This window comes from Pteropus medius, unplaced genomic scaffold, assembly GCF_902729225.1.
Source record: "Pteropus medius unplaced genomic scaffold, Ma_sr-lr_union100, whole genome shotgun sequence".
Lineage (NCBI taxonomy): Eukaryota > Metazoa > Chordata > Mammalia > Chiroptera > Pteropodidae > Pteropus > Pteropus medius.
The window spans coordinates 10,168,101-10,282,946 of record NW_024344371.1 but is presented as its reverse complement, the minus strand read 5'-3'; the positions used below and the strand labels follow the sequence as shown (position 1 = coordinate 10,282,946).

At 39.7% G+C, this 114,846-nt stretch overlaps 1 long non-coding RNA gene and 1 pseudogene across 1 annotated transcript; both read left to right on the top strand.

Moving 5' to 3' along the window:
• Positions 1–4,073: 4,073 nt before the first annotated feature.
• On the top strand, positions 4,074–87,560 carry LOC120608587 (uncharacterized). Its single transcript, XR_005654438.1, has 4 exons — positions 4,074–4,188; positions 4,560–4,608; positions 79,134–79,228; positions 87,318–87,560. It is a non-coding gene; the product is annotated as an uncharacterized LOC120608587 (long non-coding RNA).
• On the top strand, positions 60,066–60,184 carry LOC120608671 (uncharacterized; annotated as a pseudogene).
• Positions 87,561–114,846: the final 27,286 nt, after the last annotated feature.

The following is a 114,846-nucleotide window of genomic DNA, read 5'->3' as shown; positions in this document are numbered from 1 at the left end:
TCAAATTAACAGCTTAGTGAACAAGTTCCTTACTGTGAATCTCTTTAACTATTAAATGGGGGAAATAGGACCAACCTTATAGAGTTGTTTTGATAATTAAGAGAGGTAATGTTGGAAAATGCAATGGCAGATGATAAGCATTCAACAAAGGGAAGTCTATCTCGTTGTTGTCATCATCACTGTCATCATCCCAACATTTAAGCATGAGTGCTCTGCATCTGGACGTAGCCTGGCAGGTCTTCAGTACTCATCCCATCTCATCTTGGGATGTGATTTGGTAGATAGTGATGGGAGCCTGAGAAAGACCTTGTGGACAATCAATCTGCCGATTGCTTTTTTTTGCTTCCTCTGTTAGGAAATGCTTTAGGTTTTTAGGGACTGTTTATACAAGGATTATTTAGCATTTTTATTCTCTGAAGGTGCTGGCATAGCTTCAGCCTGTAATTCTAAGGAAAAGGCTTTTAGCTGCGCCTTTCTTTGTTTGTCGGGAACATTTCTGTAGATAAGCACCCTGCACAGTAAATAAACTGCATTGTTATTACATTGCCTAGCAATTTACCTGTAACAGACGGCTGTGTCTGTTATAATGACATGATAGCTAATCCATACTCCTGCATGATTTTATCTTCTACCAGAAGAGGCTGGTGAGTTTAAAGGAGACACCCTCAAGGATCAACTAGGGGAAATCGGTTCTGGTTTTTGTGAGTGAGTTTTTGTAGGGGATACACCAAAAGTCCTATGTCTGTATTTTGAATGAGTGTTTAATTTCAGGATCAATTACTTTATAAGAAGGTTCTACCTAAAGCTTCTGGTTGATTTAATTAAGGAAGTCTCTCAGTCCTCAAGTCTGTCGTTAACACAGAGGATAACTTATTTTCTTACTGCATTAGAAGTTTAGATATGTAAATAGCCTATCATCCAACTTGTTTAAAAAATACATAACAGTTGCCTTTGGCAATCAGCAAATAATGCTGCTTTCTTTTATTTAACTTTGCTATTAACTGTGTACTTTTCGATAGAGCCCTCAAAGTGACATTATTAGATACAAAAGCAAGAACTATTTTATAGTATTATTATTTTGACACTACTTGTTAAAACACCAAAACAGTTTATATTGTCATCATAATTTTCAGTGTAAGCTACAGAACTAGACTTTCAAGAGTACCTTGTTTCTTGTGGTTCGCTGTTTGTTTTTCTGACTAGACTGAAAACTTCTGGAAAAGGGAGGGTTGAGTTTGGGCTTTCCTGGAGGTTGTGCCCCGTCCTGTAAAAGGCACAAACTTAGAGTTCAACCTAGATTCAACTCCTGGCTTTAGCCAAAAATAGCTGTTACCTTGGGCAAGTTATTTACCTTTCTGTAATCTTTTTGCTGTTTCCCCAAAGTTGGTTTAAGCAATTACTCTTTTTTAGTAAGTACTCTTCTTCATGGTCTTGGATACCTTTCACTACTTAAATATTACTGACAGTGCTTATTAAAACAAGGAACATGAATTGTATCAAATTTGGGAAACTTCTCATAGTGGTACCAATCACTTTCCCCCATTCATTCCTCTCTGACCTTTCTCCTAGGAAAGAAAAGGTGTCTCACTCCTCCCAGTGATGGTTAGGTAGGGTGACTGCTTACTTGTAAGACTATTTATAATTCTTTACTCTGTCTATTTCTCTCCATCTTCAGCATCACCAATAGCTAACATTTATTGAAGGCTTACAGTGGGCCAGGCACTCCACAGCCATGATCTCATTTAATCCTCACTAAAACCATTATTATTGCCATTTTACAGGTGAGGAATTTGAGGCTTAAAGAGGTGAAGCAAATTATCCAAAGTCACACAGCTAATTAGCATTAGACTCAGGTCTGATCTCTCTCCTAGACCAGTATGGAGGACTGGCAGCAGGACTGACAACCGTCTTTCTAGTATCCTGCTTCGTTCAGGTCAACCTCTTCTCTTTGTGAACTTTTCCAAAAGAAAACCCGCACCAGCTTCCATCATTCTCCCTTCCCCCACATGTTAATAATCTGTACGATCTGGTTTCTTCTGACTTCCCCTGTCTTATCTGACACTACCCTACATGTGCTCTCTGCTTTTTGTGACCTTCTTTCAGTTCTGGGATGGTCCATCACTCCTCCATCCTCAGAGTTTTTGTAGATGTCATTTCCTCTGGTGGGAACAGCGCCCCTCCTCTCTGCTTCTGAGGCCCAATCACGTTTCCTTATCCTTTTCTTCTTTTGTGAAATAGTGTTTCATTCCTCCTACTTATGTAGAATGTTGCTTGCTGGTGGGCTATTTCTATCTTTCTAGATCCTACTGGTTCTGTGTAGCCCAAAGCCCTGTTCCTGGCCTCACTTAGGAAATGTTCCCCTGGTATGTACTCTCAGAGCAGCCTGTGCTATTAATGGCACCTGTCAGGATTTATAGTTTTAAAAAATTTATCTGTGTAGTTATTTGGTTAATGTCTATCTGTTTTGCCCTAACTTGAAATTTTATGAGGACAAGCATTGTGTTCTCTTTAGCTCATTTTGTATCTTCAGGGTCTAACACAATGCTTGGCACATGACACTGTCATTTACCATGTCGAATGAAAGCTGGGCTTTAGAAACTGGGAAAAGCTAATGATTGATCCTGGAGTTTTTTAGCTCTCTCCTGTTACTAGAGGAGCTAGCAGCATGTGCAAATTGACAGCCTCTGAGTTACTTCACCAGTGTGTGGGTGTGCGTATGCATGTGTGTATCTGTGTATATGGTCTATGTGTGCATCTCTGAATGTGTATGTGGCATGTACAAATATACATGGACACATACCCTCCCTCTCTCCATTATAGGCAGCTGAACCAGGAAGGTGAAGAATATTTTTCATGGCATTATTTTTATGATAATCTATTTCGATGGTTAATTTGGTTTAGGACACTGATTTATCACCAGTTTATAGATCTCTCTCTCTCTCTCTTTTTATTGTCCTATTTGAATTATAAGGATGGCATGTGTGAAATGGAACTTCTTGGCCTATTGTTCTGCTTCTCACGCAACCAGTGTAGTTCAGACAATAAAAAGATCTATAAAATTAATATATACACAGAGTGAGAGGGGAAAGAGAGGGACAGAGACAGAGAAAATGGGTAATGCTTTGGAATTAGATACCACATTTATCTCTCTGTGGTGAAGTTCAGAATCAAAATTTACATGCAGAGGAGGCATAAATGAGGTATGAAGGTGTTGTCCTCTTGTGTGGAAAGAGGTCTAGAAATTCTAGCTTACCTCGTTACACAGAAAATGTATTTTTCTCTTGTTTTTAACAATTTTAAGCTGGGCTAACTTTAGAAATATATGCTCTGAGAATATGACTTTAAAGAAAATGAATAACAGACCACTCAATTTATATAATTAGTAATGTTCCTATTATATCACCAACAGGCATCTAAAATGGATATTTGCTTGTGAATTTTCTCTAGCACCTGGTACACACCTGGCACATAGTAGGCATTCAATAAATATGTATAGGATAAAAGTGTAACTGAATGAGTACTGGGGAGGCATGGCTGGTTAACCGGTACCCTAAGGTATAACACTGACCTCACTGATCCTTCACTAGAGGAAGGGTTGTGCTCCTTTCCCATCATTTCCTCTGGTACTTATACCCCATGACATCCTTTTCTGGCTAGCTCTTCCACTTCTTTTGGCTCTTGGCTTCCTTTTTGGTTTTGTTACTTTTCCCACACTAGCTATTGACTTGCCCCTTTCAAAAAATGAGATGGGAACAAGTCTAGTGAAGTAGTTGATTCTGCTAAAGTGCCTTCTGAGGGGAAAACAAACAACAATTTTCTTGCCTTCTGAGGAAGTAATTTGAATGACCAGGTGGCAGTTCCCAGATGCTATTTCACTTGAGGTTCTTGGATTGACTATTTATTGCTATGCATGAAATGATGGTTATTATTGTTACAAATATTATTATGCTGAGGAAGCCAGCTTGCAAGCACAGACAGCTGCATTGTTTACAAATATAATTAATGAGGTGATTTTTAATATCAACAGCTCAGCACCAGCCTTCCTAAAGACTGTTTATGGCCTGGGCCACAGAGCCATTTGTAACTCCTACAATACTTCTATGACAGGGCTGCCTCCAAGAGTCATTTCCTTTGGCTGAGCACTGGTTTATTTTATAAATGACAAAAATAAACTTCTACTTGTTGCTGGTGAGGAATAGTTTATGTCTAGCAAGCCCAGGTCCACCAAAAGATAAACACAGGAATACTTTTCTGAGAAGTGAAGGTGTGTTTCTTAGCAGCTAACTTCTGTGTTTATATAATAGTCATTCAACTAAGGTGGTCATCCTGGGGGACTGGGAAGAAATGGTACATTCCCTTTCTAAACATAAAAATGGTTTGTGTGATATGATGCTCTATACACACCTGTAATATATCAATACTCAGAAAAAGGGCTTATACTTCAAATAGGCTTTTGATAGCTTAATTATTGAGGCCTTTTATATCACCTCAGATTTTTAGGCCTTTTAATTATACTTGGGTGAAGGATTTGAACAAAAGATTTTTTTTTCTCCTCTAAGTCTGGCCCGGCATTTCAAAATGGACTTCAAAGCAAGCCATTCTTTATAGGTAAGTATTATCATCCTTTTGTCTTTATTTTTTCTCTTCAACTTCTGATTTTGAACCTTGAGGTTCTGTCAGTGATTGGTAGCTGGTGTACCCCAGATTTGAAAAATAAGGTTATTCTTATGAGGTACCTACCACTGAGTATCTTCCCAAGCAAATAGATGAATAGTTCTCTCACCTGTGTAATAAAATGGAAACTAATCACCCTTCTCAGCTCTGCTGTATTCAAGAGCAAGAAAATGGGTGTCAGTATGGTTTCCTGGCCTGTTTCTTACATTTCAGAGTTTAGATGATTTAATAGTGTGCTTAAACTTCTTGCTTTTTCTTTTCTCCTCCACAAACTCCAAGGGAATTATTGTTATTCTATTCCCTTTTGACCGTAGAATTGCCTGATTATGTCTGGTCAGTAAAAGGCAGTAAGATAGAGAGAGATGAAAAGATTAAAAGTAATAAAAATGACCGAAGATAATTAAAGTCAGCCATCTTGTATTTTTCTTGTAATTCTCAGGCAGCTGCCTCTAAAACATAGTTTTATGATTTCAACTCCAAGTATTCTTGTTTATTACCTTAATCCATTGCTGGCTCTAGAGTGTATGATGAGAACTTTGTGAATTCCTCAGGTTTCATAACTGTAAGTGTTGAATAAGATTGTTTATTAAATATGACTCAGCATATTTACTGAGTATCTGGGGTTATATACCCCCTATCTCAAGGACTGTAACCATCTCTCAGAGGACCTAGAAACAAAGAATTAAATCTGTTTCTATAAGCTCACTAATATTCTTCTAAAATGAATTGTTTGTTTGATCTGTCTGACTGTTAGGATTTTCATTGTGCTGATTACAGTTCTAAGTGGATAGGAGAAATGGAAGGTGCTAGAGACAGATAAACCGATTTATATAGGGAAGGACATAAAGCTACCAGAAAACAATAAATCTAGAAGGTAGGAGGAGGAGCAAGAGGTGAGGTGAAATGTGAAGAAATAGAGGAAAAGTTTGGGAAGCCAACTTCCATGATGACAGGATTTTGGGGGACAGAGAGATCCAATAAGAATATTAATTTAATTTAAAAACTGAGATATAACATACAAAGTACACAGATATTAAGTAAATGACTCAATGCATTTTTACATATGAATATACTTTTAACCACCACCCACATCAAGATACAGGACATTCCCACCACCCCAGAGGGCTCCCTTTTACCCCTTCCAGTCAATAGCCTAAGGGTGATCATCATTTTGATTTCTGTTCTCATAGAGTAGTTGCACATGTTTTTAAACTTCATGTATGTGGAATCATATAGTGTGTATTCTTTGTTTATAACTTCTTCCACTCAATATTATGTCTGTGAGATTTATACGTTTTTGTATGTATCAGTAGTGTATTTTTTTCATTCTTATGTAGTATTCTATTATATGACTATACCACAATTCATTTGCCCATTCTCCTGTTAATAGCCATTTGGGTTGCTTGCAATTTGAAGACTATTTTTAATAATTCTGCTGTGACCGTTATTGCATACGTCATTTCTGTTGGGTATGTGTGTATGCTCAGCTTTCGTCGATACTGCCAAATAGTTTTCCAAAGTGATTATACTAATTGGTATACTAATAGTCTGAAGTGCTCCAGTTGCTCCACATCTTTGGCAGCGCTTAATGAGAGCTCTAAGAGAGCCTTTCTGGGTGTTATGTGGTACCATTTTTCCCTTAGCTGCCCTTTACGAAGCTTCAAGAAAGACTCCACATTTGGAGTTGAGATTTGTGATGGATTCCTCACATTTCCTGCCAATGGCAGCAATCCCAGGTTCCCCAGGGTTTGAAGCCTGGCTTCTCCATGAACTAACTGTATATTTTTAGGCAAGGTGTTTTTTAAATGTTTCCTTTTTGCCTGCTGAGCCTTTTATTATTTATCTGCATAATAGGAATCATAAGATCATTGCATAGGGTTTTTATGAGGATTGAATGAGATAGAGTGTCTAAAGCCCTTTGCACAGGGCCAGGCATATAATTAGTACTTAAAAAATGGTAGCTTGTGTTATTACTACTTGAGGTGAGAAAATTCCAAGGGGAAGGTTAAACAGGGGACGATGGAGATGAAAGACCTAGGCCAGCTCTCCATATCCATTTGGAGTGTCTCCTTTCACTGCTAACTCCCAAAAGTTTGGGGTTTGAGCAAAGAGGAAGTAATTCCCCATTGCCAAAGCTCTGTGCCCCTTTTCTGCATCCAGGTGGGCAATTGTGACTTTTCAGACTTAGCTTGTAAAAGACATGGATGTGTTAACGCCACCTTTGTCACGTGACATCATCAACCACAATCACTGAGTAATTTAGAAATAAGATTTACAATAATTAGAAATCTTTCCTCAAAGGAGATTGGTAATATACAAGGTAAGAGAAGACTGAGGAGGAATAAAAGAGAAAAAAGAAAAAAAATGAAGCCTATTTAATTTTATGGTTGATGCAACTTGTTACATGTGTGTACTGCCAGAATAAATCGGATCATCTGATTTTCAAATTGCTGGGTCTATTGTTTCAGAAATAGAGGATGTAAATAATTTCAGTGCAATCTCCCGGATCTGGACCTCTCTCATCCAGAACTGTTATCAGCATTAGCATAATTTATGGTGCTATCTAATAATGAAATCACTGAACACTGATTGTACAGCTTCTTAAAGCTATAATTATTGCTCATTAGGAATGGATTTCATATTGTTTGCTCCTGGCACATAACAAGTTATTGAAAGAGAAAAGTTGTCAGTAGAAGTGAGAAACCAGAGAAGGCAGTCTTTTGGTTCCTGAATAGTCTCCCTGATGAATCCAGTCTGGGATTTGTTTTTCATAATAATAGAGAACTGGCCACCCTAGATGCCATTTATTATCTTATTTCTTTATTAAGAGAAATAATTTTCGCTTCACATTTTTCTTCTTTTTCAGCCCATGAGGTGGTAAGTATTCAGTAAATGTTTGTTGACTGAGTGTGTGAGGAAAGAAATGAATGCAGACAAAAGACACAATGGCAGCAAGTTACCCTTTAGTTTTATCCAGTTTAGACCAACATTAGCAATTGAAGCGCCCACTTATCTCACCCAAGAAGTTGGAGTTGGCAGTCCTTCAGAGGATTCTTTTGAAATAAATCTTAGCATATTCATTTCACAACATCTTAAAGTACATTTTTAAAAATTACAGAAACAATGCTTGACTGTGAAAGATTCAAACAATATATATGTGTACTGTGGGAGCCCCATTCACTCACTCGGGTGGATCCTCCTCTTGAGGTCATGGCCATTAACAGTCTCCTTTAAGCCCCGGTGTTTCAAATGATGTTGAGAACTCATTGCCCAGTCTGACATAGGAAAAAAAGTCTGCTTTTGTTGGCTAGCAAATCACTTCCAGATGGACTATGGGGTTGGAAAGGCTTAATTGTAACTCTGAAGATGAAAGTTTCGTTAGTGATTCTTAATGAATACAATGGTTGGGGAGAATTATACATTTCTGCATGAGAAGGAGCGGTAACAATTACACTGTCTGCAAAGTAGCAGCTACTGTTAATATGTTCATACTTCTAGGAATGGAGAAAGAGACTTATCGATGAAGATTTGAGTTCATTTTAAACAGTGCCTAAAACTGGGATGTCACTAACTTCAGTGAAATGTAGATTGGCCTTGAAATTGGTATATTTTATTTGACTTTCATAGATTAAATGTGATTTCTATATTTATCAATTAATCCAGCTTGGTTATTTATCCAGAGCCAGACCAGATTTTGTAGCCTGGCATTTTCCTATGCAGTTCTAGCTTTCTTAGTTCTTTTGGCATGAAACCTGAAAGGGCTAAAGAAATCAAATGAATATTTCTTTAATAGATTCTTCTCCTTACTTGTTGATAACTGTGCTCTTTTCCTTAAATATTCTCTTATCTAGGGCCTTCTAGTCTCTGAGAGTACAGGGAAAATGTCAGATATGCAGAAATAAAGAAAACCTTATTTTTTCACTGGAAAATTTCAAACTTTGGTGAAACTGTCGAAGTGTTTAAATTGCCTTCCAATTTCTGAGAGAAATTGGTTTCCTTTAACACTTAACGAGATAAACTGCAATTCGATTCAAGTCACTTTTCTGCCTCTCCTTGTTGACAATCCAAACTCTGTTTTTTTTTTGGTTTCCTTTTGCTTTCTGATTGACTTCAAGATTGCATCTAATCTTTTTATTCTATCTTGCACGAATGCAGGCTGCAATGTGTTGTGACAAGGAGTCAGACCTCCTATTAGCATATATTTATACTTTGCCACACGCAAAGTGGTGCTCAGGGATTATTTAACCAGGCTGATCTCTGAAGGCACATAAAAGGCATCAAATTCACCCCTCCCCCTAGAAAACCCTCTATTCCAACTGTCTATCCATGTGGAGATCTAATTGTTTGGAGAAAGGGATAAATGAGGGAACCATAAGAGCAGTTGTAGATGAAATTAATATGCTGGAAAAATTCTCAGATATTCATGAGCATGGGGAGACATGAGAGATGGTCATTGTCCTCGAAGGAGACACCTTGAAGGGAATTTAAGACCCATTGTGTGAATCGGTTGATAACATGATCAAGTTATCCTGATGAGGAAGGAAATGGAACATAGAGGGACCTGGGCAGAAGTATGGGAATAGCTAGGTTAGAGGTATTTATAATTTGTAGGATTCAGAATATGAATTCAGAGGGCCGGGTGCCAGGAGATAAAAACAGGGACCAGGAGTTTAAGATAGGGTATCATCTGAGGTGACTTAAGGAGAAATGATGGGCGATGTCTCTTCAGCTTCTATTTTCCCCAAAATAGAAATCAACAGAGCAAACTCAGAGCAGTATTGTGACACATGCCCGTGCATTCCTTGGTGTTCAAGTTTTGTTTCAGTGGAATTCCTGGGCCTTCCAGGGTCCCAGGGTTTATGAATTACTAACCTCTGTCTGCTATCAAAACTGGCAATGATCTAACATTAGTCATTCATACATGGGTCCTACCTAATTTTCACTTATGCTAACGTCCCACAGCATTTCTATTTTAAGACTGTTTTTTCTAATTGCCAAAAGACAGGCTTTGTCTCCTCTGAAAAAAATGTCAAGCATTAGTAAAAAGTGAAAGGGACAATTCGAGGGAAAGTAAAGCTGTTCTTATGATTTGTATGCTAGAGGACTGATCTAGAAGAGAAAATATTTTTCTCTCTCAACTCCCTAATAGTTGTACCCCTAGGATGATGAGTCCCAGAGACTGTTCTTGGGAATTGCTGAGTTTTGAGAAATTTTTCATTATGATGCACATCTCATAGTCTTGAATACATCTGTCTTCTCTGTCTGTGAGTACACTGGGGGCAGGGATGGTGTCTTGTTTGTCTGTGTTTTTCCATTGATAGTTGGGGGCCAAACACAGTTTTTGAGCTACACATCACAGGTGTCACACTTCATCCCAACTCTGCACCTTTAAATATTTCAGCCTTTAAGATAGAAAGCTATATCTAGGGCGCTGTTTGGGCTGACTGCCTAGAGTGTATTCGGGTGGGCTTGGCCACGCTTTGTCTGTTTCTCCAGGTGCTTGGAGTGGTGAGCTGACCCTCTCTGCTCTGGTGCTCAGGGCTTAGGGCAGCTGTCCCCTAGCCCATGCCGGCTTGGCACTTGGCAGACTCTTATTGCCATCTGACTTCTCTGGCATCTGTGACTTGGGCTGGCATGTGTCCCTTATTTGGCCTTTTCCTTTCCCCTCTGTGGTAAGACTCAGGACATAGGCTGGGCATAAGGAATAGTAAGAGAAGGGCAAAGAAAATACTTTGGGCTTGGCCTAATTAGGTCTGAATAACTTATGTAAAGGAAACTCACACAGTGTTCAGAAATCATTACTTCACTTTCCTTTGTATATGTCTCCCTTGGCGGCCTCAGGGGCTGAAGGAGTGGCTGAGCTAAAGCAGGATTTAGGGAAACAAAAACTTGATTTGACTATATAATGCACATTTATAATGGATGTATTTCTTGGCAGGGGAGGAATGTTGAGGTAGATGACCATATATGTCTAATCTCCAAAGCTTAAGGCTGTGTTTTGTGGCAATTAAAACTCAAAATGTGTATGAATGGAGACTTTTAAGTAATAAGACCAATTTTATAAGTCATGTATCAATATTAAACTGATTAGACATTTAGGTAGCAGTGTAGAGAGAGATCAGAAGATAATAAGACATTTAAGTTCTTGTCCATGGGGAGAGTGTGTGTGTGTACACACACACACACACACACACACACATACATATGTTAGAAAAAATGAGCATAAGTATGGATCTTAATGAGTTAGGGCAACTACTATAACAGGAACTATGGGAGTATGAATAAAATGTAAACCAAAGGAAATCAAGGAAGATGAAAAAAGAAATAAAAGGAAAGCATGTCAAATAACACCAAATAAGACAGGAAAGTGAGTGCCAATGTAACAATAATTGCAAATATACAAGTGAGTTAATGTAATCAATCAAAAGGTAGAAAGTCAGATTTTTAAAAAGCCCAAGATCTAGATATTTGACATTTATAAGACTTATAAATCTTAAGTACAAAAGGATACAGAAAAATTGAAAATAGAAGAATGCCCAAAGATTCACCAGGCATATCTGAAGCATAGAAATCAGGGGTAGAACTTTTATTATAAGAGCAAATGAAATTTTGCCCTTAAAATGGGACAAAAAGCGATGCTGTATGGTAGTAAAGAAGGTATAACATAATAATCGTGAACAAATATGCTGCTAACAATACGATCTCAAAATAGAAAAAGCAAAAACTGACCAACCTAAGAAAAGAAATAGATAAATCAATAATTATGGTTGGAACTTAAAAAATTCCTCTTAGAAACTAATAGAGCAAATAGATAAAATAAATAAGAAAAGATACAAAGCAAACATACAATACATTCTTTTCAGGCCTGTGTGATTTACGTAAAAAAGTTTAATGTATTCCAAAGGTTCAACTTCGTACAGACTATGTTTTTTAACTATCATGTGATAAAACTAGAAATTAATAACAAAAGGAAAACTAACAACTAATTAACTAGCTAACTAACTAACCTGAATGCTGGAAACTAAAAATTATATCTAGATTTGCCTGAAGATATTATATGTAAAAAACAAATTCAAGAACTTTTTCTCTATATTAAGCCTGTGTCAGTGTATCTTTTTATCCAGGCTCTGGTGATTGTGTTTTCTGGTGTACAGAGTGGGAAGCTCTATAATGAATTAAATATTAGCAGTTGGAAAAAAGAAACCCTCTCTCCTATTTAGATATAATTTCTATAGTTAGATAGAAAAATTTTGGAAAATATGACAAAATGGAGAACATTAGGCAGCTCCTTAACCGAAGGTGATTTCTCATAGGCATGATGATAGGACACACAGAGCACCTGGAGCTGCATTGTTACCTGGGGATGTGTTCTTCAGTAGACTTACTGAGGACTATAATGTTTATATCAGAAACCATGAAGAACATCAAAGAGTCAAGAGGAAGACTGAAATGCATAGGTCTATGTGGCACATTCATAAAACCCTTTAAGAGAGCCCAAGATGTATGGTAGGGCTGGAATTCCAGTTATTTTGCTTTGTGGAAGATAACAGTTGTCATCTGTATTTTCTCCTAGGCTGGTGTGGCCCGGGAAAGCATGGGTTACATATTGAATTGAAACTTTTGTTTTACCTAGGAAATCTGGGAAAATTATGAATGTTGGTATGATAGGTATAGTGGGCTGGGTTTCCTAGAAAGCCAACTCTGAGATGGAGATTAGCACATAAGGGGTTTAATAGTGAGGGCTCTTAGGGTTGACACTTGGAGCATGGAAGGTAAGAAAAGAAGGAAGCAGAATTAGACATAAGCAGAAGGTGGGTGAAGCCTCAGCAGAGCAAGTGTCATATGGAAAGTTTTGAAGCTGGTATAACCCTTTAGAGTTATCTTGAGCTGAGATGTTCCAGCTCTTTTCAGCCAAGGCAACCCCCATAGAGATAATAAGGGGTAATAAATCCTTCATTCTCGAAGGAAGATATGAATGCCACAACACAGTGTCTACCACCATAGCAGCATAATTTTAGTTCAAAACTATTTGTTTAAAAAAGTGGAGGGTTGGAAGAAAATTCTGGGTTAGGTATGCAGTTGAAAGTGAAATCTTTCGTAATCTAACACTTGCTCTTACTATGGGGACACTTTAGGGAAATAGTTTTATGAATATTTATTGAAAAAAACTATGCTTTATAAAGCTATAACACAGGGAGTTCTAGTATTTTTCCCCTAAGGACTCTCTTGCCTGAATGTGACACTAAAGGTGGGAGTATCCTTTCGGGTTTTTAATTGTTTTTCTACATGTAAGAGAGAAATCATGAAATGTGCTGTGTTTCTTTGTTACATTTTATGCATTAGTTTTGAAAAGAATTTAAAAATTATCTTGGACTCGTTTTTTGACCTGAGGCTAATCAGGGATGATTCAAAGATAAAAAGAGAATAGCTTGTACCTAGCTCTAAAAGGCTTATTGCTAATTACTACTTTCTACCCTACCTCCCTGCTTCCTCCTTGCACCTCAAATCCAAAGAACTCAAGGAAGGGAAAGGCAGAGGAGGCCACAAGTAAGACCAATAGTGTGGTGTTGGCAGGAGGACAGGACAGTAAGAGCACTCTTTTGAATGTATGGTAAAAGCTGTCTTCATTTGATCCTTCTTAATGAAGCTTTGATCCCCTTGTGAATAGCAAAGATGTGCACTAGCCTGTGGACACAGACCCTCGTAGTTAGACCCTGCACCCAGCAGGGCAGCCCATTTCCCCCGAGAGTAGGGACTCAGTACATGGGTTCTGGGGCCAGACTCTCTGGGTTCTAATACCAGCTTCACCTCCTGCTGGCTACATGGTCTTGGGCAAGGGGCTTAATCTCTCCAGATCTTAGTTTTCTTGTCTATAAAATGGGGTTGATATGTCATAGATTCATTGTTGGGAATTGGATAAATTAACCCTGTGAAATCACTTAGAACATAATAAATGCTCGGTAAATACTAGCTCTTATTTGCCATGTGAAACTACCTTTCCTGTCCCTTGGGTTTTCTACCTTGACATATAACTTTAGGATTATACATAGGGCTCCTGTACACCTAAACCTCCCACTCAGGATTCAGGGACCAGTGCCTTCTCTGGCCATCATCTAAGCAAGTGTACAGAGGTGACCATATATTCTTACTTCTTGTATATTTACATTCTAACACAAATAATTTCCAGTTAATAATCTTCAGACACAATTGTCTATCCTTATAAGAATTATTCTATTCCTGAACTACAGATAGAGTCATTTCAAAGTCTTATAGATAAAAAAAAAATGGTGGGATTCTTTTTCAAGTATAGATTTTCCCACCCTCCTCCCAATCTCTCCCTGCCTCATCTTGATTGCCTTGGAAGATGATTTTTTTAATTAAAAAAAAGGAAAGAAAGAAAAAGAAATGGATTAGCGGTAAAGACCTCCATACTAGACTAAATTTGTCCCTAGTACTTTACCCTTGATTGTCCCTCAAGTCTTTTTTGCTTTCCCAGTCTCTCTCCTAGTCCTGTCCTTCCTATTTCCCTTCAAGGAGGAAAAAGAGCCAAGAGAGAGAGCAGGATGGGAAACTTTAAAGGATTGGATCCATTTTATTGACTCAGAAGCAGAATAGAATGGGAGCTGGTGATCTTGACCTTATTGGCCTGAAACCTTGAAGATGAGGAAATGTATAAAAACTTATTTGAGTTTTCAATGATAATTTTTATACTTGTATTAACAGTTTGTATTATTTAGAGAAATAATTCTTCTTTTAATTAGACTGCAGGTTTTCCCCCTGGAAAAGATTAATTAATTAATTATTTAGTGAGTAATTATTTTCTTCCAGGTATCATTCTTAGCACTGGGGATACAGTTGTGAGTAAACAAGAAAAGATATCAAAGAGTTCAAAGCTTATGAAGCTTAGGTTCCAGTGGGTGGAGACACTGAACAGATCAACAAATGCGTATTATGTTGGGTGGTGATAAGAAGGAAAAATAAAGTAAGGTGAGAAAAATAAATAAGAAAAATAACTAAGAAAAAGAAGGAAAAATAAAGTAGGGTAAAGGGCCAGATATTGACAGTTGTATGTGAGTGTGTGCTATTTTCGACGGGGTGTTCTGGGCAGGCCTCTCTAAAAGGGTTTCTCTTGAGCTGAAACCTTAAGAGCATAAGGGAATGAAGGAGTGAGGGATATATATCGGGGCAGAGGGCGTGGTAAATATTTGACTCTAATTCTTTAAATTCAGTGATACTGATTCTTTAGCTTTATTGGAAACAACATTATTAAATTGACAGAGATTAAAGAAACACAAACAAGTTTTTCTTGTCATGGTCGCCAGAAGAGACTTGATGAAGAATACCTAGAATTTCCTTGGAAACAAGATTTTTCCTATTTATACCTTAGTCACATCCATAGCAAGGTTGTTACATTCAGCATGCCACTTCTTAGAATATGTCGATGATCATTGTGACATTAGGAAGTTCCTTCTTTCTATATTCTTTATTTGTTCCATCTTGTGAGAGGATAAAGCATAGAGCCAAATATGACTCATTATTCCAAATGTTCTTTTGTGTGTGGAGATACTTTTGTATTTGTTTGAAAAAATACATGTCTTTATTTTATTTTTTAATTTTTTTTTTTTTAAAGCTAAGATTCAGAATTATAGTAACAAGAAGGAACCAAATCGGTAGCTTTAGAACTAACTTTTACGGAAATTCTTTTTATCTTCGTAGAGTCTGTTCCAGTGGGTTATATAGATCTAGGGTTTGCTTATCCTTCAAACTTACCTTTCTCTGGCGGCCACTCGAACACCTGAAAGTCTCCTGAGGGAGACAGAGGGCCTGCTGAGTTGGATTTTTATGGTAAATTCCCTTTGTATGTTTATATCTTATTATGCCTTAAATTCTTACTATGTTGTTCTTATTCATCCCAAACACATGCAACATAAGGCTGTTTTTTTTTTTCCTGCTATGATGTTCATACATCTGTGTCAGAAGGATACAATCATTTGGGAGTGGATGGAATTTTCTTAGACTTGCAGTCCAGACTCCAGTTTTATCTTTGGAGCAGCTAGCTTGCCCGCTTATGCTGTACTTTGTTTCTAGGCTGTTTTGCCTAAATTACTTTATGGCTAAAGTAATTTTCAGTGGGTGAAATAGCTTGTGCTGTAACTTCTAACATAGTATATTAGTTCCAAGGCCTAGAAGAGAGGAAAGAACTATCCTACATTTTACTCTATGGTCACCAGATGGGCCCCTTTCTAGTGATGGTTTGAGAGCAATAGTAGAAACAGGTTTGAGAAATGTGGAACAGAGGTGCTCACTGCTGGAGGACAGGGAAGACACACTTTTATTATTCTCCTCCTCCGTCCCAAGCTTCTGCAACTTCCAGTGAAGATTTGCAAACCAATTTCATTTTAAAAGATATGTAATGAGAGCAGAATCTCTGGTATATTTATAGGTATAAAGATGTCTGTGGGGTACAAATGTGTACAAAGTAGCAAGAACAGAAGAGAAAGTAAGAGTGTAGAAGCAGAAAAGATCATTAAATCAGTCTCCTTTATATTCCCAAAATATATTTGAGGAAGATTAGATGATTCTTAAGGAGGAAGAATACCAGTGGTGATAGGAGGCGGTGATAGTAGTGATGATGAAGGTGGTGAAGATGCAGGTGTAGGAGATGACAGTGGAGGCGCTGGTTGAAGTGGTGGTGGAGGTGGTGGAGGTGAAGGTTGAAGTGAAGAATGTAGTGGAGGAAGAGGAGGAAGTAGTCCAGGTGGTTATGGAGGTGGACAAAGTGATAGAGTTGGAGACGGAGGGCCTGGAAGAGATAATGGGATAAATAGTGGAGGTGGAGACAGTAGAGATAATGGTAGTAGTGGTCATTGTAGAGGTGGCGAAGGTGATGTTTGAGGTGGTGGAGGAGATGGTGGATGTTGTGGTGGAGATGATGGAGATGGTAACAAGGTGGTGAAGATAGAGGTGGTGGTAGAAGAGTTGGTGGAGAAGGTGATGGAGGTGATGGAGGAGATGGAGGTAGTGACCAAGAAGGTGATGGAGGCAGTCAAGGTAGTAGAAGAGGTGGAGGAGGTGGTAGAGGAAGTAGAGATGGTGGAGAGGTGATGACATTGGTGAGCATGATGATGGAGATGGGTGATGTATCGAAAGTGGAAGGAATGGTGCAGGAAGTTGTGGAGGTGGTAGGGGTGGTGATGGAAATATTCATGGTGGTACCTGAGATGGTAGAGTTGGTGGAGCCATCAGGGTTACATTAGTATTCAATCTTAATACAAGGCAGAGTGAAATCTGTGCACCAGTACATGGGAGAACAAGCAGCCATGTGTATTACTTTTAAAAAAATTCCTGCACAATTTTTTCAGATGTTTTTCTTAGTAGCTGTATACATTTTTGCCTTTGAGTCTAAAATCCTTATATTCTTAAATGACTCAGAGAGCAGTTGACCGTTAATGTTGATTCACTCACCCTAACTAGATGCCTTTTATGTGCCAGACTGGATCAGGCATAGGTAATCAAAAATGAAAACACACTTAGTTCTATTTTCATTGAGAAAATATACCTATGAACAGATAATCATAATACAATGAATTTAAATGCTAATGTAGAGATATAAGCAGACAGAGAAGAGTGATAGTTAACCAGTGTGGAATCGTGTTGGGGTCAGGGGAGGCTTCTTGGAATGAACACATAATACCTTAAGAATAAAAGAATTGGGGATTAGTTGAGTGAAGGGGAAAATGAACAATACTAACCAAAGTGAGAAAGTGAGAAACAGTATATGTTAAATACATGGAGCTATAACTAATTCTCTGACTTTCTTTCCTAAGTATCTGGGTTTGTTCAGTTTTGAAAGTATCCATGGTTGCAAAAACCAAATCTTAAGTAGAATTAGGGTCTTTTGGTGCTTAGTAGTGACATGTTCAAAAGTAGAGACAATAAGAATGAATCTCAGAGCTGATGCCACCAAATTCTTCAACCTCACCCATTCTCTTAGCTCAAGAAATGAGTGGGAAGACAGAATTTGAATAGTTCTTCCTATCTGAAGAAGCAAGACAAACAGTATTTAAGCTGGGATGGGTGGGCAGGCATGTAGTATCTGTTAGAAGATGTGTTACTCACTCAGAGAAGACCTGATATTCAAGAAAAAGTCAGGCACAAAAATGAGTCACTCATTAGCCTCTTTAGAAGGAGGAACATGCCAAAGCACGGAAAGTAAATACACACTTAAACTAATTTGGATTAAGATGTACCCTTAGATATAACACTTCTCTAGAAATTAAAAAAAAAAAATCTCAAATATTGAATCATTATATTGTATACCTGAAACTAATATGTCAATTAGAACTCAATAAAAAATATTCTCTAAAAAAACATAACACCAAATCCTTGACCCAATTAAAAAGATAATATTTCAAAAAGCTAGCCTATGACATGTGGTTTGTCAAATGAATGACTCAATAGAAATGCATGAAATAGATTTGAACAGAGAGTTTCAAAGTTTTTTTTTTTTTAAGAGAACTTATTAAAGGCTATGAAATAGACTTAAGAAATTGATTTCCTGGAATGAACACTGCAAATTTCTATTCAGAGACCATGAAGAGGGAGCTTTCTAACATATCCGCTAGGCCACAAGCTGTCCTGCAAAAAATGAGAAGGGAGGGAGATGCACACGTCAGTGCATCTCTTGCCTGTGGTGCCCCAGCAGTGGACAGGATATGCCAAGGAGGCTGGATAGTGACACGATACTGTGTATGCAGACTTTCCAAATCAGAGAAGGCAGCAACCCTATCTAAAAGATTTGGTGTTTTTGCCCACCTGGAAAGTAGGGTATGGACTGTAACAGATAAAATATTAGAGGCTGGCTGACCTCTAAAAACATATTTTAATTCATTTCTGGCTTATTCTTTGTAAATAGTAATCGAGTTTGACAATTGTGATTCAGCCATCTGCAGCCCATGTTTATAGTTCACACTATCATTGTCTCAGATATTCCCAGTTAATGATATTAAGGGGTGGATATATGATTTCCTGGGTGGTTTGATTCACTCTTCTGGCCTGTTTTGATAAGAAAGCGTCTACTTGCTGTACCAAGGGTCTTTTATTGGCATTTTAGATTCTTGTTTGTGAGGAAATAATATAAGAGAACAGAATCACTCTACTAGTTGCCTTTCAGATATAGAATTCTCTTTAATTTGCAAAATCATTTATAAATTCAGACTATTATTTCAGCCTTTTTTGCCTGCCTTATAAAAGCAGTCTTAGGAAATAAAGCTTTGGGGACCCAGTGAGAGAGATTCAAGCTTGTACTGCTGAATCTCCTGAGTTAGCCTGATGCCCACCTGAGATTTTGTGATTTTCTATTAAGAAGAGGAAGGGAGGGACTGGTCCCATTTGGAACATAGATGATAGAGAGTAAATAGACTTGTCTGTTTTTCAAAGATAATTGTGGGTTATGAAAGAAAGATAAGCAGGTAGCAAAATCCTACGCAGATTACAAAAGATTTTCTATATCTCTGCGTTAGCACACGTAATTTTAGCCCCTGAAGCAATGTCTGTTGGACCAGTTGAACATGCTAGGGCAATTGATTAATGAATCCTAGAGAAACAGTGATTGGAATTAGATCATGAGTTATGGATTCCTAGAACTAGAAAGAGTTTTAGAGATTTTCTAGGCAAACTCTTTTGATTTATGGCTGAGGAAACCGAGGCTCAGAGAAGCTTGTCTATTTAAGAGATTATCATGGTGGCCAGAGTCTAGGTTTCCTGATTCCTAGCACTGTACTTTGATGTGGGGGCGACCGGACCTCAAATAATGGTCTGCTGCCTTCACTGTTTCACGGCACACATGTCAAGGGTGACACATGGCTCCTCACAGCTACTCCTGTTATTTTAAGGTCACAAAGCTTCTCGCTCTCATTTGTTTTGGCCACACCTCTGCTGGGAGGGCAACATTCTCTGCATTGGTGGGCCTGCAAAGCCCAGCTCTGCCATTAGTTTGAGGGAGAATTGGGGAACTCTGAGAGCCAGTTCCCAGGTTGATGCTTTCCATCCCAAACTTCCTCTTTCCTTGGGATTCTTTCTCAAGCTGAGGGGAAAAGTAGTTGCTCTAAGATTTCTGCTTTGCTGAAAGATTGATAACACTTGCAGAAGTCTCAGTCAGATTAGTCAAACTCTCTGAGCTTTCATTTGTTTATATATAAAATAAAAATAATAATTCACAAGGTTTGTGCCAAACATAGTCCTAAGTGCAAAGGAGGCATTTAACAAATGTTTGTCCTCTAGCTTGCATTTTATAATAAAATTTCCGAATGTGCTGGTTTCTGATTAGTTTGAGAATGATTTTAATTGTTTTTCTCGTTTATGAAGCTATGCATCTTCATTATAGAAAATCAAACAGTGTTGAAAATTATGAAGTCCTCCGAAAGCCTACCATTTAGAAATACCTATTCTGCAAACTTTTACAACATTCTTCCAGTCATTTCTCTATACGTCTATGTGTATATTTGTAATTTTACATAAAATCATAATATAAACATTCTTTTGTAATCTACTCAACAAGAAGTCAGTTCAAAGAAATGCTGATAGATCTTTTCTGCCAAATCGGGGAGCATTTTTTGTCTCAAATGTCGGACATTATGGATGATGCAGCGTTATCTCACAGATTAAAACTTTGTTGAGGCTGATTGGCACTCTTCTCTGCTATTGTCCTTTTCCTCTTTTCTACCCTAATAGAGACGAAATATGCAACTGAGGGTATACAGCGTAATTTCTGGAGTTTGCAAAAGATTTGCCAACTAGAAAAGTCTTCTGCTTTTATTTACTTAACAAAGGCCAGGGTAAACAAATGGTATGTACTATTTGAATCTCCTCGGTTTGATTCTTCCCTCATTTTCCATAGGATTCACCCACGAGAGGGCACAAATTATTATGTATTTTAGTCCATTGGGTCTTGCTGACCTGTAGCTATGGGCAACCATTGATTTGTTTAGGTTGATCTTTTTGGTGGCCCAGTGGCTTGCCCTTGTCAGACAGATTAACATTACTTGTGCTCTATCCTTCACCTGCCTTACTGTTTTATCCATATTCTCTGTCTCTTTGGGCCTATGATAGTGGTGATCTAAGTGCTAGGAAGGCATACAGACCAATTCTGCCAAGAGTTTATAACCTGATACTGCTACCTGCCTGTTCATGTCAGTACCCACTATTAGAAAAATAGTGCTAATTAAAAGTCTTTGGGTAGTGGGAACTTAGGATCCTACTGAGCAGGTGAAAAACATCAGCATTTTAACCTTGTCTTGGACATTCATACCTCCATTGAAAGCTTCTCACTCACAAAGGGAGGATGTTAATATTCATGGAGTCTCAGCTCACTAGTATCACGTGAAGGGGGCCTTCCTTATGCTTTGAGATCCTGTGTTTTGTCATAATTGGGCGACACTCTTTCCCAGAGTCTGAATTTAGAGCTCCTTCCAAGCCTTCCCTCTCCTCGCCACAGGTATTGCACTGATTAATTCATGCCAGATGTACAGAGGTGGTTTTGTTAGGCAGCTTTCATCTAAGAAGAGGTGGGCTGAGCATACCCACTCATTTCCCACCATCTTCAGAAGGAGCAATTTTTAACTATGACTCAGTGATTCAGGGCTTCTAACTGTGGCCTAAAGAGGAAAGGCCCATCACTAATCTTATCTGCTCATCAAAAACCAGATGGCAGTGGTCGTATGCATCTGAGGCTCACCAGCACCTCTAATGCCTACCCTGAGAGTGTTCTGTCAGGCCCTGCTGTGGAAATGAAGACATTCTAGGGCCGTAGGGTGTGGTTCTGGAACTCTGACTTTCTTGTGCCAAGTTTCTCTCATAATTTAAAATTACTTAGACATGTTCTCATTAGAAATGTTGGTAAATTGGAAGGAATCATAATCTTAAGTTAGAAGTTTACTTTTCTGAGCTTCCTTTGTAAGAGAAAGCCTCTAATTTATGTAGCCTCTGTCCTCCAAGGCAGGCATGTGTGTGTGTTTGCATGTGTGCATGTTTTCATTCCCCCACCCTCTGTCTTCTAGTGGGTTTGACAGTAGGAGATATCATACTGGAGGTAAGAGGGGAGTAAGTGAGATTAGAATATTTTTTCCCTCAGTTCTCTTCCTGCTAGGTTGATGTGGGTTGACTGTGTCCATCTGCCTGTGACCACAGCTCCTGTCAGGAACTTAGTCCTCTCCAGACTAAGATAGATGCTCCCTCCTCTTGCCTTTTCAGCTACAGGGTAGTAATAGTTCTCTACTATTGCTAGACCCAAGGTTGGCTCTTTTACACTGTGCTCTTCCTTGTAAACACCTCCCCTTTATTAGACTTCCCTCTGTTAGCATGTTTGGTGTATCATCTTTTTCCTGCTGGATCCTGGCTATTATACTTGCTCAATATTTTATCATTCGATGACAAAGAATAGAATCTCACACATTGTAGCTCAAGTTCAAAGTGAATTTACTGAACAAGGGCACAAAGCAGGTAAAGGACATATACCAAGTTATCTGGAAAGTCAGTACCTGAAACCATTTATTCATTCTCTGGAGGCACTATGTCATCTTCGGTCTCTGCTCTTATGTACACCTGTTCTTTTCTGCAACTTTCTACATATTAACATTCTCTTTATGTCTCACAGATTTTCTAACTTTGATCATGTTACAAACTCTGGCTTTGACCCTATTTAACCTTTCAGTTCAAGGAAACCCCACTATTTAATGATGTTTATTAGCATCCCGTTTCCAACTTCTTGAGAGAGAATCTGAATGACCCAGTTTGAATTAGGTCCATTTATAGCCCACTCAGTTGTGACAGAGAAGATGGGTACAAAAGGACTGCTTTTTCCAAGCATGCGAACAAGTCTTCCAAGAAAGGTATGTGGTTGCTGGGAAATTATTGGCATCGCTACATAGTACAGTGAATTAGTCTTATGAAGAATATCTGTCTCAAATCCCACGTGAGAGTGTTGGCTAACCTTGTCCTAAGTCCTCTGGAAAGGTAGTTTATATGCTCCATTCTTTAAAAATTTCAGTGGAAAGATTTTCATTAGTTCTAGAAACTCGGAAGTGAGCTCTTCTGATGATTTCTCCTATATCTAACCTGCTGTGGACTTTGCTTTTATTTATTTATTTATTTATTTATTTATTTATTTATTTATTTTATTATTTATTTCTACTTTCTCATGTATGGTGGTAACCAATCCATCCACTGTTCAGTGTGATACTCACAGGATCATTCTTGATGACTATGATTGAGATTCCTGAGATACAGAAAAAATTCTGATTATTCATTAAGATAAAGATGCTATCATATTTTGGGGATAAACCTATAGAAAAATTAGCTTTTTAGTTCCCACTCAAATATGAGCAGATAACCAAAGGAACAAAGTAACTTAGAAAAATCAGAGACTAAACCAGAAAATTTTAGAAATTAAGGCCTAGCATCAATATGAGGAGATGGGGAAGATATTGCAACCATAAAATAAAAAGGAATACTATTTACAAAGGAACATTCAGTAGATAAAAAGTAGACTCTTAGAATTTAAAAATATAATAACAAAAATGAAACAATAGAAATTTACATGAAATAAAGCAAAAATAAAAGGAGATGGAACATAGGAGATGAGGAATTAATAAAAATCATTTGCAAGGAGCAGTTTGAGAGGTCCAACATCTGAATAATAAAAGTTCCTGAAGAAGAAAATAGAGAAAACAGAGGAGAAAGTCATTAAACAAATGATTCGAGGAAAATTTTCTAGAGGATGGGCATAAGTTTCCAGACTGAAAGGGTTCATTAAGAGCCCTCAAAATGTTTGAAAATAGATCTACATCAAGGGCTCTTCATTATGAGCTTTCAGAATTTTGAGGACAAAGAAGATTCTATAAGTTTTTAGATAAAGCCTACTGTTTTTAGAAGGTATGCCACATATAGGATCAGGATCAGAATGACTTTGGATTGCTCAAAAACAAAATTAGAATCCAGAAAACAATAGAGCAATATGCCTTCAAATTCTAAGGGGAAACTATTGTCAATCTAGAATTTGATACCTAAACAAAGTATCAGCAGATGTGAGGAGGGAATGAAGACATCTTCAGACATATAAAATTTCAAAACCATTTTCTTCCCACATACCTTTTCTTTAGAAGTAACTGGTAAATGTGTCCCATGAAAATAAGAGTGTAAACCAGGAAAGAGGTAGATATGAGACACAGAAAACTGGGAACAAAAGGAATACCCAAAAGGACAGTAAATAGAGGCGCCAGGAAGACAGTGAATATACCATGCATTGTGGGATTGGAGCAGATCAGAAAGCTCCAGAACACACTTCTTCAGGAAAATGAAGTTTATAGAGTATCCCATGTGTTAAATGTCTTGAGAATAGATTTAGGCAACTGTCCAAGATAGGCATTAAATTTGTGATAGAAATGTAGAAAACTAAGTAAATGCAGACAATAAGGCAATTATAATTTCCGGGGAAAATAAAAGCTGTACAGAAAAGGAAAAGTAATTATAGTTATTACATGGCTCATTTGTGAATAGCATTTACATAGTAATAATATTATAAACTCCAAATATTGGTCTATCTAAAATTACAAAATTATAATTATGCCGGGAAGATGAAAAGATGGAAAGGTGCATGAGTACAGTGGGATGGATAAAAGAAAAAGCATAAAAGCTTCACATTTTAGAGTAGGAGGTCAATAAATAATGCAGAAGACTGGAAGAAAAAAAGCAACCAAGCAGTGGAATACAAAAATGTTATTTAGAGACCTAGAGAGCAATTTCATTTAATTGGTGAAAAGATGTGAAAGTAATTACCTTATGAAAGGGGGAAATAGGGCCGAGGGAGATAAGAAACTACCATCTTTTTGTAATAAACCTTGTAGAATTATTTGACTATTAACTTTAAACATGCATGTTTATCTGATTAAAAATAAAAAACAATAAAAAGAAAATTAATTAAATAATTAAAAATATGCATACACCCCAGGCAGCCATTGCTAAGCAGTTGGAATTGGCAAACAAAGCAAAGCAATCCTTATTTGTGCAACATGAAAGCTATAAGGGTAGGAAAATCATTTTATAAGTATTATTAGAGCATTACTTATTTTTTTTTTAAAAGCTTGTGGAATTGTACTAATTATCAATTGACACTTGTCACAGCAAGGTGTTTGGGGAACAAGCTTCAGCACAGTTTGATTTTTTCATTGTGGAAAGCGAGGTGACAGGAGCAAGCTTCAGGTCTAGACAGGGTAAAGGTCAATTCAGGGAGATTAGCTAAGGTCAGTACTAGAGATCTGGGCAGGTGGCACCCAAAGGCAGAGTAGTCAGAGACATGAAGAGGGGGACTAGAGGGCAGACCTCAACTCTATTCCTAAGGGGAGGAGATTCAGTCCTTGTCGACTATTTCATATAGGTTGCCACACGTAGGCATTTGGATCCCAAAGTGGGTAGGGATGTGTAGATACCCCAATCTCTGCCCTCTGTGCTTCATTTCTTTGACCATTACAGCTGGATTCCTTCACCTTTATCTGTATGTTTAGCCCTGCTCCAGAATCTGGGCCTAGTGCTACATCAGCAGGTCCCAACCTTGACATCATCATTCTTTCAGGTCACCCTCTGATGCTGGCTGTGCAACTGGATTTCTGTCTCATACCTCAAATTTCCAATATGTGGGTGCCTTGCCCTGAGCCCCAGTCTTCCCTGGTTATTCTGATACTTGATCTTTTAAATGCAACCTCACAGTAAATGTCCGTAACACCTGAAGATACCTTGTTCCTGGGCAGTAAATCTGTGCCACAGACCTTATCTTCACCTCTGCCCAATGTGTTATTTGTACCTCATCTTCCTTTTCCTCATGTAGAATGATCATCCAGCCTCTGGCTGAGCTTTGTGCCCAGGTCCTTTCCCTGTTAGTCTCTTTGTCCAATAAGGACCTAGTCTCAGCCTTATTTCCATGCTAGGAATTTATTGAGCATTTACAATCAACCTGTGTGGATCCTCCAAACACTGCTTAGCATGGTTTACATGGATTATCTCAGCTCTCTGAGGTTGTAGCTATGATTACCAAAGCCATTTTATAGATGAAGAAACTGTGTTTTATCTTTTTCAAAAAATTTTATTAAATTTACTGAGGTGATATTGGTTAATAAAATTATATATATTTCAAGTATATAATTCCATAATGCATTATCTATATATTGCATTGTGTGTTCACCACCCAAATCAAATCTTTTGTCACCATATATTTGGCCCCCTTTACCATTTTCTACCATCCCCCACCCTCCTTTCCCTCTGGTAACCACCATACTGTTGTCTGTGTCTGAGTTTTTGTTTATTTGCTTTTTTCATTTGTCTTGTTTTTTCATTTGTTGCTTTCAGTTTTCTATCCCACATATAGGTGAAATCAAATAAACAGAGGTGCCAAACAGACACTTCTCCCAAGAACATGTACAAATGGCCAACAGACATATAAAAAGATGCTCAACTTCACTAGCTATTAGGGAAATGCAAATCAAACCCACAAAGAGATACCACTTCATACCTGTTAGAATGGCTGCTATAAACAAGACAAGATATAACAAGTGTTGGAGAGAATGTGGGGAAACTCTATTTTAATGATATGAAGGGACTTGTCCATGGTCACAGTGTAAAGACATGCCAGGAATTCAAACACAGGTCATCTGATTCCAGCCCTGGGCTGTGACTATTAGGCTTATTGCCTCCTGAAGTCTTTGTTCAAACTTCAGGATCTACTTGTATGCCTAGCTCAGGCTTCCCTGACTCAATTTACCCTTGTCTCCAAGCCCTGGATCTGGTAGCAGGTAAATCTTCCTGCCTAACATAGAGGAAGATGTGCCTGGTTGTCTTCACAGGATTATTTGCTTCCATAAAGTTCCCAGGTGATCCTGTCAGTCCACATTGTGGTCTAATGCCCTAGCGCAGTGATTCTCAAAAGTGTGGTCCCTTCCAGACCAGTGGTATCATCATCAACTGGGAACTGGTAAGAAATGCAAAATTTCAGACCCTACTCCAGACTAACTAAATCAGAGACTCTGGTAGAGGAGCAGCAGTAATCTGAGTTTTAACAAGTCCTCCAGGTGATTTTGATGTACATTAAAATTTGAGAACATTTTCCTGGGGTCACGATCGGAGGGACCCTGATAGGGTCAAGTCTGCTTAGGCTATTGTTGAATGTGCAGCAATCAGATGTGTTCAGGAAATAGAGAGGCAGGAAGATATGTTTCTCTCTTGGGTTGCCATGCCACTCACCTAGTGGTTTCCTTTACCATCCCTATCTCATCGAGAACAGAAAATGGAAGGAAAAAATTTGAGAAATCTCTTTGTTTGGCATCTGACCCTATACCACGGAATAATGAAGAAACTGTTTTAGATTCCTGTAATGAAGGAGTTGGAAAAAAAAAAACTCAGTCATTTGAAAGAGGCTTCAAGTCAGAATGTCAATGTTCTTGGAAAGTAAAGAAAGCTAGAATTACACACTGATATTTTGGTGTTAAATACCCAGGTCTCTTTAAGTTACAATTTACCTTATGTCCCGTGTAGCTGTCTGACATGCCTTTATGATAAAATAGTAGCAATCATAGCACTTTCCAGAAGGCGTATATAAGGAAGTGGATCAAGGCTCAAAGCTGTGACTTGCCTTATTCTTATAACAATATGAAGCTGTTATTAAATTTAATAATTTTTTTTCATTTTATATAGTTCATTGATCTAAATATGAAAAAATGATGTCTACCCACCCACTGATCTTCTTAGCATTTAGCCTCAGTCAGTTCCTCCTGTTTGTTAGTTTGTATCTTGTCTACACATTTTGGGGTGTTTGGCACCTGCTCCACACCTGTGAGAACACACCTGCAGCTGTCTTGGCCCTGAGTGTAAAGTCAGGGCTTCTCCAAGCTTTTGAACAGCAAGCTTGCTGATACTGCCTAATTCCATTCTGAGTAGGGATTCCATGATTGATGATGGGAGAGAGTAAATAAATTTCAGAAAGTACACACAAGAGTGGATCAGGACAGTAAGTGCTTACTATGTACAATCAATGGGCATTATTTTAGAGGAGATTAAAATTTCCTGGACTTAATCCTCCTGCTAGAGTGGTGTTAGTGGCAGAGGATGAGTTACTGTTTTCTCCAGGGACGTGGTGAGAAGAGCATCTGTGCCTTTCAAGTAAGAGCATGCAGTAAAATAAGCAGTTTAGAAATCTGTTCAGTTTGGAACTCAATCCTCAGGTAAAATATGTGTTTGTAGTATATGAAGTGGAAGAAGGTGGTTCTGGACAGCAAGTGTCTGGAGATTGGAAGTGACACAACTCTGTTTCTTCCTGTAACATTCTTAGGCATTGTCATGGCTTCTTGATTTTACATTGTATGTGATAGAATCAGATGTTTGTTGAAGGATGGTGCTGGGTCTTTGAGCCTGTATACTTCGCTCCAGTAGTAAGGTGCACTGATGTAATAGGGTCTTGGCTAAAACTTGAAACCTATTTTTTTTTAAACTGAATAATTTTGTTTTTGGAAGCTGAAAAGACTATCATTTAAAATTTAAGAGATGAAAGCTTGAACATAGCTTTCACACTTTTGTTCTGTTAAAAAATCTTAAGGACCTATCCATCATTTGGGGAAAAAACTGTGAAATTTAGATATCCCTAACCATCGATGTTTAAATATTATTAATGTAAATTTTGCGCATATCTTAGCAAAGATTTCCAGACATCTTTATTTCTTTGTGAAAAAGTGTTTCTCTACTAAGATTTAAATTGTCCTATGCCATATATCAGGGGTTGCCAAACTATGGCCTGTGGTACAAATCTGGGCCACTACCTGTTTTGTAAATAAAGTTTTATTGGAATACAGACACATTCATTCATTTGCATATCATCTATTGTTGCCTTTTCACTATAACAGCAAGTAGTTGTGACAGAGATTTTATGGCCCTTAAAGCCAAACATATTTGCTATCTAACTTTTTACAGGAAAAAATTTGCCAGCCCCTGCCTTCTATTATTGCTTTTTCTTATGTATGTGCTCTTCCCTAAACAGTTGCTTGCAGACATTGGAACCACAAAATGACAGGAAAGATATGCAGGCCTGAACTGCATGTCATACTTGTGAAGAGACTTTGAAAATGACTTGAACTTGAGTTGGCATAAGTCGTGCTGGCTACACTGTTGATGTTATTCCAGGCTGAATAACCCTGACTTTACTATTGTTAAACTATTATTTTCTGATGTGGTTGTCTTATAAGAGTCACAGGACCAGACATGTACCTTATGCATGGGTGCAAGTGGAATTTCCCTTGAAGGGAGTGGATTTTCTTGCTGTTGATTATCCTAGGAAGAGGGTGATTCTGAGGTAGAAAAAGGAGACTCAAGAAGCATGCCTTAGCCTAAGATGAAGAGAAAATTTCCTCTGTTCTTTCACTTTATTGTAGGGGTTGGGTGTGAGTTTGGGGAAAGCAGGAAGGCCCAAGAGCTCTTATTTTGTGGCAGGAGATCTTATCATTGCTTCATCTCAAGTGTACCTGAGATGGCACCCTGGGAGATCTCTCAGAAATATCTGAGTGATGTCAGGAGTTGGGGAGAGGAGGCTGATGTCTGGAAGTATACTGGTAAGGGCTCAAGCTACTGCTCAATGCTATCAACGGCCTAGCCGATAACTAACACTCTTTTTTCTCTTATTAACTATGATCAGTTCAGATATTGGGTGATTATTTTCAGGCGAGGCTGGGCCCCTCCTTAGCCCCAAGATGAGGGATGGATTTTGATTAGTCTAAGTTCATCATGATAATTCCGCCTCCCTTGCTGTTAAAAGATGGGCATGCAATACAATTCTGGCCAATGAGAAACAAAGGGAAGTTTTCTGGATCATTTGTGGGAAAGGTTTCCTTGTTCTTAAAAATGAGAAGCACAAGAGAAAGATCTTTTTTTTTTACTGCTTTGAATGTGGCTGTGAAAGGATGTTATGCCAAAGGGCTGACACAGCCCATCTTGCAACTATGAGAGAGCGTTATCAATGTGTCGAGGGTGACAGAGCAGAATATTGCAAGAACCTGACTCCTGGATAGTATTTTGGAGCTACTGAGTTACACAGATATAGAACAAATGTGGAACTTCATGAGCCATGAGAAAATAAAATCTCCTTATTGTTTAAGCTACTTTTCATTGGATCTTCTTTTATTTGTAGCCAACCAAAACTCTTAAATATTTAGTGAAATATGGTCTCTTTGTAATTATAGGTTGGTGAGACTCATAAATAGTAACCATATTCTTAAAATATATTTAAGCAAGGATAACTACAATTGTGGTCACCAAGTAGAAAAATACATTAAAATGGAGAAATCTAGTGAATCTAAATATTTGTGGCATATATACCACAAATCTTTTTTGTTGGTAAGAAATACAGAAAATTACTATCTTAGATTTCATAATAACAATAAACAAACAAATAAACATTAGAAAGACCAGAAAAATTTGGGTAACTTGATAAAGTCGACAGTATTTTATTTTGAAAATAAATTATAAAACACATTTTCACTTTAAAAATTCCAGACAATATTAAAGTATCTAAAGTCACAAGTGATGATTGTTCAGTTAGCAGTTTGAGACCTACCAAGCAGAACCAGGATGCCAGCCAGGGAACCAGCAAGGACTGGTGAGACACCAGGAACCAGGCAGAAGTTCAGTTGTAAAGCTGTGGGAACCATTGTCCAAGATGGCCCTGATGATACTGGCCTCCTGGAATTCATGCCCTGTGAAGTCCCCTCCTACACCAAATATGGCTGACCTGTGCGAACCAATAGGAGATTGTGCAAATGCTGCACCTGACTTCTGTGGCTAGGTCATAAAGGACATGGTGGCTTCTGCTTCATTCTTTCTTGATCACTTACTCTGGGGGAAGCCAGCTGCCACCTTGTGAGGACACTCAAGTAGCCCGATTTAGAGGTCCACGTTGCAAAGAACCGAGGCCTCCAGTCAACAGCTGTTGAGTGAGCCATCTTGGAAGCAGATCCTCAGCCCTAGTCAAGCCTTCAGACATCTGTAGTCTCAGCCAACATCTTGACTCCAGCCTATGACAGATCCTGAGCCAGAACCACCTAGTTGTCCCTGTATTCCTGACCCTCAAAAGTCATGTGAAATCATAAATGCTTGTTGTTTTAAATTTTGGGATTATCTGTTGCACTGCAACGGATAGCTAATACAGAGGCCTGAGCATCCTGGGCCTCATGCCACATACCACAGGGGGCTTTGGTATTCTGCTACTCCAGCACCATTTGCAGGTGGGATAGGAATCCTGCTTAAGTGTTCACTTATGGTCAATGTAGGGTATGGTCAGCCTTCAATTTAAAAGCTCTTAGAACATACATCTGGGGAGGGATGGGGCAGTTTGAGACTGGTGTATTTGCATATGTGTGCACACACACATGGTTATGTGAATCAGTATTGCTCCCTTGTGCCCTCCCTCAGGAACAAAATGGTCTCTTTGCTGTGCTCTGTGCCCTCGGGGTGACTGAACTTTCGTTGTGATATCTCTGTGGTTCTTAATCCCTTCTCCTGGTTGAGTCTCAGAGATATTCCTTTTCTTTACAGATTCTACAAAGACTTGTTCTGACTCTTAAACAGTATTTAGAGAACTCTAAAATTGTGTTTGTTTTCATGCCAAACCTTCTGGGTTGTGTGTATTGAAAACACATTCTTTGGCAGGTAACAAGTGAGAACTTCATGCAAAATGGGCTCCACGTCTGTGGAGAAATGCACGTAGAGAGGAAGTAACGATACTTGTTTAGAATTCTCAGTTTTAAACTCTCCTGCCTCTCTGGGCCTTGGCTGGTGGTGTAGGGAGCAGATGATGGAGAAGGTTATATAAAATGTAGAGCCACTGGGCTCTATGGGCCTTGAAATTTATTTTAGGTTTAGGGTGTTTGCTTTCATTAACTCGGGAGCTAAGTCATTTATGTTGTTGGAAAAAAAAACCCTCAGGAACAACCCTTCAATTGTTTGGCTCTTAATGCCTGAATATTAACTTAAGAAAAAAGGAAATTCTTAATAAAAATTTGAAGGCTATTAGCTTGTACAATTAAAGGGGAGGAAAGAGGCACCTCTCACATTGCACCTGTATCCTTGTTTCTCCTGCCTTTTCTCCAGAATGAGAACCAAGAAGCTGAATATCTGTTTGGAACCCAAGTCTCTTAGTTCGCTTTTAGCGGCTGATCATTTGTGTGTATATTTGCCGCTTGGTCCTCTCTCCACTTTCTCTGTGCTTTCTTGATTTGTAATACAATATTATCACTTGCCTTTCTAATCTTGAAGGTATACCTTGTATCAGGATATAGACTTTGTCAGTGAGCCGTTCTCTGTTCCCATCACTCATAATTCAATGAGCTGTTCTTAGTTCCTACTTTATAGGTAAAAACCCCCATAGCAACTCCAAATTCTAACAATTGCCCTCGTTGGCATGCCTATCCCTTTAACAAGGGCCAGTAACAGGGACATTGGACGTTAGTTTAGGATCTGAGTGGGCGAGAGCCTTCATCTTCCTGTTCCGTAATCTATGTAGCTAATTGCAGGGCCCTGGATTTTGTTCAAGATGACTTTTTTTTTTTTAAGAATTTATTATATTATGGAGATTTAATTTCAGATATCTATATATTGACAATCTACCAAAGAGGTCACAGGGGAAATGGGGTGCAAAGAAAAAAATATAAGCTTTTAGAGTCTGCCAGACGTGGATGGCCCTAGGACTTCTAGCTTGAGAGGTAACATAGTGAAGTGGTTCAGGAACCAAATCTCAGTTACACTAATTAATATAGAAAATAGGTTAGTAATAGTGCCTTTTTCACAGTGTTGTTTTAGGGGTGAAATGAGTTAAAATGTTAAAGTGTTTGGAACAGTGCTTGACTCAATACTATATTTTCTTATTTTTTAATAATTATTAATTAACCAAGATGGTAATAACAAGCTCATATGATTCTTGAAATTAATGTATGTAAAACTTCCAGCCCAATTTCTGGTATGTAGTGGAAGCTCTTTTTAAGGATATTTAATTTTAATATATGATTAGTAACCTCTACCTGATTTACCTTGCTTTGTTGGGGACCTTGCAGGAGACTTACATGAGGAGGTAATAGTAGACTTCATTATGACGGTGCTGGGACACATGGAACTGAAGTTGTCTCCAAAGCAGAGCCGCTGCTCTGCAGTGAGGTCCTTGCTCCCTGAGGTCATTAGCACCCCAGTTCTCAGCCAGTCTTGATTTCCATCAGATGCCTCCTCCTGGAACAAGTGAGTCTGACTCAGGTACTTGCTCCTTGATCTTTGTGATCATTGAAAGAGAGAACAAAATCCACAGCTTCTTTTTAACCAGGTGTCCAGCAGCGACCTTTGTGAACTTCGGGACCCAGTGAGAAATCTTGACGATTTCTGCTAATATCTTGTAACTGGCTGAATTACTCTAAGGCCCAACCTGGGCAGTGACTATTAACATTTAGCAATGAATCCCGATTGTCGTGTGATAATCGCTCCATTAGTTCATGTTGCTACTGTTATTCATAAAGGCCCTTCCTTGTCCCTCCCACGCCTCTTGTCTCCTGCCCTGACCTCTCTTTCCATGTACATTTGAAATAGTTCTCATTAGCTCTCTTAACTTTACTTGTTATTTCTCTGAACAACTTGAGCAATCTCTTGCCGTCTCCAAAGTGTGATATTCTGTTCGTCCCACGCCTCCTCGCCCTCCTCCAGTACGTTCCAGATGGTTTTGTACCAAGCAGAGCATATGCCTCTTTCTTCCCCTTGATCACTCTTTGCATTTCTTCATTCTTTTGCATTGTCCTCCATTTGATTTACTTCTGGAGTATTTCTTTCTGAGGGCGTAATGTGCGTAATGAATACCCTTGGGTGTTCATTAAGTTTAGCTTTGAACCGTTTCTATTTCCCTTTATGTTCCTTGATGTCTGATGCTTTTGGTCACTTGCTCTTATAAACCTCACAGTTTGCCAGCATTTACTCGACCCAAATTCAGACCGCTCTCTTTTGGGATATGCTGTTTTTTCTTAAAATCTCATGGAAATCCTTAGTTAAAAATGATGCCTTACCAGTGACCTTTAGAATTTCCTTGTCTGTCCCATTCTGTATAAAGGAATCACTCACGGTATCTCTCATTGTATAACAAACTACTTAAATCTTAGTGGTGGAACACAATTATTATCTCTCATGGGTCTTTGCTGACTGGGTATAGCCTGACAGATTTTACTTGGGGTTTCTCCTGCAGTTGTAATCAGATGTTGGGTAGGGCCACAATCATCTGAAGACTTGAAGAGGCTGGCCATCCATCAGCTCACTCATGTGGCTGACAGTTGATGCTGTCTGAGGGCTCAGCTAGAGTCGTCTCACTGAAGTGATGACACAACCTCTCCATGTGACAATTTAGGCTCCTCAAAGTATGGTGGTCAGTCAGGTCCTGAGAAGGTGCATCCCAGGAGTGAGCATTTGAAAGTGAAAGATGGAAGGTTTCTTGTGCCTTAGTCTTGGAAACCGTGAGGTATGATTGTACTTTGTACTTTTCTGGTATGAGTGAGTGACACAAGGGAGTGCATACTGAGAGGTGTGCTTCATTGTGGGAGACTAGCTACTACAGTGTGAATAGTTATTATGTTCTTTGCATTTTTCCTTATTTTAGAATCAGACAGGCCCCTTTGATAGTGGTTTTTCTCTAACCTTTTCTGGTGACTTGAGCAGTAGGTATAGACAATTTTGCCTTCTAGCAAACTCTGGTTATGACATCCCCCATGCCATCCGTATCGCTCATTCCTACTGCCAAAGTGTCTATCTTCCTCCGTGTGACTCTTGGGTTGGCAAGCCTCGGCTAAGCTAAAGAGATGAAGTACAAGGCAAAGAGCCCTAGATTTAACCTTAAGAGAACTCTGTTGTAGTCCTGGCTTTGGAGCAGTGTGACTGACTTTGAATAAGTAAGTCACTTCATCTCTCTGGACTTGGGTCTTTTCTGAAGGCCCCATAAGTTCTGAAATTCTACAATTCTAAGTAACCACCTTGAATGTGCATCTCTATTGAATTAACTCCTCTTCTTTAAGCCCCTGAATGGATCAAGCCCAGATTTGGGGACTGATAGAGGAACAGTCACTGACCATCAGTGTTTGCAAATAGTAGGCATTTGATTAAAAAATTTGGGGGGAAGACATTTTTCTTTAAATTAAAAAAAATTCAATTACAGTTGACATACAATATTATATTAGTTTCAGGTATACAACATAGTTATCAGACATTTATATAACTTATGAAGTTATCACCCAATATGTCTAGTACCCATCTGACACCATATGCAGTTATTACAATATTATTGACTGTATTCCCTATGCTGTACTTTACATCTCCATGACTGGTTTTATAACTGGCAATTTGTACATCTTAATCTTGGGGGATGAAATTTAAATCTAGAAACCTAGATAATACCGTTATTTTTAAGATCTTGGTGGTAAATATTGCCAGGTTATTTATTATTACTGTTTTAATTTGAAAGAGTATAACCTTGCATATGTAAGGCTGTGCTTTTAGAGCTTGGAACTTGTTAACATGATCTGTGCATGTGTCCCTTTGCCATTTAACAGGCAATTCTTTGTGCCTGTTGACAGATTGATATTTTGCAAAGTAACCCACATGCCCTGATAGTAACCATGGTGACCTCAAGCTGTAGCAATGGGAGGGATGCCAAGGGTCTGTGGTCATCTAAATTTGCTTTTTTTTTTTTTTAAAGTCCTAGGCTATTTAAACATTGATCTCTCTCCCTTTGGGATAGTAGAAGGGAAAGCAAAGAAGGAAAATCTGTGGGAGTGGAGGAAAAGCATGTCAAGTGTAAATGAAAACATATACCCTGGCCCCACAGCACAGTACATCAGTTTCTAGGCTCCTTCCAAGTGGAAGCTGACCTTGGGTTTCCTGTCCTCATAACCATGTAACATTTGAGAGGACAGATAAAGGGCTTTGTCAGGAAAGGCTTAACCCTGTCAATCGCTACAAATCATTGGCCCTGGAGAGCCGGGGTTCAGATGGGTCCTTTGCCTTCTTTTTATTTTGTAGGAATCAAGTTTCAAAGAGACTAACTAGCCAGACCCCCAGGATTTCCTGATGGTCTGGGAGGCTTCCCGGCCTCAAACCAGTTGGTGGCTTCCTCTTTTCAGTAAGACAACATCCCCTTAAAGGGAAAATATAGCTCATCTCCAAAAGAGGCTTGGGACTTGTAGAAGGAAGCAGTATGAAATGGACTAAATTGAAGGTCTTTTTGTTTCGTGTTTTTTGTTCTTGCTGTTGTTTTTGTTTTTGTTTGTTTGTTTGTTTGTTTTACAAACACAACTGAAAAAAGAAGTCCTCTCTGTTGGCATAATTAAAATAGGCTATCATTTCTAACAATTCCTTTAAGGAAAAGACAGGGTGGGTTCTGAGGGGTAGGATAGGATAGATTGTGGTCATTACCTAACCTGAGGGTTGTAGATGAAAGAAGACTGTTTTTCTGATATTCTTGGCTCCCATCTTCTCCTACCCCCTCTGCCAGTCATATTTTATTTATTTTTGTTTTTGACTTTGGCAAACACTTTTATATCGTATATGTTTAATTAAATAAAATCTATTCATGTTCTGAGATCAAGTAACAACCAACTCTCTTGCTGGGTTTTGCCGAACCCTGGAAAGCAGCTATGATCCCAGCTCTCAGTCCAGAAAAGACATCCTTGACAATGTTAATGGTTTTGACATCTGAGGTCTAACATTTCACCAAAAAGTCCCTCATGGAAGAAGGAAAAGATTGGAAAGCTGGTACCTAAGGCTAAACTTTAGCTCCAGAACATAGAAAGAGAAAGGGTAGAGTAATTCTACTGAGGAAGGATAATCTGTATACTACAGAGTGAAGATAAAAACATAGAGAAGTATCCATCATTTATCTACTGACTAAGAATTATTTGCAGTTCTGTGGTCTGCAGAATGAGAGCACAGACCCGGAGCCCGGACAGACAACATATCTGCAAGAATTCAGGCCTGGCCGCCTAGGTGGAGCAATGTAAGATGGAGGTCTTATTTGCCTGGTGCTAGGTGGTGGCTAACTAGCAGCTTGGGTTACAATTAGCCTCTTTTGGGAGCCCTGGAAATAGTTTTCCTCACTTCCAAGAGTGTTACAAAGCTCACCAGGAAATCTTGGGTATTAATCTCATCAGGAAATGCTAAGAATGATCTCCAATTTGCCCAAAAGCTAGAGGGAATATTTATATATTTCATCCACCAGCTTGAGTTAACATCACCAAAGGACTTTTCCCTTTGTTTATATTCTAGGGAAATCATTCTATCACAGAATAAATTACAAGACAGTTCCAATAAACTCTTCAGTATTTTTTCAGATTGGAAGAAAGGCAGAGTGGGATGAGGATTGAGAAAGACAAGGCTGACTGGAATGATATAAATAATTTTAGTCAACAGTTGGAAGACATTTATTAAATGTTTCAGCAGCCAGAGCTGAGCCTCAGGAATAAATTTCTATCCAGAAATCTGTTTATGTCCAGCCCTTTGGGCCCTCACAGGTACAGTACTTTAAACCTTCCACTAAGCGCTTCAGCCCAAATCAGGCCCCATCTCCACCAACAGGTGAAATCTTTTGCTTGTCTGCTCATTTCTGGTATTCCTGGAGGCATATCCCACCCTGGGGCCCACCCACTGAAGCCTTTCCCCTCAATTCCTTTGGGAATTTCTAGACCAGGTAATGATGATGATAATACCTTCTGGTTTTGAATATTTCCTCTGAGTTAAAGTACCACCTTGAATGTGTTATATAATTTGTTGTCATTAATCTTTGCCACAACCTCGTGAGGCAGTTATTGCTCTTAATTCTGTTTTACAGATGAAGCTTAGAGAGATTAAGTGACTTGCCCAAGGTTACAAAGTAAGTAGAAGTGCTGGGACCTGAAACCAGGTCTACCTGGTCCCGAAATCCATACCCTTAACCACCATGTTATGTTGCTGGATATTTTTCTTGATTCCTTAACTTTCCTCCACTTCCCATTATGGCCTGCTCCCCTACCCTAAATTCAAGACCATTTGGGTAGAGCTTTACCTAACTCTTGCCAGCTTTTTCCCTGTGAAGAGGATAGCACAACTGGCCGAGGACTCTTTCAAACTATACTGACCTCCATAGAACCATGGTTTGTCCACATTAATGTTTAGAAGAAATAATTATGTTAGTCCAGGAGCATCTGATACAACACCTCACCCACCTGATCAAACCTCCTGAGTAACTGCTGGCCCAAATCAGACCCAAATTCTTTAGACATTGTGATTTGAAGAGCTGATCATCTCAAAAAAGTCAGCGCTACAGCCTGATTGATTCCCAGCCCTGCCCATTCCTGATATACTTTCTCTCCAACCCTTTCCATGTAGCATGTCTCACTGGAAAGTCCACCTGGGTTATGGCAGACTCTGAGCTTTCATGATTCAGAAACTCAGTTTACCAGCTTGCTTAGGGCCGGTCATTTTTGGCAATGGTCCATTCTAATCATCTCAAAAAATGAAGTTCATGACTGATAATGTCAGCTTATTCATTTACAATTTTTCCCCTTTTTCCTTGTCATTTCACCTTGTTCCAGGCCATCTCATTTTAGAATTAGAACTTGAAGTCAGATTAGTCATCAGCAGGCTGCTTGACAAGCCTAGAATTAAAGCAAAGGAAATTGAATTGTCTTAAACAATATTTCATTCGGACCCATTTCTGACTTCATGCCCTTTCCAGTGAACAGAACCCTCCTCCCTGCCAATAAATATGAAGATCTGGTTCAAGTCCAGGCTATGCCATTTATTATTTTGTTTCATGGTCAGTATCATGGAAGTAATGGTATCTTCTGTATGTTTAAATCAAGGTTACAGATAAGAATAGAGTTAAGTTGATTTTTAAAATTTGAAACCTTGTGAAACCAGCTTCTTGCAAGTCACCAATCTGATTGTTCATCCCCAACTGTCAGTTTTCTAGGGAAGGGTGTGGTTGCTTCACAAGCTTTATTGTGAACATGAATCTCCTGGGTGGGTCTGGGAGTCTGCATTTCTAACAAGTGCCCAAGTGAGGTAGATATTGCTGGCCTCACTTCAGAGCAAGATTTCAGATGTTTTTGGCAGATTTCTATGCAAATACTTAAGAGATCATGTGTTTAAAGATCAGCGTGACTTCTAAAAAGCCAAATCCCAAGGTCATTTTGTGTGCTCATCTTAGGCGACTGTTCCACACGGTTGAACTTCTCTGCTCTTTCTCTTTCCTTTGTCTTTCATGGCTTACTCTCTCTTAATTCTCTCTCTACATTTCTGACTGCTCCTCCCCAGTGTCCTTTACAGAATTGTCTTGATTCATCTTTGGGCTCCATTTTTTGCCCTTTGATCATTTTATTCTCTGTGGATGATCCCAAGAGTTTTCTTCCATGTAAACTCTCCTTGTCTTGCCCAGCCTGACTTAATGGATCCCTCTCCTATACTCTCATTGCATCTTAAAAGGTTTTCTTTACCACATGATAGTTTTATTTTACTGCATGATGGTTCAATTAGTTTTTCATGGTCTGAACTTACTTTTTTTTGAGAGCAGACGGTGCAGCTTTCCATTTTTGTGTCCTTTGTGCCCATCACAGTGCTCAGATTCCATAAGTGTTTGAATAATAAACAAAGGCAAACCTAGACTTTGGCGCAGACATCAGAAACAGCCATCTGAGCTGGCCAGATGGCAAATGTTAGTATTTGAACACCCTGTGGAAACACAGAGTGCACTTAAATTCTGTTGTGTATGCATATGTGTGTGTAAATTACCTTTCTGGGTAGTCTCAAGATACCAGTAGCATCTGGGGAAGACACCTGAGCCATGTTTCCTCTGTAAATTATTTCTGGGCTCCTTTTTCAGACTTAAACAATAGGCTGTCAGAATTGTCAAAAAGAGGAAGCGTATTTCTTATGGGAAAAATTATTTGTCATGCTCTTCTATTGTAATAAAACAAAGTGAATCCTTTCAGAGAAGGAACGTTGTAGTCTTGCCAAAATTGTGGTTTCCAAGGAAAGTTTTACTACACTCGCCTTCAAAGAGAACTCAGAAGGCCAGGTAAATGATTGCCAGCAGGTGAGATGTTTGCAGTCCAAATCTCACATAGGTTGGATTCAATTCAATCCAATGAGCAATATTCAGTAGAAATTTTCTTTGTGTCAGGCTAGTGTTAGTTTAGTGATAGAAAGATAAAAAAGACATGGTCCCTACCCTCAGAGAGCTCATAGTCTAGTTGACACATGAGATATTTAGACAAATAAGATCAACTCAATGTGATGCGTGTTTAATAAATATATACAAAGTACTATAGATCGGAAAGGACAGAATAATTGGAATTATAGAAGAAAATAAATTTTGGAAAGTTCTCCGTTCCAAAATGCATATCATCTTTTGGATTGCCCATTAAAAATTAAACTCCAAATATTACCCACCATATTTATGTACACAAATCAGATTTAAGTTAATATTTTTAGTGCCTGTGATATGTTCACCATGCCCTCAAGAAGCTTTTGATGTAGGGTCATATATATAAATAAGATTTAACAGAATGGAAAATGACAGGGTCATTAGAGACGCAAGCGACATGTTATGAGAACATAGAGCGGGGCAGTAATAAACTCTGAGAGATGTGAAAACTTTTACCAGGGCATACTGGAATTTGGAATGTTTTAATCTATGCCTCCCCATGATGGCTGTGGTCTCTCAAGCTATGTTTGAGATCTTCTTTGTTAGACCTTATAAAACCAAAGTCCTTAGGGGTGATGGCACAATATGTAGGCCATTTAGTTCTCTTGGGGATGTAAATTGAGGGCAGCCAAATAGTAGCTTTGTTGCTGGGAGGACATGAAGGAAGCTGGTGCAGCCATGTTTGGATTTGGAGAGAAGATAAGTAAAGCAGAGCAGGAGAGAGAAGGGGAGAGAAGAGGGAGGAAGAGGGAGAAAAGAAGGAGAAGGAGAAGGAGAAGAGAAGAAGGAGGAAGAGGAGGAGAAGAAGGAGAAGAAATAGAAGAAGGAGAAGGAGGAGGAACTATAGTAGTACAGGGAAGAGAAGAAAAGAGATGGGAAGGGAGAGGAAGGGTAGAAGAGATGATGGAAACAGAAACAGATGAGAATGGATGAGTGTTTTGTTGAGGAGTCTTTGGTTGCAAGTTCCTAAATTTAATTTGAGCTTGTTAAATGGAAAATAAGACTTTATTTGAGGAGCCAGATACAGGGATATCATAGAATCCAAGGGTAGAAATGCAGCTGCACCACAGGAAGGGATTGAAACCAGAAACTGAAAAAGTTGTCAGAGTCTGGCTGGTTCTTACCCCATTTTGGCTTCAACTTTTCTGTTTGCAGACTGGCCTTCTCTGCTAATTGGTTCACCTTGTGGGCACCCCATAACTTTCAGGTTTATATTTTCCTTGATCAAGACACCAGGCCATACTGAATTAGAATCTCACTTTTGGTCTTACTTCCAAATTACCCCAGAGGATTCCAAGTATCTCCTTTTGGCCTAATACTTGTGGCCTCAGAGTAGAAGCAGGTTATGGGACTTGTACATGGCTGTTGGGGGCTCACTCTTGTATGAAAGGGGCAATAAAGAGGTCAGCCATAACTAAGAAGCCAGCCACCTTCAAAGGTTTATGCTAAAACAAGAACACCACAGGTCGGGGAGAGAACTGACTTTCCGGCTCTTGTTTGTGTTTCCTTTGTGAAGGCCCTCTGTTCTCTCGAGAGATCTGGATTCCTTATATAAATCCCACTTTATTAAGCTACCTTCTGTGGGTTTCTAGTTCTTGCAACAGAAGAGCCTTCACTAAGATTTCAACAGGCAGAGAAAGGGTGAAAGTGGGCACTCCAAATTCAGGCAACAGCATTAATAAAAGCAAAGGAGTGCAAAAGTTCATGGTTGACTGAGAAGAGTTCTGCAAATGGGCATTGCAGCATAGGGTGTGGAAAATGAGGCTAGAAAGGTCATTTGGAAACTGGTCATCTCAACCTTAGAAGTTCCTCTCATGGTAGTTTGGAGTAGACAGAGGGAGCCTGGCAGGTTTTTGAATAGCAGAGTGATGGTATCTGACAAATTGGTATTGTGACTCTTCTTAGAGAGTGACAAGTACCCATCTGTGCCATAAGTTTGGTAGTGGTTGGACTCTAATTTCAGTGTTACATAATGGACAAAATTCCACTTTTAACTCAAGTTGAATTGCACACTGAAAACATCACAGATACCTCATTTGCTGACTCTTTGCCAAAATGTACTGGGTACCTGTAGTCGATGCTATTGGTGCCCAACCCAGGTCCCCTTTATCTGCTGGTATGTGTATCCTCCAGCGGCTGAAAGTGCTGTAGCTGAGGGCTTTACATCTGTGACCCTCCCTGGTGTCACCTCACTTGGAGATACATGGCAGTTTCTACTGCTTGATTCCCACCCCCCACTCCCACCCCCGCCCCACTGGCCAGTGAATGATTTATGGGGGTACAACAGACTGGCCCCTTTACCTCAAGGTAGGACAATGCTGCTCTATGATTTGTGCTGAGCCCTGAGGATCAGACCAAACTGTCTATCACCTGAGACCACATCCTTGCTCAGCAGCTTCCTCTTGCCTATCCTGCTTCCCTCACTAGCTTACAGATTTTTCCTGAAGAGCCTGCCCTCAACAGATCACAGGCATCCAAATTCCTTTCTCAAGGCTCTGCTTCAAAGAATCTTCCCTAAGACAGTGCCATTTATTTCAGTAGACATCCAAAAGTTATATAGGTTGCTGTGTTTTTACTTCATAGAACATAGTGGTCAAGAGCTCAGGCTCTGAAATAAGACCCACCTGCATTCAAATATTGGCCCTGCTGCCTAATAGCTTCCTGTCTGGACAGATTGCTCAGTCTCAGGTATCCTAATTTGCAAAATGTATCCTAATAATATCCTAATAATGCAAACCTAAATTGGGATAATAATAGCACTTAGGGTTGATGTGAGGATTAGATAAGATAATATATGTGAGGCACTCAGCCTAGCACTCAAAGTAAAGAGCTCATTAGTTACTATTATCCTTATTTCAAAGTTTTCTCTTTGATAGAGCTACTGCATGTAGTTATATAGATTATGCACTGCAGGGGTGGGGGGTGGGGATGGGGTGGGGTGGCAGGTCCATATCTAAGGAGTAGATTTACATTTTTATTATTACAGTATTCAACAATTGGAAGTAAATGTCTTGGGGAAGAGAAGCTTCCTAATTGTTACAAAGGTAGGGTATGTATTAGCAGCAGAGTGGTCTGAGGTGGAGTTCAGATTTCTTTTTTTGTGCCCTCCATCAGTTTGAAACTGTTGCTCCCAATGTAGTCTTGACTCTGGTTACACTTGGAACAAGCTGGCATAGTCCTTCTCTTTACAGCTGTTCTAGAGCTCAGTGGTAACCAATGACTGAATTTGTCTGAAGCCTGTGGCTCAGAAATTGCTGCTTCTACTTAGACTGATGTCTACGTTACCTTAGTCATCTGAGGACCTGTGCTTTGTCATGATCTAAGAGAGGTGATGCCTGAGCTACAGAAGGAGGCATGGAGATAGGCCTAGCAAGGAGGATGGGTAAGGGGGAAGCAGAGGTGAGCAGCTGGCAGGGGTAGGTCTGCATGTCTGGTATGCTGTTATTGATTCTCACTGGGCCTTGAGGTGGAGGAATAACAGACAAAGACACTGTCATAGTTAGCATAACATGACCAAAAATACCCAGGCACCTTTCCTGTGGAAAAATTTCCCCAGAAAGGGGCTCTCTGCTGTGGAGAGCTCTGCTTCCAGTGCCTAGCCTTTTCCCAAGGTGCCAACCAGGCGCAGATATGTTCTCACCCCTCTGGCCATTGCTTGTCAACCCAGTTGCGGTGGTGGTAGCAGTCCTGTCTTCCAGTTCACAGAAGTGACAGTTTAGAGCCACGTGGCTGAGCATATGGCTTAATTCAGCCAAAATTTGTCAGTTTTCAGGAATAGCTTCCCACCTGGTCACTGGATTCAGTGTGAGAGGTGGCAGTGCCGCATTTGATGGCAACTACGGGATGGGGAGGAGATTGTTGAGAGGTGTTCTCACCACATTTCTGTGGCACAAGCTGGTATAAGCCAGCACCAGAGGAAACCGGGTCGTAGGGAGAATGTTGACAGATCTGGCAGGCTAGTGCTTTGTACTGAGGAAAACACACCTTTTCTTAAAAGTAACCTGATCTGAAGAGTAGCATGGAGTGTTGCTGTAGTTGGAATACATACCTCTTGGAGAAACAAATGACCTCATTGTTTAATACAGCAAGAGAGCTGCACTCTTCCTGTGTCCTTTCTGGCTGGCCAACCTTCACACAGCACATCCTTCCCAACTAATAAAATGAAAAATATTTTTACAAAACCACAGCCTACAGACTTCAGATCTTGACTTGCAAATTCGTACCTGGCTAGGGGTCTTACCTCAGGTAATATATGAGGAAGTTTAACCTAACTTCTGAATTGTTGCTTCTTAAGGGGCAGAATCATGGCAAGCCGAGTATTTACAGATACCCAGTCAGAGAATTCAAAGAATTCTACTGTATCAGACACTCACTTGCTCCTATAAGACCATCCCACACTTGGTGAACCAGCTATTTTGAGAGATCGTGGCTGGGTTTCCCAAGTGGGAAAGGATAGACGTGCAACCTCCTGAAAGAAGAAATCTGATTGTGGTCTTTGGATATGTGTCTCCTCCTAAGTGGCTGCCACACTGGGTAGAAACAGAGCCACAGCTGAAAGGTGGCTGAGGAGAGCCTGGACTGCCCCATCTTCATCATGCTTGCTCACCAACTTGCAAAGCGTAAGAGTCTGCAACTGTTTCAAAAATGAGACTGGAATTTGGAAAGCCTTTTCCTCCCTTCATATCTGTCTTTTTATTTTTTATTTTTTGCATCGTGTGTTCACCACCTAAAGTCAAGTCTTCTGTCACCATATATTTGATCCCATTTACCCTTTTATACCTTCCCCCTCGCCTCTTTCCCTCTGGTAAACACTAAACTGTTGTCTATGTCTGTGAGTTTTTGTTTGTTTGTTTGTCTTATTTGCTTGTTGCTTTCAGTTTTATATGCCTTTTTATATTAAGAGTTAGAGCAAGTAAACTAATCCCATAGGACAAAAGTCTAGGTTCTGCTGGGGAGAAGGGAAAAGAATCAAACCTACTCAGAATAAGTTCACTGCATAGAACTGTGTTTCACTTCGAGCCAATATTCTGAGAGGTCTCATGGGCTGTGAAGTCCAATTAAAACAGAGCTGGGCACAGTAAGAGGCTAACAGACATGCATGATTGTGAGAACCAGGATTTTAGTGGGGAAAGAAAAAAAGCCAAGGAGAAGCCAAGGCCAATTATCAGAACTGCTAATTTTTACCAACCTAATCATTAATGAATACCATGTTTCTGAAAAGAATGTTAAGAGAATAATTGTGTTCCAAGGGCTTGAAACTGCTAAACTCTGAAGTTGTACAATTTGTGCAAATTAATATGATAAAAAGAGACAATTAAGGTTTATAATTAACAGATAAATACAAATGATCTGCTGAAGACAATCTAAGTTTCTGCTCTGTCTTACCAAGCAGTATAATTGATTTTTATAAATGCTAATTTACAGTACATGCTCTGTTAACCATTTACACAAAGAAAAGAACACGGAGTAAATGGAAGTCAAGAAGGGATGCAAGCCAAATAACTAGATCTAGCCAGGGAGAAGAAATAGAAAATCATGCCAAGTGTTAGAATGTGACTTTGAAAGGGGAAAGACACCGTCCAACAACAATCTTCCTCCAGTCTCCTCTCGATCGTCCACTCCCTTGGAGCAAAAACACCCCTCGACAGCCTATACAAATGCAATTAAGTTTTCCTCTATTATTTCTGTGCCATTCAGAATTGGCTAGCCGGAGTTTCCTGAAATTCATAGGCTATGGGACAGGTGTAATGATCTGACTCAAAATATAGGCTATATGTGTAAATAAAATGCCCTTCCACAGAGATAAGTTTTCCAGGTAAGGGCAGCTGAACTGTCTAGAGAGAGGCCTGTATCACTTCTGATCAGGAGCAGCCTGCCACACATATCAGATGCTGTGGACAGAGGACACCCATGGTGACTCACATGTGAGCTGCAAACCGCATGTCACAAGGGCCCACACTCCAGGCTGCAGCAATATGAGATGCAGCTGCCTCTCACGGGGCAGCTCACACAGGGCATGCTCCACAGTTAGCACCAGCGGGGATTTAGATGTTTAATGGTGGACAATGAGCCTCCTGAGCCACTCCAAGGAGATGAGACAGTTCATCACGAAACATTCATTTTCTGATGGGGAAGGGATGAGGGTGAAAAGAGCAAAGGGGAGTGAGAAGGCATTGAGAAGAAAAGAGAATGAGAGAAATAGAATGCTCTGTGTGTCCTCGTTACACTACATGCCTCCTGATGACAGAGACTGTGTATGTTTTATTTTTGCCAGCCGGCACAATGTTCTTTCTATGATCGAAACTCAAGAAAGATTTCTTTTTTTTCCTTTTTCTTTTTTTTTTTTTAGCAATGAGTATAGAGGTCTGGTAATTCATATTCTTTATCAAAGAAATCCCCAAAATATGATTTTTTTAAAATTTTGTCAATATAAGAGCCTAGAGATTCTTACCTGAGTCTGATTTTGAGTTTTCAAATTGAAATCAGCAAGAGGCAAACAGAAAGTGGATGAAGAGAGCATTGAAGGAATCTGGAGAGGAGCATTGCTGTTGTAAGACTTAGGTTTGGTAAAGTTAGGGACTGACTTTTCAGTTACTGTTCCTTCTAACCATGCTCCTTTAACCTGTTTCCTGGTGAGTTATGAGTCCCTCCAAGCATTTCCAAATGTCACTTGCTGGCGAACATGACATCTTCCTTGACGCTTCTGAAATTCCTGAGATGGAAATGGTTCCCGTCTTCAAGTTTAGAGAAGCTATTCTCAACAGTGCTTTTCTCTGATAGAGATGTGAAGAAGCATCCCCCTGGTAAAACAATATGTGACAAGAAAAAGACGTAATATTGTCAAAATAGCGGTACCAGCATTATACATCAAACCTGGTGATAAAATAAATGCTTTTATAAAATAAATGGGTGTGAGTGTTACATTGCACTTCACTGAGTGTCACCTCTTGTAAAGTATATGATAGAGCTGAGACTCCTCATCTCAGCTCTTGAGGACAATACCGTTTCTCTGGAAAGAATCGATTCTTTCAGCAAAGATGTACCGTAGCTTCTGTGTGCTGGGCACGGAGAGAAGCACAAAGGACGCACAGATAAGCCCAGCAAGGGCCCTGCTCACAAGGAGCTGGTCGTGTACCCAGGATGAGAAACATGTAATTGATACCGTTCCAGAAAGCAATGGAAATGCAGACAAGAGAGATGAGGGGGAAACTTCAAGAAGTGTTGAATAAGCAGAATCTTTCCTAGTAAAAGAGCAAGGAAAAGTTATTTTAGGCAGCATTGTATAAAAGAAGGCAGAGGCCAATGTCGTAAGCCCAATTGCCATGCCTACTGAGTCTCATTTCCAGATAAAGCTGACAAAATAGTGTAGTGTTTCATCAGATTATAGTGTTATAATCTGGTCAAATATCGTGTAGTAGTCCTGGCTGTGCTGTGAGGGAGGAAGGCAAAGGTGCACAGGACACTAGTCTGTGCCTGTGTGGTAAAGCAAACGCTGAGGTCAATGCTTACATGTAAGTGTCTCGCCCCTCTTAGTGGGGCCTAAGATTAGTTTGTGACATCTGCTGCCGCTAATGGTTCTTTGTTTGACTTATCCACGTCGGTTGAGATATAGTTGTTTTGAAACAGACATCCTTGGCTATATTAATGACATAACAAAACTTCCTTCCTCTGTGGAATTTAAATATTAATGCTGCAAATAATTTATCAAGAGAAAACTTAGCTTTGTAATGAAAAGATGTGACTGACCTTATTTCATTTTTTCCAATTATTAGCTAATGATAGTAGACAAGTCATTTTACATCTTTGAGTCTCAGTTTCTTTTATGAAACAGATATATAGAGGAATAGCAATGTATATGGACATACTTTGTAAACTGTAAAGAATAACTTTTAAAATTTAAATATGAATAAAGAATGACTTAAAGAAAAAAGGCAGAGGCATGAAGTATCAGAGCTGTTTGGGGAAAGGAGACTCTAGCCCTGGAGAGCAGAGAAAGGTGAGACTCAAAGTTAGGTTAGGGGTCTTGTGAGGGGTCATGATGCTGCTGAAGAGTTTAGACTTTTTCTCTAGGTAACGGAGGGCCGTAAAAGTTATAAAGGGCAGGAGCGTGGAGGTGTACAGAGGCCTGAGGCGGAACCCTGAGGAGGCTGTGCCAGCAGCCAGAGGAACAAGAGAAGAGAGAGGATACAACGGATTGTAGAGCAGAGGTTTCCTGGTCTGATGACCAGTTGACTAAATAGAAGGGCCAAGGGGAAGGATAAGCTATGTTTTGGCAGATTTTAGGATAATCTGCAAATCAAATTATACTTTCTTTTGCTAACAGAGAATGAATTAATACTGGCCCTGAAAGTCCGTATTGCAAAAGAGCTCCACTTTACTTAATTTTAAAGTGTTTTTAGAATCATTTAGTTTGACACTATATTGGAGGTTGCCAGATCCATAACTTACTTTGAACCAAATAATGTGCCTTGTTTCAATGTTCACCTGAATCCCAGCTTGAGGCTCTCACAAAAGTTAGTTACTCCTTACATATCACCATGAAAGTGTACATATAGAGAGGTGATAGGTAAGAGTGGTCACAGCTCAAGGCTAGTGTATCGAAGTCTGTTTGGTCTGGGTCAGACCTGAGCCAGTGATTGAAGGACAGCATATATCCCTCCAAAGTAGCCTATGTTCTCTGAAGTGATTTACCACGTGAGGGACAGTATCAGGTAATTTTGGATAGGAAAGTTCAAAAGTTGGGCAAGCAAAGCTCTGGATTGAAAGCCTGTCTTTCTTCATGAGAAATAGGAGAGCTTTAATTTGGTTCCCAGAAACTTCTGTAACCGAGACTAATGCTGTGACCCATAAACCTTATCGGGTTTGCCACTAGCTTGAGTTACTGGAGTATGTGATGGAGGGAAGGGTGAGCAAGGGTCCACATGCCTTATAAAGACCTCTTAACAACGAGCAGCTGTGCAGATCCACTGGAAGCCTTTAAGTTTCACAACGAACTATTTTATATGTACAAGTTGTTAGATTGTTTTAGGCAGTTTGGACTGCTTTTGACTTAATTGCAACCCCTCTGGGGATCTGTGCCAAGGTACCACTCTCCACTAGCCACATAGAGAATGACCCGATAGTGCCTTTAGTTTCCTCTAAATACAATCTATTGATTTTCTTTCTCCCACAGTAAGCAGGGCAATCTTGGTTATTCCAAAGCAATTAGGTAGAGTATTTGCTTGGACTCTTCTTCAATCTTGAAGGGTTCTATTTACTCTCTTCCATTATAACCTTAAAGCTTTAGTCCCTTATATAGCCAAGAGTTGCTTTTCTGCATCAATAAGCAAAAGCATTACAATATTAATAACCCTTGGCCACGGGTTTAGCTTCCTCACTTTCTTCCCATGCTTGGATGATTTCCTTCGCATTTGAAGTAATCAATAGTGGCCTGAAATTCATTTAGGCTCTCATACACTCCATAAAGTTTCCAAAATAAGCCAGTGGCAAGCATTTAATTAGCTCATTTTGTTTCTGCCAGGGCAGAGATGCAGACTTGAGGAGTCCAAGAACTGGTACACAATATAGCTGTTACTGAAAACTTCATGCCTTGGCAGGAATTAGAAATGGGATTCAGAAGACTAACAATTCTGCCCTTATCACCCTCTCTGTGGCTTTGGACATTTCTTTGCCAATATGGACCCCCATTTTCTTTTGGGTAAAAGGAGTAGGTGCCACTAGTCTTTTAGGCAAATTCTTCCAGCAGCAGGGCCCATTAGAAGTACCAGTTACCATGCCAATGCTGAGGATAAAAGATGTACAAGACATAGCCAAATGAGGAAAGAGAGAGACAGGCATAGTGACAAGTACTTTCCCCTGCCTGGGAAGGGCTCTGCTGCAGATGGGTGGAGAGTGCAGTGGGGTTGCCTACAGAGCTGTCCCTGGGACAGCTCTAGACTGAGGACACAGGAGCTATAAGGCTTCTTTTTTTCCTGTGGTCTTCATAGCTGGAGAATATTTATTTTCTCTCCATGCCCAGTGAACGATATTTATTCCCATACCCTGCAAATCCTCTGAAAAAGGAAATATCTTTTAGGATGTTTATGCTAGGTTTTTTGCTGATAGCTATCAGTGGTTGTGAAGTCACAGCACTTCTGTCAAGATGAACCAATAATGAGTCTCATGCACACACAGGAAAAGGCTGCAGCGTGTTCTAGGTGGATAGGAAAGTGATATTGGATGGCCTGGCTAGGCCTCCAGCTACAGACAGGCAGGAAAGCCTGGAAGGGCATTCACAGGCTGAAGGTGAGAAGAGTTTCTGGCTCCTTTCGTTGGTTCGTGAAAAAAGCTACAGATCTGTGATCCTGGAATAACACCCCCACTGCGTTTGCATATCTCCTGTGTGGGAATCTAACCCATGTTTCCGCTGTGGAAAAATACCGCACAGGCAGCAGGGCTCTGTTCCCCACATCTAGTCCCACTTCTTCACCTTATTGACGGTTTATTTAGGCTTCACCTTGATCCAGAAGAGTGAAGAAATTTACATAAATGTATACATAATAAAATAAAACTTAAAGTAAGGAGGTACTGCTGAAGTGTGTATAAAATACTGACCCTTCCAAAGTGTTCATGCCTTTTGACTTTGCAATGATATTCCTAGAAATTTATCCCAAAGATTTTAATTAAAGTCTGCTCAAAGATTTATCTTTGTTTTTCATATACTTGTAACTTCTTTGTTCTGCTTTTTAAATTGTGAAATATCTTAATAGAGGAGTGTAAAAAATGTATACGTATAGTTAAGAGAATAATAATAAAGCAAACACTAGAGTACCCACTGCTCAGGTTAAAATAAAGAGCACCGATGGTGTTTTAGAAGACTTTGGGTCCTCAAACTGCTGCATCCCTACCCCATTCCCCCCCAAATCTCTTATACATGGGCAACACTAAAATGATCATTTTCTGTAATCATTCCATTGCTTTTCATTATAATTTTACCATATATAAATATATCCCTAAATAACATATAACTTTGTTTTGCCTTTTTTGAATTCTGTGATTGACTTCTTATTCTAAATATTATGTTATTGAGATTTTAAAATATCGATGCATACAACTAAATTTCATTGATTTTTTTCTCTGTTCTATAGTATTCCAATATTTGAATACACCACAGTTTATTTATCCACTCTACAATCGATGTATAGTTTGTCTCCCGTTTTTGCTATTATGAGCAATGCGACGTTTACTATTATTGTACATGTAAAATATGATACACATATAAGAGATTCCCTAGGGTATATACTTAGGAGTGAAATTGCTGGGCTGTAAAGCAGGTGGTCAACTTTACTAGGTATGGAGAGACAAGTGGGGTTGTTTGCTAAATGCCCCTGGGAGTTCAGTTTGCCTAGTGCCAAGAGAGCTGGGATGGAGAGTTGTCCTTTCCCTAGAAGAAGGTGCTGTGCCCCTTCCCAGTTTCCCCAAGGTCATGGAATGCTAGTGGTGTTGCCAGACAATTCTGTGAGTAACTGGCATCTAAATTCAGATTGTTGGACATTGATCAATGCCCCCCACCCCCAACTGAACACACACATTCTTTTACCTATTAGCAAGGCTGTTCTCATGGGGTCCTACCTCTGAAGTAGAGCCCCCTGGTATATCCAGCACTACCCTGGCCCTTCACATCTCTTTGTGGAAGACTGAGCTAACAGTGAACCGTGTATGTTTTGCTGACCCTCTGCTTTCAGTTTCCCTAACAAAGTCAGTTCTGTGCCTATACATAACGATTTTGTTTGACTTAAACACCTTTTCATACTAGGTAATGATAAACTATTTTCCAACATGACTGCTCCAGTTTAGCTCTCTGCTGTGGATGAAGTCCTTTTGCTCCATGTCCTCACCAATGCATGTTATTTTAAATTTTAAATTTAAAGACTTTTACATTTTTGTCAATCTTGTGGCTATAAAATTAAAACTCATTATAGATTAATTTGTATTTTCTTGATTGCCAATGAAATTGAACATCCTTTCATATGTTTATGAGTCATTCAAATTTCCTCTTTTGTGAAAGTGTTCATTCAAAGCTCTTTTCTGAGTTGTTTGCCTTTTAAAAACTGGATTCATATGAGTTATTTATATATTTTGGTTATGATCCCTTTGTGGATTATATGAATTGCCAATGTTTTCTCCAGTTTTATGATTTGTCATTTCTCCTTTATTATGGGATCTTTTATAAACAGAATTTCTTAATTTTAAGGCAGTCAAATTATTCAGCTTTTACTTATGGTTTATATTTTTGGTCTTTACAAACTCCTTGTCTATCCAAGTGCAATTAAGTTATTTTCCTATATTTTCAATTAAAGGTTTTGTATTTTACTGTTTGATTTTGGGACTTTAATCCCAGAGTTGATATTTGTGTGTGGTGGGAGTCTAATTTTATATTTTCCATATGGATAATTGCCCAGCACCATTTACTGAAAAGTTTATTTTTTCCTTGACTGATTTCCTTGACTTACAAGATCAACTATGTTAGACATCAAATATCCATATGTGTATGTGACCATTTTTGGAGTCATTATTTCATCCCATCAATCTGTTTGTCTTTTCTTGTACAAATACTACACTGCACCAATGTTTACAGTTTATAGAAAGTATTACTATCTGGTAGAAATAATTACCTAATCATGTCCTTCAGCAATAGGATTTTGCCTCTTTTTGGAATTTTGTAGTTCCATATAAATTTTAGAATCAGCTTGTGAAGTTCCACAAACAAATAAACAAAAGGTTGGGGTTTTGATTGAGATGACCTCAATTTGGAAAAAGTTGACATCATTAAATTATGTGTTTTATAATCCACAAACATGGTATGTCTACTTTTATTTAGATTTTTAAAAATATCTTTTAAAAGGTTTATAATTTTCTTCATTAAGATACTTTTTAAGTGCTGTTGAGACTAGTATCTCTTAAAATTTTTTATTTTATTTTTGTTGATACGTGGAATGCAATTGATTGTTGCATATTCTTATGGACTCTAGTGATTTATTTGTAGAGTTATTTTCTACATACACAGTCATATTATCACTAAATAATGATTGTTTTATTTCTTCTTGTTATGCCTTTCTCTGTTGACCAGGCACAGTATGGTGTTGAATAGGACGGGAGATAATGGAAACCCTTGTCTTGTTCTTGATCTTAAAGGAAAGTTTTCGACATTTCATTATTAATACATTGTTTGCTATAGATTTAGCTTTGAAAATGCTTTATTAATACAGGGGAAGGGAGTTCCCTTTTAGTCCAAGTTTAAGATTATTCTTTATTATGAATGGATGCTATATTTTATTATATACTTGTTCCTTGCATGGATTCAGATGATTATATAATTCTTTTCATTTAATTGTTAATATGAATATTGCATTATTCACATATTTCTAATGATAAATCATCCTTACATTCTTGAGATAATTCCAATCTAATTACCATGCGTTATTTTTTTTGTACATTGCTTTAATCAGTTTTCTAATGTTTTTAATATTTTTGCATCTATGATCATGAATAAGATTGGCTTATAGTGGTTTCCTTACTGTTCTTGACAGGTTTTGATATCAGGCAAGCATTGTTTTTGTAAGTGGGTAAGGATAATGAGACAAAGGAAAAATAAGAAATAAAAGATACGAGTTAGGTCGTGATGAAAATTTATGCCAAAAGATCTCTTACATGGCTAAGAATCTGACTCTGAGCTTCCTAGTAATGAATTCAAATCAATTTTACGAGTCATAAAAATCAGTGAGGCAAAATAAAGCTAACTGTTCAGAGGCAGAACAAATTTTTAAGAAGTAGATAGGATGGTAGTTTGGATACTATTCCTTAGATCTGGACTACCTGAGTTCCAATCTTAGCTCTACTACTTACTAGCTGTGTAAATTTGGACAAATTACTTTATCTCTTGATGTTTCAGTATTCTCATCTGTAAAAGATAATTATGGTATCTACTCACAAAAGCATTTCACAGATTAAATGGATTAATACACATAAAAGCCTTTGAAAAGTGATGGGTTCTTGGTAGCACTCAATAAACATTAACGTTTTTTATCATTTCTGATAGTGAGACCAGAAAGAAAATTTCTCCTTGAATCCTTTTTGAGAGGATAATGTTTAATGAAAAGGACAATGGCTTGAACAAACTCCTTGTAGAATTATTATTATTATTGCTATTTTAAAAATCATTTTGAGGGATGTATATCCTTCAGGCAAACTTTCATAAGTAATGTTTTTCTAGTTGAGTTTTTGATAAATTTTGAGAGCAGTGAATATGAGGCAATACTCTTATGAGCAGTACCTGAAATACAGCCATATATGTATATATTTTAACGTAGAGGACTATCGCTAGAAGACCACCTTGCTTCCACGTGGGCCAAGAAGTACCTGAGAACACAGCTAAGTTTCTCTTCTTGAGGAGTTTTGGTTATGCAGCAGTGCACAGTCAGCAGGGTGGTCAATGTCCCAATGGCTGCACTAATTTTAGCTTGGGAAAAAATTAAAATCAGATATTGCAAACTATCACTGTGGTCATAAATTAGTTATTTAAAACAAATGTCTAGTTATAGATACCTGACTTACTGTACTGGATAATTAACTACACTGCTTTCCAGTCAAATAACATTTACAACTAATGCTTACATTGACCTGACTATGGCTATACTGTACTAAGCACTTCACATATACTAACTTATTTAACCCTCAGAACAATAACATGAGGCAGATACTGTTACCATCCCCATTTTACAGGTGAGTCAGGCAACTAGTAAGTGGCAGAATTGGGGTTCAAACACAGGTAGATTGGCTCCTGAGTCTGAATGTTACTGAGACGCCCACCCTGTATGTAGATCTTCTTTGTGGCAGGAATCTTATAGCAGTCCAGAATATTCCAAATGTTAAAAGAAAAGGATCTGTATGTGAAAGTGTTTTTCTTTGTCCATACTATGGCAAGGTACATATCCGACCAGACAAGAATGCTAAGAATATGCAAAGTGAAAACAATGGTGGCATCTTTCATGCCGTTTCCACCTGATTAGTTATAGATCCTAATTCTGACAGTGGGTTAAGGATCAGGTTCTCATTAAACATCAGTAATGAGGATCAATAGCATATTAATTTTGTAATCGCCACCCATAGTCAATTCCCATCTACTGAAATATTAAAAAAGAATCTAAAAAGAGTACATATAATCTTGTGTAACTCTAAGATATTTCTTTACAAGTAACTCTATACATTTCTATACAGATTTGTATATGTGTACAGAGTTTGTCAATGATCAGTAATGGAATAACTGTGCCTAAAGGCCACCTCCTCCTGCATAAAATATTGGCTTGGTGGGCCTAAACTTGCAATTTATCGAGAAGAAAACAGGCATACCACTATTTGTCGAGTCCTTTTCTGTGGTCAAAACCTGTTACTTTCTTAAACTGGGTTCTTTCAGCATGAAAATTCTCTAACATTAGCTTTTGATACTGTAGAAGCAACATTTAGCTGCAGCTATCTTATAGGAAGTTTACATAGTTGTGATTGGGTGGGAGTGGTTGCTGGAGAGCAGTGAAAAACCTGGAGGTATTTCTTGCTTCTCTTCAGTTTCTTGGCAATTAGGGTTGGAGGAGTCCAGCTGCAAAATGGGAACCTCCTAGTGGTCATTGCCCATATGTCTTTCCAGGGTATCATCAGTGATGCCCAGGAAAATGGCCTCTTCCTTGATGTTGGAACATGTGTACCTGGAGGATACCACCACCTTTGGGTGATTGCTCTTGGGGCTACCTTAGCTAATGCTCTGATTCTACAATTTGGAAATGATAAAGTTGCCTATTAAAAACTGCGATGAAGTTCACAATGGTTTTAGCTAGGTGGTAGTGTAGTTGTAGAGCTAATAAAGATATTTACAAACAGGGACCTGCCAAGCAGTTCTTTAATAGTTCTGAAGGGGCAAGAAGTCTTCTCAAGTACTTTATTTGGTTAGATTTATTTTTGTAAATCATTTTTTTCCAATACAAGGGAGCACTACCTAGACTCAGCAAGAAAGCAGCCTGAAATCTACAAAGTTACTTCAATTTACAGAGCTGGGAAAACGAGTGCTTCCCACAGTTAACCAAGACCTGGGCTTCTAAACCTCATTCATCAAATTCATAGCTGTGATAACAGTGTCCCAGAATCTGCCCTCATTTCCACATCTAATGGTCAAATTTAGATCTTATCATATAGATTAATGCTAAAGTATTTTTAATGAGAGAAGAGCTTTATAAGATTTAAGTTTTGGAAACTCCCAGATAATTCTCCTAATTATTATGATGTAAGTTTTACAATTTCGTTTCCATTTGTTTTGGTTTTCCTGTCTAGCAATCCCTGACTCTCTTTGGTTTATAAATTAATGGGTGTGGAAAGTGAAGGTCCCATGTCTGAATGAGAATGTTTAAGTTATTAACTGTGTGAATGAGGCAAGTTTAAGTTATTAGCAACCAACTGAAATGAGGGAACAAAGAAATTTTGTCCTCCAGGCATCGAGGCAAAGTTCCAAAAAGGTCATAGGATGGCAACAGACATCAGTGGAAGCTGAAAGTCCTTTAACTTGTTCTTCAACCCCAGACTTCCTAACCAGCCCAGAAAAATATGAGAGCAGACTGACTCTAGGATGGATAGATATACTTAGATTTAAAACTTAGGGCAAGTTGACTCTTCCTACCTGGTCTTAAATGTTAACTCCAAGGATAATAATAAGTAGACAAGACCTACTTAATGTAATATTTGATTCTAATCTTTAGGGCAGATATACAGTAAAATTTTTCTTTAATTTTTTTCCATTAGCTACCACTTAGTACCAGCAGATTCTATTCCTAATGAATTTTTGTGAATCTCTAAAGGAATACCCTCACCCCACAGGAAATTAACCCATTTATTCCTAAGAGATTCCTGGCAGAGTCTCATTGTGCTCACTGTAAATCCTTGTGTCCAGGGTCTTAGAGATAAGCAACTCTGCCATGAAAGACACAGAATAACATGAGATTTAAATAACATCACGAAAAGATCGCTTGGGGAGCTAGCAATGTGAACTTTGGAGGGAAGCAGGGTGAGTGTAGGAAAGGTGTTAAGACAAATCATGTCTAGCTTCCAAAGGAAATAATGAGGACTGGGAAGAAGAGGTTCTGGCCGTATGAACGATGAAGCTCAGGATAAGGCCAGATGTAGGAGGAAGGAGGATCTTACTCATCTTTACCTCAGAACATTACAAAAGTTTTATTGTATTCTTCTCAGCACATCATGTCAGGAGGCACATGGTTTAAGGTGTTCTCCAGAAGTCTCTGTAGTAAAGTTACTATTTTCCCCTTTGTAATTAATAAGTATTATGTGTGCAGCAATATTTTGAGACTCGTTCCTTTTTTCTCCTCTAACACATTTCCAACTTTGAATCATGAATATGGAGGGATTAATGTCTTAGAATTGAGGTTTCTTACAAGCAGATATTAGAACCCAATTTAAAAAGCCAATCAATTCTTCACCGTTGCCACCCTACTACATTTATAGAAGAAGACTTTTACTCATCAAGGGGAAAACAACAGGGATACTACTGAGCACAAAGAAAAGCAACTGAATACTTAAAGCATATCACCCAGTTGTTTCTTCAGGTTATCTGGCTTTCCCCACATGTAGCAAGGCAAGCTCATCCAGTCCAACGTGGAGCACCAACCGATTCCTGGTATTAGGGAACGCTTCAGATTTTTTTTGGGTCAGGTCACGGGCACAGGGTAGGGCTTGGCGGTGAGTCACTTGTACAAGGAGTCAAGAGTTTTTCCAGAGAACTTGGTGTCTGACAGCAGTGGATTCAGGTGGCCCGAAGGTCTTATTCTTTAGCCAAGAAAGAATCAAGGGAGAAATCGCTCTCTGAAACTAGGTGTGAGAGATGATTCAGTGATCTTCACTGGAATCTTACAAGAGGATCTAACAAAAGATATGGAGGAGAAGGATATATTGTCACTAAAGCCAAGATTCTGAAGTTTAACTGACTTGTCCTTTAGGACCCATCCATTCTATAATATAAACTATTTCTCCTTAAAGAAGCCAAACAGAGGATCTGAGACAGCCTGCCTCAGCTACCATTTTCTTGTACACTGAGAGGTATTCCAGGTATTACCTTGGTGTATAATTTGGATTGAAACAGACTTTCCTGATTTCCTGTATGGATTTGAATTGCCTAATACATCTAACTTGAAAAGGCATGGTTGATGATGTTTTTAAAACATTTGAAATTGTCCCCATTCTGGCCAGCAATAACTCTCATGCAGGAGGCAGGAAGCTCTACAACAGAATTGTGACTTTTTCTCCTTTGATCTTGCTGAGGGGGTACATGGAATAACTCAGAAAGAAATATATTCAAGGATGGCTGGAGTGTGGAGCCCAAAAGGGAACCCTCCCCTGTCTTCCTCCCACAAGAGTGAAGTGAAGTGAAGATTCAATGCCACTTAGCTTCTCCCCACCATCAGCCTACCTTCCTTTTCATTTGAGTACTTCCTGTTGGTACAGTTTATTCAAACTCTCCTTTACTGAGACTCACCAATTATTATCATTTTCTCCACCTGCTTTGTCATTTGCATGTGTGCTGTCACTCACACTTACTCTCTTTGAACCATTTGAGTGTAATTTTACTGTAAAAAGACCTCTCTGTTTCCTTTTATATATTTATAATATATATATACATGGGTTCATGGATTCCTCTTTTTATTAAGAGAATTATAATTCATTACTATCATTATTTTTATTTTGATTCTCCATAATCCCAGATTTGGCTAGTGAGATATTGTAGATTTTTATTCCCGAATTCTTCAGTGTGTACTTTTTAAGAACCAACTCATTCTTTCACATAATCACAGCATAATGATCAAAATCAGAATATTTAAAATTTATGAATAATTACTATGTAATACAGAGTCCATGTTAAAATTTCTCAGTTGTCTCAACAGTGTCCCTTGTAGCTATTTCCCCCTGCTCGGGATCCAAGGCAGGATCACATGTTACATTAGCTATTATGTCTTACATCTCTTATTCTGGAACAGTTCCTTAGCCTTCCTTTGTCTAATCTTGGCATATTTGGAAGAGTACAGCCAGTTATTTTGTAGGAAGTCCTTCCATTTGACTTTAGTTGATGTTGTTACCTCATGATTAGATTCAGATTATGTATTTTAAGTAGAAATGTTACAGGAGTGATACTGTATTCTTTTCAGAGCATCAGGGGAGAAAACAAATGGTTTAAGTTGGTGTCCTCCAGATTTTTCCACTGAAAAGCTATTTTTATTTTTATTTTTTGAAATTAACAAGTGATTTATAAAGATATATTTTGAGGATATGTATATATCCTGTTCTCATCAACATTTTACCCACTAGTTTTAGCATTTGTTACTGTTTTTTGCCTGAATGGTATTTTCTAACTCTGTCATTCTTTCTACAAGTATTAGTGGGCATTCTACTGTAAGGAAGAGCTTTCTATCATGAATGTATGTATGTATGTTTGTATTTGTATTATTATTATGTCTTATTTCTATGTGGATTCAAGGATTCTTCTTTTATCCAATGAGTTATAATCTATTACTATCGTTATTTATTTTGATGATCAAATGTTCCAGATTTGGCAAATGGGAACTCCTTCAAACTGGGTCTAGTGTTCTTTTAACATATTTACATCATTTTTTGAGCTTTCTTTTGGACACAACATATGTCAGGTTCAAGATATTTTGTTTTGTACTTTCCTGGTCTCAGCCCTAGAAGCAGTCATTTCTTCAAGGAGTCCTTGTTCCTTTTAGTGGAGAATGATATTCAGAAACAGCTTTGGGAAGCAGATGTACACATTGCTACTGGGGTCTAATTGCTTTGTCAGTAGACAGAGCTATGAAATAAATGTATACGTGTGATTGTGACTATGTATATTTATATTATGTATTTCATATATGTGTACATGTATGTAAATAAATGTGCATGTGCATGTGCATGTGCCATGAGTTCATACTAATGTATTTAATTGTAATCCAGCGTCATGAGATTTATTCCAGGCTTCCCTTTCCATATTTGTAACTCCTTTCATGAGAGTTGTGTTTTAAAAGTCATCCTTGTCTATGGCCACGCTACCCTGAACAAGCCTGATCCTGTCTGATCTCGGAAGCTAAGCAAGGTCGAGCCTGTTTAGTACTTGGATGGGAGACCACTTAGGAAGACCAGGTGCTGTAGGTGTAAAATATATAAAAAAATAAGGGATTGTAAGCTGACAAGGTCCTTGCAATCTGTGAGGTCAACCAAGGGTCGCCTCGCCTAAAAAAATAAATAATAATAAAAATAAAAGTCATACTTAAAATTAGGATAATTTTAAAGGAAAGTCAGGGTGGTGATAGGAAGCCAAAGGAAAAAAGGCCTTCAAAATCTATTTATGGAGTAAGTTCTCTATTACACTTCTTGATGACTAATATTAAAACCAATGAAAACTTTTACATAAAAGTAGAGTAGAAAATTAAGAAGCTATTAAAAAAATAGAGTATATGGTAAGAAAAAAGTAAAACTAAAGAGAAGTTAAAACTAAACTCAGAAGTCCAATAAAGGTAAAAAGTTAAGCTTTTTAAAATAATAAGATAAAATGGATATGATTTAAAATAAAAGACAGGTCACAAACCAATAAGGTAAAAGGTTAAAAACAGAAAAAGTAAAGAAGATAAAATCTAAGACAAAATACATATGCTTCTATGCTCCATGAATCAGAAAAGCAAAATACTGAAATAAAAAGATCAGAATTAAAATTGTCAACATAATAACAAATAAAAATATTAGAGAAATATACTTAAAAGAAAGAAAAAGTTGAAAGACCAGAAAGGTAGCTGAGAAGGAAGAAGTGAGGGGTCATGCAGAGGCTGAGGAAGGAGGATCCATGACCAAGTTCATGAGGTTCTGCTTTTCTTCATGGGGAATGAATCTCCTTTTGAAATTCAGTTGCCCTTTATGAAGCTAGAGCCAGCACTTACTCTCTTTGTTGAGGTGTGCCACTGTAGACCCACTATAAGGGATCGACAGCCAGCAGGGAGTGGAGGATGACAGACGGACAGACATTCTCACAGCCAGCAGTCAGCATAAGCAAGGGCAGAAAGGCCTCTGAGTATTAGGAGCCGCCTGTTCACTTTTTCTTTCAGAACTGCAGTTGGGATTGTTTGCCCTGAGCAGACCTGGCTTAAAAGTGGATCTGAGGGCACCTTCTAAGAGTTCAGTGTGGTGGATGAGGAAGAGCAATCACTTAGAATTTGGGAGACATGGGTTTAGTCCCAAGCTAATGCAGTCTTGAATAAGCCATTTACTCTCCTGGGACATTGTATTTATTTTTATCTATAGTTATTTATTGAAGATGGAAAAGGAGAGACTTACAATAATGTTTTCTTATCAGTATTAGACCACAGATAAGCACTATATCAAATTTTCCATTGTAGATTCCTGGATCAAAATCTTCTATTATAGATTCGCGAAGAGAAGTAAGACCGAGAGGATAGGGGTATGAGGAACTGAGGTGTTGCGGAAGGGGAAGATGGGGGAAGAGGAGCACAGGATGCAGTAAATGTTTGACTCAACAATTTTCAAACCTGAGGTTGGGAAAAAATGGTCATGCTACTAAAAGACTTAGCTTCATCACATATATTTTTTAATAGTGTCAGTAAAACAAAAATTTAGTTGAAAGAGCCCAAGACTCCAGCCAACAAGGCAGAACTTAACAAGCCTGGTAATTATTCAGATCACAAAACAGGAAGAAGGAGAGCCGATTCTGTCTGACACATAAGCTGAAGTTATAGTCATTGCACTCCTGAGAAGATGCTTCTAACTGGCTCTAGTCCAAGGGTGTCATAGTAACTGTATGTGTGTGAGTGACTGATTTCTCTTTCTCACATCACACTGGGCATCATATCAACACATCAGGGCTCTCTCCTCTGTACATTAGAAGACTGGGGTACTGGGAATGAGGGTAACAGGATTGTCAGCCCCTCAGACACCAAGAAAGGTCAGGGTAGCAAGCAGGGAATATCAGAGGATCAGGGTCTCAGCTCTGTTGCCATCTTCTCTTCCCTCCTCCCTTTGTCCTGAGCTTGCCTCTAGCTTGAATTCCCTGTTTCGTTTTTTTTGTTTGTGTTTTTAGATAGGGTTCGGTTTGGTTTTCTTTTTCTGTTCCCTTGCCTTATGTGAGAAAATCGTGGGAGGAAAGCACAAGACTGGGAAGAAATACAAACTATTCCTTCCTGTCCTTATTTGAATCCACAAATCCCATTTCATCTCTATGTCTCCATCACCTTTGGCTAAGTCCCCTGAGGTCACTTTCCAGTATCAGTCAGAGGCCTCTGTAGCATGAGAACTGCTTTTCTTTCTTGGTTTTCTCCACATCAAGTATGCCTCAGTTTCCCTATAACTCACCTCTCATTCTACTCTTCAACAAACCTAGTTCCCTCTCTGAGCCTGGAAAGTAGTAAAAGGTGAATGTAGACCATCTATGAATCTACAGACTATCTACTTAATTTAGTTGGCACATTTCTGGTGATTATCACAGTGGGCAGGCACTAATGTGGCTCGCAGGAAGTATAGTGGATAACCTGTGCTTTCCAGAGCTTGCAATCTAACCGGGAAAATAAAAATCTTTTGTGTGAAAAGTTGAAAACAGGAGAGTTAATATCAATACCAGGTGACGCAAGATAGGTTGTAGATAAATGTCTAGTGAATAGCGTAGATTTTGAATATTAAACAGTTTAAGAGAGCAGTGGTGGTGGGGGGGTAGTCTCTCGTGGGTCCCACCTGAATCCTGATATCGATGGAATTCAGTAGTGGTCACCACCTTCCATGTGCATGACAATATAAAGTTTATAAAGCATATTGCCCATTTAATGTTTAAATCATAGGTCTTCCGGCTGAGGGAACTGAGGCTCAGCTGGATCACGTGGAAGCAGTGAGCCTAGGTCTCCTGATCACAGGACTCTTTGCACTAGAGGGGATTCCCCGAAAGAGGGTGGACTGAGCAGTGAGCTCCAGGATGAGAAGCTCCAGGAGCCAGACCACCTCAGGCAGGGAAGCGAATCTGAAGGATCTTGAATGTGGAGGTGCGGTTCTCAATTAGAAAAATATTTGGCTCCAGCAAGGAAAGCAGTTGACCTGCACTATACCTGACATCCTCTCCAATTGGTGGCTCAGGGACTAGAATTATTCTAAAGACATGTTTGTTAGTCTGCCCAGTGGTACACACACACACACACACACACTCTCAGATTGCTAGCTTCTCTGAAAAATGAATTCCTGGTGACAGACTTATAGCAACTTTGAGCTGGAACTGTGTAGCAGCTGCCTCGTTTGGGGTGCATGCTCTGCCATTCTCCAGGGCTGCGCAGGGCTTGGGTTCTGGTGGCTTTTGAGTTTGCATCCTTAGATAATGAGTGCACTTTAATAGGATAGATTTGAGTATTCTATTACAAATTTTAGAGAAAATTATAATCTGGTAGAAAGGAGCAGAAGGCCTGGATTCAAATCCAGCCTTTCCATATATTGATTGTGTGACTTTAGCTAAAAAGTTCACCTCTTCGAGTTTCAGCTTCATGATTTTTTGATTGGGCATAATGATACCCACTTCCAGTGAGGGTGTGAGAATCACATGAGTTCATAAATGTGAACGTGCCGCCTATATTGTTTTTTTCCCCCTCTTTAATGCCTGCCTCCCACTTCCACCCCGACCTACGGATGTTGCAGTCTCCCCTTAAGAACTGAACCTCTGAAGGCGGGGCATCCTATGCTCTTGGGCGCACACTGAGGATCCCAGCGAACTGGGGGTATAGTCCATGGCTCCACCTGGGGTGCGAACCCAGGACCTTCTGTGTGTAAAGCAGATGTGCTAACCACTATACTATGGAGCCACTTTCATGCCGCCTATATTGTTTTAATGCTTATTTTTGGAAGTATTCGGTCTGAGATGCATTAGTTCCAGAAGACAGTTCTCAAAGTAATTTTGGAATCTTTGCGTTATAGTGTTGGCTTTGAGAAAAAGCTGCAGTGAGTCTCTTGTAACTTTGGGGATGTCATGGACACAGGGCAGGGAACAGCAAAGAGGTATTAGAGGAGAGGCTGCCCCCTCCCAACCCTGTAACTTCCAGGCTATAGTTCCTGTTGGCCATCTCAGCCACACTGCCCCACTTTGCCATTTGAACAGGATGTTATATACTTTTATATATCAGATAAAGGATCAGAATAAAAAAGAATTGTAACTGGAGCACTTTTTAAAATCTACCTTCACAATAGAAGAGTATTTTAGAAAATCAAAACTTGGTCAATAGAGAAGGACAAGCAAACTGCGCACTTCTCATCCCTGGGACAGCTTTGAACGCCTGCTGCGAATTGATTTTAGGATTGTGACAATAATGCCAGCTTTCTTTGAAGATGGCCGCATCTTGATAAAGCTCTTAAAGAAGTAGATGCACATGTGAAGTATTTCAGGCCAAAATCCTCTTTGGAAACCACTTTTTGGGTTGTCTTTTGTTCTGGCTCACCGAATGGTTATTATGGCCATGCGTGTGGGCGAGTGGCAAAGCGGACACGATGACAAGCACTTCCTGACTGTGTTCAGGTGTATAATTCTGTTCCTTCCTTCTTCCCACCCTCTACTCCCACTCCATCTCCCCCAACCCTGTCAAACCTGCACTTAAAATGCCATTTTGCCTTTTTATCGTGATTCCTTTACGAGCATAAATGCTGCCCGGAGACATCTGTCATCTTTTGGCTTGAACAGAAAAACCACAACATGATTGTTGAATATTGGTCCATGTTTAGCCAGCTTCCCAGATATCTGAGAGCTCATGTAACTCAACAAAAATTGCCATTCAGGCAAGTTTTTTTCCTCCCCTACTTGTTTAAGCTTTGCTTCCTGAAAAATATGACTTGAGAAGGATGCTTGGAAATATGTGAAAAAGTAATAGCTTTGGGAACTGAGTATGTAAGTTTGCATCCTCAGGCCACAAAGCAAGTGTATGTTTTTTCCCTTCCTGGGAAATTGAGAGGTGCTGGACAAAAAGTAGCTCAAGTTTTCATTATTATATGCTTAAAATAGGCTGGGCTCAGGCTCTTTCACAAAATGCTAGTCCTTAGACTGAAACCAAACATGTAAATTTCAGTTTAAATAAGTGCTTAATAGGAAAAGCAAAGGGGTAAGCCCTGGAGGCCCCACTGAAGGGTACTGATGGCCTAGCTCTGATTTGTCACCTCCCTTTTTGCATTAGCTGCCCTGTTTTCCTGGCGAACTGCTTTGACTTGATAAGCAAGGCTCAGGCAATGACACTGCATCTCTTGCTGTGGGAAGAAGGAAGGAACCTGTCCAACCATTCATGGAAATGCTAATGAGCTGAGATGGCCCTGGGCTCCTGATACTTGGAACATATTTTTACATTACTTGATAATAGGGAGATGGTGAAATGCAAGTCCTACCAAGTTGAATTGCTTCCATTGCTTCTCTAGCCACTTAGCAAACGATGGGATGCTTTACATCAGGGGTGATGGAAACAGTTTGACTCTATTTTGGGGACTGGCCTCAGGCCATAGGAGAAGTTGCTTCTTGGCATTCCTCAATGCAGACAGGCCTGTGGTGTGGCAGGCTGTGGTCCTGTTAGGATACCATGGTTTTTACTCTGGATTTGTGCTTGAGCAAGTTGTTCTCCTGGTTGCACGTGGATTGCCTAGGAAACTGGGGGTAGGAGGGGAGACGATGGCAATACTTTTGTCTTTCAGACTGCTGTTTCCACACTCTAGTGTTTCCTGGTACTTGAGGATGCATAACATATCAGGAATCTAATGCCTACCAGGGACTTCAGGGAGTGGCTTATCTAGGGCGAATAGAAACTTCTATTCACGGTCACTATCCAAGTCTCCTGAGGAAAAATACTCCTCTGGAAAATTTGATTGTATTATTGGTCCAACTTTTTAAAATTCACAATCCCTACAATTTAAATGATAAGTTTAAGAAAATGGGTATTTTATTAACAACATGACTCAATATAAAAGGAGAAAACGTCCTTAAGCAACAGGGCTGGAAGAAGTCAAGGTATTAGTAGGATGATGACTTAGGTGTGTATCTCTTGCAGGTGGAGCTGACAGGCCACACTGAGCAGCAGTTTTGGTTCTCTGTACCTTAGGTCTAGATAGTCATTCTAATCGTGTGAATTTGTTTGGGTGGCACTTAAAATCATGTTCTATCTCATTGTTAAACCAGCCAGAGATGTAGGGAAAGGGCTCTTGGGCAGAGGGAAAGGGGCCAGCTCACTGGGTCTCCTTGTTCTGTGCCTCCAACATGCCCTCTGTAGTTCCATGATCTCCTGCTAGCTCAGGTCGACTTCCACATATGGCATTGGAGTAGATGGATGGAAAGGACAGAAGCCCAAAGAATAATTTTTGACAGGCACATTGTCTTTTTGCTGGCAGAAACAGAATGAAGAATGAGGAGATGTGGAAGGTACCCACCTTGTGGGTAATTACGTATGGCCTGCTAATGCCTGGAGATGTATGCGAGAGTTGAGGAAGAAAAGCTTCTTAGTCATTTTTATGAAAGCCCTGTGTCTCACCTAGACAAAGGTGGTAAACAGTCATGGAGAATGCTAGCTGAGGAAAGTTTCTAGAAAGTGGCCACATTTATTTATTCTTTCATTCAGCAAAAATATACTGGGTATTATTATGATCAAGGTGCTGTAGGCAAACAAAATATAAAACACCAAGTTCATGGCTCTCAAAGAGTATGTTACATTAAGTAACATAATCCCCACCCCCACCTCCATATGTGATTATTATGATCAGTGTGTAGGCAAACAAAATATAAAACACTGTCTATGGTTTCAAAGAGTGTGTTACATTAACATTAATCCCACCCCCACTCCCCACCTCCATATTAACATCCCATCCACCCCCACCTCCATATGTGGTCTCTTGTGAGAAATACTTTTTGAATTTAGTCCCTGTGAAGAAATATTCTATATTCTCTTTTTAGATATGAGAATTTTATAACTTACCACATTTCTATTTCTACCCTGTGAATGAGCTAGGATTTTATGTTGCAAATCACAGAAGTCAACCCTAGCTGTCTTAGGCAAAAAAGAAGAATTTGTTGAAAGGACATTTAAACCAAAAGATATACATTCAGGACCTGACTACACCACTGACTTGCTCAAGGGCATTGGACAGTCATCTATTCTTTTCAGATTTTATTTTGTTTCTCATTCAGAGAACATTGTACAATCAGAGTGGAGCTCTCAAAACAGAATGCTTAAAGACCAGCTTTGGAAAACAGGAACCAAAGGTGCTCTGGAAAGTGAAGCTGCAGAAACTGTTTCTCAAGCTGCTAGGTCAAGGCAAGTAAGAAGTCCAACTGCCTCGACGAAGGTGGGTCACTTACTCAAGATTCAAGTCCTGAGGGAACTTTCTGATTGGCCAAGTTTCAGTTTGGGGAGGGACAGCTACTCTTAAGGTTAATTAGGCAGTCTACACAAGGAATATTAGCAGACTAATAGAAAGGATGGTTAGTTGCTGGACAGCAACAGAAACAGATGGCAAGAACTGTAAAGTTAAACTGATGTGCAAACATGGAAACACTATCAGCCCTTAGAAGGAGTTTATTTGTTCTCCCTGCCTTTTCATGGTTCTGATTTTTTTCTTTCTTTTCCTTTTATTATTATTGTACTACATTCCTTAAGTGGCAAGTAAAGTGAGATTTGAAAAGGAAAAATGACTTGCTCAATGTCCCCGAGCTAGTATGTTGTATAGTCAGGTCTTGAATTTATATCTTTTGATTTCAAATTCAGTCCTCTTGTTTTTCCTATGAATTGATGCAATGCAAAGTTGACAGTGATAAATGTCAAGAAAAGTACCCCCAAAACGCTATGGTTGTTCTGAAGAGGAATATTTCTTCAGGTTTGGAGAGGTTTATAGGTCTATGTGATTAACAACAGGTATGTTTTCCTAACCGAAGGAAATAAACCACTTTCCATAGTCACTGTGGCCATCTCCTGGCAATGATAGAACATTCTGTGCCACAGTGACCATGGAAAGTGGTTTGTTCAACTTTTTATCTCTGATTGAGACTTCCTCAGCATCTTAGGTCTATGTTTAGACTATTCTTCTCTCCTGAAGAGACCTATCCTATCATCTGAATGCATCAGATCTTAATTTTCCTGCCTTTTAAAAAAGTGTTTACTTGGTGGCAACTATGTTTATTATAGAAAATCTGAGTAATACATACTTAAACACACACACACACACACACACACACACACACACACACACACACACCCACCCCAAACAACCATTCAGAACTCCACTGTTAATATTTTGGTTATTTTATTTTTTATATGTATGTGTGGGCATATACATATATTCCTTTTAGGAAATTGAGATTATATGATATAAATAGTTTGACATCCTTCTTTTATCGCATGCCATAATCTTGTGAGCATTTCATGACATGAAACTTTTGGCTTCAAATTCTTACTTCAATTCAATAAATATTTATTATGCCTCTATTTTGGGCTCACCACTGTGGATTAGAAATCTTCTCTGTCCTCAAGGAGCCACATTCTCTTCCACTTTTAATCTTATTGGGAGAAGGAAAAGAAAGAAAGCAGGAATCAAAGACTCAAGAGATCAGCCCTGGGCACCAGGACTTCAACTGATATTTTTCAATATTTAAGGTATCAAGGAGTTCAAAACACTTCCATATTTTTTTGAAAGTAGAGGCATATGACAATTTTGCATGAAACCACATCTAAAGCAGCACAGTTCTGCAGAAATGCCACTAAATTTTACACACACACACACACACACACACACATTTTTTAAAGAATTAATTCTTTTCCAGGGTCTCTCTGAGAGTACTAAATAGGACCCAGTTCATAAGCCACATGGATGTAACTTACTTGTCTCCTTCTTTCTCCTGTCCTCCAGCCTCTGGAAGCCACTCTGGACCATTTCACATACCAAACCTGCTGCTCTCTCTCTCTTTCTTTTACTTCCCTTCCCCGCTCTTTCCTTTTAGTATATGAATCACTTAGCTTCTTAAGAATTTTTCTTTTTTAAGAGGAGAAAGTAAGAGAAAAACTGTAGGAATTCAGGATTTTCTTTATTTAAAGAATATTTTTTCATTTTTTTCTTATTAATATTAAAAAATTTTTCTTTAACAATAATATAAACATATAAGAATACTACAAAAAAATCAGCCTTTTCTATATTTGAAATATTATCTTTAACTCATAATCTATTGCATAATAAATGTAATTTTGAGTCACCCAATTTCTTCATTTGAAATATTTCTGTCCAATAGCATGTTGCTAATAGCATTATTATTTTTAAAAATAACTTTTTATTTTTTAATTATAATTGGCATACAATACTATATAAGTTTCAGGTATAAAACATAGTGATTAGACATTTATATAACTTATAAGGTGATCACCCCGAAACATGTAGTACCCATCTGACATCATACATAGTTATTATAATATTATTGACTATATTCCTTATGCTATATTTTGTATCCCCATGACTATTTCTTAACTACTAATTTGTACTTCTTAATCCCTTCTCCCTTTTTACCCACTCCCCAGCCCACCTCCCATCTGGCAGTCATCAGAATGTTCTCTATATCTATGAGTTTGTTTCTGTTTGTTTTGTTTTTTAGATTCCACGTGTAGGTGAAGTCATTTGGCATTTGTCTTTCTCTGTCTGACTATTCCATTCAACATAACACACTCTAGGTCCATCTATGTTGTTGCAGATAGCAATATTTCATTTTTTTATGGATAATATTCCATTGTATATATGTACCACCTTTCATTCATTCATCCATTGATGGACACCCAGGTTTCCTCCATACCTTGGCTGTCATAAATAATGCTGCAGTGAACATATGGATGCACATGTCTGTCCCTTCAAAGTACTGTTTTGGGTTTGTTTGAATAAATACCTATAAATGGGATTACTGTGTCCTTCTTTATCTCTCTTTGTAGCCTTTGTTTTAAAGTCTGTTTTGTCTGGTATGAGTATTGCTACCCCAGCTTTTTATTTTATTCTATTTTCATTTTTATGAAATATCTTTTTCCATCCTTTCACTTTCAGTCTCTGTGTATCTTTTGATTTGAAGTGAGTCTCTTTTAGGCAGCATATGTAAAGGTCTTGTTTTCTTATCCATTCAGGCACCATATCTTTTGATTGGAGAATTTAATGTATTTCCACTTGAAGCAATTGTTAATAGATATGTAGTTATTGCCATTTTATTATTCATATTTTTGATCTCTTCCTCCTCCTCCTGTCCCTTTAACATTTCTTATAATACTGGTTTGGTGGTGATGAACTCCTTTAGCTGATTTTTGGTCTGGGAAGCTCTTTATCTGTCCTTTGATTCTAAATGATAGCTTTGCTGGGTAGAGTAATCTTGGTTGTTGGTCCTTGCTTTTCATCACTTTGAATATTTCGTGCCAATACCTCTGGCCTGCAAAGTTTCTGTTGAGAAATCAGCTGACATTCTCCCTTGCAAGAGAAAAGCAATTAGTTACCTACAAGGAACTCCCTTGTAGGTAACTAATTGCTTTTCTCTTGCTGCTTTTAAGTTTCTCTCTTTGTCTTTAACCTTTGTTGTTTTAATTATGATGTGTCTTGGTGTGAGCCTCTTTGGGTTCCTCTTGTTTGGGACTCTCTACACTTCCTGGGCTTATATGTCTATTTCCTTTGCCAGGTTAGGTAAGTTTTCCTTCATTATTTCTTCAAATAGGTTTTCAATTCCTTGCTCTCTCTCTACTCCTTCTGGTACCCCTATGATGTGAATGTTGGAATACTTGATGTTTTTCCAGAGGTCCCTTAAATTATCCTCATTTTTTGAATTCTTTTTTCTTTCTGATGTTCTGATTAGGTGTTTTCTGCTACCTTATCTTCTAAAAAGCTGATTTGATCCTCTGCTTCATCTAATCTACCGTTGATTCCTTCTAATGTATTCTTCATTTTAGTTATTATATTCTTCATTTTTAACTGTTTTTTTTTTTTATGGTTTCTGTCTCTAGTTTTAGGTTTCCTATCTCTTTGTTGAAGTTCTCACTGAGATCATTGGGCAACTTCATAACCAGTGTTTTGAACTCTGCAACTGGTAGATTGCTTTTCTCCATTTTGTTTAGTTCTTTTTCTGGAGCGTTCTCTTCTTTCATTTGGGACATGTTTCTTTGTCTCCTCATTTTGGCTGCCTCCCTGTGTTTGTTTCTATGTATTAGGTAGAGCTGCTATGTCTCTTGGTCTTAGTAGAATAACCTTATGTAGTAGGTGTTTTGTGGGGCCTAGTGACAGAGTATCCCTGGTCACCTGAGCCAGGTGCTCCAGGTGTGTCTGTGTAGATTGTGTGAGCCCTCCTGTTGTAGTTGAGCCTTGATTGCTGTTGGCACATTGATGGGAAGAATTGATCCTTAGATTGATTGGTTGTGAGGACTGGCTGTGAGTACAGTGAAGAAGCTGCTATGCAGAGGCTGACACTGTGGAGCTGGAGTTGCTTTAGTGGGGCTCTGGTGCCTGCTAAGTCTGCCTATTGTGTGTGTTGTGGAGGTGGTTGGGTGGTGCTCTGAAGCTGTCCACCAGGTGTGTTTTTTCTGAGGCCTCTAGGGAGGTGCAGGCCAAGGTCAGCTGCTGCTTTTGCCTTGTCCAGAGTTACTTGGTATGAACTACAAAGTGATCCTCGGATAATTGCCACTTGTGCTGAGTTCGGAGGTTCCTGGGTGGGGTAAGTTGTGAACTGAGACTGGCTGCCACTAGTGTTAGCCTTAGGGCTACTTAGCAAGAGGTATGGGGCACACCAAGGCCAGATGCTACTTGTTTGAAGTTTGAGAAACTTTGAGAGGTTTTAGACCCACAGCATGAGCCAAGACAGGCTATTTGTATGGAAAAGAAACTGGAAACAGCTTATGTGGGCTAAATTGGGTGGAGTGGGGTCTCTGGGAATCGCTTGGTCATGGTGAACACTGTTAGCCAGGTTGATGGTGACTCAGATATGGCAGCTGCCTGCATCTGCTCTCTGGGTGTGGGAGGGCCCAGTAAAGGAACAATGACTTTTACTAGCACTTCTGTCTGGGAGAAAGCTGCCCCTCTAATCCTTAACCTGAAGCCAGAAAATTCAGGTTCTTCCTGCATGTCCCTATCACCTTTCAAGCTGCTGCCCCAGAGTGGGAGCTCAGAGTGAGTGAATCTGTTAGTGAATAAGCCCATATGCAGGGCCTTTGAGGGGAACACCTGGGACTCCAGTAGCCCTCCATCTCACTCAGACAAAATCTCCATTAGTTTTCATAGACCAGAAGTTGTGGGTCTTCTCTTCCTGGCACTGGAATTCTGGGCTGGGGAACCTAGTGTGGGGCTGGGACCCCTCATTCCTCAGGGGAAGTTCCCCAGCCAAGATATCCCTCCCAGTTTTAACCACCGCATGTGGATATGAAACCAACTTGTTCAACATCTCTCTGCCCCTTCTATCACTCTCTACGTGGCTTCTTCTGTATGTCTTCAGTTGTAGTACTTTTGTTTAGCTAGACTTTAGGCAATTCTCAATGATGGTTGTTCTGTAATTTAGTTGTAATTTTAATGTGGTCATGGGAGGAGGCAAGCATAGCATTTATCTTCTCCACCATCTTGACCAGAAAACAGAATTCTCTTTAAATAGAGACAGAGACACTATGCACAGTGACTTCTTAGTCTTTACAGTCTTTTTCAGACTTTGCCTCTCTGTCCTCTGAAGTGACCAACACTTGCATGGGCATCTGGAAAGAGTTGGGGACACTCTTGCTGAACAGAATTGACTCTGAAGAACCAGGAAGAAGGCAGAGTCAGGGTCAGCAAGGCACATTTCACACACGAGCAATGGCTTGGTCCAGGTTAGGGGCAGACGGACAACAGATATAGGAGTTTCTGAGATGTCCTTTCACCTTATCCTTCTTGGCATGCTATTGTTGACCTCCATAGTAGGATTGAGATGGCATTCCTCTGTCAAAGCATGAAAACTCTTGTCATCATCACTAATAAGACTATAAACTGGCAGGAAATGGGTGTGGGGTTAAGATTAGGATTTAAGCTCTTGTCCTCTCAGGCTAGTGGCTTGACCATAAGAAGCTGCTTCCTTTTGGCTCTTTTAGCTCATAGAAGTCAGATTCATGGAAGAATTTCAGAGAAAGTTAGATTTCTGCAGGCACTTTGCCAGAAAATAGGCTCATTATTTTGTAAATTGGAGGAGCACTGGCTCTCAGGATGTTTGTTTCTATCTTTGGTAATTTCCTTGTCCTCTCTTCTGATTTTTTGGGGAAAATCAAGGTCTTGCCTCAGTTTATCCAGTTTCAGCTGTGCTGTGTGTGCTCTACTGAGCATGGAACCTGGCTTGCTTTGACTGTGTACCCAGCTGGGAAGACCCATGAAGAGGGCATTGATGTTGGTTCCAGGACCTCCTGATGAGTGAGTCAGCAAAGGCCATAGTCCTCATGCTGCCAGGCTGTGTAAGGAAAGGTGCATTAAGTCCCAGAGGCTGTTGGGAAAAGGGGGGTTGGTTTCTGAGTTTAGATTGTAGAACTCTTTTCAGGGTTCTACTTTCTCTGAAAGTCAAAAAAGAACCAGAAACAAATATGAGAAATAAATGACCAGAAAGCTGGGGATCTTGAATATTCATTTGTTCTTCCTAAAATTTTTGCAAGAATCTTTAAGTATTCAGACTTAAATCTGAAGACTGGTTTTGCTATTAGTGGCATGTGCTTGGACAAATGACTACCTCTCAAAGCCCCAAGTTCTTTATGTGCAAAGTTGGGAAAATAACAGCAATCTCCTCAGAGTGTGTCTTGAGGATTAAGTGATAATTAAAAAAATGCATGTAGAGCATTAGTCCAGTGCCTATTACATGATATCAATTGTTGGCTGGTATTATTTTTCTTGAAAACACCATCTTAGAAGGCCATGAGGTCGGTGGTAAGGATAGGTTGATACAGATCCTGCTCCAATATAGCTTATGATGAGAGCGATCATGACACAGGACATGACAGGAGCCAGGAGAGAAGAACAGGATGAAAAGGACTCATAACACATAGAATCAAGGTTCAAAAGGAGGATTGATGAAGCCAGTCATTCAAACATGGTGGGACTTCAAGTGAAAGCTGAATATAACAGAGCAGCAGTGCTTACTGACAGATCACAGTGGGCAAAGGCGGAAAAGAGGAATCAAGGAATAAATTAAAAGCAGAACAGTTGACCAGGCTTGTCACTAGGTTGAGAAGGCAAGCAAAGAGGAAGAAAGTGGACTGGGATATAAAGATTAGCAACCAACATAGTGATGAAGATGGCCCTACTGGCCAACACATCACAAGGCAGCCTTCACAGAGGCTAGAATTGGGATTGAGATTGAAGATTACAAAAAGAAAAGTATAAGCATACTTTCACAGATTTTTCTAATACTTTGACTGTTTTCTTCCCATAAGATTCCAAAGCCCCCCCTACCCCCAGATTTATTCTCAGAAAAATTGCTAAGGAGCTATCCTTGCCCCTTGCCACTGCCTTGGGATTTCATAGTGAATTTCTTGGGGGTGGGATGGATGGTTCATAGTGACAGCACAAGTTGCTGAATTCCAGGGACCCTGATTGGAGCAGATGCTGGCTGCATGAACTATGTCTAGACATGTAAATTGTGCCCCTAATCATTCAATCTTGCTTTCTCTACGTTTTCTAACAAGGCACCATCTCTGCTAAACATTCTCGCCACAGGAACGAAGCTGAAACACATGTGCAATCAGCAGCCACAGTAGCTACAAAAGGGGTTGTGAAATCTGCTCAAAAATAGTCTGCTTGCCCCATAGGCATGCAAAGCAGCCAAACACTTAGGGCGAACGTGTCAGGCAGCAGATTTCACTCTGCATTTCAAGAGGCTTCCAGTGACCTGCCACACTTAGGCACAAAGGAGTTCACTGCTGGTCAGAAATGTCCGGAGGTGACCTGGGCCTGTGGACAGAGCTGCCTGAACAGCTGTGAGCCACGAGTCCCTGGCATCAGGTTCTGCTCCAGCAGAGGCGATGCCCAGCCTCCCAGGAGATGCCAGGGCTAAGCCTTCCTGTCCTACCTACCCTGAAATTTTTAGTCCTGGCAATGATTATTTGGGTTAAAACTTTGAAGTTATATAATGTCACCTGAAGCAAGAAGATAAAAAGTCTGGCTCCCATCCTTAGAATCTACTAATGCATCAGCTGACTAGTCTCCCTGCAGGGTTGGGTGGTACATTTTTATACAGTGGGTAAGAGGGAGGGAAAGGTGATTTGACTGGGTGCTCAAAGGGTCAGGGAAGATGGGGCTTGCAAATGCAGGTTCACTATCTGCAGACCGCTGGGTGAGAGGTGAAACTTGCTGTGATCTAGGTGGTTCAGTGGTTCTCTGTCTCCTTTCATCTCCATCTCCAACTGCTTGTGTGCCCTCTGGCCCAGTCACTTCATACCTCTTGCTTCAGCCTTCTCTGCAAAATGGAAAGGTGCTCTTTCTTTTATATTAAGTCATAAAGGAGAAAAGAATCAGATGGCTTTCCCTCTCCATGTATCCTTGGAGCCAAATCTTAGTCAATTCAACGAATGATTGCATTACTGAATGCGACTGCAGAGGTCCTGGGAATAGTTTTGTCAACACTGCTCTTTATGGCTGAAGAGACAGGGTGTCATCTATGTATTGGTGGAAAAGACCACTGGACTAGCAGTCAGGAGGCCCAGGCTCTGAGCCAGCTCTGTCAGGTTGCTTTGTGTGAGTTACTGAACCTCTCGTGACTTCCTTTAGTTGATCAAGACCAAGATTTGTAGCCCAAGAAAGGACCTTGGGCACTCGCAGATGCTGGGATGGGCAACAGGGTGTGCTGAGGTCAGTGTGGAGGGCATGACCAAAGCACAGAGAGGTCAGCTTTCTCTTTCATGGGAGTTCAAAATAAACCCTCCTTCCCCTCGCCTGCCTCCCACCCACACATTTTACAGGCAGCCAGGCTGGCTCTGGCCCAGACTGTTTTGTCAAACTAACTCCTGGGTTTCTGAACAACATTGGGAGTAGTGTGAACTCAAGTCTGGTTTTGCAGAGGAGCTTGGCTTGCTTCTCCAGGTGCATCACGGCTGTAGCATCTCCTTGCCCAAGTGCTGCATTTCACACCCTTTAATGGGAGGCCCACAACCTTCCAGCCCACCCCCATGTGTAGACTGGGTCAGCATGACTTAGGCAAAGCATTTGAGGCAGCTGGCCCTATTCATAGGGTCAGCCAGAGGACCCCAATTTCCCTGTGCCTTATAGTTGAGTCCACACTTGTTTTTGAGGAGTCTCTTTGAACTAAACAATCTTTGCTCCTTCCTTTGTGGTCATTTTAGGGCAAAGGGAAAAACAAGGCCTGGTCCTTCAGTGACTTGAGCCATATCATTATTTAAAAAGTTTTTATTTCTTATTCATTTTTTTAATTTTTATTTTTCAATTACAGTTGACATTCGATATTATATTAGTTTCAAGTATACATCAAACTGGTTAGACATTTATATAACTTATGAAATGATCCCTTGATAAGTCTAGTACCCACCTATATTCTGTAAGCTGTACTTTACATTTCCATGATTATTTTTTAACTACCAATTTGTACTTCTTACTCACTTCACCTTTCTCACCCAGCCCTGCAACCCCCCTCCCATCTGGCAACCGTCAGTTTGTTCTCTGTATCTGTGAGTCTGTTTCGGCTTTGTTTGTTTATTTTGTTTTTTAGATTCTACATGTAAGTGAGATCATGTGGTATTTGTTTTTCTCTCTCTGATTTCTTTCACTTAGTATAATACCCTCTAGGTCCATCCGTGTCGTTGCAAATAATAAGATTTCATTTTGTGTGTATGTGGCTGAGTAATATTCCATTGTATGTATGTACCACCTCTTCTTTATCCAGTTATTTATTCATGGGCACTTAGGTTGCTTTCATAGCTTGGCTATTGCAAGTAGCAGTATAGTGAACATAGGGGTGCATACATCTTTTCAAATTTGTGTTTTGGATTTCTTCAGGTAAATACCCAGAAGTGGAATTGCTAAGTCATAAGGTAGTTCTATTTTAAATTTTTTGAAGAATCTCCAAAGTGTTTTCCATAGTATGTGAGACATATCTTAAAATCAGAGTTGTCTCTCATCCTGAGTCCTGCTCTGGGAGTCACATTTGTTGTCTAGCCTGGGACCCTGAGCTAGTGCTCACCATATACTACATGCTAATTTCTCCCCTTAACATTGTGTATAAGTTTGGGATTGGAACTCCCTAACTTCTGCCCCTCCATCACATTGGTACTTCAGAAAACCTGTGTAAAACATGACCTGCCATTGTGGCTTCCAATGAGCTTTGACAAAAAGGAAAGGTGGCTATTTGTGTAGGGATATCACTGAAATGGAGTAAATGAAATTTGTTTTTCCAGAAAGCTTGGAGGCTTTGACCTCCTCAGATATTTTCTTCATATTTCATATCAGGCAACTTGGGTGAGAAGAGCCGCCCTCACCAAGCTGGCTGTGAAGATCTGGCAGCTCTTCAGGCTAAAAATAGTAGTTGCTTGAGTTTTAATCGCAGCACGAGAAGGGACTCACGTACGCACACTCTGACATGCGAATGTGGGCTCAGAGGCAGTTCCGGGCATCAGGGCTGAGTTCACAAGTAGCTGTGGGGTGAAGCTGGAAATGTACTCTGGTAGCCAAAAAGGCAGATGAGCCGAGGACTTCTGTCATGTGGGGCTGTCACTTCCTTCCTGTGAACAGCAGGTGAAAGGAGCCACTTGAGTTTCAGTGGTCCGGTGTCATTGCACTTGCAGCCTGGGACAAGCTTTAGGAGCAGGAAGAAAAAGCAAGTTTATTGTTTTTGTTTTAAACAAAATCTTTAGCATTCTCCCTTTAGCTCCGAATGCTCATCTTTAAAGTATTTAAAAATCTCTGAAAACAATCTGTTAAATAGGCTGGTGATGTTGGCAGGGAAGGCCACAGGATCTCTTCTTTGCCCATGGTGCTGTGTTGCCTCTCTCCCAGTTTTCCTCTCACTTCTCGGCTGCTGTCTCCCAGGGCTCTGTCCTGTGCTCATCCTGGGAACTGACCAGTGGCTCTTAAAACACAGGACAACATGCCTTCAGATATTTAAACCATGTATAGAGTGTTCCAGTCAGTATCTACAGTCTGTCTCTGGCCTTCCTTCCCTTCCTATTTTCTTTCTTTGAGAAAATAGACTCTATTAGAAAGGTCACTGTGTGATGCTCTAAGAAGATTATTATTGATCTATATTCATTTTTTTCATCATGTCCCTCATCTAGGAGGCTTAGTGGACTAGTAGGAAGTGCTCAGGCCTTGGAGAGAAACGGGTTTGGCTCTGAATCCCAGCCATGCTATTTGCAGCTGTAGAACCTTGGATACTTTGCCTAAATTCTTGGCCTTTCATAAACACAGAATAATCCCTGTTTTGCAGGCTTCTGTGAGATTTCAATAGGACAGTGTACATAAAGCTCTAGGAACATATTAGCACCCAGTGAATGGTGATTGCATTCATTGAGTGATCATGGAGCATTTTTGAGATTCCTAATGAAAAGCAAACAATGCAGAGGTACAAAGGACTGACCCAGGCATGGCACACAGCATTGGCTCATCATGCCCCACCAGTTTGACCTTGGGTCACTAGCAAAATGTCTCCACAGCAGGCTGTATGGAAGGAAGCTGGGTTGTGGTGCCATTCATTTCTTATGTCAGTTTGAATCTGCCCACAGACAAAACTGGGACTGACTAAAAACTTTGCTAGAGTCCAGAGTTGGAGTGGAAGTTGCTGAAACAATTTCTTTAATGCTTATACAAAGTGTTATAAATAAAATAAATTGAACAAATTATTCAAAAGACATGGCAAGCTCATTGCTTACTCTGTCTGTGGGGAGTATCAGCCATTTAAAATCTTCCCTGTAGAGTACAGCATAGGGAATATAGTCCATATTATTGTAATGGCTGTGTGTAATGCTAGATGGGTGCTAGAGTAATTTGGGGGGGGTCATTCCATAAATTTTATAATTGTCTAACCATTGTACTGTATAGCTGAAACTAATAAAAAATAAAATAGAAAATAAAAATAAATAAATACAATCTTCCTTCAAAGGTACGGAAAGAAGCAGATGGCATCTTGTGGCATGGAGGAGAGAGCCTTACTAGAAGCCTGGAGACCCAAACTCAAGCCTCCGCAGATGACCTCAAGTATGTCATTTGCTTTCTCGGCACCTTGGTTTCCTCATCTGTGAAGTAAGGATGATGATGGTAATCATAGTTCTACATACCACATCTATCTCACTACAATAAAAATCACCTGAAATCATGCATTTTAAAAGTCTTCTGCAAAGTGCAAGTGCAAGGCATAGTTGTCTCATGTTGCAGGAAGGTCTCAAATCCTCTCTAGCAGCCTTCCTATAGTAGCAGGTTTCTGGTGTTGATTTACATGCTTGAAAAGTCTAGAATCTGTCTGTAGGCAGCACTTCTATCAAGAGGTAGTCATAGGAAACAGGCTTCTTAAAGGGTAGATGACGGAAGGCTGAGAGGGCCAACTATTATATCAGGGACAGAGTCAGATTCTATTGGGCCTCGATAACAGGAAGCCACCACATTTGCTTTCCAGTTAGCAGGAAGAGACAAATTAGAGCGGAGCAAGCAACTTCTAGTTTTACTGAGGTATAATTACCTTGTAGAATTTGGATCTCATGTTTCCAGTGTTTCTAATTTAATTCTCATACAATATATTTTGTCGTCTTACAAATGAACAATTCAAACAAAATGTATCTTCTGTCAGTGACTTGCTGTCCTCAGCTGTACAACGATCTTATTTCTCAGCTGTTCTTGTCACCATCTTACATATGTTTTGTATTCTATGGGATTTTTCCCCTTTGGTTTTGCAATCTTTTGTGCATGGAGTGGCAGATATCCTGCTCTTGCTTTCACCTTTGCTCCGCTCTCTCCTAGACACACACAATTGCATCAAGAACCAATTTGATTTAATCTGCACTCTTTTTTTTAAAGCATTTTATAAAGCATAAGCAGGAAGTCTTTCAGAGTCAGGTTTTCAAAACTGATGCACTGCCTAAAACATTTTCCATACTTCTTACACTCTTTATCTGACAGGGCCAAATTCAAGGAGATCTACAAGCAGTTAACAATCAGTGGACAAATATTTATTGAGCAATTAGGAAAATTAAGCCTAGGCTGGGTGCTGGGACAACTCCAAGAAAAAAAGAAGGCGGTAGCTCTTCATGAACATGCCCCTCATGTTGAGGGGACAGCCTGTCCTAGGGACCTAATACTTCTTGAGCAGTTGAGAAGCAATGTGAATCTCTATGCCAGCAAGATATTTGCCCAGACAGCTGAGTAAATCTGGTATTTGCATCTCCTTTGCATTTTTCTAATGTAGGGAAAACATTCTTTGTGTTTTCCCTACAAGACTGGTAACACACAGTGTGCAGGGCTCTGGGAGCCTGGAGCAAACTCCAGTTGTGGCAAATCCACAGGTGAGCTCAATCTCTCTGTGGCTACATGGAGTGACCAGGAGAACACATGCTCTCCTGGTGACAGTGTTAAAACTCCAGGCTGGTAAAACTGTGCTGAGTGGAATAGCACTGGACAGTGTCTGTATTTTGAGTTCTGATTTGTTCTGCCCAATTCCCATGGTGCTTGAATCCATGCTACACACACAGTGGACATGAAGGTTAATGCTGGACGAATATAATAATTGATATTATAGTGAAAATGTATTGAGTGCTTACTTTGTTTCAGGTGCTATGCCAAGTTCTTTATATTGATTATCTCATTTTATCCTCACGGTACTTACTAAAGTTATTATTACCCCCTATTTTACAAACAATAAAAATGAGGCTCAAAGTTACACTTCTGCTTATAGTGGCAGAGGCAAAATTTGAACCCAGGAATCCATTTATTTGTCTTGTACGTACCACCTAGATAAAAACTCTATTAATTAACTCGTATGACATTAGGTTTTAAGGAGTCTTAATGTGGTTTTAGAAAACATGTGTGCCTCAATTTGTTCAATCAATATGCTCCTGAAAAGTTGAATGAAAAATGAATATAAACATTCTATGGGCAAAGAACATGTTTTTATAACATCTATAGTATTTAGCACTGTGCTTGGCACATAGAAGACCTGAAACAAACATTTGTTAAATGAATAAATGAATGCATGAAACAATCGTAGAAGTTGATTTTGAACTTTAAATATAGTCAGTAAGCCCAGTGTTTGAAAGGACATGCAGAGTTGGTTTTGAACATGATCCCAGGAAGAGGAGTGAGGGAGCAAGGAGATGCAGACAGGCAGGGGAAGATTCCACATCAGGGTGTGTATAGGCTGTGTGGGTGGGTAATGGGGGCTCCTTGCCATAGGCACTTGTCTGAAGGCCAGGAGACTGGAGTTATAATCCACGGGCTCCCAGCCCTTGTTGACACAAACACCCCTAACCTTTCTAGGCCCTACTTTTGAGGGCCCGGTGGGCCCCTGCAGCATTAGAAAAGGCCTCAAGTCTGATAGCAGAAGGAGGCATGGCTCACACTTGAGGTGGGACACTGTCAGCACCAGGTGAGTCTGAACTTCTGGAACTGTCCCCAATAGCTGTGGCTAAGATCGGAAGCATCTAACATGGTATGATTTTTCAAAAACGAATAAAACAATTTTAAAACTAAATAACAAGAAATTTTCATGAAATAAAGAATGGTTCTCCGATTTGACTTTGCAAATCTGGACTTTCACAGATGAGGTTATTTTCAGTAAGATCCTGATGTGCCCGGTGGTGCGGGTCCCATTCTCCAGAAACAGACTCAAAGACAGAGAATCTGTGTGGGAAACGTACTGGGGGGCACTATGGAACCCACATCTCTAGGAGAAGCAGGCCTGGGCATGGGAGAGGCTGGGCTGGAATGCAGCCACAAAGCTATAGGAGATGCCTTGAGGAACTCTGAAGCTAGGATGACCCTGCAGAGTTGTCCTGAGTTGGGGTGAGAGGGCTAGGCTTACAAAAGCATGAGCATCCTTCATTCACTGAATGCTAGATATCCAGGGGAGGGGATGCACCCTTGAGTGAGGAAGCCGAAGGCAACTCCAGGAGAGGGATGAGAGCTGAGGCCTGCTGGGGTGATGGGGACTGGGCAGCACAGCATAGTTCCTACCACATGTGGCTTTTAGCAAACTTGCCTTTAAACATCTGGACCAATCAATACAAATGAAAAATTCAAAGCCAGGAAAAAAAGCAAAACTTATTTCAACAGCAACATTCCCTCCCTGCTGTGGCAAGCCAAACTGAAAAGATGCAAGGACAAGGATGAGGTTATTTTCTCATATGTCAAATGAAGACTTCGAACTAGATCGGGAATTCCAAATTGGTGGTCAACAGGCTGAATTTGTCTACAAAGTCTTTTATTTGCTTGAATAGTTTTTCAAATCCACGTTTCTGGCTTTTCTTGAAAATATGGAAGATCTGGCACTTTGGGCCCACATTTGTTCATGGCAAGTACCAGCTAGAGTGGAGTAGCAGGTGACCCCTTTAGCCCTTGTCCCCTCCAGCCTGCTTTAATCATTTATGTTACCTGCCTGAGCCCTGAACCATTTAAATTTGTGAAGTCTGATCTATAAGGTTCCACCCAGCTCTGATGGGGTATGATCCTGTGTGAATAGTCTCGCACACTGCTGAAATAGGTACTTTACTTTCTAATAACATAATGACAGCTGGAAACCTTTGACTTCTCAGTCAAAGATGCATCTCTTCCTGGATATTTTTTTTGGGCAAGGGAGACCGTTTCATTGTAGGCTAGCTTTCTGGCTTTGCAAATGAAGATCTTAGTGACCCTGATCCTGGCTGTGAGTATGGAACGAAATGCTTTTGGTGGAAGTGGTAGGGGCTGTGTGGGATTTTCTTAAATATTATTTAAGCCTCACATTTCGAATTTATAAAAGTACAAGTTCTCAGGTTCTTCTAGGACCCTCTGATTCAGGAGATTTCATCCAGTAGGTGGGGCCCAAGAATCTTTATTTTTAAATTGGTTTTTCAAATATCTTGGAGTGCAATCAGATTTAGGAATCATACTGCCTCCTTCTTGTATTTAGTGCTTGGTTCATGTATTATAAGCTTCTGAGCTTTCAGTGCACAAAGGTTCTTTCTTATTCATCTTTCTATCCATCCCCATCCTTTAGTGCTACCCCTAGCGCAATGCTCTGCAAGTCCTATGCACTCAGTGAATGTCTAGTGAATGAATGATTGAATAAATGAATAAACATTTCCAAATAGCTTTCTCCTTTAGGAGGTGAAGAACATAAACCTCCAAAATCATATGTTGAAGATCATTTGATTTAGAGAATTTATTTTATAAATATGGTGTCAAATAAGCCAGAGAGGGAAAGAGTCTTAGCTTTATCTTGGGAGGTTTTTGCCTTGAGGATGTTAAGAAATAAATGATTCCTTCTAAAAAGAACTTATGCTTTTCATCAAAAGATAGATTATTCACCTACCCAACACAGTGTATGTGAGTTATTTGTACAATATTTCAAAAACAGCAAATTGACTCAATAGAAAAAGGACTTTCTAAATTATGCTGAAATTTTGCCTTGAAATATAAACCTTAAAAGAATAAGACCAGAAGCTTCTTTCATACTAGGAGATAGACACAGTGATACAAATTTAATTTATTGCGTTATGGTTTATTTATTAGGTGCTCTGCTTCTGAAGAGTTCAAAAAACCTCTGTCTGCAGAAGAAAGGCATGAAAAGTCCCCCCAGTTAATTTAGATTTTGAAGGGGTACAATCCAAACAATTTTGGCTCCAAGAAAATTTCAGAGCTTGTTTGGTTGTTTCTACAGTCGGTCTTTCCTAGAGCCCTTTGCCTTCTCTCTCATTTCTAGGGTTGGGGTCCTTCCAGAGGAGGCCTTAGGATTCAGAAGGGCTGCAGATGGGTGAGATGGAGAATTTGATTGGCTTCACCTTGGTTAGCTGTGTCCTATCAGGCCCGAACCAGCAGCCTTGGACAAGTATGGTAGTCTATCTAAAATACTGAGGATTAAGAAGTCTTTTTTTCCCCCTCAAGTGCTTAGCTAGAGTCTCTGTTAGGTGAATGTTACATGAATTATTTGCCACTAACAGTTTCTATCTTGAACTCAATGAGGATAAATTTATAAAATCTGTGCTTTCATCACTGGCACCTGCACTTTGTTTTTCCTTTTCTTCTTCTTACAAAACAAACGATAAGGTTATACTGCAAAAACTATTCAAATTAATGCTTTACAGACAAAGAAGGTAAACCATTGGTGGGTTTGCTGTAGCACCGTGCAATGTTCACTGTCAGCTGAAAGTCATTAGGCATGGTATGAAAGTTAGGTGGGGGATGCCCATGTTCAAAAATACAAGTTTCATAAAGTATGCATTCACTGAAGTGGACCATGGACTGGTTGGAATATAAATATCGGCATCAGCCCGCTTATTGTCTATGAAGTTTGGAATTATAGTTGCTTACGACATGGCCTTTGGTGCCCTGATTTTGTATCTATTAGTAGCTGCTATGACTACTACTGCTACTGCTACTTCTACATTACTGTCATCATATTCCTTGTTGTTGTCCTGGCTGGCCCAGGCCATCCCATCAGGGGATCTTGAGAAAGCCTGAGATTTGTCATAAGCATGCGCACTAGAACTATGACTAGATTTGGACAAAGCCATGAGAGATTTGAGCAGATATTAAATACTTGTGAGGTTCGTGGCCTTATCCAGTGAAAATATTCAAAGAGAGCAGGATTCCATCTAGTCCAAAGGTCTGTAGAAATAGAGAAGACTTTTTAAAATCTTAAGAACCAAAGAAAATCATGAAGGGGTAATACTAGAGTGGTGGTTGCAGACTTCCCGAGAAATTGGGCCATGTGTTACTTCACTCAGGCATTCATTGGTGAGACCTCTCCATTTTGAGGACAGTGATATAATAACTCTTAATAGGGCTTAGTGTGTCCCATAGGGTTAGGAACAAGCATCCAGTTGGTGTCCTCACCAGGGAGCTCTCTGATTATTAAAAAACCTTACTTATCCTGCTAAGGAGGTGTCTCCAAAGTTATTAGAGAAGAGACCCCAAAATAATTGTGGATGATTTCACTAGTGGGTATGCATCTTTTAACATTGAAAACATTCATAATTAATTATAGAACTGTTTAAGAGAATCAAATATTAATACAATATTTCGGCTATAAATAATCAGGGATGTTTTATATTTCGAGCATTATTAAGATGATCATGGAGTGATTTTCAGCCTGAAAGTAGCAGTATAAGAAATCTGACACCATGCTTCTCAAGGTTTTCAGCTCCCATTACTCTCTGGGTTATCACTGGGAGATATTTATGAAGGATTCAGTTGTAAAGTAAGCTAATCATCTCTGATCTCTTTCCTCTAAAACTAGCAGTCCTTTTAGCTGGCAAAAAGCAAATTTTATAGGAAGGATGATATGATTTATATTAGAAACTCAATTTATACAAATTAACTGTCCAGGTAACATTTTAGAGAAATCAGATAGGGATATGCTATAGCATACACTAAAAACCACTCCAATTGGTTTGTATCCAGCAGAGACATTCATTGACAATTGAATTCAGCCCAGAATTCATACCTTCCTCTCTGAAAATTAGCAAACCACATAAAACATAATAACGATATTTTGATGCGTGCCAAACAGGATGGCAAAGGAATTCCAAAAAGTGAAACATGGGATGAGGTGATCTCTTGGGTTTTAGAAGATGTCTGTAAGACTCTATCATTCTACTTTGTATCCTACAAGGTTGCTGAGTAGGATAAAGTTGAGATATAACTAAATGAGTTAAGACACTTTTCATTAGGATCTTTGGACATTTTATAATTCAAAGCAAGAGTTATCGATCTTTGAATTTTAGTTTTTGAAAGACCAAATATTGTACATATGGTAGACAAAGATAAGACACTAATCAAGTTGACTGTTTATCTTTTGTTTAGTTAGTCAACCACATTTATTGGACTAAAAATGTGCTATGCACCTTGGGAAATTAGGAAAGGAAGATAGAGGTCCTATCCTGGAGTGTAAGTGAATGGATTTGTCTCTGGGCTTTTGCTATAAACTTTGGCCCATTTGGGCTCCTGGAGTGTAAGTTACTTGGGCAGGAGGACTTTTTTCCATCCTCATCAGCACTTATTCTGCGCTCTGTAGAATGCCACTTTTTCCTGGAGAGACAAGCTATCCATTCTTTCTTCCTTGTGGGTAGGAGCAAATATGTTTCTCTTCATTTTGCTTACAGTGAAAGTGAGGCTAAGTAAATTGTAAAGGTCACTTCAGATAAATTCATCTGACTCGGAAATCTTAAGATTTTGCTGCAAGTATGAGGTTTATTTAATATTCTCTATTGTCATAAGCTGTGCTTCCTAGAAGAGTGTTGAGAATGTACAGAGTGGTGTTTCTTTGTTGTTATGGAAAAGAGAAACGTTAAAGAAATTAATGAGCTCACACATCTCTCTTGCAACAGAAGGGAGTCTCCTGACTTTTCAAAGTGAGTTTTAAAAAAGCCAAGTATGTACTATCTTTGAAAGCTGTTGTAAAAGAAAACAACAACAACAACAATCCCCTTAGACAATAGACATTTTGGTGGAATTCTTGAGGGGACTGTGGTAATTATATAACAGAAAACAAACATAAATATTTAAGGAATGATAAGTTTACCCAGTGGAAATCTTTTCCCCTTCCCAACATAGCATGTGACTGCCTGCAGGTTTTTCTAGTCAAAGAAGCCACCTGTGTCTCTTACCTAGGAATATTCAGGAAAACTGTCAGTACTTCTGCTAAATTATGTTTGTGTGATTAAGATCTTTGTTGGAAAATTGTGCAATATCAGGACCAATAAACAGGGACTTTGGAATGTACCGTACCCTTAGAAACCCCTCTGGTGGGATGGATGTGCAACTTGAAGAGAACACACATCCCTTTGTCAATTAGGTTTTTAGGAACATGGCCTGATAAAACGATGAAATCAGCCAGCTAATTAGCAAGGGAGAGTATGACATAATAAAATTTCTCATAATAACTTAAGCTCAATTCACTTGGAAAGCAAAGGGTAGAGGCCAAGAGAGAGAATGGTTGTATAGTTCAGATTGCTCCAAGAAATTATAAATGGACTTATTGACTACCTAGAATGTTCTCTTCTAGCTGTACCACAACCAAGGTTTTAAACAATAGTTGGGTGTAGGATTTGGATAAAAAAGAAAAAAAAAACTCACATATATATTCATATTAATTTTTCAGGACATATTTTTGGCCCTTCACTTCTTGTTTCATTTATCTTATTCTCTGAGGAAACCTGCATATATCTCCAACTGAAAGAAGGTGAGGGAGAACTTGAAAAATGTTTGCTTTCGGTCCTTTTCCCTTGCTCTGCCTCTAAGATGCTTATAGGATGGAATAAAAATCCTTTATATGAGACTCAAAGACTAGACACCCCTTCCCTACTCCCCAGAGGTTCCCTTTTACCCCCACCCGGTCGTCTCCCACCACCCTACTTGCAATGGCAGTAGGTCTGAAGTGTTATGATGGCCCCACCCTATAGTAGTGTCCTTTCTGTAGAGTGGCTAGAAAAGGGAAGTGGAGAAATGCTAGACCGGCTCCCAGGGAAATCTGCGTTTCCTATAAGACATCTGTACGTCTGTCCCCAGACCCTAACTGTCGTTTCCGATTTCTGATGTTTCCCATTTCTCTAAAGCATGAAAGAAACTTTGGGTTCAGAGAGTCTTGAGGTATTTTTACTTCTAGGAGTTATATTAGTACAGGTTATCAGGCCAGAGGTTCAATATCATCATTTTAGCCCTAGAAATGGATATAGTCAGTATGTGACCACCTGTGCTTCCAAGAAGGTCCAAGGAGAAGCTGAGGAGGTGCTATCAGGGGTACCAGCAATGGTGGTAATGCAGATTGGGCTGGTGCACATTCCCTTTAGCCCAAAAGGCTGAGCAGAGGCTGGTATGATGCCCTTCCCTTTATAGAAGGGGATACTAAGGCTAGAGGTGGGCCTGAGACTGTAATGCTAAAAATAGGCCAAGTTCCCTATTCTGTGTATGGAAGTAGCACATCAAGTATTAATGTAGTTGATTTGCTCTCTGTGTCAGCTTGAAAATGCTGTTTGGGGGCTAATAAAACTTGGCTAACTTTAAGCAATAGGTGACAGAGGTCTTGCCCCAGTGGTGTGCTTGAGCCAATTTGCACCTGCTTGGGGACAGCCAGTTTTGTGTGTGTTTTTCCAACTCTGTGTTCAGCGATATCATGTCAGTAGCTTGAAATAGGACACCGAGGAAATATTTACACCATGGAAATTGACAAGCTCTACAGATCAGAGCTACTTGTCAAACATTTACCAGCACACTACTGTCTTGAGTAAATGAACTAGTTTGGACTAAGGAATTCACTCTCCCCTGAGTAGATCTGCCTTTTGTCTCACAATCCTTGCCACCCGCCTCTATTTCTAATGCCACTCCTATTCTGTTTGCCTCTGGTTAAAGTTCTCTCTTCCCTCTTGATTCTTCTAGCACTTTCTATTTGCAACACTCTTGGAGATTCATATCCTCTATCTTGTTTGGGTTTGCTGTTGTTGTTGCTGTTGGTTTACTGCATTCCCTGCACTTCCGACTAGGATGTGAGGTTGGGGAGAGCGAGTACTGCATAGAGGCACCAGCAATGGTGGTAATAATGTCAGACTGAGGCGGTTCAATGAAAGGCTTAAACAGAAAGGAAAGTGACTTGAAAGGCATATTAACATAACTTAAAGTCTGGGGATAACACCCATTCAACATAAATGGCATGAGGAAGAGGATTTTGTGGGTCTCATTTGGAAGATACTCAAATTCTCTTTTAATGCGCCTTCCTTATGAGGCTTGGTTAGTGAAATTTTTAATCATCACTGTTGGCTCCCAATCGAAACTGTTTAAGGAGTAGCCTACTCTACGGATAGCAGAGGAGACTGTGTAAAGAGTATATTGGAGCATGAAACTACCACTACCCACTTGCTATACACATCCCAGGAGATTCTTTAGGAGAGCTCTGGAATGGAAAGGAGGAGGACATAGCAGCTAACTCCAACAGCTTCTGCTGTTTACCTGCCACATGTCTGTTATCAGGAAGTTTTCCTCCTGGCTCCTTCTTTATCATTCTCCTCTCTACCCCCACTCCTACATGCCCTGATGCCCGAAGAGTCCCCGTTGGGTTCCAGCTCTCCATCTTCTGTTTCCAGAACTCGTGGTCCTCTCTCCAAGGAGGCCTTCTATGGAAGAGATCCCAGATAAAGTTGACTTTTTAGAGAGGACCATCCATCTAGTTTACAGAAGGAATTTCAAAGTGGGCCATAGGGACTTGAGCCGCAGTGGTGGAGGTCTGGGCAACTGCAAGACGCGCAACATCCCCTTAGAGTTACACTAAGAGACTGTGTCAGAGTCTGGCTTTTCTAGTGAATGTGAGCTTTAGGGAGGTGGGTGGTCTTGATGACTGTGTCAGAGTGTCTGTGTGGGTGGGGAGAGGTGGAGGAGATGTGCAGGAGAGGAGAGGTGAGTACAGTTTCTGCAGCCACCTTGGGACTGCCGGTCTTTGCTCACAAAGGCACCTGAAGAGTTTGCAGCTTTTGTTCTGCCTCCTACTCAGACTGGCTGAGCTAACCAAGAATCCACTAATATGTGGAAGACTTTTTGAAGACAATAAGATGAGTGAGGGAAATAGTAATAACAAAAAAATGAGGACGAAAGAACAGGTTTATTTTAAACACATCTTTTCTTTCCTTGGAGAAACATTTTTGTCCACCAGGAACATATATTGGTGTCCTACACATATGGTATTGAGATTTTTTTCAAGCAAAATACTGTCTGCTGTGCAATGTCAATATCTTTTTTACATCACCATTTCAAAAGTGCCAGTAAATTACTTTGCTCACCAATGTGCTTCTGCAAGTGGAAGTGCAAATTTTGCTTTGAAAATACTCAGAGAAGAGGATGAGAGGGTAGTTAACATGTGAGTTATAAGCAAGGACATTTTCATTTTTTCATTAATATCAAATCAGCTTTACCATCTCTAATAAACGGATGCTGAACAAATAGTAAAAGAATATTGGTGGAAGGAATGCTAAATTATTAGCCTATTCAGTGTACCCACATGTTTTGACCTGGCCTTGTAAATGAATGAATGAATGAATGAATGAATGAATGATGCTATGGAATAAACATCACTGATGTCAGCTATTCCAGCACTAAACCAAGAGGAAAAAAACTCTAGTCTTTGAAGTAGGAGGCAAAATTGTATGTATGTGTGGGGAGGAGTTAATAGATCAATATGTCAAAAATAGTTGCTCCTCTCTTTAAAAAAACCCAAACCTTGGAAACTGCTTAATTTTGATTTAGCGTAGTCCTTTACATCTACCTGGGCTCATATACTTATATCAAGATTTGGAGAAGCCTAATTCTTCGCAAACACAGAATCTCTCAGAATCTTCCTTTTTGTCTTTGGGTAAAAGCGAATGCTGTTTTAGGTGATCACACTCCTAGGGAACCTATTAAGGCCTTGTGTCTCTTTATTCAGGCGTCTTCCTAAGGCTGTAAACTAAAGCATGCCCTGAAGCACAGGGTATGATAAACACAAGGGCTTTTGACATCAGGACATCCTGTTTCTACATGCTCCACATAATTGGACAGCAAACAATGCTCCTTTTCTTCTTTATGATCCTCTGTATTGCTGTGGAAATCTGAGCAAAACTGTGATAATTGCTATGATTGTGCACTTGAAATTCCTGAGCTCAGCAATGATGAAGAAAGGGGGGCAAGCTCTTTGTGGTTTTTATGAAATCGAGTAAAACCTGGAATAGATAGTAGCCGGTCTCAGCAGTTGGTACTAGGTACAACACAGTTCAATTTTTGCAAAAACACGTTTACCAGTGAAATTCTTCTGTATTGACAAATTTTAAGTACTGTTTCATCTGTCTTTGTTGGAAAGGTGCTTAGCAGTACTTCTTGGGCTCCATCTTGTACAACCTTTTAACCAGGAGGCCCACCCACGACAAAGAAGAGGCTACAAAGAAAAAGGTACTACTATTGTTCAACTGGCTGCCTCCCCGTGCCCTGATCCTGAAGCTCTGTTCAGGACCAGCTGCATAATTTGTGGGGCTCATTGCAAAATGAAAGGCAGGGTCTCTTGTTAAAAAATTTATTAAGAATTTCAAGGCATCCACAGCAGAGCAGTAAATAAAGTATGAGGCCCCTCCTAAATGAGGGGCCCTGTATGATGCACAGGACACAGGCCGGTGCAGCTGGCTCTGACCTTCTTCAATAAGAATATCTTCATGGGATCAGAGGGAAGGGCCCTAATCTTCCCCCGCACGATTTACAGCGTGTGCCAGATGCCCACTGGGAAGAGCTCGTGTTTCATTGAGGGCCCAGGGATCCATTCTGCCCACCCTTGGTGAACAGGAGACAGAGAAGCCTGGAGTGAATGACTGATTGCCTTCAAGATCCCTTCTAATCCTCAGAGTCCATTACTTCGAAGTCCTTATCCTGAAGGAACTCTAAGTCTAAGGTGCCACACTTTTCTTTATTGCTCTTCACAAATTGAGAATCGCAGCTTTACCACTTATTAATAGTTTCAACCCAGGGCTGGTGATTTGTCATCAGTGAGCCTCAGTGTCCTTGCTTATAAAATGGTAATAATACTTACCTCATAAAGCAGTTGTGAAGATTAAATTAAACAACAGATGAAAAGTGCTCAGTAGAGTTCTGGGTACATGATCAACTCTCAATAAATGAGATTATCATTATCATCACTATTATGGTAACCCCCTGCTTTTGGAAAAGTGTGTGTGAGAGAGAAAAGCCTTATTTGCGTATTACCCAGTCAGGCCCCAGGTGACGACTCAGTTGAAGGTTTATGCTACCCCAGTAGGCCTTCTCTGACTCCTTTTTTCCCAGCTTCCTCCAGCTTAACTCTGTTCAAATGTAGAATCTTTTGAATATGATGAAAGTCCACACACTAACAAAGCCACTGCTGCCAGCAAGGTCACCCAAGGAGAGGCAGTCTTGTCCTCTGGGCACGCAGAACAATGTACATTTATGCAGACACTCTAGAGGCTGGCAGGGCTGCACTGGGCTCTAGTGCGTATTCCCTCTCAAAGCCTCTTTCCAAGCTGGGCAGAGGAGTCTCTTAAATTCTTGACTCAGCTTGGAGGGCTCATTAAGATTTGTTTGTTGGTATCGTTGGTAACATCCTGCCCTTTCACAGACCCTGTTCTGATTGGAGCAGTCTGGAGGCACTAGCTTGCTCTTCCTAAGAAGGGTGGAGTCCCTGTCAGTCATTGCTCCCTTTTCTTGCCTCACAGATTGGGAGCAGGCATGGAGTCGGGTCTGAGTCAGGTCAGTGCAGCCTTTTAGGCCAGTGGGCTGGCTCTATTTGAAACCTTTCTGATCATCACCCATGTTCTCTCAGGACTGAGGGAATCTAGGCCCTGTAGACCTCCCCACCCTCATCCTTGGAACTTTCATTGCCTATAAAAGCCCAGCCCGGCCCCTACCATCCTGCTTTTCATGGCCTCTGACTTCTCTGCCCCTAAATCTTTCAGAATGTGGTCCTTCTCTCTAGGAAAGAGGGCTTTATTTCACCAAATTAGGTTTATTATTGCAGCAAATGTTCTGCACCTTTGCTTTGATGTTGGAGCAGATGGCTGAATAGAGACTTAGTTGAAGGGTATTTGGCCTTAGCAGATTTGTCAGAACAGAAAGGAAATTAACATTTGTCGAGCATCTTCTGGGTTCCTAGCACTGGACTAGGGTTGCTGGTATTTATTCTGGGAAGGTGAAAATTATTATCTCATTTTATTTTTGTCAGTGAAGAAACAGGCTATTTCAGTATGTTGCCCAAATGCACATAGCTAAGTGGCAGAACCAGCATTTAAATCCAATTCTGACTCACATTTCTCTCAGCTATTGTTTGTTGCCTGATCAGACTAGCATCCTCAAAGGGGAACATGCATCGTAGTGCGTGGGGTGTCAGCTGCGAGGCAGGCACACGTTCTGTACACATGGGCAGGGAAGAGCAAGGAAGGGTGAGCTTGGTAGGGTGTTTGGGTCACACGGACTTCTGGAGGACACAGAAGTCCCCAGGGGGCTGTTCACTGGCACTTGGCTCTCATTAGAAGACAGAGTGGACAGGGGCCCAGAGAGCCTTGGGTACTGACTAAATGTGTATTTCCCCCCATGATTAGCTAGCTATAAGAGAAGCCACTAAAAGTAAATATCAGTATAATAATACCCAGAGACATGGTAGAAAGAGTTCCATAGAATCCTGTAGCATGTGGACTCAGGGGACGTCTAAAAACCAGCTCCATAAAAACCTGGACAGGTTGCTGAGCCAGATACCCCGCTGGCGTCTTTGGCAATATTGCCTTTGAGGCATCCTAGTAAATGGGGTTGGGACTGTGTGGTAGAGAGTCCTTGGGCAGCTTGGCACAGCAACAAATTGGTGTCACAGAAAACCTGGCCATGCTACTGTGAGACAAGGGTCACTCTGATTTAGAAGAAGCCTCCTATCAAGATCCACTCCAGATCTCTCTGTTGATTAGAGTGATGCCCCTGGGCTTCTGATGTCTCATATGATGGGTGGGTAGTACTAGGGAGCTGACACCTAGAGAACTGAAGGACTCTTCTAACAGCCCTGACTAAGTTTCTCAGGTGATAACCAGCACTAACTTGCTAGCCATTTTGGAAGTGAATTCTCTATCCCTAGTCAAGTGCCCCAGATGAGTTGCCCAATCAAGCCCTCTCCACAATATAAATTCATCAATAAAACAAATGATTGTTGTTGTTTAAGATACTAAGTGTTGAGAGTAGGCTCTTACACACCAATGGCTACCAGAATATTTGCATTATGGCCCTAGTAGAGGGACACAGATACCGATGATAACTTGGCAGGGCCATGGTAACCTGGCAGGACACTCTGGCCTCTCTCTCCTCCTGCCTACTTGTTTACTGTCAGTGACCTCCATTGGATGAACCCAATGAAAGCTAGAGGACAAGGAACTTGTTGATGCTATCCTTACAGGTCAGCACCCCCATGACAAGTGTGAAAGGGAGATCTGGAGGGACAAATGGAAGACATCGACACAGACACCAGGCAATTTGAAGTTGGTGTCATGGCATTGATCCCATTTGATAAAACTCAACTGCCCAACAGAGCAGAACACAAACCTTAAATGAAAGAGGCCAGCGTAAGTTTTGGAAGGTAGCTAGGTATATGATCAGTAAGCTAGAAAGGAGGAAAATTTGCCTCAGATATTTCTTAATCAAATTGGTAGGCTGTAAAATGCACTGATACCCTGCGAATGCCAGCTCCTTTGGAGCAGCGCTATGGCCGAGCTACTCACCCCCGCAATTTCCTGAGTTGCCATCTGAGAGGAGCCTTGGGGAGTCTGATACCCAGTGGAGGGATGGGTTCTGCCTTTATGTCCCATAAAATAATTATTTGTGCTTCCAGGGAAATTGGAATATTCTAGCTAAGGAAAAGAGGGACTCCCTCCAGGGGCTGGAAGCCCCAGATAGATACACACTGGGTGACTTAGGCAGAATCAAGGCTGGTGTGTGACTTTGGTAGTCAGAGGCTGGTGGCATGAACCTACGAGCACCTGGAAGAGATCCCTGGAGCAGTGTGCAGAGAGGAAGGAGCACCTTCAGCTCTGCTTCTTGGAGGGCAGGAGGGCCACTCCTTGGGCTTTGGGGCCAGCTGCCCAGCCGGAGAGGTGCTCGCCAATGTCCAGTGGGAATTTTGCAAAACCTGGTGAATGGAGGCTTTGGAAACTGCCCTGTCTTAAAGGGAGGTGAGAGAACATGATGATTAGAGCTGGGATTCAGGACTTGAGCTACCTGGATTTAAATTTTGGCTCTACCTCTTTCTAGTTTTATAACCTTATTTAGCTCCTCTATGACTCAGTTTTCTCATCAGTGAAATAGGGATATTAGTATATATGATTGCAGCTTTTGTGAAGGATAAATGAGCTTATACCACACACTGAGGGAAACAACAGGATTAAGTGGTTTAAGAGCATAGACAGACTCTGGAGCCAGACGGCCAGGGTTTGAATCCTGATTCCACAACTGATAATATGCATGATGTGAGGCAAGTTATTTAATTTCTCTCTCTTGGTATCTTCTATTATGGGGGTAAGGGCAGCACCTCCTTTGTTTGGTTGTCATGAAGACAAATGAGTTAATCTATGTAAAGGGTTTAGAGTGGGTGGTGGCTGTACTTAGTGAGCACTCCCCTAGGTGTCATGAGTTGATGCCTGCTACATCCCTGCGGGGTGTTGGCATACACCAACCTTGCAATAGTATTTGCATTCTGCTGGGAGCACAGACTAGATGGAGAAGGAGAAACCTGTGTGCTCAGTTCAGATTCAACAGGAGATCTCCAGACTGCCTTGCCTCCAGGTTGGTGACACTGTGGGTAGTTGAGCTGTCTGTTCCCACAGGTGTGGTCACATTGGCCTCTTTGTTTATTTGCTCTGCTTCAGTCATACCTTAGCTTCTGTGGGCTGCCCATCAAACACATTTTTCCCCCCTAGCGGCGCTCTCAGACCCAGCTGGGCTGAATGGGGCTGCCACTGTGAGTGTGGGGTGACTGATGGCTCCTCGGAGCTGGGCTTCCCTTCCGCCCTGGGGCCTGGTTGTGAAATAAAGCAAATGAAAAATGGTAGCAATAAAGAACACTGCTCCTGGTAGACAATGCTTCTTTGTCTCCAGGTAAATGATAAAGCCTAAGACCGTGGAGTCTGGAATCTGAGCAACCTGGTTCTCTTTCCAGCTTCTGGAACCCATTCGTGATATCGCTAACCCCCTGTGCCTTACAAAGGGCCTCCTCATGATTTGTCCATTTGAGCCTGGCTTGTTCTGAATAGACAGCTGCAGGGGAGGGAGGTGGCTGAGACCCACAGTAGCTATAGGTAAATATCCCAGAGCACCATCAGGCAGGAGAGAAAACTCCAGTCTTGGCCCGTGCTGACAAGCTGAGTGAAGTCCCATTAGTACTTAACCTCTTTGGGCCTCTTTTTGCAAAACGAAGACAACATTAACTGATTTGAGAAGTCTCCTGAGACTAATGAAATCCTTGGAGGAAGAGCTAAGGAAAAGCAGGTGGTGGTATTTATTGTGTTGACAGTTTAGTTATTTCATCAGAGCCCCCGATTTTAGGTCTTGGGGTGGGGGTGGGGGGCATCCTCAGGTGGCTAGTTCTCTTTCCTGTCTCTGCTCCTTTCTCCCTCCCATGCTCCCTGTCTCTACCCTTCTCCGAAGACCAGGAATGTCTGCCCCTTGGAGTGATGGAGGGGCAGGAATTCTGGGAAGAAAGCCATTCAGGGAGCTTGGCCTGCACTGGGAGTGCAGTGGGTTTTCCTTCTGGGGTGAGTCCTCTGAGTGTCCACAGAAGGCTACCCTCATCCTCCTCACCCAGACTGACCTGGAAAAATCGCAGCCCACAAATCAAAGTCTGTTTCTTAGCCCTGCCCTTTCTGTAAGATACCATTCCCCCGAGAGGCAAAGCTACTGTTCTAGTCTCAATCACATGTATCATGTGATGAAAGAGGTGGTACAAAGTACAGCAAATAAACTTACAATTTTTAACATCCAACCGAAGAGACTGACTGCAAAATAAAGCCATTCCTGTTAAACTGTAATTTGTTGCAGATAAAATTTTCAGCTAGCCACCAGAGGGGGCCCACGGTGCTCTCTGAAAATGACCAAAACCTGAAGAATTAGAGGAGAAAGAAAATTTCCAGTGCATATAAGGCCAAGACAAAGTATAGCTCACCCACACCTGATCTGAACAGATACACAGGCCAACTAAGGAATGGTGAGTTTGCAGGGGAAGAATCCTGATTCTTCTTTTTAATTTCTCCCAGGGTGGGAGTGATAGAAAGTGCCTACATTTTAGCTAAACAAGTCGCTTCTTGATTTTAAATTGGCAATTGCAATAGCACTTTGAGGATTGGCCCAGGGTGCATTTTCATTCCTTGGCAAAACTCCCTTCCCACCCTTTCTCAATTCCTGTGTACAAAGAAAATGCAAATACATGTAAATATTAGCCTAAGCCACAAGCTTCTTGGAAGGTACGGCTGCTGCCACTCCTGCTGCTTTAAAAATAAAATCCTATAATGCAAGTGAAAGCACAGAGATTTTCCGAGCCACTGCTCCTGCACTGGGGCGAGGCCTCAGAGATGACCTTGTGTGGAGTGTACCTACACGAGAGGAACAGAGGGACATTCCTACTGTCTTCCCAGAAGGGCCTGGCAAGGAGGCTGTGTCTGGCGTCCCTGTATTTCCAGGTCCTGGCGTAGTGACTGACACACAGTAGGTGCCTGTAAATGTTTGTCGAATGAGAGAATAAATGAATGGAAAGTGAGATGGAGTGGGTGGGACACTGCCTGGGCTGGCTGGGAGAGTTCGCTAGGGTGAGGAGAGAATTGGAAAAAGCCTGGGTGAGGGTGGAAGGGTAGTTTTCTGGGGAATAGAGGTCCGTATTCTACCTGGGTTGCCTCTGCCTAAGGCCAAGACTTCAGAACAAAATGTTTTGACTTTGTCCTACTGCTGGTCAAACTGCATTCATTTATTCATATCGTTCACAGTTACTGAGTACCCAGTGGGGACCCTGGTAGTTATTCTTCGTTCACATCAGGGCACTCCAGTCTCCTTTAGCTATTCCTTGGTGAACTGGGGATGTAAATGCCAGAGGAAGTGAGCATATTACTAAAACTAGTCAGGGACTTTGGCTCTCTGGAAATCCAGCCAGGATGGACCTGGGCTTAGGCACTGGCAGCTAGGCAATTGTGCCATTCACCTCTCTGGATAAGTGCAGACTACATGTGTGTATATGCCATAGTGTATGTGTGTTTGCAAGTGTGAGTGTGGGTTGCAGTAATGACTTTCCCTTACATGGGAGTCTACCATTTACACACCTTTTACGGCACCCAGAGCCTCTTACATACAAGGAAGAGAAGATGTGAATAACATTTACATTTAGAAACAGCTGTAGTTTGGGGACAGAAATTATTTGACTTAGGTTTCTGCACTTCTAATTCATCACAAGAGGAATTATGGTGTCCATGCCTTGCAGGATACAAAGTAGTCTCTATGTACTCCTTTCCAATATTTCTCCCTTGTGGTGGCTTTAATAATAATTGGGGAGGGGGGCATATCTTCAGATGAGGTGGCTTTAATGATAATTTGGGGGGTGTGTCTTCAGACGAGCCAGAAGGGTTGCCTGACTTGGAAGAAAGAGAATGGTTTTAGAAATTGCCCCGTCTCTCTCCTCTGCTGCTCATGGCTAAGTCTGTCCATCTGATTAGCACTGCAATGATCATCTTTTCCCCACCAAACTGAGAAGCATGGTTTCTAGGGCAATGACCCATTTGGTTTGTGAATCTCATACAGGTCAGGCACTGATGATTCCTGGGCCCTCTCTGAGCAGTGGTCCAGCAGGGTCTCCGTACTTTGTGAGCTCTGTGATGACAGAGGTTGAGCCTTTTTGAAATTTCTGATCTGTGATAGGCCCTGACACAAGCTTTGCACACTTGGGGGAGGTTGGACCCAAGTGAGAGGCTTAGGGATGGGGCTCAAAAAAACCAGCTGTAGCTAAAGCTGAGGGAGTTTCTAGAAAGCTAAGCAGTTCCATCAGATTGTTTTTGTCAAAATAAGATCTTCTTTGGGGGGAAAAAAAAGAGTACATTTTTTTAAAAAAAGAAACTAGTAACAAGAGGCGAAAGATGCCTCAAGCAATCTCTTTCTTTGCCAGAGTTCTCTGTCTTGGAGGATCTTAGTGCAGACTGAAAGATTTTGGGGTTTGGACACCAAAGGAGAGTATAGATCAGGGAACTTTGACCTTAGAGACACTGATCCTGGACCACAGTGAGATGGTCTGGATTTGCGAGTGCTGTTTTCATCAAATATGTAGTCTCTTTGCTATTTCTAAGAATGAGCTAAGAGAAAGAAGGCAGCTTTAAAATGACCACTTTGTCAAGAAAAAATAGAGAAAGCAGGGTAAACATTTATCTTTTTCTTTTCTGAGTGGATACGATTCTATAAAGCTCAACTAATTACCTTTTATTAAATAAACATCTTGAAATATCTATATTGTCCCAGGCATTGAGACCTATATTTGAATAGTGGAAGAGACCAATGAACAAGATAACACAACCTAAATTCCTTGCCCTTGAGAGATTCACAGTCTGGTGAGGGAGGCAGAAAAATGACAGATTACATTAGAGAGGCCAAGCTTTGCCCACACTCCTGTGGCCTCTGTAGGGAAAGTCTGGTCCACAGCCTGTGGAAGGGGCAGTTCTCCATACCTTGGGCCTCCACGTCTCATGCGTTATAACTGGGTCAGACATGGGCATCCAATGGGTAAGTCTAAGCTTGGCCAACTCAGTTTCTCACCTGAAAATCTAATTGGGTGCTGAAAGACAATTCATTTAGAGTGAGCTTAATGTTTATGGAGACTTCAGGCTGAAGCCAACTTGATGAGCCATGCATACCCAGAAGGTGTATGAAACATAAGAAGTCATCTATTGTAGGACACTTTGGTTGCTTCTATGTCCTGGCCACGGTGAATAATGCTGCTATGAACATTGGGATGAATATATCTTTGCAGATAAATGTTTTCAGGGTTTTTGGGTAAATATCCAGAAGGGAGATTGTGGGGTCATATGGTAATTCTATTCTTTCTTTTTTGAGGAACCTCCATACTATTTTCCATAGTGGTTGTGCCAATTTACATTCCCACCAGCTGGAAGGAAATTTAACTTTGGTGAACACACAATGTAGTATACATATGATGTATTGTTGAATTGTACATTTGATGTATTGTCGAATTGTACATTTTATTAACCTACATCACCCTAATAGTTTTTTTAAAAAAGAGGAAGTCAGCTAGACAAGAGGATGAGAGAAGGGATTAAGCAACTTACAAAAAGAATTTAGATGAGTCTTAGAGATGGAGGGTCACTTCCCTTCCCAATCCTGATTCCCAGCCCCAAACGCTTAATTCCTTACCTTTGTGTTTTGTGAGATCGCAGTCCTTTAAAATAAATCTCTCTCTTCCTGAACTAACTAGAGTGCGTTTCTTTTTCTTATAATCAGAGGTTTCCTGATTTTGATTCAAAATGTGATAGAACAATGTATTAGTCTCCCAGGGCTGCCGTAACACGTAACCACAAACTGGGTGGCTTAAAATAGCAGAAATGTATTGTCTTACAGTTCTGAAGGCCAGAATTCTGAGATCAAAATGTCAGCAGCACTGGTTTCTCTGGAGGCTCTCAGGGAGAATCTCTTTCATGCTTTTTTTCTACCTTCTCGCGGCTGCCCAAAATTCTTGGTGTTCCTTGCCTTGTAGATGTGTTGCTCCAATCTCCGCCTTTGTCCTCACAGGGTGTTCTCCCCAGGTCTCTTTAATTCTCTGCATCTGTCTCTTATAAGGATAGTCATCATTGGATTTAGGGCTCACCCTAATCCAGGCTGATATTATCTAGAAATATTTACCTTAATTACATTTGCAAGGCCTTTCTTCTAAATAAGATCACATTCTCAGGTTCTGGGTAGATATATCTTTTTGAGAGATACCATTCAATCCATTACAAACAAGATATGAATGTGTTTATTGCTGAATTACTCAACTGGTGGACCATGCATGTGCTTATATAAGCAACAAAGTGTGGGGGTCAGGGGAAGGGGAAAAAGAGAGAGCAAGAGGTTTTTTTTTTTGAAAAAAAAATTGCTATTTTAAAAAAATGAAGTCTTTGTGGAAAAAATTATGATTTATAATTATTTTTAATTGAAATTTTATCTTGAAATGGAGGCGGGGGGTCATACTTCCAGTGCTTGGGGTCTTTAAACATATAAACCAATGTAATTAGCGAATTATAAATAGCTCGGTATGATAGGAAGGTAGAATGTGGGAGAATCTTTTTTGCTGTTGTTGATTTTATTCTATTTTGTGTCTTACAATTATAAAGGCCAGTGGTGACCTTAGCAGGAGCAACAACCATATTGTTAGCATCAGTGGGTTGCAGGTGAGGATTGAATGGAATTTAGAAGATTGGATGCTTTTTGCAAGAAGCTTGATTGAGAAGTGAGGGAAAGATTTAGAGGTCTCTGAGATGTGGTTTACAATCTCAAAAGGTTAACTAATAGTCTGCTGTTTGTGTTTGAATGTTATGATTAGCTTTAACTGCTGTCAGAACTTCTTAGGGATGCCATCCACTGATGATGTCTCTTAAGCTGTGCAAACTGAAGTTGCTAACCAGGCCCAAGACTCTACCCAGGTCCCTTCATTCTCTGGGAAAAAATCAGTGCCCTACCACCATATTTACCCAAGTGCTTGACAAACAGAATACTTACAGTAGTAACCTGAGCGTGCCACACCAATGCCTTCTCTATCCTCTGTATAAGCTATTTCCCCTGCCTTGGTGTTATTCTTCCTTGATTACCTACTTATCTTTCAAAGCTCAGTTGGAATATTTCCTGTTTATTCTACCCTTCAACTATGAAGCTGCTCATTCTTTAGAACTCCCATAGCACCCTTAAATTATATACATGAAACTTATCACTGTACTATGTAACTACTTAATTTTTTGCCGTTTCTGTTAAATCCTGAGATCAGGATCCCTGTCTTTCCTGCTTCTAGTCCTCAGGTCTTCACCCAGTTTCCGGCATATAGTATGAGATCAATAAGTGTTTACTGAGTAAATGAGTTTGTAGTTAATACATTACCAAACACTAAGTGTGTGTGGGGGGGAAACACACTGTTGGATATCCAGCAAAGGAATCCAGCTGAGAGAGGGAAAGAGAGAGGGAAATGAGACAGACTCATTATTAGCATCTATCACCCACTTTCATCACTACTAGAATCCAGGTTTTATTCAGGTATCCACCCTCTTCCAAGCAGCTGTGTGCCTTAGGGACAACTCACCCTTCTCCAGTCCATTGGTAATCGATCTAAAGGTAACCTCATTCCTGTTGTTAGTGATCGATTCAGGAATTAGTATGTCATAAGTTTCAGGTACACAGCATAGTGGTTAGACATTTATTTAACTTGTGAAGTGATCCCCCCAGTTAGTTTAATACTCACTTGGCACTATACATAGTTATTACAAAATTATTGACTATATTCCCTAAACTATACTTATATCCCATGACTGTTTTCTAACTGCCAATTTGTATTTCTTAATCCCTTCACCTTTTTCACACAGACACCTAAACCCCTTCCATCTGGCAACCATCAGTTTGTTCTCTGTATCTATGAGTTTGCTTCCATTTTATTTATTTATTTATTTTGTTTTTTAGATTCCACATATAAGTAAAACATATGGTATTCTCTCTCTCTCTGACTTATTTCACTTAGGATAATACCCTCTAGGTCCATCTATGTTGTTGCAAATGGTAAGATTTAATTCTTTCTTATGACTAAGTAATATTTCCTTGTATGTATGTACCATCTCTTCATCCATCCATCTTTTGATTAGAGATTTTAATCCATTTACACTTAAAGTAATTATTGATAGGTATATAGTTATCGCCATTTTATTATATTTTGATTGTTTTTGTAGGTCTTCACTATTCCTTCCTTTTTCTCTTGTATGTTGATGGCTTTCTGTAGTGTTGTATTTATATTCCTTTTTCTTTATTTCTTGTATCTCTCTTGTATATTTTCAGTTTGTGGTTACCATGTGCTTCACATATATATTTATAGCAGTCTATTTTAAGTTGATGGTTGCTTAACTTTAAACACATTCCAAAATCACTACCATTTTTACTTACCCCCTCCCCATTAGTTATTGTTATTATTTTGTACTTCTTTGTGTGTGTATCCATTAATTTACTGTTGTAATTACATATGATCTTCTTACTTTTGCCTTTTATCCATTGTACTAGTTTTAGTGTTGTTTGTACCACGGCTTTTATTTTGTGTTTGCTCTGTGAGAATTTTTTCTTTGCAATATTTTCTTATTCATGTTTTTTATTTATTTTCTTTTTCTTCTTATAGAAGTTCCTTTAATACTTGTTGTAATACTGGTTTGGTGTTGATGAACTCCTTTAATTTCTTCTTGTCTGGGAAGCTCTTTATCTCTCTTTCAATTCCAAATGATAGGTTTGCTGGGTAGAATAATCTTGGTTGTAGGTCCTTACTATTTATCACTTTGAATATTTTGTGCAATTCTCTTCTTGCCTGCAAACTTTCTGTTGAGCAATCAGCAGACAGTCTTATGGGAGCTCCCTTGTAGGTAACTAACTGCTTTTGTCTTGTTGCTTTTAAGATTCTCTCTTAGTTTTTAATCAGTGACATTTTAATTATAAAGTGTCTTGATGTGGGCCTGTTTGTATTCATCTTGTTGGGACTCTGCACTTCCTGGACTTGTATGTCTATTTCCTTTGCCAGATTAGGGAAGTTTCCAGTCATTAAACTTTAAAATATGTTTTCAATTCCTTGCTCTCTCTCCTCTCTTTCCGATACCTCTGTGATATAAATGTTGTTATGCTTGATGTTGTCCTGGAGATCCCTTAAATTATCCTCATTTAAATTTTTTTTTTCTTTTTGTTGTTCAGATTGGGTGTTTTCTGCTACTTTGTCTTCTAAATTGCTGATTTGATTCTCTGCTTCATCTAATCTGCTGTCGATTCTAATGTATTCTTTATTTCAGTTATCGTAGTTTTTATTTCTGATTATTTATTTCTGAAGAAAACATTTTAAAATATGACAAATAACAGCAGTCATAAAAGAAAATATTAAAAATTCAACCATGTTTTTAAAAAGTCTGCATGTAAAAACAACCATAAGCAGCATCAAAAGTCAATGAACAAATTGAGAAACATATTTGCAATTCATTGCTATACAATTAAAAAAAAAAAAAAGAATAGAACTACCATATGGGTACCTATCTGAAGAATATGAAAGCACTAATTTGGAAAGATAAATGCACTCCTATGTTCATTATAGCATTATTTACAATAACCAAGATATGGAAACAACCTGTGTTCATTGACCTGGAATACTACTCAGCCATAAAAAGGATGAATTTTTGCCATTTGCAAGAACATGGATGGTCCTGAGGGTATTATGCTAAGTGAAATAAGTCAGATGGAACAGGACAAACATCATGTGATTTCACTCCTGTGGAATATAGAAAAAACAAGAAAGAAAGAAGCAAACATATAAGCAAAACAAAAGAAAAACTCATAGATACAGACAACAGACTGGTGGTTACCAGAGGAGTAGGGGTGAGGGGAGGGCAAAATGAGTAAAGGAAGTCAAATGTGTGGTGACAAATGAAAAGTAGACTTTTGGTGATGAGTGCACTACAGATAGTGGATTATAATGTTGTATATCTAAAAGCTATATAATATTATAAAACAATGTTACCTCAATTAAAAATGGGTAAAGGATATTGTATTAGGTTGTATGGATTGGTAATTTGGCAGTATCTGTCAAAATTACAAATATATGTTAATCTTTGATTCAGCAATTCTATTTATAAGAGTTATTTATAATATTTCTATCAGTAATAATTCTATTGAATTACAGATGTACTCCTATATGTAGAATTCACTTATTGAACAAGGTTAATCATTGTGGTATTGTTTGTAGTATCAAAAAATTAGGAATAACAAAAATGATCATCAATGGGAGAGTGGTTAGGCAAATGATGCTACGTTAATGTAATGGATTACTAGTCATCACTAAAAAAAGATTGAGGAGCTTTCTGTGTATCGGTGTGGAATGATCTCTAATATATATTAAAGGAAAAAAGCAAGGTACAGAACAGAGTTACTATTTGTGTAAATAAAAGATGGCAAGAGGTGCCTTATACCAATTCATTTGTATATTTCTGCAAGGAAAAGTAAGATGTTTGTGACACTGATGCCTCTAGAGCGGGGACTAGATGGCTGGAGCATGTGGGTAGGAGGGAGACCTCACGGTATATTATTGCATGCTTTTGACTTATGAGTTATGAATGTATTACATAGTCCAATTCCAAAATAAATAAATTATACTTAAAAAGATATTTTGAAAAAAAGAGAAACAGAAAATCCTCAATGCTTTAAAAATGAAAAATTAAAGTGAGGAACTGTAAATCTGATTTAATAAATGCAGCACACTCATATTCAGCATGAGGAGGGCCTTGCATCTCCACCACCTTCAGCTCTCTACTAACCTCAGGTAGGCTGGGGCTTGGTTTGCCAATCCACTTCCCATTCACTCTGCCCCAAGTTCAAGCTGTCTGCCAGGCATTCCCCTCTATGCTTCTGTCTTCTTCATACCCAGGGCAGAGCACTAAGCCAAGGGCATCCTGCATTTCTCAGGTAGGCACAACTAATGGGTGCAATTGTTTGTCTGAAGTGTGGAAAAGTAGTTGAGACACTTAATTCTGGAAGTTAGATTAAGGCAGAAGAAGACAAAGCAGGTCAAGGTAGGAGGTTTTCACCTGAGCATTGTAAAAGGGCAGATGAGAAGAAATAGCAAACAATCACAGAAAGGAGGAGAACCATCTACTTGCCACACTTCGGCTAAATTTTTCTCTTTCCAGAGCTCTATGGTTGACGCTTTATTAACATCAGAGGGGATTTGATGACTTGTCATATTCAGTCCTGACTATTGAAATGAAAAGGATAGAAAATGAAAAATATGGAAAATGAAAATCAATTGCATTCTTTAATTTTAGTCTTTCCATTCCTGGAGCATATTGAATACTACTCTGGGTTCTTTCATTGTTCAGGTTATTAATAACAAAGAGCCAAAGTATTTCACATTCCTAAAGAGTCTTTCATCTCAAAGGAGCCAGTGTAATTCACTAATTCAGTTACCTGAACTACATTTGGTAATTATTTGAGGATCACTTCACCCAGGGGTGAATTTCAACGAGTTGTGTGACACAGCCAACAGTCACTTCATTCTCCAGTCAGTGCGAAAGAAAAATGAATAGCTAATGGGGATGTCCTCCTAAAGAATTTGCCCAGTGAAAACTTCAGGGAGATGGATGCCGAAAGAATGTAATTAACTGCCCAAAATTAATACCTCCAACCTTACTCAAGGTTTCCTGACCTCTTTACTAGAGTCAAGGTGGAGAGGTGTCTTATCTCAGAACAGGGCTTCTGGCAGCAGAGAGACCTGCGAACAGCAGTCATTCCATTGCTATATTTTTTGAGTGATTATAAATAGTATTCTATGTTAAATTTGTTTCACTGTTAGAATATAAAAATACAATTAATTTTTCTATTGTTACAATTGATTTTTGTATGTTGATCTTGTATCTGCAACCTCGCCGAACTTGCTTATTAGTTCAAGAAATGTTTTTTTAAGATTCTTTGGGATTTCTATGTAAGCCATAATGGAATCTGCAAATAAGGGGCAGTTTTAGTTCTTACTTTCTTACCCGTATGCCTTTATTTTCTTTTCTTGCTTTATTGAGCTGGCTAGATCTCAGTTTAATAGCAGCACTGAGAGCAGACATCTTTTCAGTTGTCTTTAGCTTGTACCTGATCTTAGGGAAAAAGCATTCAGTCTTTTACAATTAAATATAATGTTACCTATAGGTTTTTAGTAGATATTCTCCATCAAAGTGAAGGAGTTTCCTATTTGTAGTTTTCTGAGAAGTTTTTTTTGTTTTTATCACGAATGCTTGTTGAATTTTACTAAATACTTTTTCTGCATCAATTGATACAATCACATGAGTTTTCCTCTTTAGTTCGTTAATATGGTAGGTTACATTGATTGACTTTTAAACATCGAATGAGCCTTGCATTCTGTGAACAGCAGTCATTCCAATACTATCTCATTTTAAAGTTCGTTTATAAGGAATAGTGTCTCCTTTATTTGACCCTATTTGGGGGATGGGAAAGGATGAGGGAGTAAGAAGCTACAACTCTTTCAGTCAAGGGGATATAGCTCAATCCACCATACTGAATCTCTTCCATCTACTCTCTACTGTTACCCAGAAATCAGGAAACTGCTGCCAGCATGACAGCTGCCCAATACTCACATCAGACATCAGACAGTGTAACATGGAATTTTGGCCACTGAAAAAGCTAGTGTTTGTGGGAGCATGCTCATCGGTCACCACTGCCCCAGAAGGAATGACCTCCACTTCCCCCTGTATGCCAGATAGCACATGAGTACATTTTAATGGCAGAAGATAAATTACATGTAAAACCCCAGCAGAAAATGAGTCAGGAAAATATGGGTTGAGGTCTTCTAGGTTCTGTGAGGTGGAAGTAGATGCTGAGAGCCAAGAGACGGTATTTAGCATTCCTATCTGCCTCACTGAATCTAATAGGAACCAAGACCTTCCATCTACTCTACATAATTACTCTGTGAATTCTTTCTCTTAATTTTTAGTGTCATCTTTCCTCTTTCATTTCTCCCATCATCATTCAAAAATCCCACTGGGATGTATTTGCAGAGGTCAAGTTGGGGAGGAAAAGAAGAGTGGAAAAAGAAAGAGGTAATTGAATGCAAATAGAATATATTCTCTTTTAATGACCTATTTGAACGAGCTGTGTTTGTGTAGAGATGTTTGAGAACATGAGAAAGGAAGGCAGACAGTGCCTGACTATACCCAGAAGAGTCTGGATTTTGGCAGCTGGGAGTGGTTGGAATGGGCACATATGTAAGTTGGAGATGGGCTGCAGAGTGAGCAAGGGTTCAGACAAGGGCTCATGAGGGATCTGGAGCTCAGCAAAGACACATGACTCTGACAAAATGAGAAGAATAGACAGGCAGCAATGATGCTCAGAGAAAGAGCCAAGGACTTGAGTAGAATGAGCTGCAGCTTGTTTGGTGAGTCAAAGTTGAAATCCAAGACAGTTGGGATAGAGAATTTGGCATCAGGATCTGGGATTGCTCCAGGGGCTCTGATTGTGTGGGCAGTCCTCAGCCCTCACCTGTTTCTTATCTGAGATGGCATAGTGCACAGGGGAGCCTTCTATAATCAAAGGGCCCTGGGTGTATAATTTTCTGGGGATCTGAAACTATTCCCATGGATGAGTGAGGGGTTTAGCCAGACCAAGGCTGATTTCCAAGGTCCCAAGATCTTTAGCTCTTTCCCCAGGGCCCAGGTGAGATGTTCTGCTAAGAGAAGCCTTGATGAGAAGTCAAAGTTGTGTGAAAGGCCCAGGACTCTTTTTTCTTTCTTTTTTAAACATCTCAGATGAGAACTTTTCCCATGTGGAAGGTTACTGAACCCTTGGGTAAGCAAGTACACTAAATCTAATGAGTCAGAGAGGTCAGGGCTATGGAAGGTGACAAGAGCCACTGAATGAAAAGATATCTTTCTAATGGACACAGCTCCCCAGATTCCTCCTCTCTATTTAACACCTCAGAGAGCAGCTGCACACAGCTCTCAGGCTCAGTAGTTATTCTTCAGGGGGTTAGAGTACAACACTAAGGCAGCGGGGTGACTAATTTTATTACTGAATGGGTCAGAATGGTTTGCACTGCTCGGTGGCCCCAGGCTGGTCCCTGAGGCTGGTCTACAAGTGTGGGATATTGGTCTTAAGAAGGATCTAACTAGCAACACCAGATCAATGGGCAATGTTGGAAAAATGTAATCTCAGGAGCAGTGTTATGCCCCAAGTGTCCTTCTCACATATGAAGGACGAAACTTTTCCTATGCCAGTGATTTTCAAATTATTTTAGCCTTTAAATTGCCTTTTTTTTTTCCCTTCAAATAAAATCTTACTTGGCAACTCAATATAAAAATCAAATAGAAGAGGAACTGTTCTGATTGAATATTGGTAGAGTTCAGATACCCATGTATTCTCCCCTTCATTCTTTTTGAACTACATCCAAAGAATGTCTAGGGCTTCAATAAACAGAATTTAAAAAACACTGCATTATGTATTCTTTAAAGCTGGTTAGTACTCTTTCTTACTCAATTTTAAAGAGGAAGAAACAGGCATAAAGGGGCCAAAAATCTTACTTTGCTAAGACCATGCCATGAGTTTGTATCAGTCAGGAATTGTACTTGGCTGACCTGAAATTTGGTGTAAGTAAGACAGGGCTTTATTTTTCTCTCAGCTAATCAGATGTACAGAGGTGGGCTGTGTAGGGCTGGTGTGGAAATGCTATGAGGTTTCGGGGACCCAAGCTCTTTACAGCTCACGATTCTACAGTCCCAAAGATAGATCATCACCCCATGTATCTAGTCTGGTTTCTGGAGCTATAGTTATTTGATCAGCATCTGGAATATGTAGATGAGGGACAGAAGAGGACTGCCAACTGAGCCAGGCCCTTTAAAGGGGGTTTTCTGGAAAGCCTCGATGTCCTTTACTTACATCTCATGTAAGTCATAAAAAAAAAAGAAAGAAAAAAAAAAAAGAAAAATGAAAAGCTGTGAATCTTGTCACTCCTAGCAATATAAGAGCTCTGCCAGTGAGGAAGGAGAGAATCAATACTGGATGGGTAACTAATTGTCTGCTGCAAATATGATGCCCATACTTTAAGTAGGCACATGTCCTGGATTTGCTATAATTGCAAATAATCTGTCTGTTCTCCTCACTAACCCACAAAGTCAGTACTTCAGCACATAAATGTATGTTTTTCCTGTTCAGAAGTGGCTCAAATATCTTTGTCAGATTCATGTGCCCTGAATTTTATTTTAGAAAACGAAGTGTTCGTATAATAACTTAATTTGTTATTTGCTCAAATTGCTTGACACACGTAATTTAAAAAATACTATACATATTTTGGATTCTCTTCAGGTGGCAGGTGGGAAGGTATAGTTTAACAATACGTGAGGTCTGTAACCAAAAGTGGGACATAGATTATTCTTCAGTGCATATTCATCCCCTCCCTTTGACTCTTTATCATACTAGGGTCTTTACCAGTTTCTCACTGAGGCATTACCATGCCCCACATGCTTTCCTGTCCACCTGACATGAGTGACGGGGCACTATTGGTCCATGTGACATTGTGGTGCAGTGTGGAGGATGAATACTGAACATAGACTAAAAAGATCTGACAAAAGGGGCAAGAATATATAATGGGGTGAAGATAGTCTCTTCAATAAATGGTGCTGGGAAAATTGGACAGATACATAGGAAAAAATGAAACTGGACTACCTTCTTATATCATATACAAGAATAGACTCAAAATGGATTAAAGACTTAAATGCAAGACCTGAAACCATAAAACTTCTAGAAGAAAACTTAGGCATTAATCTCACTGATGTTGCTACTAGTAATTCTTTTCAGACATATCTCCTCGGGCAAGGGAAATAAAAGAAAAATAGACAAATGGTACTACATCAAACTAAAGAGTTTTTTTCACAGCAAAGAAAACCATCGACAAAACAAAAAGGCAATCTACTGAATGGAAGAAGATATTTGTTTATGACATATCTGATAAGGGGTTAATATCCAAAATATATAAAGAACTTATACAACTGAACAACAAAAAACAAACAATCCAATTTAAAAATGGGCAAAGGATCTGAAGAGATATTTTTCCAAAGAGGACATACAGATGGCCAATAGACATATGAAAAGATGCTCAAGGTTACTAATCATCAGAGAAATGCAAATTAAAACAACAATGAGCTATCACCTCAAACCTGTCAGAATAACTACCCTCAATAAATCAAAGAACAAGTGTTGGCAAGATTGTGGAGAAAAGAGAACCCTCATACACTGTTGGTGAGATTGCAAATTGGTACAGCCGCTATGCAAAACAGTCGGGAGGTTCCTCAAAAAATTAAAAATAGATATACACCTTTTGACTTAGCAATTGCAATTCTGGGTATTTATCCAAAGAAAACCAAAACAATAATTCATAAAGATATATGTATCCCTATGTTCATGGCAGCACTATTTACAATAGCCAAAATATGGAAGCAACCTAAATGCTCATCAACAGATGATCGGATAAAGAAGTTATGGTTTATATTTACAATGGAATAATACTCAGCCATTAAAAAATTGAAATTCCACCATTCTCAACGACATGGATAGACCTAGAGGTTATTATGCTGAATGAAATAAGTCAGACAGAGAAAGATAAATACCAAACGATTTTGCTTATATGAGGAATCTAAGAAACAAAAAGAACAAACTAATTGAAAACAGACTCAAAATATAGAGGACAATCTGGTGACAGCCAAAGGGGAAGGGGTTGGGGGTCTGGGAGAAAGAGGTGAAGGGTTAAAGAAGTACAAATTAGTAGTTGATAGATGGTCATGGGGATGGGGAGCATGGCATAGAGAATGCAGTCAGCAGTAATGTAATGGCTAGGTGGAGAGCCAGAGGAGAGATTGTTTCATAAACTATATAAATGTCTAACCAATGTAATGTATACTTGAAACTAATTAAAAAAAAAAAATCTGACTCAGCTTTGTTCCTTACCAAGGGTATAGCTATGACTCTTAGACGAGCCATTTCATTTCTCCTGGACTCAGTACCCTCCTCAGTAAAAAGAGGGAGTTAAACTAGATGAGTTCAGTGAACACTTCCAAGTCAAACTTTTTTTAATAGGACTATGATTTTATTATTTTATTTTATTTTATTTTATTTTATTTATTTTATTACTTTTTTATTATGGTGACACTGGTTAATGAAATCCAGTGTTTCAGGTGTATAATTTAGCAGTAAGGCATATATATATTGCATTGCGTGTTCACCACCTTAGATTTCTTTCTGTCACCATATATTTGACCCCTTTTACCCCATCTACTTCCTCCCTCCCCTATTCCCTCTCTGGTAACCACTAGTCTATTGTCCATGTCCATGAGTCTCTGTTTGTTCTGTTCATTTGTTGCTTTTAGGTTCATATCCCACATAAGTGATTTTGTGGTAAAACAAAAACAATATCCCTTTCTGGTAACCACTAGTCTATTGTCCATGTCCATGAGTCTCTGTTTGTCCTGTTCATTTGTTGCTTTTAGGTTCATATCCCACATAAATCATGTGATTTTCAACTTTTTCTGTCTGACTTATTTTGCTTAGCATGATAATCACAAGATCCATCCATGTTATCATGAATGGCAGTATTTCATCTTTTCTTATGGCTGAGTAATATTCTATTATATATATGTACCACAGCTTCTTTATCCAATCATCTATTATAGGACACTTTGGTTACTTCCATGTCCTGGCTACCATGAATAATGCTGCTGTGAACATCGGTGTGCAAATATCTTTTTGGATATGGGTTTTCAAGTCTTTGGGGTAAATACCCATTAGAGGGATTGCTGGATCATATGGTAGATCAATTCTTAGCTTTTTGAGGAACCTCCATACTGTTATCCATAGTGGCTGTACCAATTTACAGCCCCAACAGCAGTGTATGTGGGTTCCTTTTTCTCCATATTCTCTCCAACACTTGTTATTACTTGTCCTGTAGCTGATAGCTATTCTAACAGGTATGAGATGCTATTCCATTGTGATTTTGATTTGCATGTCCCTAATAGCTAGCGATGTTAGCATCTTTTCATCCAAGTCGAACATTTTGATATTGTGTCTCTTGCTCTTGTCCCCTTCCTTTGACCTTGCTTGGATTGGAATGTGATTTACAAATGCTGCCAGTCACTGAGCAAGTACTCTTAAAAGTCATCTGTCCCTTTTCTTCCACTATGAAAAATTATAATAAAAATTAGCCTCTTTTCTTTAAGTTTCACTGAATAAGATTTGTTTTCCAGATTAAAAGGTTTTCATAATGTAGGTCTTTAACTAAAATGCCTCTAGTTGTAATTTAATGCCCATTTGCTCTTGACCTGTTGATTGTATGATTCTGGTTGTTCAAAGCAAAACTTCAGAAAAGATCAAAATTGCAGTAGGATGAAGAACATTTTTCCAAAAGAAGATGTGGGATCCAGATTGCTCATTATCTGTCTATGAGTTCACTTATTAGTTCATTTAGTCAATCAAAATTCCTGGATGCCTGCTATATGTAAGTCACTTCATGGAAAATATGGGTTCCCACGTTGACACTGGTCTATATTGCATATAAAAGTGCCACTATGTGTCAGGCCCTATCCCATGTGCATCGCATTCTTATTTAATCTTCACAATAACCGTATGATGTAGGCATTTGTCATGGAATTCTATTGTGTTTGTCTGCCCCCCATTTTGATTGGAGAGGCTGCAAAATATCCCTTTCCCCAATCACTTATTTGCCTAATTTGCATGGGGGGAAGGGCGCCTATTACGTGCTAGGCACTGAAGATATAACTGAACAATACAGATAGGGTTTGTCTGACAGGCCCGTCAATCTGTTAATTGTAGTGTCCTACGTACTCCCAAGCGCATAATCCAAATCTGGCCCATACTAATCTTCATGTCTTTTTTGACAGTGATTGGGCCAAGGGTTTGGAGCATGACCCAAGTGGGGCCAGTTAGCGTCTTTATATGCCATTAGTTACTGAGAAAGAGAGGGTTTCTCTTTAGTCATTGGAGCGCAAGATTCAGATGTGCGTGTTTACCTACCCCACTATGATACCTTCTAGTTTCATAAACCAATAAAATCTCTTTTTGCTTAATAGGTTTAAACAACATGAAACTGCCATTTTTGTAGATTGGAGGTCAGCAATTTCATCAGGTTTAACCAAACGGTTTGGATTTCTGCTGCCTGCAATTGAAAGAGTCCTGAGTAACATGGTAGTATTGTTATCTCCAACTTATATGAGGAAAATGAGGCTAGGAGTATTTACTTGCCCAAGGTCATTCAGCTTCTAAACATAGCAAGAAATAAAACTCAGGTAACTTCAAAGTCCATGTTATTTATTACTCTGGTACGAGTGCCATAGAGTCAGGCAAGGACTGAAGAGAAGAGACTGCTATTCAAGGGGTAGACAGGCAATTGCCTATCAGCAAACTCTTTGCTACTGGTCCATGAGGAGGTAAGAAGTACAGAGCCAGAATGTAAACCAGCTATGTCACAAAGCACACTCTTTAGTTCGGCTGATATTTTTTTAAATAGCAAGACTTTCTCAATGAAGTAAGTAGTGCATTGATTTAGATTCTGGTGCAAGCTGCAAGCTCTTTCCTCCTGGACTGACATTAAATTGTTTTGGGGACTGGTGCTTGGAGCAGCAACGGTACAGAGCACCCTTGGGTTTGCTGCCCTGCTGACTGTCATCCTTCACTCTCTGGAGACTTCCACAGAAGCCATGTCTATATACCATGTGACCCGGACCCCCTCTTCTGCTAGTCATAACTGATTGGTTCCAATCATTTGTTTGAACCAAGCTGGACCAACCAGATTTTCTTATCTAAGAATATGGAATCTTAAAAAGAAACAAAGGAACCAGGAGATGTTAGTTGTTGAGCTACAAAAATAGTAGAATAAGTCCAGAAACTCTTATTTTCATGTCTCTGGAACTGCTATGGTTTTTGTACTTCTGAGGTGAGGCTTTTCAAATCTTTCTTACATTTTTTGAAGATTACTAATATTTTTTACAAGTAAATTCCCTTTGTCTTAAGCTAGGTAGAGTTGATTTCAAGAGAAAAATAATTAAATTGAGAAATATAGGGAAGACCATACATTCATGGCTCAGGTTTTGGTTTTTAACTTTATTATTTGCTAACCTATATGAGGGTGTCCCCCACAATCCTAGGTCTTAGTAAGAGCTAGAAATGTCGCTATATGAGCTGGAGACCCCACTGCAAAATGGAAATGAAGATATATGTGAACAATTGCCCCTGGTTACTAATGACTTGATTAAGAGTAAACATGCTTTAGCAAATAAATAATCAGCCTTTGTCTGTTTAATTATAGATAGACAGAATCTACATAA